The sequence below is a fragment of the Rhinatrema bivittatum genome, chromosome 2 (assembly GCF_901001135.1).
Source record: "Rhinatrema bivittatum chromosome 2, aRhiBiv1.1, whole genome shotgun sequence".
NCBI classification, from domain to species: Eukaryota; Metazoa; Chordata; class Amphibia; order Gymnophiona; family Rhinatrematidae; genus Rhinatrema; species Rhinatrema bivittatum.
In genome coordinates, this window is record NC_042616.1 from 808186042 (window position 1) to 808308372 (window position 122331).

General features: G+C 48.6%; 1 protein-coding gene across 3 annotated transcripts; it reads right to left on the reverse strand.

Moving 5' to 3' along the window:
• Positions 1-16377: 16377 nt before the first annotated feature.
• LOC115085780 (ubiquitin carboxyl-terminal hydrolase CYLD-like) lies at positions 16378-105754 on the reverse strand. Of its 3 annotated transcripts, XM_029592184.1 has the most exons (16): positions 105463-105754; positions 105151-105256; positions 99841-100313; positions 96094-96375; positions 95754-95826; positions 89347-89549; positions 74198-74336; positions 67112-67247; positions 62154-62264; positions 56741-56832; positions 56369-56435; positions 50548-50680; positions 40197-40305; positions 33152-33270; positions 25824-26046; positions 16378-17158 (listed from the first exon to the last, which is right to left on the reverse strand). In XM_029592184.1, the coding sequence occupies exons 3-16, from the start codon at positions 100294-100296 to the stop codon at positions 16974-16976; spliced, it is 2328 nt and encodes a 775-aa protein (XP_029448044.1). In that variant the 5' UTR covers positions 100297-100313; positions 105151-105256; positions 105463-105754; the 3' UTR covers positions 16378-16973. The 3 variants fall into 3 exon arrangements, with proteins under 3 accessions (XP_029448044.1, XP_029448045.1, XP_029448043.1); XM_029592185.1 differs by lacking the exon at positions 105463-105754 and having other exon boundaries at positions 105068-105415; XM_029592183.1 differs by lacking the exon at positions 105463-105754 and having other exon boundaries at positions 105151-105414.
• Between the last annotated feature and the right edge of the window lie 16577 nt (positions 105755-122331).

Here is a 122331-nt window from a genome sequence, read left to right on the forward strand (position 1 = left end):
TAGAGCTGCGCAGCTGTCTAGCAGAGCAGCTAAGAGGTTGTGCGTGCTTATGAGTTGGAAAGCACATTGTCCCTATGCTGTCTGTCTGTATGCACAAAGAATTGTTGCAAAAGCAGTATTGGAAGGCATAAGGGCATAACTCATGGGTGCAACGTCCAGGACGTTTATGAGAAACTATGCTGGAGTGCAATAGATGCATAATGGGTTGACAGCTTTCAGGAGAAACTTTATAACCCTAAGGAATTGCGAGCATGAGTCGAAGGAGACTAGGTCCTAGTTCGAACTGGGATAAGAATCAGGGACGAAAGCAATGAAACCACTTAGGTCCATTGAGTATAGAATGTCACTGAATATAACCCATAGCAGTTTTGAATTATGAGAAAAATGCATAGTGGGAAGAAACCCCATAGCCCAACCATGAAAAGTTGAAAGGCTGAGGTTATGGAAAATATGCGCAGGGACATATAACAATGTATCAGAATGTCTGTGCGCATGCTGGACAAGAGGGTCTTAAGACTGTGGTGTCCAGAAGTGTTACAGAAGGGATTTATGGCAGTGACAGTAATCCCAGTTAGTAAATGTATAGTGAGTCCTGAAAAAAGTGAGAGCTCCTTGCATGTACTGAAAGTGGTTAGCAGTAGTCTATGCAAGGAAAGTGAATGATGTTACACTCCGCAGAGAAAACAGCATTCACCAACAGTGATGCAAGAGACAGTTCACTTACCGAAGCTGGTGCTAGCGGCAGAGCTTGGGGTTGTAATGTTGACTCACCATAAAGCACATAGAAACATTAAAATAATGTACTTACTGCAGTATGGAGTGATGGTAACCAAAGATACCATTGTACCTGTGACGTCTAAAGAAAGTTGGATTTTCTTAGGTCCAGGATGTGCGGAGAGTAACTATTTTCTGTTAAAAGAAAGAATAGTGCAATTAAAACTCCCCAACCCCCCTCCCTTCTCCCCTCTGCACTTCGTAGCGCCTGGGGGAGTGTACCGGGACTTTGGTACAAGGTGGGGTGGCCGCTCTGATATCTGACCAGATGGGAGACCAGGAGGTGTCCCAATGGAGGATATCATGTAGGCTCCTGCAGGTGTGTGAGCGGTAAGTGGTACCCGCATTTCTGTATGCTGTACAAGGAGACACTGAGACCTGTGGCCAGGCCTCAAGGTGGACTTGTACATGGGGCAATGGTTGCTGAATCTCATGTTTAGCAGATCAGCCAATGCAGCTGGACCTTGGTTGGGAGGGAACCAAGAGTCAGAGCATTGGTCGGCACAGGGACTTGTTACTGACAAGAGAAGAAGCCCTGCTGCAATCCCAAGAAGATAGAGGGGTTCTCCTGATATTGTGGCTAACATAGCTAACATAGTGATATGTGACACTAATACAGTTCTAAAAGGCACATGACCCAGAACTTTTCGAACCACGGTCCGAATGGGAGAACACAACTCTATGGGAATGCCGCCGAAGCGGGTACTTACCATCCGACGTGGATCGCCGCAAGACGAGCCGGTGAAGATTGTTGACCCCGACGGTCTCCGGAGTCCTCGAGGGTAAGGCCGGGGACGTAAACGTCCATCTCGCTCTGAAACCCGGTATGGTGGCACAGGTACAGAGGAGACAGGCCAGGCGTGAGTGGCGTTAGACTGCTAAGTGTAACAGATGGCCATAGTCCCACACCACTTGACGGTGGGGCACGCCAGGAACAGAGGAGCCCTAACGGAACTCATGTTCCCTTCCCTCGTCACAGCGGCTCGATGTGTCGTGACGCCAATGCAGAAGCTGTCGGACCTGGATCCGGAAGTTCTGGATCACCAAGGACTGCCAAAACTGTAGGAACAGTGCTGATGGCAGTGGTGATGTCGCTCTGCCCGAGCGTTGTCCAGCCTGGAGAAGGATGGCACCGATGTGCTGGATGGCGTCAGCGGCGGACGATCACGATGTCGGCGATGATGGGTGCCACGGTGCTCGGCCCGGTCTTTCCCCAGCGCCGAGATGGAAGCCCTCGTCGTCCTGGAAGGCGATCGATGACGAACTGTCAGCACGCCTGCTCTGCTCCTGACACAATGGAGTGTCTTAAGCTAATACGGGGCTTAAAAAAGAACCCAAAGCGTGGAGCAATGTGAGGAGGCGAGGGTATTATGTGGCGGTGCTATGTCGGTATTGACGATATTGAAAGCAACCTAAGGGGCTTCGAGGATATCATCAAAATGGGTATGAAAAATCGTCGATGACTGGCCAGGAGAATGATGACAGTGACGGGCACTGACAGCAGTGGCATAGGTATCTTTGAAACGATGTGGAATCGAATAATCGAAAAACATTGCCGTTATTGAAAAAGATACCGGCATCGACTGAGTCGAAGTCGAATCAATAGGGCGTCAAGGACACCGAAGGAAAACGAAGGTGTCGAGGGCATCGATGCATGGAGGCGGGCATTTATGCCGTTTGTGGCATGGCCACGGGCATCAACTATAGGGCCACAGACGTTGACGGTATCGATTTGGACAGACTCAGATTTCCAAGTGTACATGGCATCGGTGCCCCAGACACGTGTGTCGGTGGCATCGATATGGACACGTATGGAATCGATGGCATGGATCTCCCAGTCGATGAATTCCATCCCGGCATCAACGCCAGTCCTGGAATCGGCATGGGCATCGATGCCAGCCATAAGGCTGGCATTGGCATCAACGCCCATCCACGGAATCGAGCCGGCATGGATACCCACCGATGGGACCCACCTGGGCATCGAATTTCACCGATGGGAGCAGCCTGGCATCGACTGCCCTCGATGGATGCATTCTAACATAGATGCCCATGGATGAAACACCTGGGCATCGGTGTCCATCGATGCAAAAGGACCCGGCACCGATGCCATCGACGGACGGCCATCCGGCACCAATGCCATCGATGGACAAGCCATCCGGCACCGATGTCCATCGATGGGGACCATCCGGCACCGATGTCCACCGATGGGGACCATCCGGCATCAATGCCCACCGACGAATCGATGTGGCACCGATGCCCACCGATGGAAAAGGGCTGGACATCGGTGGGGAGGATGGGGCATCGATGGCATCCCCAAAAGGGGGGGTGGCATCGATGAAGTGACCCTGGGATCGTTAAAAAGTGTCTCGGGCAGCGGTGGCGGCGACCCGAGTATGCATGGCAGTGACTAACAGCGTGTGCGTCAATGGCATGCATCCGGGTAGGGACGGCACCGAGGAAGCCCAAGGAAAAAAACAGTGCGTAGGAGGAAAAAGCCTGGTAGCACTGAAAAGCAAAAAACATGGATAAAGGCATCAGGGCACCGTGGGGGGAGGGGCGCTGATGACATATAAAAGCCCAGGGCGGTTTAGGAGGGTCCCGGTGTAGCGATAGGGTATCGACTGCGTGAGGGTACCAGGGAACGAAGGACTTGAAGCTACAGAAGTCCTAAAGTTAAGGAAAAAATCCCTACCCCACTAGCATAAGCAAGCAGAGTGTCACAGAGATACTCGCAAGCTGTTTAAAGCTAACTGAAAAATGGGGGAAGGGAAGGCTTCAGTCAGTTAACAGCCTTAAGATAGTGACAGGAACCGACCGAAAAAATAAGAATTAGTACTCACCGAGCGTCGTAAAAACGTACGCGGAGGGAGACCTGTGCAGGGAAAAGTGTTTTTTGAAGTGAAAAGTTAAGTGTTTCCATGAGGTAATTAGTTAAAAAAAAATCCTCACAGAGCTCCAACCGCTATGCTGACTGCAGAGCGGAAAAAAGAAGACTGAGGGAGACACCTGTGGCTCACAGGGATAATTGCAGGCTGAGCATGCTCAGTGCACCCAGTGTGCCAGTGTCAGTCAAAGCTTGTTGAAACTTTGACAGAAAAGTTTTCCGTACAGGGCTCCATCCTCGATGTCACCCATTTGTGAGGACTACCATCCTGCTTGTCCTGTGAGAAACCCTTCATACTGACCAATCAGAGCATATTCAGGGTGTTGTTTTTAGATAAGTGTGGTACATTTGATTTGAGTATGTATTAGACCAATCAGCTAAAGGGTCTGGGGTGTCAGCTCATTGCATTCCAGCACATATTCAGGGTGCCCTTTCTTTGTCTAGAAACTAGTATTCAAGAATACAGCAGAGATGAGGTGCCTCAGAAAGTCATACATCCTCCTCTTTCTTGAAGGGTTATGCCTAGAAACCCTTCACATATGGGCGGGGCCGAGGCTGTCTGTCTTAGGTTGTCCCTTACATCCTAAGCTAGCCTTAGGTGAATAAATCTTACCCATCCTCGGCTAAGCCCACTGTTTTTCCCTACCCATCTGATTCATGGGGAAACTCATGGATTTCCATCATTAAGCGCTGACGGATAGTAGTTACTTGATCTTGCACTGCAGATGAAGAGTTGACCATAATTTCCAGTCCGGGCGGCATGGGTGCAGCGATGGAAGATCCAAATCGTCGAAGGCAGAGGCATATGCATGGTAGGCAAAGGCATAGCAAAAGTCCAATGCATAGGAACATCACAAGAAAGCAGATGAAAACTTTCAAACCAGCTCCTAGTTTTGAAAACCAGGGACCAAATCCAAGACAAATCCCATAATCCACCTTGATAGTCAGCAACATTAAGCTTAGCAAGATTAACAATCTTATCCATGGCATTCTTAACTATGTGAGATCGATTCACTATACGTGTACAACATTCAGAGCTGTTTAAAACAGTGCACAGACCTCCTTGGGCTGTGAGAATGTAATCTAAGCCCTGGCTGTTTATATTGAGCCATTAAGGTTACCTCATTCAATTGTTCTTGTAAGGCATTAATAGCACTATTAAGTTCTATTACAATCACATGTAATAGCGATTGTAATAGGCGTATGGCCATGCCAAGTTCTGCTGTGGGAGCCACTTGACTGAAGGGTAACCAGGAAGTAGATGATAAGGCATCTAAACAAGTTTTGGTCAAAAGGTAAGTACTATTAATGTAATCAAGTGCTCACTGAAGTGCTTCTTCTTCGGGCGCAACTGGAGAAGCTGGGCTAATACTTCTCTTAGAGCGGTGGGGTGCCTGTGTGTTATTAAGGGGAAGAAGAGGTATGACTCTTGGAAGGGGGGAAACCATAACGAGAGCACAGAAGGTAAATCGTTTTGGAAGATGGGTGTAAGCATACCATTGCACCACCACTACTGGCCTACAGAGGCTTAGGCTCCTGGAATATAAGAAGCCTTTGATCCATACAAGGAAAGCTCAGATATGAAGGGTAAAAGAAAACTAGACACATTGGAAGGTGTGCAGAGAAAGCAACAATTACTAGCATTTGAACCTGTAGTACCACAGGGTAGTACAGACCTTCAAAAACTACAAAGGGGGTTGGTATTACACCCATCATAAGATGATATCCTACCAGTGGTATGATCAGCTGTAAACTCGACGTCCGCTCTAGGGCCGCCGGTGGGAATACCTCTTTCCTGGGAGGGTTACAGTTCCGAAGAAAACTTGTGGGAACCAGCTCAAAACATCCTGCTGTCTCTGGGCTGAACTCGATCTCCTCATCGACTACATACAGAGGCCCACCTAAGTCCAGCCGGTCCGGCACCCAAAGGCTCATCCTGTGTGGAACGAGGGCTGGTATTGGGGAAGCTCCAGCTGGCCTCTGTTCATCAGCCCACTCCACCTGCCGACGGTGGGGACCCATAGGTCCCTACCTATGGGTTGCAAAAACCCCATCTCAGCCCAAGGGTCCACCTCTGGTGCAACAAGAGTTTTATGGAGAAAGACAGATTAAAATTAGTTAATGATACAGACAGTGAACAATCAGGCTTAAGATTTCAAAGCAGCCTCAAAAAAGTGAATCTTTAGATGGGATTTAAACAAGATAAGAGAGGGCGCATGACGCACCAGCTCATATCTATTCCAAGCACACGGTGCCACCAGGTGGAAAGCATTGGACATTGGTGGTAGAGGAGAAGGGCACAAGTAGCAGTGACTTTCCCGATGAGCGGATTACACAAGGAGGGGTAGAGAGATATAAGAGAGAAGAGGTAGTGAGGAGCTGCAGCATGAAAGCATTTGGAAGTGAGTAAGAGGAGCTTGAACTGTATGTGGGAACAGATGGGGAGCCAACGTAGTTACCGCAGAAGAGGGGTTATATGGGTGTAGCGACTTTGGAGAAAGATAAGTCACACAGCTGAATTTAGGACATATTACAGTGGAGAGAGATGGCTTGCTGGGAGACCTGTGAGGAGCAGGTTGCAATAGTCTAAGCGGGAGAAGTTGAGAGAGTGGATATGGGTTAAGAAAAGAAGGGATGGATTTTGACCATGTTATGGAGGAAGGACGGCATGTTTTAGCAGAATTTTGGATATGTATAGAGGAGTTGAAGATAACTCCTAGGTTAGAAGCTGATGGGACTGGAAGGATGACAGTGTTATCCACAGAAATAGAGAAAAGAGAAAGTGCAGTTGCTTACCTGTAACAGGATTTCTCCTAGGACAGCAATGTTAGCCCTCACACATGGGTGACATCATCAGATAGAACCCGGCACGGAAAATGACTGTCAAAGTTTCTGGAAACTTTGGCTGGCACACTGAGCATGCCACTATCTCTGTGTCCACACGGGGTATCTCTTCAAGAGAACCCAACTCCGCGGGGCGGCGCGTAAGTTTCATGAGGACTAATATCCTACTGTCCTAGGAGAACACCTGTTACAGGTAAGCAACTGCGCTTTCTCCTATGACAAGCAGAATGGTCCTCACACATGGTGAATCCCTAGCTATAGGCTAGACCCGACCAAATGGAACCAACAGACACAGAACCAGGTGCCAATGGGCACAACAACAGAGGTGCTGGTGGTAACCACGGGGACAGCCTGAACAAAAAAACAGAGGCCTCCGGTGGAAGAGTTGGGTTCACAGCTGAAAAAAATTTGCACAGGACAGACTGGCCGAATCTGCTAACTTGTCAGCCATCCCTGTCCAGACAATAGTGTGAAGGGAACTCCATGTCGCAGCCCTGCAGATCTCTCCCAACGGAACAGCACAGAGGAAGATCATAAAGGTTGACAAGGCCCTTACAAAGTGCACCATAGCAGGGCACTCCAGGTGCAGGCCTACCTGGTCATAGCAGAAAGAGATACAGTCTGCTATCCAGATGGAAATAGTCTGCTTGGTAACGGCCCTGTCCAGCCAATTGGAGTCAAACGAGATAAACAGCTGGGTGGACAGCCTGTGGCCCACTGTACGGTCCAGGCAGAAGGCCAGGGCCTTCTTACAATCCAGTGTGTGTGGCGTCCTCTCTCCCGGACCAGTATGAGGCCGGGGAAAGAAAGTAAACAGCATAACAGTCTAGTTAAGATGGAAATCTGTAACCACCTTAGGCAGAAATGAAGGGTGCGTGCGCAGAACCACCCTGTCATGATAGAATCTAGTGTAGGGTGGATAAGTCACTAAGGCGTGGTACAGGGGTTACACACATGCAACTATATCAAAGGTCTTAGCAAAATTCAAATAAAATGTATCGACTTTATTCCAAGTATCTGTGGATCTGTTCACACTGTGAAAGAAACTGACATGGCTGGTTTGACAAAACCTACTGCTGCTAAATCAGTGTTGATTTCTCCTAATTCCTTCCCAACATAATAGTGCTTAACCATCCTTTCCACATTCTTTCCAATAATTTCCTATACTAGAATTCAAACATTCATATAGTTATGAGTTCTATGGCTGAACCCTCTTTATAAAATGCTACTAGATTTTTGGGCCACTACCCACACAGAAGGAGTTCTTGAAGATGAAATATAAGGGTCTTACAAAGACTCTGCATGCTCACTATGAACCCTCTGAGGAATACCATCAAGACCTGGTGCTTTGACTTGGATGCAGTATAATATTTCTCATTTTTCCCCTTTAATTAGGTTGACTAAAAGTTTTCTTAATCATTTTCTCTAGAAAACATATAGCCCTATAAAGTTAAATAGAATTTCTGTTTTCTCCACATTCCTAATGATTATTTTATCTGTGCCATTTACAAATCATTCTTTTTGATATTTATTTGAGAAGCCCTTTGGGATTACTTTCACACTTTAGCCAATTATGTTCCCCAGGTTAAAAATTATTTCCTGACCCCAAGCAGGCAATCTCATCTTCCATACTGAGTGCTACACTGGATTATGCAGCCTCACAAAGTAACAGGCCGCTGCAGAATGGTGTGCTCGGAGAGGGAGGAAGTGACGTCATCCATGCAGATGGAAGCCTAGAATTGTACCTCCGCTACCTCGAGACAGCATCTATTTGCATCCAGCACTCTAGCAGGCTTTAATCGGTGCCCAAAAGCTCACGGAATAACGTTAGACCTCCCCAATGTCGTGTAGGCGCAAACCGCTTGATTTTAAGAAATACTCTTATCATAAACTCGCGGCGGCTGGCGACTCGCTGGGCACCAACATGGCGGCTGGCAACGAGGAACCTGCCGACTCGTTGGAGGAGATGGCGGACGAGCTGCTAGATAACTCAGACTTACCCACCAAAGCGGATATGAAACGCTGGTTCGAGGAACTGAAACTCGAACTGGCTGCTAATACTGCCGACCTCCGCTCCTCTATTGAAGAACTTAAAGGGGACATTGCTGAGAACGGTCGGCGCTTATTCGAAGTTGAGACCAGGGCGGAAGCCAACAGCGAGGAGGTAAAAGTAAATCGTACCTCTTTAACACAAATGCGCTCTGAAGTGGATCAGTTGCAAGAAAAGATCGAGGACCTCGAAAACCGGTCAAGGCGGAACAACCTTCGGTTTCGAGGAGTGCCAGAACTCGCGGAATACTCAGACTGCACAGCTGTGGTGACTCAACTCAGTGCCATGCTGCTTACAGCAGGGGAGACGGCCTGGACGCAGGCTGGAGAGGAGGAGGTCACAATAGTTAGGGCACACCGCGTTCTGGGTCCGCGGGTTAACAACCTCCCCAGAGACATCATTGCCTGCTTTCAGGACTTTGTTCTTAAGGATAAGCTGGCTGGTATCGCCCGCAAGCAAAATAAATGGCAATGGCAAGGGCATGAGATAATGATCTTTATAGATCTCTCGCCGGTGACCATCAAAAAAAGGAGGGACTTTAAGCCTGTTACGGAGCTCCTGCGGCGGGAAGCCATCCGCTATCGATGGCTATTCCCTTTTGGGTTATCTTTCTCAGTAAAGGGCAACTCCCATCGTGTGAAACCCCCTCTGAGGCCTCTCAAGTTTTAATGGCGGCGGGATACGGCGTGATAGAGGGACTCCCGGCGCCCTCCAAGCCTTCTGCGCCTAGAGATGATCCCCCCAGATGGCAAAGAGTGAATCGAGGGGATAAGAGGCTGCGGCGGAACCCGGACAAAGATCCACAGAGCTGAGGATACCTAAGCAGTCCACCGCTCTATAGTCCTCGGCCCTGAAGGAGCAGGGAGTGCCATTTCCGGCGCTCTGCTTGCTTAGCACTGTGTCCAATTGCCGTTACAATTTTCTTACCCACGAGCCTGCCCAAGTTGGGGCGGCTCTCTTCAATTTTTATACTGTTTTTTGCTGTTTAGTAGTTTGTAGGGCTGTCCCAGGGGTGTCAGGCTAGTGTTTGTTGATATTTCCTACGTAGGAGTGCTTGTATGCTCACTTTAGCAATATAATTAAGTTGTTATCTGTCGGAGGGGGCAGACTTCTGCAGGAATGATTCTGTCCTCCCATATATATATGGTATGGTCCTTGGTAAAGGAACATGCTGTACGGGGGGTGGGGAAGCGGGGTGGGTACATGGAGGTTGGCTCACAATTTCAAGTGTTTCATAAATGGGGAACGGGGAGATGTTTCTTTGGAAGGCAGGCTCGAAATACATTCCTGTTATGTACCTTGTCAGTTATTCTCATGTGTAATACTATATTGCTATGACGACCATCACTGTCCAGTCCCTTAATGTTAAGGGACTTAACACTCCCCTAAAGCGGCAGTCCCTATTTTCAGACTTGGCCCAGAGCAATACCACGATTGCACTGTTGCAGGAAACGCACCTTAAAAAGCGTTACGAGCGCCTGCTTCGAAATAGTAATTTCCCTGGGCAGTACTGGGCTGCAAGGCCGCTAGCGCACAAATACCTAGGGGTGGGTATCCTCATACATAAAGACCTTCACTATGAATATATCGCTGACTATACCGACCCCGAGGGCAGATATGTTATGGTGATCGTGGTCATAGCTGGTGTAAAATACTCCATACTCAGTGTCTATGCTCCTAATGCTGCTCAGGATATATTCCTGGACCGCTTATCTCAGTTTATTGACCAAAGTGCTGAGGGTCACCTCATCATCGGAGGGGACTTCAATTTAACTACTAACCCTCGGTTGGATAATTCTAATGGGTGTACACAAAACAAGAGGAGGGAGCGCCAGAGTTTTCATAGTTTCCTTAGACGTTACAACTTGATTGATATCTGGAGGGTCTGGCACCCGAAACAGAGAAATTATACCTTTTATTCTAGAGCGCATAAAACATATTCTAGAATCGACTATCTGCTAGTCGACAAAGGCTGCTCCAACCAGGTTACACAACCGGCTATAGGGGCTATTACCTGGTCGGATCACGGCCCAGTGTCTCTACGGATGGCTGTTCTGGCCTATGACAGGGGCCTCCGATACTGGCAGATTAATGATAGCCTGTTAGAGGACGAAGACTTCTGTGCTCTTTTATACTCTGATATTCAGGAATATCTACTAATTAATGATACCCCAGGTGTTTCCCTGACTATGCTTTGGGACTGCCTTAAGGCTGTTCTCAGGGGCAAACTCATAGCTCAAGGGGCATATCTTAAAAACCTAAAACAGAGGGACAAAATGGAGACCATCCAGCAACTACAAAGATTGGCGCATGTTCACTCCAGCACGGGAGACCCTCGCACTTTGCAGCATATGGATCAATTACGTAGGCATCTGGTGGATATAGAGGCGCGGCGCAGGTCGCCTTTCAGCTAGAACAAGTAAAGCAGCTTTTTTATGAAGGTGGGAATAAGGCGGGGCGACCATTGGCACGCAAGCTGAAGGCTAGACGAGCCCACCTTAATATAGTTAAGGTGAAAGAATAGCGGGGGGAAATTCTCACTTCCAATACGGCTATAAGACAACGATTTATGAGATTTTATTCTGAATTATATGCCTCTAATTCTCAGATACGCCCTGAAGAGATTGATGAATACTTACAATCCATTCCATTACCCCAGGTATCCATGGCAGACCAAAAATTTTTAACCTGTGATATTACTGCTGCAGAGGTCCTGTGGGCGATTAAATCACTAAAAGTGGGTAAATCCCCAGGCTTGGACGGGTTTAATGCTGTTTTTTATAAAAAATTCGCTGACATTATAGTACCACCCCTGGTACAATTGTTCAACTCGTTACCTGACCAATGTTCCTTGTCCAGGGAGGCCAATATGGCTGGGGTGACCCTGATTGCCAAGCCTGGGCGCGACCCCACGGTCTGCGGCTCCTACCGTCCCATTTCCTTAAACAACCTGGACTTGAAACTCCTGGCGAAAATCTTAGCTCACAGGCTTAATACCCTCCTCCCTGAGTTGGTTAACCCGGACCAGTCGGGATTTATACCAGGCCGGATGGCCTCCGACAATGTCCGTAAGGCTGTTGATGCTATATGGTGGGCGCGATCCCAACATGTCCCTATGACACTTTTAGCCATTGACGCCGAAAAGGCCTTCGACCTGGTACATTGGCCTTTCTTGTTCCACACCCTGAGAAAGTTTAACTTAGGGGATAAATACATTGGGTGGATTTCAAAACTATACGAGGCGCCCACAGCTTGCTTAAAGATCAATGGGGGATACTCCCACTCTTTTGCCGTCCAACGGGGGACGCGGCAGGGGTGCCCCCTATCACCCCTCCTATTTGCCCTCTTCTTGGAACCCTTCACGTATAGGGTCAGAAACAACACAAACATATTGGGGGTCCGGGTCGGAGAGTTCTTCTCCAAACTGTCGCTTTTTGCGGATGACTTGCTGTTTACAATCACTGAACCGCTGACTTCCCTTAGGGCGATCTCCTCGGAACTTCATGCTTTCAGTGCAGTTTCAGGATTTACTATTAACTGGGGCAAATCTGAACTCTTAAATATATCCCTGACCCCCGAAACGGTAGCCCAGATCACTCAGCACTTCCCTTTTCGCTGGGCCAAACAACAGCTTAAATACCTGGGAGTGTATTTGGGGGTGGGTACTGATCTTTTTCAGCTAAACTATCCGCCTTTGCTGGCTAAAATTTATAAAGACCTCGAAGAATGGGATCGTTATCACATCTCCTGGATGGGGAGACTAGCGGTCCTAAAAATGAATATTTTGCCCAGGTTACTATATCTGTTTCAAACATTGCCCGTCGCCATCCCCCCCAAACTACTGGACAAATGGCAAACGCGGCTGAACAAATATTTATGGCAGGGTAAGAAGTCTAGGATTGCCAAAGAGACCCTTTATTTACCACGCTTACAGGGGGGACTGGGCATGCCTCACCTTGCTCGGTACCTGGGGGCAGCTCAGCTCAAAGCGGCAGTTGATTGGCATCGTACCAAGCACTGTCAGCCATGGGTTCAACTGGAGCAGGCATTCCTGGGGCAGTTACCTATAAGAGCTTTACTATGGCAAAGGCGGGCTACCTGGCTGCCAGAGGTCACACTCCCTGAGTCAGTCGAGGTTACTCTTTCCACGTGGCGCCAATGGAAAACTACCCTGGTGGGCACGCAAAACACATTTCACAGCACATACCTTTTTCACAACAAAGGCTTTAGGCCAGCTGGTCACCCACAGGCCTTCTCCAATTGGATCCAGTAGGGTATTACACACTTTGCACATATTTGGGCACCGGGAGGGATGACTCCCTTTCCCATTCTCAGGGATAGATATCAGCTCTCTACGGCGGATCTATTTAAATATTTACAGGTCAGACATTTCGTACATAGGTCCCACGTGGAAAGCGATCTGGCAAAGGGTATCCCTACCTTTGAAAATATGTGTCGCCACGCTGATAAAGTTGACAAACATATTTCTAACCTCTATAGTTTGCTGAGCGGCAGATTTAATATGTTGGCGTCCCATATACAAGCTTGGCAATCCGATTTACAATGTGATTGGACTGGGGAGGATTGGCTGCGAGTTTTTCAGGGGCTACGGAAAGGGTTGATTTCCGCTCAGCACATCGAGAACGGCTATAAACTGTTTTTTAGGTGGTACATCACTCCTACTCAGATACAGCATATGCGGCCGAGCTCCAGTGGCTTATGTTGGAAGCAATGTCAGGGAAGGGGTACTTTTTTTCACCTTTGGTGGACCTGTCCCCGGATTACTCAGCTGTGGACAATGGTTTCTACTTGGATTACAACAATTCTGAACACTCCAATTCAGCTGACTCCCTCGCAAGCACTGCTAAATGAAGACAGGAAAGACGGTTACCGATTTCACGACTATTTTATTAAATATGTGGTTACCGCAACGAGATGTCTTATAGCACTCCATTGGAAAGACACCAGGGTCCCCACCTTACAGATGGTGCAAGTCTCGGTGAGGGACGTGTACAGCTTGGGGCGCATCACAGCATACAAGAACAAATCTATTCCTAACTTTTATAAGACATGGGGACTCTATGAACGTTGGCTGCAGGCTAACTTAGGATGACTGCCGGCCTTGCGGGCTTGGACACAATTTCATATACGGGTGCTGGAGTGGGCACAGCCTACTTGGGGCTCTCAGTACCTGCTGGAGACCTGCCTTTCGAATCTGATATATTCCTGTTTTACATAAGAACATAAGAACATAAGAAAATGCCATACTGGGTCAGACCAAGGGTCCATCAAGCCCAGCATCCTGTTTCCAACAGTGGCCAATCCAGGCCATAAGAACCTGGCAAGTACCCAAAAACTAAGTCTATTCCATGTAACCATTGTTAATGGCAGTGGCTATTCTCTAAGTGAACTTAATAGCAGGTAATGGACTTCTCCTCCAAGAACTTATCCAATCCTTTTTTAAACACAGCTATACTAACTGCACAAACCAAATTCTCTGGCAACAAATTCCAGAGTTTAATTGTGCGTTGAGTAAAAAAGAACTTTCTCCGATTAGTTTTAAATGTGCCCCATGCTAACTTCATGGAGTGTCCCCTAGTCCTTCTACTATCCGAAAGAGTAAATAACCGATTCACATCTACCCGTTCTAGACCTCTCATGATTTTAAACACCTCTATCATATCCCCCCTCAGTCGTCTCTTCTCCAAGCTGAAAAGTCCTAACCTCTTTAGTCTTTCCTCATAGGGGAGTTGTTCCATTCCCCTTATCATTTTGGTAGCCCTTCTCTGTACCTTCTCCATCGCAATTATATCTTTTTTGAGATGCGGCGACCAGAATTGTACACAGTATTCAAGGTGCGGTCTCACCATGGAGCGATACAGAGGCATTATGACATTTTCCGTTTTATTCATCATTCCTTTTCTAATAATTCCCAACATTCTGTTTGCTTTTTTGACTGCTGCAGCACACTGAACCGACGATTTCAATGTGTTATCCACTATGACACCTAGATCTCTTTCTTGGGTTGTAGCACCTAATATGGAACCCAACATCGTGTAATTATAGCATGGGTTATTTTTCCCTATATGCATCACCTTGCACTTATCCACATTAAATTTCATCTGCCATTTGGATGCCCAATTTTCCAGTCTCACAAGGTCTTCCTGCAATTTATCACAATCTGCTTGTGATTTAACTACTCTGCACAATTTTGTGTCATCTGCAAATTTGATTATCTCACTCGTCGTATTTCTTTCCAGATCATTTATAAATATATTGAACAGTAAGGGTCCCAATACAGATCCCTGAGGCACTCCACTGTCCACTCCCTTCCACTGAGAAAATTGCCCATTTAATCCTACTCTCTGTTTCCTGTCTTTTAGCCAGTTTGCAATCCACGAAAGGACATCACCACCTATCCCATGACTTTTTACTTTTCCTAGAAGCCTCTCATGAGGAACTTTGTCAAACGCCTTCTGAAAATCCAAGTATACTATATCTACCGGTTCACCTTTATCCACATGTTTATTAACTCCTTCAAAAAAGTGAAGCAGATTTGTGAGGCAAGACTTGCCCTGGGTAAAGCCATGCTGACTTTGTTCCATTAAACCATGTCTTTCTATATGTTCTGTGATTTTGATGTTTAGAACACTTTCCACTATTTTTCCTGGCACTGAAGTCAGGCTAACCGGTCTGTAGTTTCCCGGATCGCCCCTGGAGCCCTTTTTAAATATTGGGGTTACATTTGCTATCCTCCAGTCTTCAGGTACAATGGAAGATTTTAATGATAAGTTACAAATTTTTACTAATAGGTCTGAAATTTCATTTTTTAGTTCCTTCAGAACTCTGGGGTATATACCATCCGGTCCCTCAAAGCTTCCATTTCACGTTGCTTACTGGAGTTGTGTGTACACCTCTATGGGGGGAGGGTGGGTAACTAGGGATTCTACTCTTATAATGGCATCTATTAATGTTACAGAATGCTCACAATGTTGATTAAGATTTCCATTTGTCTTGTTCTGTACCTAGTGGATTATGTATAGGTTTTTCAATGTTTGCCAATAAAATTTAAATTAAAAAAAAAAAAAAGAATGGTGTGCTCGGCCAAACACACCGTTTAGCCCCTGTTTGGCCACACGTTTTAGACGCGCTATTATTACCCCTTATACTGTAAGGGGTAATAAATAACGCATGGAAAATGCACAGACAACCCCTCTCGAAATGCATGCTGATGAGCCTATTAGTTATTCCCCCAGAATACTGAAAGTAAAATGTGCGGCCAAGCCAAGGGTAGGCGTTAACTTGAAAGCACCAGGAAAAGTGTACAGAAAAGCAGAAAAAACTGCTTTTCTGTAACCCTCCAACTTAATATCATAGCGATATTAATTCGGAGGCACAAAAAAAAAAAAATCTGCCCGTTGGTTGGCGGATTCGAAAACGGACACTCAATTATGCCAGCTTCCATTTTCCGAACCTGTGGCTGTCAACGGTTGTCGGAACCGCTGACAGCCACCACTTCTGCTAATAAGTAGGCGCTAGAGACATGCTAGTGTCTCTCGTGCCTCCTTATTAGCACACGGCCTCATTTGAATAAAAAAAAAAATCACACATCCAGGAGAGGTGCCTGGGCGCGCGTTGGGAGAGTGGACGGTCGACTCGGAGTGCCTGCTCTCCTGCACCTCTTATTGCATCGGCCTGTTAGTCATCATGCCATGCAGCATGTGGACAGCCACCAACAATTCACAAGGGGTTATTAACAGAGGCAGCTTCCTGTTCCAAATTAATCCTATTAAATGCGTGATGAAACATGACAAAGTACACCATGAACAGAAAATAATCATTTATTAGCACAACCCAATCTGAAGGCAAGTTTAACCATGTTTGATTACATCACAAAATAGCTGTACTTTACTCAAACTGGAAAGTTATTCTGCTTGCAGTACAGACTGAAAACAGGTTGAGTGATAGTGGAGCAACTCCAGAGAGCAATGTGGGAGCCTGCTCCAGTTCTCATAACCACTCAACCATAGAAAGTGCAAAGGGATGGCAGAGGCGCCCAGTCATAGACTGCTTACTGATGGAATAAACATTATGCCCTCTGCTCCCCTATCAAGAGGACAAAAGTTGAGCATAGATAAAACAATTTTTGTGAAAAAGTCATTATCCAAGCGTTCATATTTAATAAGCTAACATTTTCAAAAGGACCAAATCCCTGTCAAAGCTTGCTCGGGTGCCTCTCAGATTCCACACAGACTCCACAGTGCAATGCTTGGAAAGCCCTCTCTGGGCTGTGCTACAACTGTCATCACAGGGTGCCGGGGATGAGCATTTCCTGGCTCTCAGTAGTGCTTGCACTGACGAGCAGCTGCATTCCCAGGCCACGTTATTTAAGTGCTCCTGCCGGACTCTGGAATCTTGCACTTATTTGTAGAGCGCCAGTTTCCTGCTCTGATACATGTACATGTAGGCATCACAGAATAGCCGCTTGGCCACACCCTCCATCTCTCGTGGCCGCTGCACCGCCAGCTCAGCTACTGGCGACTCCAGGTACTTAGCAACTTCGGGGCAGAGTGTTACCATGGGAATGTTGTAGCCGTTCTCATCACCTGGTTTAAGACAGAAGAGAAGCCATGTAAAAAGGAAAACGAATCCCGTTGCCAGCAGTGCTGATGTGCAAAGAAAGCAGAGCTGCAATAGCAGCAGTGCTGAGATACGGCAAGGAAGCAGAGCACCTGAATTCTATGAAACCCATGCATGCAGTTCGGCAGTGCCCCTGCAGCACCCCCTGCTCTTCCAGCACTGAGCCCCTTCCGCACACACAGCTCTGCCAACATCACTATCTCTTATGCTGCGGATCCCCCCGTCATTGCAATACTAAGACCTGAGCTGTGAGGTTGTGTGAGGCTGGGCTCACATGAGGTCAGGGGACGCCAAACGATGGCCCACAGGCTGCATCTGAACTCAACAGCAATTCTGCCCAGCTTGCTAAACACTTCCCTGCCCACAGCTGTGCCAGCCTGGGCAGGGAATCTCCAATGCCTACTAGCAAGGGAGAAGTCATGTGAGTTGGGAGGGGGGAAAAGGAGGGAAAAAAAGAGTGTGAGTGAGAAGCGGGAAGGGCCAGACTCCAAGAGACAACTCTCATCTCCCTCCCGGCCCTCTCTGCGATTTGAAGTGTCACATGCTGCCCTTCGTTCTCAACCTTTTTTTGGCTGGGAAACACCTGACAGATGGTTCTCACATGCGTGACACACTGAACATGTGACTGTCATGGGGCAAAATGTAAATATACATTCTGCATCCTCAGGAACCTCCTCGACCACCCCAACATTGGGTGCGGAGCAGAACTAGGGCATTACCCGTACACCTCACCATACAAAAAAAATGATATTCTGGTTCTGATGACATCTCAGTAAAAGCAAAACAAACTCTCTTTACTGGCAGGTACAATACCCCTCCTTATGAAAAGACAGTAATTTACCACTAATGCATGTCCTAGTAAGAAAACACAATAAATAAGATTCATACAAATGCCTACATGCTAGTAAAATACCTCACCTCAGTCACACACCCAGAACTGACCTTCACCAAGTTCAGAAAGACCACACATTATAAATATGGAAACAAACTGGAATAGAAAACCAAAACAGCCACTCTGTATGTAATGTAAACCTGAAGAAATAGAAAGAGAAATATAGCACCAAACAATGCATACAAACTAACCCGCACAAAGTTAAACCTGTATTATGGAACACTCTCAAACAGGAGCAACCCTATCTATGAAAAGGCAACACTACAAATATTTAATCAGGCCCTAAACACTAATACACCTCTAATTAGGAAAACAGAGCAAGCCAAGCTGCTATAGATACCCACTCAGAAATAATAATTTAACATCTACTTGCTCCCCCTCTGCCATTTACTTGCTGGTCTCGGCTTGACTCACTTTCTCTACGCCGATGACACAGATACTAATTCCGATCCAAAATACCCTAGACTCAACTTACAAGAAAACCTCCATGTATCTGTCCATAATCAAAAAACTACTAACTCATATGAGACTTATACTTAACATCGACAAAACAGAAATCATACTGTTAGAGAGAAAAACTAGCTCAATTATCCCGGCCCCATTAAAACTTGAAGTCCAAGTATCCGACATTTCCACTGTGACACACGCATGTGACCTTGGTATCATCACTGACAGTGAATTAAACTTCAAAACACACATCACAGCAAAAATAAAAGCCGGATTTCACAAACTGTTAATATTTTGACGACTTAAGCCCTTCTTAAACTCGGCTGATTTCAATTGCTCATATTCGCCAACAATGACTATTGTAACTTTCTCCTACTCGGCCTACCTCTTTCTACCATCTGTCCACTGCAAATTCTCCAAAACTCGGCAGCAAGGCTTCTAAATGGCACCAAAAAATACGAACACATCACACCAATTCTGATATCACTACATTGGCTACCAATAAAATCCCGAACAGAATATAAGATACTTACCACAGTACATAAAATCATATATGAAGAACCGACTGGTTGAACGTGGCAATTAAACTTCACATTCCACAACAAAATCTCTGTTCAGCTAACAAAGGTCTACTAACAATCCCCTCAGTTCGATCGGCACAATTTTCGCAAGTGCGTGAATGTGCAATATCACTCACAAGCCCTAAACTATGGAACGGACTCCCCTCTGAACAAATCTCAAAACTTTCAAAAAGGACCTGGCTCTTAAGAACATAAGAAATTGCCATGCTGGGTCAGTCCAAGGGTCCATCAAGCCCAGCATCCTGTTTCCAACAGAGGCCAAAACCAGGCCACAAGAACCTGGCAATTACCCAATTACTCAATAGCATATCAAGATGCCCAACAAACCACTCACCCTCCTCTACATAAATTTCTAGATGTTTCCACACTTTTAAACCTTTTTAATCTTGCCTTTTAATTTCTATTCTTTTAACATTTAAATTTAATCTGCACTTATTATGAACAATTGTGCCTTTTCATGCATATAATTTGCATGAATATTATTTTTTATTTTTTTTAGATTTATATTCCACTTTAAAGCAGATTACATTCAGGTACTGTAGGTATTTCCCTATCCCCAGAGGGATAGCAATCTTAAATTTGTGCCTGAAGCAATGGAGGTAAAGTGACTTGCCCAAGGACAACGGGACTCGAACCCTGGTCTCCTGGTTTGTAACCCACTGCTCTAACCACTAGGCTACTCTATGTGGTCTATGTGTTGCTTTGTTAACCATAGTGATGGCTATGCCGAACGACGGTATCTAAAAATCAACCAATAAATAAATAAATAATTATAAAACTATATTAATAAATGTTACAAAACAGCTGATGAACAGAAAACATCCAACAATTAAAAACTAAAAAATTATTAAAAATTGTCCAAATATCAATAAAATATTTCAAAACAGCAGACATCACATACTACCCAATAATTAAAATGGCTGTCAATCAAGAAAAATAAACTTAAAAAGCCACCTTTACTTACCCTCCCCAGCAACTCTCCTACTCCTTTCCCTTGCAGGCCAATAGCCCTCACCAGAAGCAGCAGTGGCTGCTGAAGCTCTGTCCTCACAGTCCTCTTCCTTAGGGCTCACAACCAGTCACTCACACACAGTCTCTCTTCCTCACACTCACACACAGACACCTCGCTGACCAGTCTCTCTCTCTCACACACACACACACACACACACACACAGACACCATTCACCTCGCTGACCAGTCGCTCTCTCACACACCCAGACACCAGTCACCTCGCTGACCAGTCTGTCTCTCTCTCAAAGAAACATCATCTCTGACCAGTCTCTCTCTCAATCACACACATGCTCTCTCACTTACATACAAGCTCTTAATCACACACAAATGCTCTTGCTCCCATTCTACCACAACCACAACAAAGCTGCCACTCATGCACTCAGGCACCCATTCTACCACAGGCACACAAAGCTGCCACTCACACACACAGGCTCATATGGAGCCTCTTCTCATTGTTTGGCCCAATAAGCCTGGCCTCCGCTCTTCAGCCGCTGGTGGCCTGGCCTCTGGCGGCGGCACGCATGGTCTCTCCGCTCTTCAGCCCTCGCTGGCCTGGCTTCTGGCGGCGGTGCACAGTGTCTCTCCGCTCTACATCCGCCACCGGCCTGACCGCTGGCGGCGATGCATAGCGTCTCTCCGCTCTTCATCCACCGCCGGCCTGACCGCTGGCGGCGATGCATAGCGTCTCTCTGCTCTTCATCCGCCGCCGGCCTGACCGCTGGCGGCGACACATAGCGTCTCTCTGCTCTTCATCCGCCACCCGCCTGACCGCTGGCAGCGACGCATAGCGTCTCTCCGCTCTTCATCCGCCACCGGCCTGACCGCAACGCACAGCGTCTCTCTGCTCTTTATCCGCCACCGGCCTGGCCTCCAGTGGCAGCAATCCCCTACCAACTGCATCGGTCAGTGTGTCCCTAGGGAGAAGAGAAGCACAAGTGGGGCAGTGCGACACCGGGAGCCACGACACACCTGCCGGTGTTTGGTGACACACTGGTGTGTCGCGACACACCGGTTGAGAATCGCTGATGTAGGAAACTCCTTATGTAGAAACAATCCAAGTTAACAGATTCTCGCCAAAGTCCCTCAACATGGACCCCATGTTTCGCCCGTAGGCTGCGTCGGGAGGGACGGCACCATTAGTATTAAACACACTTGAACCGCATCGAAGGAAATGGAGTGCAGTCAGGGGACTTTGGCGAGAATCTGTTAACTTGGATTGTTTCTACATAACGAGTTGCCTACATAATAAACTGAACTGAGTGATATTTAAAGTGTATAAGAACCCTCATTTTCTCCACACTCCACCTGCTTTTGTGATATTAGATTGAGCGTGGTTGTCTACTCCAATTATTATTTTTGGAACTTTTGAACAGGACCATTTTATTATTTCCTTTATTGGCATATCACTGTGATGTATACATTGGGTGGACCAGATGGTATACATCCCAGAGTGCTGAAAGAACTGAGAAATGAAATTGCAGAACTGATACTGGAAATTTGTTAACTATCAATGACATCATCTATGGTACCTGAAGACTGGAGGGTTGCCAATGTAACACCAATTTTTAAAAAGAGATGAAGGGGTGATCCAGGAAACTACACACCATCGAGTCTGACATCTGTGCCAGGCAAAATGGTAGAAACTATCATAAAGAACAAAATTGCTGAACATACAGATAAGTGTAGTTTAATGGGACAAAACTAACATGGATTTAGCCAAGGGAAGTCTTGCCTCACAAATTTGCTTCATTTTTTTTGAGGATGTAAATAAACACATGGATAAAGATGAGCCAGTTGATACAGTGTATCTGAATTTCCAGAAAACATTTGACAAAATCCCTCATGAGAGTCTTCTTAGGAATTTAAAAAGTCATGGAACAGGGGATAGTGTCCTATTGTGGATTGCCAACTGGTTAAAAGATAGAAAACAGAGTAGGGCTAAATGATAAATTTTCCCAATGGAAAAAGGTGAATAGTGGAGCGCCCCAGGGATCTGTTCTGGGACCAGTGCTTTTTAATATATTTATAAATGACATGGAAATGGGAACAACAAGTGAGGTGATCAAATTTTCCGATAACACAAAATTATTCTAAGTTTTTAAATCACAAGAGGATTGTGGGAAATTGCAAGAGGACATTGTAAAACTGGGAGACTGGGTATATAAATGATCCTTGGTACTACAGGAACGAAAATTAGCAGGTAAGAACCAATTTTCTTTTCCTTGTACGTACCAGGATCAGTCCAGACCGCTGGGATGTACCCAAGCTGCCCTAAATGGGGTGGGACCCGGAGAGTCCCGCTCAATGCACACCGCTGCCAAAAGAATCAACATCCGGAGCCCGGACACCTAAACGGTAATGCTTAGCAAACATGTGCAAAGATTTCCAAGTAGCTGCCCTGCAAATCTCTTGTGGCGAAACACATCGGCTTTCTGTCCAAGATGCCGCTTGAGATCTGATCGAATGAGCCTTAAGACCATCTGACACTTGCCGCCTGTGACATATGTATGCCGAAGCAATAGTGTCCTTCAACATCGGGCAATAGTAGTCTTTGAAGTCTTACACCCTTTCTTAGGACCGCTCCATAAGAGAAAAAGATGATCTGACAATCGAAAAGCATTAGTCACTTCCAAGTACCGCAGAAGTATCCTGCGAACGTCCAGGCTCCTCAAATCCTGAGCCTGAGGAGAATTCCTATCCAAATCTGGAAAAGCTGGTAACTCAACTGACTGATTTATGTGAAACGCCGATACAACCTTCGGCAGAAAAGAAGGCATCATCTGAAGCGAAACCCCAGAGTCCGAGATTTGCAAGAACGGTTCTCTGCAGGACAACGCTTGAATCTTCGATATTCATCTGGCCGAACAGATAGCCACGAGGAACACCGCCTTGAGTATTAAATCTTTCAACGTAGCCTGCTTGATAGGCTCAAAGGGAGGACCGCAGAGCCCAAGGAGAACCAAATTTAAACTCCACGAAGGACACACTGCACGCACCGGCAGGTGTAAATGTTTGGCTCCCTTCAAAAAACGCGCCACAGCCAGATGTCCTGCAATGGATGTACCATCAACCTTACCTCTTAAACAGCCTAACGCTGCTATCTGAACCTGGAGCGAGCTATACGCCAGTCCTTTCTTTAAGCCTTCCTGCAAGAACACAAGAATGTGCACAATAGTGGCCTGACGCAGGGACACCTTCAACCCACTGCACCAGGAATTGAAAACCTTCCACACCCGAACGTAGGTGAGAGAAGTAGAGGTCTTTCGTGCGTGTAGTAGAGTGGTAATCACCGCATCCGGAAAGCCCTTCTTTCTCTCATAAGCCAAGCCGCTAAACAAAAGCGAGCCGCCTGATTGAAAAATACTGGACCCTGTTGGAGTAAATTTGGTACTTGACCAAGATGCAAGGGACTGTCTACCACCAACTTGATCAGGTCTGCGAACCATGGTCTCCGCGGCCACTCCGGAGCTACGAGAATAACCGGCCCCCGGTGGGACTCTATTCGCCTTAAGACCTTCCCCACCAACAGCCAAGGAAGAAACACATAGAGGAGCGTATTGTGAGGCCACAGAAGGAACAGGGCATCCACCCCTTCCGACCCGTGCTCCCTTCTGCGACTGAAGAAATGAGCCGCTTTCACATTCAGCCGAGTCGCCATCAAATCCAGCCGGGGGACTCTCCACTGGCGAGTCAAGAGCCGCATCACTTCCTCGGACAGTTCCCATTCGCCAGGATCTAGCCTTTGTTGACTGAGAAAATCTGCCTGGACGTTGTCCACTCCGGCTATGTGTGACACCGCCAACCGGAACAGATTGCGTTCCACCCAGACCATCAACTTGTCCGCCTCTGTGGCCACCGGCTGACTCTTTGTTCCCCCTCGATGATTTATGTAAGCCACAGTTGTCGCATTGTCGGATAGGATCCTTACCGAATGATGCTGGATTAGCGGAGAAAACGGCGCAACGCTAGACAAACCGCCCTTGTCTCCAACCGATTTATGGACCACTTGGACTCCTGCACTGTCCATTGACCTTGTGCTGATCGTGACTGACAGACTCCCCCCCAACCGGAAAGGCTGGCATCCGTTGTCACAATCATCCACTGTGGATTCTCTAGATCCATTCCCTGCTGTAAGTGATCGGGGATCAACCACCATTCTAGACTGGCCCTGGCTGGATCCAGAAGAGGCAAGGGGCAAGTGGAACTCCTCGGACATGGGGTCCCAACGGGAAAGCAATGCCCTCTGCAAAGGCCTCATATGAGCAAACACCCAGGGAACCAACTCCAGAGTAGATGCCATAGAACCAAGAACTTGCAAATAGTCCAATACCTTGGGCAACAGAAGGGCCAAAAGATGTCGAACCTGACACATTAGTTTGCCCATCGTCTCCCGAGGTAGGAAAACCTTGCCCACAGACGTATCGAACTGTGCTCCCAGAAATTCCATCACCTGGGACGGTACCAATTGGCTCTTGGAGAAATTGACAACCCATAGAAAGATGACTCCACTTATCCGTAATCATAGAAGAATGACCCCTGAGGATCAATTGTCATAGAACAATAACTCCTGAGGATCATTCAAGACCATCACCCCTGAAGATCTTTCATCATAGAATAATGACCCCTGAGGATCAAATGTCATGGAAAGATGACTCTGAGGATCCTTTATCACAGAACAATGACTCAGATGATCTTTCATCATAGAACAATAACCCCTGAGGATTACTCATCATAGAACAACCACCCTGAGGATCCTTTGTCATAGGAACAATGACCCCTGAGGATCACCTGTCATTAAAAGAGGACTCCAAGGTTTTTTCATCATAGAACAATGACATATTACTCTAAGGATCCTTCTTCATAGAACAAAAACCCTGAGGATCAACTGTAATAAAATGATGACTCCTGAGAATATTCATCATAGAACAATGACCTCTTAGGATCGCTCATCATACAGCAACCACCTTGCCCTTTGTCATAGAATGGTACCTGAGGATCAACTGTCATAGAATGATGACACCCTGAGGAGCCTTCATCATAGAACAATGATCCAGAGGATGCTTTGTCATAAATCAATGACCCCCTGAGATCACACATGATAAAATCATCACACTGTGGATCCTTTGTCATAGAACAATGACCCTTAAGAATCAATTGTGATAGAACTATGACCCCTGATGATCCTTCATCATAGAACAATGACCCTGAGGATCTTTCTTCATAGAAAGATGACCCCCAATGATTCTTCATTGTAAAACGATGACACCTGAGGATCTTTCGCCATAGAATGACAACCCCTGCAAACATATCATCATAGATCGATGATCCCTGAGCAGCAGAGGTAGCTTGTGTGTAAGTGTGGTAGTGCAACTGCATCACCAGAAATAAATTTAAAAAACAGAGATGTAGAAAGGTAATGAAGTGGGTTATAGCAGGAAATAATAGCAGAGAAGTGGAGGGATCCTGTTTTGGGTCTGGGTCCAGGGTGGAAATAGTGGAGATAAGGTATCAGATGGAAGAGAAGACACATAGTGGGTGAAAGTGGTGAAGGGCAATCACAAAAGTACATGTGAATCAGCTACTTTTGGACACAGCAGATACCACTACCCCTAAGAATCCCTTATCACAGAGTGATGACTCCTGGTCAGAGCTGTAGCACCTGAAACATTAAAAGTAACCCTCATCCTATCTTCCTCTTACCGTATCTATCAGCCATGCTGTCAAAGAACATCCAGTGCTCTTTCTCTGGGCCATATTTCACGAAGGAGACATAGTGACTAGTCTCTATGCACAGCACAGCAAAGAGCTCCAATGTTTCTCTGGGGACTCGAGAGCTGCCTCTGTGTCTGGTGCTCATCTGGAACTCCTCTGGGCATTTCAGGTGCTGCAGTTTGTGCATCTTGCGTCTATAATGCATATGAGTCTGGAAGCAAGAGCAGGAAAGTGTGAATGCAAAAATATACTTGCAGGAATGTGGAAGGGAGGGGTGCTAGACAGTGGGACTCTGCAGAACTACGAGGGGGGGGGGGTGTTATCTGTAGGAGAATGTGGGGAGCCGCACAGTGGGAGCATAGAGGGGAACACATAATAGGAACCCTCAGGGATGTGGGGGACCACATGGCAGGAACCTGCAGGACCATGAAGGGACCAAATGGTAGGTGTCTGCAGAGTGTGGGGGAAGCAAGGTGGGCACTTCCAGGAACATGGGGTGGGGGGTAGCACAGCAGGTACCTGCAGGAACATGGGAAGGCCGCACAGCAGGTACCTGCAGGAGTGTGGGGAGCCGCACAGATGGAACCTGCAGAAAAGTGGAGTGCGCACAGCAAGAACCTGCAGGAACATAAGAAAACTGAATGGCAAGTAACTGCAGGAACACTGGGGGGGAGGGGGGCTGTACGGAAGGGGGGGCTGCACGGCAGGTTCCTGCAGAAGACAGAACATAAAGACATGGAAGTTGGGAAGGCGAGAGAGCAAGAAACAGTCACTTTGGGAGGGTAAGAGAAGATGGGACGTGGGGACTGGCCTGCCTTAGAGGAAAGAATATTATCAGGTAAGTAGTAAGTTCTCCTTCGAAGAGGAGTGTCAGCTTCTCTGATTAACCCATAGAAAGGGAGCGTGGCTGAACAGCCAGCCATAACGCCAGACGTGACGATAGTGTCCAAGGAGGTTTTTACACTCATCCCCCTCCAAGAACCGGCCCCTTACCTCCTTCCAATACTCTTTGCCTGCTATCTACCAAAGTGGGGGGGGCAGGTAGTAGGCTCCCATTGCGTGGATTAATCAGACAAGCTGACCCTCCTCATTGAAGGAAAAATTACTACTTACCTGATTTCCTTTCATCTAAGGCAGGCTATTCCACACCAGTGGGTTATGTGCTCCTACCAGCAGATAGAGATGGAGTAAGCTGACTCGCTGACATCAGACATATAGCCCTGCCCCGACATCAGCTCACCAGTATCTCTAGAAAAGCCAAACTGTGGACAAAATGATTATACTTGAACATGACTATTAGCAGTCAAGCACTCATGTTTACAACCAACTGGGAAACCCTGAGCTCAGAGAAAAAAGTTAACATCTACTAATCTTAGGGGCTGGATATTTCTCGTACCTGTTCTTCAAACGAATTAACAGAAAAAGCACTCTTCGCTGCCTGCATATAAAACAAGTAGACAGCCCAGGTAGGGTTGTGAACTGGGCTGCATTCCTTAGAGGAAAGGTAATTATTAAGTAAGTAGTAATTTCTCCTTCCTCTGCACTCAGGCAAGCCAATCCACACCAGTGGGATGTACAAAAGCTACTCCCAAAAAGGGGAGCACGAAAGCCATGTTCTTTTGAGCACTAACGTCCAAGTGGTAATGCTTGGAAAAGTGTGGAAGGAGGACCATGTCACTGCGCCACAAATCTCGACAGGAGCCAACAACTGAAGCACTGCTCACAAAACCGACTGAGTTCTAGTGAAATGTGCCCTGATCTGTCTAGGTAAAGGAATATCTGCATCCACACAGTCGGCCGTGCTGATTTCCTGCATCCAACGAGCTAAAGTTGCCTGTGATGCCAGTGCACCTCGTTTACCTTAACCATGGAGCACAAACAGTTGATCAGACTTCCTGAAAGAGCGAGTAATCTTCAAGTACCGCACGAAATGTCGCTTGACATCCAAGGCATGCAACAGACGATAATCCCGCTCATCTCTATGCCTATCCACTTTCGGCAAAAAAACAGAAGGTACTGTCCTAAACTGTACCACCCACGGAGTTATTTTCAGAAACGACTCATGGCAAAAAAGAGCTTGCAGTTCAGACACCCTTTGTGCTGAACAGATTGCTACGAGAGAAACTGTTTTCAAGATGAGCAGCCGCAAAAAGAGACCATGCAGTGGCCAAAATGTAGGACCTGCCAAAAAATGCAAGATCAGATTAAGGTCCCAAAGAGGCACTGGTAGCCGCAAGGGATGACAGATGCTTAACTCCCTTCAAAAACCTTTGAAGGGAGTTTGGATGGGAAGGCAAAGTTCCATCAATTGACTCACCCCCTACAGCAAGCAAGAGCTATTACCTACACCTTCAGAGTGTTAAAGGCCAAACCTTTAATCAAGCCTTCCTTCAAAAATTCCAATACCAGTGGAATTTCAACTTTGAGAGACTTCACTCCTCACAGTTCTCGAACACTCTCCAAACTCTAACATAAACTAGAGATGTAGAAATAATTTCCTGGCCTGGAGCAAAGTAGAAATCACTAAAGAAGAATAACCATGCTTCAGCAACCGTGCCCTCTCAAGGGCCAAACCATTAGACATAACCAACCTGAATCGTCGTACAGTGTGGATCCCTTATGCAATAGATCCTTCCTGAGTGGTAGCCTGAGAGGAATGTCCACCAGTAGACTCTGAAGATCAGCATACCATGGCTTCCAGGGCTAATCTGCAGCCACTACCAGAACAGTTTCTGTCTGACTTGTAATCTTACAAATGACTCTACCTATTATCGGGCATTGCTGGAAAACTCCCTGCTCCGCGGCCAAACCTGAACAAGAGCATCGATGCCCAGTGCTCTCAGATCCTCTGTGACTGAAGAAGCGTGGTACCTTCGCATTGCCGAAGGTCACCAGTAACTCATGTATGGGTGACCCCAGCTTGCTGCTATGAGTTGAAAGGTCTTGTCTGCCAACTTCCACAATCCTGGATCCAAGATCTGCCTGAGGAATTTGGCCCTTACACTGCCCTTCCCGGCAATATGAGAGGTGGATATGTCCTGGAGATGTTCTCCACCAATAACTGCTGCGGTTTCTGCCTTGATGATTGATGTAGGCCACCATAGTGGCACTGACCAACATTATTCCTACTGCTTGAGCTTCCAACCGCTCAGCAAATTACAAACATGTCAGTTGAACTGCATGCACGTCCAACCGATTGATGGGCCACTGCCGCTCCTCAGCATTCCAGCGACCTTATGCCGCCAGCTCTTGACAGCAAGCCCCCCAACCCTGGAAGCTCACATCTGTCATGAGCACTAACCAGTCCGGTGTCTCCAAGGAAAGTCCCTTCCTGAGATGATCCACTTGGAACCACCACTGCAACTGGACGTTCACATTCAATGGTAAGTAGAGTCTCATCATGTACTCTTGTGACTGCGGATTCCACCGGGAGAGTAACATGCACTGAAGGGGCCGCATGTGCGCCCTTGCCTAGGGGACTACGTTAAATGTGGTTGCCATTGATCCCAAGACCTGCAGGTAAAACCACTGTTGGGCAAATAGTCCTTCTCAGGGCTTGAAATTGAGTAATTAACTTCTGAATGAACTTCTCTGGCAGAAACACCATGCCTTGCTCCGTATTGAATCGCATGCCGAGATACTCTAGCATCTTAGATGGCTGTAAACTGCTCTTGGCCAAGTTCATCAAGCCTCATTCCTGAAGCACGGAGATCACTTCCATACTTTTGGCCCGAATCAACCAGTCAGCCAGATACAAATGGACCAGAATGCCCTCCTTGTGCAGAGACGTCTCTACCACCACATTGACCTTGTAGAAGGTCCTAGATGCTGTAGTTAGCTCGAAAGGCAGGGCCTGAAATTGATAATGTTGTCCCAGAATGGCAAAGCTTAGGACATGTTAATGTTCCTGGCGAATGGGAATATGCAGAGGATGATTTGCATTCAGACAACAACCAACAAGGACTGAACTATACAGTCTAGGTAAACAAATAAGCGTGGGGGTAGCTTGCTTATTACGGTGGTTACTACCCTAAACCAATTAAGGCTGATACTTCACTCTGAATGAATATTCAGCATTGCTCTCTGCTTCAACAGCAGGGAGAAATGTCGAAAAGAGGATTTACATTCAGACAACATCCAACAAGGCACTGATCTGTGCAGTCTGGGTAAACAAGCATCGGGGTAACTTGCTTGATGCGGCGGTTACTACCCTTAACTATTAAGCCTTATGCTCACTTTTGATGCAACTCCAAAATTACTCTCTGCATCAATGGCAGGGGATGTCAGGAAATTTGAATCAAACAGTTACCAAAAGGGCCCTGAACTTGGTGGTCGGTGAAATAGCTAAGTATGGAAAAATAAGTGTAGGAGCTTGCTGGGCAGACTGGATGGGCCGATTGGTCTTTTTCTGCCGTCATTTCTATGTTTCTATAAGTCTCTGACATAAGCAAATCCCCTATTTGTACTGCCACTATTATGGAATATAGAGTTTCCATTCTGAAACAAATTTCAAGCAAATGTCGCTTGACTCATTTCATATCCAGGATGGGCCAAAAGGACCCCTCTTCCTTCTAGGAAAATACAAAATAAATGGAATAGCGCCCATATTTTCTTTTGATCTGGGAACAGAAATTATGGCCTTTATATCCAACAGCCTCGTTATCGCAGTCTCCACTGTCACTCTCTTCTGTAGAGAGTTGCTTGGAGCGAACATAAATGCATCCGGAAGAATTTGGAGAAATTCTAGAGCACAGCCATCCCTTACTACATCCAAGATCCACTGGTCCGGCACAACCTGGGCCCACCTTTGATTAAAGTAAGATAGATGCCTGCCTATTTCCTGATCTAGTAGGTGAGCCCTCATACTTTCATTGTGAAGATCGAGGTACTCCAGCTCCGGAACCCGCATCCTTATGAGGCTTCTTAGGCTGAAAGGACTGAGATCTTCTGAAGGGTTGAGACCTTTGAGTAGATGTTCCTTGGTAAGGACGAAACCTTCGGCAATCAAGGAACCTTAGTTTCCCCAGCTATTTGCCATTCTCTCCAACTCACAGCCAAATAAAACAGAGAAAGGGTAACCTTGTGAAATTGGACTTTGAAATAAATTTCACAGCCAGTATCACGGAAGCCAACCCTCTTGTGGCTGCCAGCACCAAGTTACAGCCCGCATCCGCTAAGAATGTGGTCCCCGGTTCCATCACTGGTCCACCATTAGTACATACAGTACCTGAATGTGATCCGCTTTGAAGTGCTGAAAAAAGTGTGAAAAGCAGAATATAAATCTAAATAAATAAATAAACAAATTAGACTATGCTCTTTGTGTCTCTTGAGAGAGACACAAACCAGTCCGAGTCACCAGGCAGCAGCAAGACGCAATTGGCAAATTCATTGCCATAGCCTCACAGGCCTGCTTAAGAATAGCTCAATCCTCCTATCCTGAGCATCTGTTAGAGCTGCCTCTCCTTCCGTTGGAATGGGGTTTGCTTGTAACAGCGTATACCAAGTCATCCACTTTCAGGAATTGCAAATGATCCCCTACCTAAATATCCAAGAGGGAAAAAACCCAACTTTCTTTTGTACGTCCATAGTGTCATTCCCATCCACACCGAGCATCATCAGGGTCTGATCAACAAACTTGGTACAGTAGAGTCTGATGTGACTCCAAATCAGATTGTATCATGATCCAAATCCCCCTGAATATCTCGAAGGATAGCCTTCCTACGGTGTTTGCTCGCAGTGGCTGACAAGCAGGAGCTCCGAGCATGCAAACCCCTCTTAGCAGGTTGCTTTGCCTCCGCTGGGTGCCCATGCAGAAAAGTCTGCATGCTCTGTAAAAAAGAAAATTCCACCCAGGAGAGGGAGGATGGATCCATACCAGGGCCCATAGTCCAAAACCTGGCATTCTCCGACCCCTGTCTCTGCCAATGGGAACAAGAGGGGAGAGGAACTGTCCGCTGTGTCACCTGCCGCCCTACTCCCCTCTGAAGCCACGATAGGCTGAGGGGATATCACAACATCGGCAAAAATCCATAATAGCCTAATCGTCTTGAGCACTGACACAGGCATAAAAAGAGCGATGGCTGGATTGCCCTTATATGGCAAGCCTCACAGATAGCAAGGTGCTTAAGACTTTTTTGTCCCCGGTGCCATAGTTTTCCTGCTCTTGGCTTTAGGCGGTCTCCTGTGCGCACACCATCAGTGCCCAAGTGTAGCCGTGCAAATACTCACTCAAAACTAGGCCAATGTAGACGCACGAGTATCCCCGCACGAAAATACACGCTCAAAGGTAGGCTGCGGCCTTATGTGCACAAGTGCCCTGCACGCCAAAACACGCAGCCTTACACACGCACACACACAGGTACCCACGCACGTGGGCGCCTACATCCGCCTATGTGCATGGGAAAAAAAAAACGCTGCTGCGGCCTACCATGCAGCTGACTAAAACGAGCCAAAGAAGCCAAAAGCTGCTCAACCTGCCGAGCCTGAGTCGCTTCCACTGTACACTAACTCCCCAGAGAAGTGAGAGGGAAAGGGGGTAAGAGTCGCAGAGGAACAAACACTGAGGGAAGGAGGACCCAGAAAGGAAAAAAAAAAAAAAAAAAGAGGGGGACTACAACTTCTCTACTCTCTGTCTTTTTCTTGTTACCTGAGCTCAGCCCTGCCTGGCTAGGGGGGAAGAGGGCAAAAGCCTTCACTGCCCAGCACTCCTTCATGCTCTTTTCAGACAACAGGAGGAGAGGACACAAGCCTTCAACTCTGAGCCTTCCCTCCTCCTCTTTTCTGCCTTTTTTTTTTTTAAGTCTACTCCTGTCAGGCTTCCAGACTTAAAGCGCTAAACTGAGGGAGGGACCAAACGCGTGTCACCTCAGGAGCTTAAGTGGTGCGTCGGAATCTTCTATCTTCTCCTACCTTATTGTTTCTTTTTTGTTTTTTTACCACAATCACCAGTAGGGAGATGCGGAGGCGGAGAATACTGGCGGGCTGATGTCGGGGCAGGGCTACCTGTCAGTGACCTCAGCGAATCAGCTTTACTCAGTCTCCATCTGCTGGTGGGAGTGCATAACCCGCTGCTGTGGACTGGCCTGCTTGAGTGCCAAGGAATGGAAAGTTTTGCCTCTTTGGAAAACATTTTCCCCAGTAAATGAGTTGTATGCCGATTAGTACATTGTTATGCGGATTCTGTGCATTACAATGAATGTGCTTGCTCTCCTATACAGCAGTGATTGCTGGGCGGTGCTTGAATGCTCAGCTAAATAAGTTAGCCACCCCCCCCGCCCCCCAACCTGCTCCAGAGAGAGAGAGAGAGAGGCGGATACCTGTGCACAGCACTGGTCACAGTACTGCTTTAATCCCATCTCTGCGAATGTCCTGTCTCCGAAGCACTCAGGACACTCCTGTGTGGCCACATCCCCGCACACAATACATTCCCTGGGACCTGCAAGGGAAACCAAAAGCAGGCTGAGGAACTTCTGCAGGCTGTCTCCAGGTGCGGGGCAGAAGCACAGAGGGGGCAAACCCCAAGCTGTCATGCACCTTATGCCAGAAAGTGGGGGCGGGGAGAATAAATTAATCTTCAATCTTAGCGGTCCAGCTAAGTCCAAACCAGGCAAATGTTTACCAAGCAGTCACTTCCCAGCAGACATATGACCCAGTTAAAGTCTGTGGCGAAACAGGGGTTTTCCATGTTCTTAGGTTTATTGTTCTGCCCTGTGACACTTTTCCCCAGAAAACTAATTTCTTACAGGTGGTGTTTGACCTCTGCACTGTGGTTTGAGCAGAGGTTTTACATGCTGCCTTGACTGAAGGTGGCTTGATCAGCATACGCATCCCAGCAGCCCCGAGTGCATGTGACACTGAAACACCCTGCAGTGCCATTGGCCAGAAAGCTAACCTGTTAATATCGTGTGCCCTGATTGGCGCTGGAGACAGCGCAGTTGCTTACCTGTAACAGGTGTTCTCCTAGAACAGTAGGATGTTAGTCCTCACATGTGGGTGACATCATTGGATGGAGCCCAGCACGGGAAACTTTGACTGGCAGACTGAGCATGCCCAGCCTGCTGCTATCCACGCGACCACGCAAGGTCCCCTTCAATCTTGTAACATAGCAATATGAGCGAGAAAAACAACATAACAACAAACCAAAGGTGAACCCAACATAGCGGGGAGGCGGGCAGGATTCCTGAGGACTAACATCCTGCTGTCCTAGGAGAACACATGTGGATGATTACAGAGCTCCAGCCTGCCCCATGTGATCAGAGGGACCCACAGTAACTGAACAAGCTGCCAATGGGCACAACACAACTGCGGCGCTGTGGGAAAAACAGGGGCAGTCTGGCCCCACAGAAAGCGCGATAAGAACAGTTGGCTTCAGGACTGGAATAGGTTGCGGAGGACAGACTGGCGACTATCCCTGTCGAGACAGTAGTGAGCAGCGAATGTGTGGAGAGAACTCCAGGTCGCGGCCCTGCAGATTTCGGCGACAGTGACCGCATGCAGATGGGCTACTGACGCCACCATAGCCTGCACAGAGTGAGCCTTCACCCTGCCAGCCAGCTGGAGGCCTGCCTGCTCGTAGCAGAAGGCAATGCAATCCGCCAGCCAGTTGGATAGGATCTGCTTCCCCACTGCTGCTCCCAGCCTATTGGTGACAAAAGACACAAAGAGCTGGATAGACTGTATATGACTCGCTGTACGGTCGAAGTAGAAAGCGAGCGCCCGCTTGCAGTCCAGGGTGTGAAGAGCGAGTTCCCCCAGGTGAGAACAAGGCCGTGGAAAGAACGTGGGAAGGATGATGGACAGGTTGATGAGGAAAGCAGTCACCACCTTCAGCAGAAATTTTGGATGCGTGCGCAACACCACACAATTAAGGAAGAATTTTGTGTAGAGAGCGTATGTGACCAGGGCCTGGGTCTCACTGACCCTGCGAGCGGAAGTGATCGCCACCAGGAACATAACTTTCCAGGTGAGGAACTTCAGGTCACAGAATCTGAGAGGCTCGAACGGTTGCCGCATGAGCCTCGCCAGGACGACGTTGAGATCCTTCGGGGTAGCTGGCGGGCGAAGCGGGAGCTTCAGATGAACCAGGCCCCGCATGAAACGCCCGACCAGTGGATGAACTGAAATGGGTGCCCCAGCAACACCCTGGTGGAAGGCGATGAGGGTGCTGACGTGTCCTCGGACTGAGCTGGTTCGAAGGCCAGACTTAGACAGGGACCAAAGAGAATCCAGCAGGCGGGGAAGTGGACAGGAGAAAGGGTCCAGTCCGTGGCCACTGCACCAGGTGGAAAAATGCTTGCATTAAATGCAAATCATGCCGGTTTACAGTGAAACAGAAAAAGCAGGAAAAAATTCCTTAGTCGAATACAATGAAACAGCTTAGTTAACAAAGGAAACATAAAAATAAATTTTTACATATACACAAAGGTTTGCACGAAGGGGTGCACAAAGGGGAGAGCCCCTTTGTCGCGCCCCGCCTGGTGTTGAGGCTGTCTTAACTGTCCGATGTTAGTGACGTCATGGGGGGGCGGGTCTAATGATTGCATCACTTACATCGCTGCTTCTTTCCAGTTCCAGGTGAAGATCAAGCTGTTTCCTTCACTTCCCCTCCCATGACTGTGGGGTGAGAAGCGCTGCAGGGTGCCCCTTGATGTTATCTGGCTTCCCACACGCAACGCCTGGTGTTGAGGCTGTCTTAACTGTCCAATGTTAGTGATGTCATGGGGGGGCGGGTCTAATGATCGCAGCACTTACATCACTGCTTCTTTCCAGTTCCAGGTGAAGATCAAGCTGTTTCCTTCACTTCCTCTCCCATGACTGTGGGGTGAGAAGCACTGCATGGTGCCCCTTGATGTTATCTGGCTTCCCACACGCGACGCCTGGTGTTGAGGCTGTCTTAACTGTCCGATGTTAGTGGAAGGTTTCTGAGATTCAATCAAGACCCTGGAGACACCATCCAAGAGCTGAAAAGGCTGGAGGATCATGCACTCAACATTCACGCCGTGAGGGCCAGGGCCCGGAGATTCGGGTGGCGCAAGGTGTCCTGGTTCTGCAATAGAGCCATCCCCAGTGGAACTGGTGCACTCATGGACAGGTCCTGGAGCAGAGGAAACCACACCTGCCTTGGCCAGGAGGGTGCCACCAGGATCATGGTCCCCCCACCCTCTTGCAGTTTCATCAGAGTCCTCGAGAGCAGTGGGGTAGGGGGGTATGCATACATGAGATCTTGTCCCCAGTGAAGGGAGAACGCGTTGCGGGCTGGATGGTCTTTCCCCGGTATCAGGGAGCAGAACATGCTCACCTTGTGATTGTGGGGAGAGGCGAACAGGTACATGTCCGGTGTGCCCCAGTGATGGTATAAGTCAGCTGCCACCACTGGGTTCAGTGACCACACGTGTGGCTGAAAGGACCGGCTGAGGCAGTCTGCCAGTGTGTTCAGGTGACCCGTAGATACATCCCTTTGGAAAGGGCCCAATCCCAGACCTGTATTGCTTCCTGGCAGAGGGAGAAGGAGCCCGTACCTCCCTGCTTGTTGATGTACCACATCGCCACCTGGTTGTCCATTCTGATGAGGATGACCTTGGAGGACAGCTTGTCCTGGAAGGCTCACAAGGGCGTACCGGATTGCCCACAGCTCCAGGAAGTTTATCTGGCAGCAGGCCTCGGCCACAGTCCAAAGGCCCTGAGTATGTAGGCCATCTGTGTGGGCCCCCCACCCCTGAGGTGAGGCTTCCGTGGTGAGGGTCATCTGAGACGGTGCGGGAGCCCAGTTTCCAGATTGGACAGGGCCTCCCACCAAATCAGGGAGAGGCGAAGAGGGTCTGTGATTGTCACCAGCACCTCCAGATTCTGGGATGCCTGCCGCCACTGGTACTGCAAGGCCCACTGAGGGTCCCTCTTGCGGAGGCAGGCCAAGGGGGTCAACGTGGACCGAGGCTGCCATATGGCCCAGCAGGCAGAGCAGCAGACAGGCCAGCACCTTCTTTCTGTTGCGAACGAGGGTGGCCAGCGAGGAGAGGCCAACCGCTCGATCCTTGGGCAGAAAAGCCTTTGCTTGTGCCGTATCCAACCTGGCACCGATAAAGTCCCGGCATGGAGACAGATTGAGATGTGACTTGGGGAAGTTCATAACGAATCCCAATGTCTGTAAGGTCTGAACCGTCATGGCCAGTGCATTCAGGGCCCTGGAGTGGGAGTCGCTCCGGATCAGCCAATTGTCCAGGTATGGAAAAACATGGACCGAGCAACGCCTGATTTAGGCAGCCACCACTGCCAAGCATTTCGTGAAGACGCGTGGGGCTGAAGCCAGCCCAAAGGGCAGCACTTTGTACTGAAAATGTGCCGTCCCCACCAGAAAGAGGAGGTTCTTCCTGTGGTTGGGGACAATTGCAATATGGGCATAAGCCTCCTTCAAAGTAAGGGAGCAGAGCCAGTCTCCTCTGAGGAGGAGCTGGATCAACGTGCCCAGAGAGGCCATTTTGAATTTTTTCTCTTACGAGAAATCGGTTTAACGCCCTGAGGTCGAGGATGGGGTGCAAGCCGCCATTCCTCTTTGGAATGAGAAGTACCTCGAGTAGAAGCCATGGCCCCCCTGCTCGAGGGGACTGGTTCTACCGCTAGAAGGGCGGAAGGTTCTGATTGAAGGATGACCTGATGGGCGGGTGTACCCCACGATGGACATGGGGGAGCGGTTTCTGGGAGCCTGCTGCCATTCAGGCAGTAGCCCTGATGGACAATGGAGAGGACCCAACGGTCCGAAGTGATCGCTTCCCAACAGCGGGCGAAGCAAAGAAGACTGCCACCGACTGGAGGATCGACTGCCAGGGGAACCGGCGTTTGGCTCGTGCCCCTTCGCCGCCAGTGAAAAAACAACAGACAGGGCCTATTAGAGGCTGGCTGAGCCCTCGAAACTTGCTGCTGCTGGCGATGACTTCTAGGGCTAGACTGAGGCGGGTGGGCACGGGTAGCTGGAGGAAAGTACTTCCTTGGCCGGTAGAAGGGCTTGTGAGCGCCCAGCCTGGAGGACTTCCTGGCAGCGGAAGGGCCTTCAGAGGGGCTGGTGGAGAGTTGCTGAAGAGTATCATGCTAATCTTTCAGCTGCACCATGACCTCTCATCTTATTTCCAAATAGGTTCTCACCTGTACAGGGGAGGCCTCATCCTTCTCGGAGGACCTGGGAATCGGGATTGCTCCGGTGGAGGGTGTCATTGGCCAAGGAGGTATCTGAGGCCTCTTGGGCACTGGTTGCGTTGGTAGAGCGCCAAGAAGGACGTCCAGACACTCCAGCAGGGGTCCGAGCATTGAAGGCAGAGGCTCAGGCACTGGTATGGGGGCCAGTGGTGCCAGCAGCTCGATGCACTGTAGTGCCTTCAGCACCGCCGATTGCACCCTGCGGTGCAACTCCTCCTGAAAGTCTTGGGTAGTAAGGACTGATGGAGGGGGGACGAGGCATCGCCGGCACATACTCAGAAGGTTCACGAGGAGGCACGGCGCCCAGCCCCGTTGCTGGTGGGGAACGCCTCGGGCTACTGGAGGCACTGGAGGATGGGGCCTCTGGTGGCCGGTGCTGCTTTGATAGCAGCTCGGCAGCCGCCGATGCCACTCCAGAACTGGACTCATGGCAGGATGACCGGTGTCAATGCTTCTGGATTTCTGGTGTTCGGCCTGGTCTTTCCCTGGCGCCGAGGAAGACAATGACCCTGAGGTTAGGGGGAAGGCAGAGACCACAGAGGATCAAGCTCCCTCTCCTCGGTCCTTAGGGATACTGGAGAGTGGGACCACCAGGGGAAGAAATGAGAATGGTTCCCCACGGTCCTTGGGCATGGAGGATACCGAAGCCGAAGTGGATGGTTTTGGAGAGCCAAAGAGCTTCTCCATTTTATCCAGGTGTGCTCGACGCCCTCTGGGGGTCATTTGGTCTCACAAACGACAGAGGATACACACCTCATGTGGATCCATGTTGGACATGGACCGCCGGCACTGGGGGCACCGTTGAAAAAATGACGCCATCGGAAAAAAAAGGCCGGCATGTGGTTGATAATCGACGGGCACCACGGTGCGGGAGTCAGGAATCAATCATGAATAACAAAAGCAAAAGTCAAGGGTACCTACTGAACAGAGGAACCGAATGCGAAGGGGGACCCAACATAGAAAAACTCCTGAAAAGACAGAAAAATACTTTTGAGGATTTGGAGCTCCACAACTGCGAGGCTACTGCACCGCGGAAAAGAAGAGACTGAAGGGGGACCTCGCATGGACACGCAGATAGCAGCAGGCTGGGCATGCTCAGTCTGCCAGTCAAAGTTTCTAGAAACTTTGACAAAAGTTTTCCGTGCCGGGCTCTATCGGATGATGTCACCACATGTGAGGACTACCATTCTGCTTGTCCTAGGAGAAAGAGACCTTGCCATGAGGGTTCTGAAACTGCCCAGTCTCGGCTGGGAGTACAGAGGGAACAGATCTCTCCTCAGGCACTAATTAAGTAGTGAAAAGTGTTTAGTTTTTGCTGTTTAATCCATGTTTTACCGGTTTGTTTGTAGTTTAAATCTTTTATCCGTTCACTGTTCCCACTTTTTCTTAATAAACATATTAGTTTGTTAGCTCTGTCTGATCATGATATTGTGAGTATTTGGTCTGTGGGTGGTTTTCTAGAAACTGTGTGACCCTCGGGTGGTGTGAGGTCCCAGTGTCCCTAGAACCATCAGGCGAAAGCTTGTGGGCGGGTGGGAGGTTGGCAGTGTAGGAGCACATGTGCAGGTGAACCTATGCAGTGCTTGGCAGGACCCTCCAAGTGGCCACAGGGTTACCCTGCCTGGGTATTAGGGGATGACACTGCAGGGTTATGTGACAATGTTTTCTACATAAATGTCTCTGACAGGGAAGGCTGAGAGGAAGGGGGAATTATGCTAAGGATGGGAGCCCACCACTTTAACCTAGAAGGGAAGGAGCATGGAGAGTCCCTGGTAGACACTGTATACAGTGAAATCTAGAGGCAGGTCATGGAATAACAGCACAGCAGCTCTGAATGATAAAACTGAAGACCTTCCAGGGAAGGATGCACTGAAAAGAGCCCAAACTGTAAAGATCAGAGCACTTCTCCTCCTCCAACAGAGACTCAGGTTCAAGTCTAGCTCGTATGACAACTGAAGTGAGCTGTGTATGACCCCAATCAGATTCTCAAACATCTGGGCACTGCTGGCAGTCTGGGAACAAGAGGCACACACCATAAGCAAATTATGCTTTCCAGTGCTTTGGTTTCTCTTGGATCCAGCACATCGCCTGCAGCAGACAGGTTTCAGGATGGCCCTTACCATCAGCACGCTGAACAGCAATTACCCCAGCAGTGGAGTATCACGGGTAACTTACTATCAAACAGCAGATCGGTGATGTCCAGTTCCAAGGAAGGAATGATTTTGCTGAACATTTTATACTCCTTTCCGAAACGTGGCATTTGGATGATGAAACAGGATGGAATCTACAAAGGCAGACAGAAGAGGAAACATAGAAACATAGAAATGACGGCAGAAGAAGACAAATGGCCATCCAGTCTGCCCAGCAAGTTTTGCACTTTTTATTTTCTCATCAGTGGCCACACTGGAGGAATACCTGGTACCATCAGCCCCAACAGACGGTTTTCCAAATGTGACAATTCCCCCGATTCTTTATTAATGGCTTCTCAGAGAGTTTTAACTCCCAATTTCCTGAAGGCACCACAAGCTTCAGAGCATATAGAAAGAATTACTGACCTTGGTTTTAAATCTCTTCAGATATTTAGACAATTTTCTGATGCTTTGTTTGACAAAAAGTTTACATTGAGAGAGTAATGAAAGGGTAACAAGAAGGGTGGCCATGTCAGTTTAAGAACATGAGAACTATAGATGTTCCATACTGGGTCAGACCAAAGGTCCATCAAGCCCAGTATCCTGTTTCCAACGGTGGCCAATCCAGGTCACAAATACCTGGCAGGATCCCAAGGGGTAGATATATTCCAAGCTGCTTATCCCAAGGATAAACAGTGGATTTCTGCAACTCTAGCTTAATAAAGGTTAATGGACTTTCTGTCCAGGAATTTATCCAAACCTTTTTTAAATGCATCTATGCTAACAGCTTTCACCACATCCTCTGGCAATGAACTCCAGAGCTTATGTGTTGTGTAAAAAAAATATATTTTCTTGTTAGTTTTAAATGTGTCACCTAGTAACTTCATTGAATATCCCCTAGTCTTTGTACTTTCGAAAGGGTAAACAACTGATTAACATTTACTCGTTCCATTCCACTCATTAATTTATAGACCTCTATCATATCTCCCCTCAGCCGTCTCTTCTCAAAGCTGAAGACTCCTAACCTCTTTAGCCTTTCCTCATAGGGGAATTGTTCCATCCCCTTTATCATTTTGGTTGTCCTTCTCTGTACCTTTTCTAATTCTGCTATGTCTTTCTTGAGATGTGGTGATCAGAACTGCACACAATACTCAAGATAAGGTCACACCATGGAGTGATAAAGAGACATTATGATATTCTCTGTTTTATTCTCCATTCCTTTCCTAATAATCTTTAATATTCTATTTGCTTTCTTGGCTGCTGCTCCAAACTGAGCAGAAGATTTAAATGTATTTTCAACAAGGACACCTAGATCCTTTTCCTGAGTGGTGAATCCTAATGTGGAACCTTGCATTTTGTAGCTATAATTTGGATTACTCTACCCTAAATGCATCACTTTGCACTTGTCCACATTAAATTTCATTTTCCATTTGCATGCCCAGTATCCCAGTTTTGTAATGTCCTCTTGCAATTTCCCACAATACTCTTGCAATTTAACAACTTTGATTTTGTATCATCAGCAAATTTGATCACCTCACTTATAGTTTTTAGACAACATTCATACCTGAGCTAAACTCAACCTTTGCAGTTGGCTTCTTGCAGGTTTTTTTCCTAACCATTTTCCTCATTTTGTATTGTCTTGTCCTCTCTTAGACATCTGACTTTATATGTTTATTTTGTACCCCCGCTCTGAATGTAGGAAGGTTGGGTAAAGGAAATTGGTTCTTACCTGCTAATTTTCGTTCCTGTAGTACCACGGATCAGTCCAGACAGTGGGTTGAGCCTCCTGTCCAGCAGAGGGAGACAGAGAAAAACTGAAAAGGTATCCTATATCAGGACAGTGCTCACCCTGCGTCCCTTCAGTATAATCGATATCAAAGCAGCCAAAATAGCATAGAGAACCAGGATAAGATCAAGCAAGTAAACTGTAACTATCAAAATGAAACAAGAAATTCAAAATGTATGAAAAATGCTCTTACACAGCTATCAATATATATGTAGCAGATACCTCCGGTGCCTTACAATTCGGATGAACTTCCAGTGTCTTAAAGCTCAAATAGGAAGTAGAGAATCCCAAAAAGAACCTGTGAAAGTAAAACTCCGAGCAGACGTAGCAATGTAGATGTATTCAGGGCGGGAGTCTGGACTGATCCGTGGTACTACAGGAACGAAAATTAGCAGGTAAGAACCAATTTTCCTTTCCCTGTATGTACCCGGATCAGTCCAGACAGTGGGATGTATCAAAGCTTCCCTAAACAGGGTGGGATCGAGACAGTCCCGCTCGAAGTACCTGTTTGCCAAAAGAGCCAAAGACTGGCGCCAGAACATCGAGGCGATAATGACGCGCAAAGATATGTAGGGATTTCCAAGTAGCTGCTCTGCAGATTTCTTGCGGCGAGATTGACTGACTCTCTGCCCAAGAGATAGCCTGAGAATGTAAAGAGTGAGCCTTTAAGTCCTCTGGAACCAACCGGCCCCGACAAATATACGCCGACGCAATCGCCTCTTTTAGCCAGTGAGCGATAGTAGCTTTAGAAGCCTTATTCCCCTTACTCGGCCTGCTCCATAAGACAAAAAGATGATCAGAGACTCGAAAATCATTCGTCACCTGCAAATATTGCAGTAGGACTCTCTTCACATCAAGGCACCATAGATACGCGCCAGGCATGTTCGCAATGTCCTCTGGAGAAAAAGCAGGGAGCTCCACTGACTGATTTACATGAAAGGAGGACACAACCTTTGGCAGGGAGAATGGGACTGTGTGGAGGGAAACACCTGAATCAGAAAAGCGAAGGAAAGGCTCCCTACAAGACAGGGCTTGGAGTTCTCCTGGCTGAGGAAATAGAGACCAGAAAGACAGTCTTAAGGGTCAGATCCTTAAGTATAGCTCGCCAAAGGGGTTTGAAGGGCGCCTCGCAAAGAACGCGGAGAACCAAGTTAAGGCTCCACAACGGACAACTAGCCGGACAGGCGGGTTCAAGTGCTTAGCCCCCCTGAGGAACCGAATGACATCCGGATAGGTCGCCAACGCGTACCCGTTGACCCGCCCAAGGAGGGAACAAAGTGCCAAAACCTGTACCCACAAGGAATTGAAAGACAAACCTTTGGAGAGACCATTCTGCAGGAAGGAGAGAACCTGGGACACTGAAGCCTTACACGCCGGAACTCCAGACTCAGCGCACACAGTCTCAAACACTCTCCATACCCAAATATAAGCCAGAGAGGTAGAAGTCTTACAGGCCCGCAACAGAGTGGAGAAAATCTCCTCCTTATAACCCTTCTTCCTTAGTCGTCGTTGCTCAAAAGCGATCTGCCTGATTGAAAAATACTGGATCCTGTCAGAGCAGGTTTGGCAGATGGCCGAGGCGGAGAGGACCGTCCGTAGCGAAGTTCACCAGATCTGCGAACCACGGTCTCAGAGGCCACTCCGGCGCCACGAGGACGACCGGCCCCCTGTGGAGTTATATTCTTCTGAGTACCTTTCCCACCAGAGGTCCAAGGTGGGATCACGTAAAGGAGGACATCGTGAGACCAGGGTCGTACCAGTGCATCCACTCCTTCTGAACAGTGTTCCCTTCTGCGGCTGAAGAATCTGGGGGCCGTTGCATTGCTCAGAGTAGTCATCAGGTCTAAGTGAGGGACCCCCCACTTGTGCACGATCAAATCCATTGCCTCTCCGGACCACTCCCACTCTCCGGGGTCTAGATGCTGACGACTCAGGAAGTCGGCTTGAGTGTTCTCCTTCCCCACAATGTGGGAGGCCGGTAGCCATTCCAGATAGCGCTCTGCCAGGCTAGCAGCTTGCTGACTTCCAGGGCAACCGGACGACTCCTGGTGCCTCCCTGGTGATTGATGTAAGCTACCATTTATTTATTTATTTTTAATTTTTATATACCGAAATTCTTGTAGGGACTACAAATCACTCCGGTTTACATAAAACGAAAACGAAAAACTGTCCAACAGAGAGGGGGCTTTACATAGAACAGTGGAATAATTCCATGGTGGAATTATCGGAGAGGACTCACACAGCTTTGTGATGGATCAAGGGCAGAAAAGTCTTGAGAGCCAGACGGACCGCTCAGGTCTCCAGATGATTGATGTGCCACTGAGACTGGATTGGGGTCCATTGTCCCTGGGTAGACTGATTCTGACACACCGCTCCCCAGCCGGAGAGGCTGGCATCCGTTGTCACAACAATCTACTGAGGTGTCTGTAAGGGCATCCCCTTCAACAGGTGGGCAAGAAAGCGCCACCACTGCATGCTGTCGATGGTAACATCGGAAAGTGGTAAGGGTGTCTGAAACTCCTCCGAGACCAGCTTCCAGCGGGATAGCAAAGCTTTCTGCAAAGGACGCATATGCGCAAAGGCCCAGGGAATCAAATCTATAGTTGAAGCCATAGTGCCCAGAACCTGGAGATAATCCTAGGCCGTGGGGGACCATGAGAGAGAATAGATGTTGGAGCTTGCGTGCACGGGCCTCGGGTAACAGAACTTTGCTCACTCGAGTGTCGAAGAGGGCTCCTAAGAATTTGAGGACCTGAGAGGGCTTGAGGTTGCTCTTTGAGAAATTGACTATCCACCCATGGGAGGTGAGAACAGACAAGACCCGGTTGACCACTATCACGCACAGGTCCTCCGACTTTGTCCGAATGAGCCAGTCGTCCAGGTATGGGTGGACTAGGACTCCCTCCCACCGGAGGAAGGCTGCCACTACCACTATGATCTTGGTAAATGTGCGTGGCGCGGTGGCGAGACCGAATGGGAATGCTCAAAACTGAAAATGTCATCCCAGGATGTTGAGACGAAGAAATCTGTGGTGTTCCTGGCGGACCGGGATGTAAAGGTAGGCCTCCGTCAGGTTGAGAGAAGCAAGGAACTCCCCTGTACAAACCGTCGCTATGACCGCCCTCAGGGTCTCCATCCGAAAATGGGTAACCTTGAGGGTCTTGTTGACTCTCGAGGTCCAGGATCGGTCGAAAGGAGCAGTCCTTTTTGGGGACGACGAAGTAGATGGAATACTGGCCGGATCCCTGTTCCTGGAGGGGGACCGGGACTATGGCACCGAGCGCTTGAAACCTGTCAAGAGTCTGGCACACCGCTGAGCGCTTTAGAGTTCCACAGAGAGAGATCAAGTAGAGGTCCGGGAGATCCCGAGCAAACTAACACGTAGCCTCTTTCGATGACTTCGAGGACCCACAGATCCGAAGTAATTTTGGCTCATTCCTCAAGAAATAGGGGCAGCCGACCACCTAAGTCTGGAATGGAGGAATGGGCCTGCCATATCTCATTGCGAGGACTTTGCGGTGGTGCCTTGATGGGTACTGTCTCGGAAAGGCCTCTGCCCCGAAAGGAGTGAGACCATGCTAGAGGCCTAGTGGAGGTGTTTCGTTGAAAACCCTCCCGGAAACGAAAGTGCATTGGAAAAAAAGGATCTGGACTACTTGGGGCGGTCTTCCGGTCGCTTATGAACCTTGTTGTCACCCAAGGATTTGGTAAGCTGGTCCAGGTCTTCGTCAAAAAGTAACTTACCCTTGAAGGGTAGAGTGCCCAACTGCGATGTAGAAGAGGAGTCTGCAGCCCAATCGCCTGGCTGACACCACTGAGACCATAGCTCTGGCTTGCACCCTGAGATCACAGAGAGTATCAGCCCCATACGCAATCACGCCTTCCAGCCTTTCTGCCTCTGCAGACGGGAGGTCCTGGGTGCTGAGTAATTGTTGAACCCACCTGAGGCTTGCCCACTGCAAGAGACTGCTACAGACTGTGGAGACCGAACCTCAAGCTCCGCCAGGAATGCAGGGATGAGGGGTTCCAACTCCTCCCTCTGGAACAGACGTACCACCTGAGGGTCATCACCCTCCTAAGAAGTCTGTTTCTCTTGCTCCTCATCCATGCCCCCTCCCACCCCCGCAGGAGGGGGAGGAGAGGCTCCTGCACCTGCAGCCGCACTGCCTGGCATGGCAGACCCTCCAGAAACCACCGCGCCTTTCAACTTTGCGACCCTTAGAGACGCAGGAACATCGGCACGCTTGGCTACCTTGGGGGGCAGTCCCTGCGTAGGTCTGACTGGCAAGGCACCACCTTGCAGAGACCTGGAAGCCAAAAAGGCTTTATGCATAAGAAGGACAAAATCTAAAGAAAAGGAAACAGAATCAACATCCTGATCTGGAAAAGCAGGGTCCTCTTGTAAAAAAAAACAAAATACCTGATCCTGAGCTGCATTCTCATCAGGAGTTGCAGGGGCTGGATACAATGTTGGAGGAAGCTCCCCCTCCCCCACAGCCCTTGCCTGAGCTGCAGCACATGTGCTGAAGATGGCTGCCGTCCCTGCACTGAGGGAGAAAGGACCAGGTCTGAGCTCCTGCGGAGCCTGACGTTTTAGAGCCCCACGAGGCTTGGCTGTTGCTGCAGACCCTGAAAAAGAGCTGCCCAATCCCCCGGAAGGCACCTCGAGCAAATCCCAGTCCTAGAAAACCACGCAGCCGATTCCTCACATGCTACACACCAGGATGGCTGCGGCATGGTGGGGGGAAAAAATGGCTCACAAAACACAAAATCGGACAAAAACGCGGCAATTCAGGTGGGCAGGGGTCCTGCATTGCAGCTGATCAAAAAAGAAACATTGTTTTTGTTTTTTTTTGTTTTACACAGTGCTTAGATACACACGGGTGAAGAGAGGGACTGGACCACCAGTAATCACTTACCCGGCTGCTTACCTTGCTGGAGCCTGCAATGGAAAGCGTGGGTAAGCTGTGCCTCCGATGGTCTTTTTTTTTTCCCAAAGAAATGAGCAGAGGAATGGGAGCCTCTCTGCTAAAAGACCTGAGGAAGGCACGAAAAGGGGGAGTGACTGGACCACCAACATCACCCCTTTAAGCCAGGCAAGTGGTCACCGGGAAGAGGGGTCCCAGGCTGAGTACTCAAGGAGAACATCCCCCCGGGACCCTGTAAGAGCTGTGAGGCAGAGCTGTCTCATATAGACAAGAAGTTTGATTTCCTTCAAATTCTTTTTTTTTTTTTTTTTACATACAGAAATTAATCAATACTTGCTTGATCCTGGAAACAATCAGAAGGAGAAAGAAAGAAATCACCACAGTGTGGAAAACAGAGAAAGCTAGGGAACCGCAGGTTCAACTGCCTGCCTCTGCTGGGAGACAGAGAAATACTGAAGGGACGCAGGGTGAGCACTGTCCTGATATAGGATACATTTTCAGTTTTTCTCTGTCTCCCTGGACTGATCCGGGTACATACAGGGAATAAATGTTTTAAAATAAATTAAATAAATAAATATTGTTCCCATTTCCAGGTTGTTTATAAATATATTAAAAAGCAGTGGTCCCAGAACAGATCCCTGGGGCCCTCCACTATTCACCTTTCTTCATTGGGAAAATTTACCATTCATCCTACTCTTTATCATCTATCCTTTAACCAGCTGGCAATCCAAAATAGGTCATTGCCCTCTATCCCATGAGTTTTTAATTTTCTAAGTCATCTCTCGTGAGGGACTTTATCAAATGCTTTCTGGAAATCCAGATACACTGTATCAACTGGCTCACCATTATCCACATGTTAATTTATGCCCTCAAAAAAATGTAGCAAATTTGTGAGGCAAGATTTCCCTTGGCTAAACCCATGTTGACTTTGCTCCATTAAACCGCGCTTATCTATATATTCAGCAATTTTGTTCTTTATGATAGTTTCTACCATTTTGCCTGGCACAGACATCAGCCTCACTGGTCTGTAGTTTCCTGGAATCCCTTTTTAAAAATTGGTGCTACACTGGCAACCCTCCAGTCTTCAGGTACCATAGATGGCGTTATTGATGGTTTACACATTTCCAGTAGCAGGTCCGCAATCCCATTTCTCAGTTTTTTCAGCACTCTGGGATGATTACAATCTGGTACAGGTGATTTGCTACTCTTTAGTTTATCAATTTGCCCTAGTACATCTTCCAGGTTCACTGAGATTTGTTTCAGCTCTTCTGCATTATCACCTTTGGATATTGTTTCTGGCATGGGTATATATCTTACATCTTCCTCAGTCAATACCGAAGCAAGACTTTATTTAATCTCTCTGCTTTGGGTTTGTCATCCCTAAGTGCCCCTTTTACCCCTTGATCATTTAATGGTCCAACTGACTGACTCCCTCACAGGCTTTTTACCTCAAATGCATCTGAAAATTTGTTTTTTTTATTATGAGTTTTTGCTTCCATAGCAAGCTTTTCAAAATCTCTTTTTGCCTTCTTTATCAATGCTTTGCGTCTGACTTGCCAGTGTTTATGCTGTTTCCTGTTTTCTTCATTTGGATCCCTTTTCCATTTCTTGAAAGATGTTCTATTAGATAGTATAGCCTCTCTCACCTCACTTTTTAACCATGCCAATAGTCGTTTAACCTTCTTTCCACCTTTTCTAATGAGTGGAATACATCTATTCTGGGCTTCCAAGATAGTATTTTTAAACAACACCCATGACTGAGCTAAACTATTAATCTTTGCAGTTGCTTCTTTCAGTTTTTCCTAACCATTTTCCTCATTTTAGCAAAGTGACCTTTTTGAAAGTTAAATGCTGTCATTGTAGATTTCTTTTTTGTATTTGTCCTCCCTCCAGTTATTAAGTCAAATTTGATAATGCTGTGATCAGTATAGCTAAGTGGCTCCAACACTGTTACCTCTTGCACCAAATCCTGTGTTCCATTAAGGACTAGGTCTAAAATATTTTCCCCTCTTGTTGGTTCTTGTACCATTGCTCCATGAAGCAGTCATTTATTTCTTCTCTAACATATCCTGATGTGACATTCACCCAGTCAATACTGGGATAACTGAAATCTCCCATTATTACTGTGCTGCTGATTTTGTTAGTTTCCCTAATTTCTTTTAGCATTTCCTTATCTGTTGGTTCATTCTGGCCAGGTGGACTATTTTATTCCCTTTTCACTTGGAATTTCTATCCATATAGATTCAACATTGCATTTTGTTTCCTGCAGAACCTTTCTCCTGTTTGACTCCATGCTCTCTAACATATAGTGCCATCCCTCCATCAACTGATCCATCCTATCATTTCGATATAATTTGTACCCTGGAATCATAGAGTTCCATTGGTTATCCTTCTTCCACCAGGTCTCTGAGATGCCAATTATATCTACCTCTTCATCCAGTGCTATAACTCTAACTCTCCCATCTTATTTTTTTAGACTTCTAGCATTTGTATACAGACATTCCAAAGTATATTTTTAGTTTGTATTAACAACCTGCTATCAGTTGACAGGGGTAATATGGAATCTTTCTGCACTTTACTTAAAGACACCTGGTCCACTTTGGCATTTATTGCAACCTCTCTACCAGGATGCCCTATTTTCCCTGTTCTCTTAGTATCCTTCACAGATACATCATTCCAAACTATGTGCTTCTGAGTGACTTTCGGCTTTCCACCATCATCTAGTTTAAAAGCTGTGCTACCAGCAGTCTGGTTTCACTCTGGTTAAGGTGGAGCCCATCCTTTCAGAAAAGGCTCCTCTCTTCCCCAAAATGAAGCCCAGTTCCTAAAAAACCTAAAACCCTCTTCCCTATACCAACGTCTCATCCACGCATTGAAACTCTGGAGCCTTGCCTGCCTCTGGGGTCCTGCATGTGAAACGGCGAGCATTGCTGAGAATGCTACCCTAGAGGTTCTGTATTTCAGCTTTCTACCTAAAACCCTAAATTTGGCATCCAGAACCTCCCTCCTGCACTTTCCCAGAGTGCACAGCAGATGATGATGTCACAGTGCTTAGAATGGATGGAGAACGAGATGAATGTTAGGTACAGGGAGGAAGAGCTCCAGTGACACTGTTTTGGAATAGTAGCAGATAAGGAAATACTGAAATCATGAAAATGAATGAGAGGAATTACCAGTGGAGAAAGGAAGTATCCTGCAAAGCTGAGAAATGCTGTCATGATAACACCATTCCTATCTCTGGTGATGACTAAACTCCATGTCATGGCAGGAGATGATGGGCCAGGCCTGGGTTAGCAGTGCTGGCTGCTGCTTTGTGTTCCGCATAATACAATACACCACCATATGCACTCCAGCAGAGACAAAAATAAAAATAAAAAGGTATAGTCCCTGGGTTTTTCAGGGCTTGCCGACTGGTTGTGACTCCCTGCTCAGTCTGTGAGTGCTGAGATCAGCAAGCTTTCCCTCCATTTACATCAAGCCGCTGCTGTCAGACGGGAACATGCCAGTTGCAAGTCACGTTCTCAACATCTGTATACTAGCATCCTTCAGGTCCTCGGCACGCAGGACTCTGAGGAGCTGCTGTAACCATAAAGTAAGTATTATATACATTTAAGCTATGATACCATCCAATGCATTTTATCCCTGAACATCCCTGGACTCAGCAAGGAGGCGGCAGCCCTCACCTCCAGCAGCTTAAGGTCAGCAGAGAGGAAGGAATGTTCCAGCAGCTGCTGTACATCTGGCAGGACCAGCTGCTCCTGCTTGTCCATGAAGATCTGGTAAAAGTAACACTCCTGCTCCTTCTGTCCCCTGGACCTGGAAAACACAGTCAGAATGACGTTCTAACACTTCATAAGAGAGAGACAGGATAATGTCTTAACACCCCATTACTGAGACTTCATAAGAGAAACAGGAGAGCATCCTAACACCCCCATGAGTGAGACTTCATCAGAGAGAGTCAGAAGAACGTCCTAGCACCTCATGACTGAGATTTCATCAGAGAGAGTCAGAAGAACGTCCTAGCACCTCATGACTGAGATTTCATCAGAGAGAGTCAGAAGAACGTCCGAGCACCTCATGACTGAGATTTCATCAGAGAGAGTCAGAAGAATGTCCTAGCACCTCATGACTGAGATTTCATCAGAGAGAGTCAGGAGAACGTCCTAGCACCTCATGACTGAGATTTCATCAGAGAGAGTCAGAAGAACGTCCTAGCACCTCATGACTGAGATTTCATCAGAGAGAGTCAGAAGAACGTCCGAGCACCTCATGACTGAGATTTCATCAGAGAGAGTTAGGAGAACGTAGCACCTCATGACTGAGATTTCATCAGAGAGAGTTAGGAGAACGTTCTAGCACCTCATGACTGAGATTTCATCAGAGAGAGTCAGGAGAACGTTCTAGCACCTCATGACTGAGATTTCATCAGAGAGAGTCAGAAGAACGTCCTAGCACCTCATGACTGAGATTTCATCAGAGAGAGTCAGAAGAACGTCCTAGCACCTCATGACTGAGATTTCATCAGAGAGAGTCAGGAGAACGTCCTAGCACCTCATGACTGAGATTTCATCAGAGAGAGTCAGAAGAACGTCCGAGCACCTCAATACTGAGATTTCATCAGAGAGAGTTAGGAGAACGTAGCACCTCATGACTGAGATTTCATCAGAGAGAGTTAGGAGAACGTTCTAGCACCTCATGACTGAGATTTCATCAGAGAGAGTTAGGAGAACGTTCTAGCACCTCATGACTGAGATTTCATCAGAGAGAGTCAGAAGAACGTCCGAGCACCTCATGACTGAGATTTCATCAGAGAGAGTTAGGAGAACGTTCTAGCATCTCATGACTGAGATTTCATTAGAGAGAGTTAGGGGAACATCTTAGTACCTCATGACTGAGATTTCAAAAAAGAGAGACAGGAGAACATCCTAGCACCCCATGAGTAAGATAACATAAGAATGTTAGTTTGTATAAAGTAACTTACAGGCCAATACAGTACCGTGCGCATTTTCGACGCGCTAGCTTTACCCCTTATTCAGTAAGGGGTAATAGCGCGTCCAAAATGCGGGTCCAACCCCCCCCGAGACTAATAGCGCCCGCAACATGCAAATGCATGTTGATGGCCCTATTAGTCATTCCCGCGCGATACAGTAAGTAAAATGTGCAGCCAAGCCGTACATTTTACTTTAAGAAATTAGCGCCTACCCAAAGGTAGGCGTTAATTTCTGCCAGCGCCGGGGAAGTGCACACCCTCTGACTTAATATCATGGCGATATTAAGTCGGAGGCCCCCAAAGTTAAAAAAAAGTTTAAAAAAAAAAAATTTTAATGGGCCCGCAGTTTGAAAACCGGACGCTCAATTTTGCCGGCGTCCGGTTTCCGAACCCATGGCTGTCAGCAGGTTTGAGAACTGATACCGGCAAAATTGAGCGTCGGCTGACAGCCACCGACAGCCGCCGCTTCCGTCAAGAGAGGCGCTAGGGATGCGCTAGTGTCCCTAACGCCTTTTACCGCGGGCCCTAATTTAAATAAATTAACTTTCTGAATCGCCAGCTCTCCTGCGTGGTTTACTGTATCGGCCCGTGTGTTTGTTAATTTTAAAATACATTTTGGGCTAGTATCCTCACTGCTACCTGTCCTTTTGGCCAGATAAGTTGAATTTTTATTTAAAGTTAGCCATAATATATATTACTTGCTTGCTGACATTTATTGTTCTGCATTTCTATGGTGCATGGTTTGAAATCTGTCTCTATTTTTCCAAGCTACAGATATTGCTAGTCTGTATTAGGTAACTGTTTCTTAATTTTAAAAAAGGCTGATATCTACAAGAGCATTCAAGAACTATAAAGGATCCCAAAAATAGGAACACGTGGAAGAATACCTGGTGAAACTGAGGGAGATGAAGAAAGAAATCAGGAAAGCAAAAGGTTAAGCAGAAGAAAGGATTGCCAAAGAGGTAAAGCAAGATGAAAAAACATTTTTCAAATTTATCAGAGAAAGAAGGGAGGCCAGACGGGGAACAGTGAAATTGAAAGGTGACAAGGAGCAATGTGTGGAGAGAGAAGAATTGGTGGAAATATTAAACAAATATTTCAGTTCAGTGTTCACTAAAGGAGACCCTGGAGGAGGAATGTTGCTGGTTGACAAGACCATGGATAGGAGTGGAGTAGATGCAGCGCCGTTTACAGAAGAGAATATATGGAAAGAGCTAGGAAACCTGAAAGTGGACAAGGTCATGGGGTCAGATGAGGTACATATCAGGATACTGAAGGAGCTTAGATGTGGTAGTGGGTCCGCTGGATCCATGGAAACGGGAGTGGTGCTGCGTGATCGGAGAAGAGCAGTTGTGGTCCTGCTTCACAATGGTGGTAGCAGACATGAGGCTGGAAACTACAGGCCAGTTAGCTTCACCTTGGTGGTAGGAAAATTAATGGAGACTCTGCTGAAGGAGAGGATAGTGAACTATCTACAATCCTCGACCCGAGACAGCATGGATTCATCAGGGGAAGGTCCTGTCAGACAAATCTGATTGATTTTTTTGATTGGGTGACTAGAGAATTTGATTTAGGAAGAGTACTCAATATGATGTACTTGGATTTCAGCAAAGTTTTTGATATTGTACTGCATAGGAGGCTTGTGAATAAAATGAGAAGCTTGGAGGTCAGTGCCAAGGTGGTAGAGTGGATTACAAACTGATTGACTGATAGGAGACAGCATGGAAAAGATAATGGAACCAATATCCTAGCACCCCATGAGTGAGACTTTATCGGAAAGAGTCAAGAGAATGTCCTAACACCCAATGAGTGAGACTTCATAAGAGGGTCAGGAGAACGTCCTAACACTTCATGGCTGAGATTTCATAACAGAGAGACAGGAGAATGTCCTATTACACCATGAGTGAGACAGAACAACATCCTAACAACCCATGAGTGAGACTTCATAAGAGAGTCAGGAGAATGTCCTAGCACCCAATGAGTGAGACTTCATCAGAGAGGGTCAGGAGAATGTCCTAGCACCCAATGAGTGAGACTTCATCAGAGAGGGTCAGGAGAATGTCCTAGCTCCCCATGAGTGAGACTTCATAAGAGAGAGTCAGGAGAATGTCCTAATACCCCATGAGTGAGATTTCATAAGAGAGAGTCAGGAGAATGTCCTAGCACCCAATGAGTGAGACTTCATCAGAGAGGGTCAGGAGAATGTCCTAGCACCCAATGAGTGAGACTTCATCAGAGAGGGTCAGGAGAATGTCCTAGCACCCAATGAGTGAGACTTCATCAGAGAGGGTCAGGAGAATGTCCTAGCTCCCCATGAGTGAGACTTCATAAGAGAGAGTCAGGAGAATGTCCTAATACCCCATGAGTGAGATTTCATAAGAGAGAGTCAGGAGAATGTCCTAGCTCCCCATGAGTGAGACTTCATAAGAGAGAGTCAGGAGAATGTCCTAATACCCCATGCGTGAGATTTCTTAAGAGAGAGTCAGGAGAATGTCCTAATACCCCATGCGTGAGATTTCTTAAGAGAGAGTCAGGAGAATGTCCTAATACCCCATGAGTGAGATTTCATAAGAGAGAGTCAGGAGAATGTCCTAATACCCCATGAGTGAGATTTCATAAGAGAGAGTCAGGAGAATGTCCTAATACCCCATGAGTGAGATTTCATAAGAGAGAGTCAGGAGAATGTCCTAAAACCCCATGAGTGAGATTTCATAAGAGAGAGTCAGGAGAATGTCCTAATACCCCATGAGTGAGATTTCATAAGAGAGAGTCAGGAGAATGTCCTAATACCCCATGAGTGAGATTTCATAAGAGAGAGTCAGGAGAATGTCCTAATACCCCATGCGTGAGATTTCTTAAGAGAGAGTCAGGAGAATGTCCTAATACCCCATGCGTGAGATTTCTTAAGAGAGAGTCAGGAGAATGTCCTAATACCCCATGAGTGAGATTTCATAAGAGAGAGTCAGGAGAATGTCCTAATACCCCATGAGTGAGATTTCATAAGAGAGAGTCAGGAGAATGTCCTAATACCCCATGAGTGAGTTTTCATAAGAGAGAGTCAGGAGAATGTCCTAAAACCCCATGAGTGAGATTTCATAAGAGAGAGTCAGGAGAATGTCCTAATACCCCATGAGTGAGATTTCATAAGAGAGAGTCAGGAGAATGTCCTAATACCCCATGAGTGAGATTTCATAAGAGAGAGTCAGGAGAATGTCCTAATACCCCATGAGTGAGATTTCATAAGAGAGAGTGAGGAGAATGTCCTAATACCCCATGAGTGAGATTTCATAAGAGAGAGTGAGGAGAATGTCCTAATACCCCATGAGTGAGATTTCATAAGAGAGAGTCAGGAGAATGTCCTAATACCCCATGAGTGAGATTTCATAAGAGAGAGTCAGGAGAATGTCCTAATACCCCATGCGTGAGATTTCTTAAGAGAGAGTCAGGAGAATGTCCTAATACCTCATGAGTAAGACTTCATAACAGAGAGTCAGGAGAATGTCCTAATACCCCATGCGTGAGATTTCTTAAGAGAGAGTCAGGAGAATGTCCTAATACCTCATGAGTAAGACTTCATAACAGAGAGTCAGGAGAATGTCCTAATACCTCATGAGTAAGACTTCATAACAGAGAGTCAGGAGAACATCGTAGACAACAGAGAGGCTAAACATTCATGAAAAAGTGAATAAATAAAACACCCCAACACTCCAAGGGATCCTAACATCCCAGCACTAGTTTTGGCTAACCTTATAGTCCCCGAGTTCTTTTTTCACTTTGGCTCAGTAGTTCCTCTTATCGCCTTCTTGCAGCTCAATCAGAACCAGTGCTGGGATTCTGGTTTTATTCCCAATCCCCTCAGGATGTTTCCCCTCTTTCAGCAGACTTTCCCCCACAGTTCCTAGTCTGGTCATTGCAGCGATGGTCCTGAGTCCGGGCACTATGCACCAGGACTCCTTCTGGATCCCTGCATCACAGGCTCTAAAAATCCAGCCACCACGTGTCACCCTTAACAATAACCATGATTCCTTCCCCACCAGGAGCTCTGAACTCTGTCTCTGCAGTATCCCGTCCCGGTCGACTTCGGGTGTGGAAGACCCAATTCGTGATCAACCTGGGTGCCCTTCCTCATGGCAGCGTGCAACACGGCCACGGAAGAGCCACACTCTCTGAAACCTTCTCCTAGTTCTGGCACTCAAACTCTCTGTGTAACCAGAGGTAAGACACAAGGCTCATGCTGTTCTTGATGCAATGCATCAAGGAAGCTAAAACAAAACTTTATTAGAAACAGATGTTTTGGCCCCTCCATCTCCTGCTCCCTTTCCCTTCCTCTCTGATCTTTCAGCTTAAAGATAGCACATGGGTGCTGCTCCAATGCAATTGTGTGTCAGCAGTGATGGGCACAACAGCAAGGTGTCCACATGGCGGCGTCCAGTCTGGAGGTGGTGATGGATAGGTTGAGGCAGTGTCCACGAGGCAGCGGTGATCGGTAGAGTCATGCAGAGATGGTTACTTACTGCAGCTTCAGCAGCGGCTCAATTCCCAGGATGTGATGCATGATCAGATTGAGAAACTCCTCTGGGTCTGGCAAGAGAATCAGAAACAGGGACTAGGAAGGGCTCAGTTCACTCCATAAGCACCCTAAAACCTCTTGTTCTCAGGGAAGCATCAGACAGCCAAACCTTCGGAAATTCATATTCACTGGGGTGAAGGTAAGCTCTCTGAATCCTGGGGAGTACCTCACCTACCCTATGAGCAGAGAGAACTACAGAGCCCGGTTATTTTCCTCAGAGGAGGGAGACCCTGACGAGGAGCTCTTCATCAGAGGGGGGGGGGGGGGGGGGGGGGAGATCCTGGCTGAAAAGCTCTGATGCTGGCATGCCCCTTACCTTTCTCAGCGGTGCTGAAGCTGGAACATTGGCTCTCCTGTGTCAGCTGGTGCCGGAGTTTCATCACACTCTTAGCAGAGACAAACCCCCTCCTAGGGTAGAGAGAAAGTTGAAGTGATCCCCCTGAGAGCTGCATCACCACGCTCGGTCTCTAGACCTGCTGTCCTGCCAGCGTGAGGAGCTTCAGTCCCTGTAAGAGGAGCTGATCCACCTGAAGTTTCCCCACTGTGGATGCACAAGGCTGGAGCACCGTCGTAATTATTAACACCCAAGCAAGCACACCTCCCACAGCAATTAATACCTGGTGCTCTCATCGTCACTATCTTTAATGCTCGAGTACACTCACTGCCACAGCAATTAATACCCAAGCATGCTCAATCACAGTCATTAATACCCAGTGCCCTCAACTGCCACAGTCATTCTTTTACCCAAACATGCTCACTGCCAGTCACTATTACCAGGCATGCTCACTGCCATAGTAATTCATAACTGAGTACACTTACCATCTCAATCACCAATACCCCAGAAAACTCACCACAATTAATACCCGGATATACTTGCCATTACAATTACAAATACCCAAGCCACTCACTGTCACAATCATTAATACTGCTCATGCTCACCATCACAGCAATATCTGAGTACCTCACCATCACAGCATTTATACCTGAGCACACTCACTATCACAAACACTAATACCCCAGCATGCTCACTACCACAGAAATTCATACCTGCTCATGCTCAGTCAGGGTTATTAATACTCCAGCACACACATCACTACATTAATACCCGAGCACACTCATCACCACAGCAAATACTTGAGCACATACAGTCATAATCATTAATACCCAAATACATTCACCACCACAGCAATTAATACTTGAGTACATTCACCATTGTAATCATTAATTACAGAGCACACGCATCAGCACAATCATTAATCCCCAGGCTCACTCACCAACACAGCAACTAATACTTCAGTATTCTCACAATCATTAATCCTTTGTCACGCTCAGCACCACAGCAATTAATGCCTGTGTACACTCACCATCAAATTGATCCCACATTATCTTCACCACCACTGCAATGAATACATGAGTACACTTATCACAATTAATTACCTAAGCATGCTCACCACCACCACTGCAATGAATACCTGGTATACTCAATCACAATCAATAGTACCCCTGTGCACTCACCACCATAGCAACTAATACCTGAGCATATTCATCTACCACAATCTTAAATACATTCGCCACAAATTAATACCCGAGTTCACTCACCATCACAGTCATTAATATTTGAGCACACTCACTGCCAGGCAATAAGTGTGGTGGGGAACATCCAAAGATGTTCCCCACCACAGTAAATAATAACCCAAGTACATTCACTTTTGTGATCATTAATACCCAAGTACACTTACCACCTGGCCAATGCATTAGTTCTCTCCTAACTGGACTATTGCAACACACCATATGTGAGCCTCCCACATAATCTCCTACACCATCTACAACTAGTGCAGAATGCTGCTGCCCAAATACTATCTGGGTGGAACTACACCACCTCAATTCTCCGGGACTTCCACTAGCTTCCAGTTCCCTATTGGCCACAATTCAAAGCCCTATGCATTGACTTTAAATCCCAGAAAGGCTTAGGCCCTAGCTATTTGAAAGAAAGATAAAACTCCAGCACAGCTTGCTAGCCACCCCGTACTGGGACCGAAGAGGACTCTTTTCCATGCCTAGTCTAAAGGACCTACACTTTGGGATGGGAGGAAAAGTAAAAGCTAGCCAGGGTCCCTGCCCCAAAGAACTTACAAATAACTTTATGTCCCCCTCCATACTTAGCTTGCACTTTAAGGAGGGGGGTTACATAAAATGGCGCCCAATGTGGGGGGCTGAAGCACAGGGTGTGAAGACAGACAAAATCGCCGTTGAGAATCACCACAAAACAACTAGTTCAGCTACTCAGATATTTAAGGAACTTTACCAATATGACTGCTGTTCCCGACGAAATTGCCGGTCTCAAAGTATACAGTAGCAAGGAAAAGTGCACCAAAAGAGGGGACACATCAGCCAGAATGATGCCAGTACATAGGCATGACATCATGCAAGCATCTCTTCACAAGGTACAGCCTGGGCAGAGCACATTCCCCGTGACGCAATGGGTCTGGACATAGTAAGCTACAATACCAGCTATGTACTGTTCCAGGTTCGAACGGTCATGGCCAATTCTGGGTCAACAGCAGCCACTATTCCATTCATGGCTTGGACGAAGGGTCCAACAAGCAGCAGAGAGCTCCCAGCAGTGCTAGATAACCGGAGTGAGACAACCCAAATAGGGGAATCTTAGCATATGATGCCTCAGCGTCTGCAGACAAGGCATCTTTCTTCGTCCCTTTTGGGAGGATTAAGATAACCCTTCGAGGAGCCCAGTCGATGGGAGCATGCGAGTGCCGGCCTAACTGGTGCAATTCCAATGAAGGCATTGTCTTGGCTTAACTGGTGCAATTCCAGTGAAGGCATTGTCTTGGCCTAATGTATGGGGCGGCCAAGTTATGCAGCAGCGCACCCACCCCTAGAGTGACCTTGTAACTTGCTTCTGCCCTGGAGGAAGTGACCATGTCCAGACAGTCTGGATCACTGTCCCTGGGATCCAAAGACAGCAGGGAACGTGCCATCAAGAAATCGATAGGAGCCACAATGACCATTTCAGCCGCGTCTGAAACAGGTGGCAGAGTATCACTATCCAAAGAGGCAGCTGAGATCTATAAAACCAGCGGCTCTGGTGAATTCATAGATCCGGAACCCAAATGACTGCTGTCAAGGCTGGAAAACCCGACTGGGGGGACCTAGTGGAGGCAGTGTTCCCAATAACCGATTCTGAGGCTGATAAAGGAGGAAAGAGAGATAGGCCTCCTCTACGCAGACCACTAATACAAGCAAGGCCCTGAGGGGTGGGGTGAAGTATGCCAGCAGTGCAGCCTAGCGAAGTAATGAGAAGCAGAGGCCACTTGGCAGATGCAGGGTCCACCAGCTCCCGCTCATCAGGAGGAAGACCTCTGGGAAAAGCTAGAGGGCCATAGAAGTCAACCAAGTGGAACGTGGCCACCAGTGCCAGAGTGGTTCGGAAGAGATTTACCATTGTGACCCTGGAGATTGTATGTTAAGGAGCCAAAAAAACCTATCGTGAATTCTTCGTGCAAGCCATGAAAGGGTGACAAGTCATCTCCAGCTTGGTGGTTTCGTCAGCAGAGGCCTCCCTGGTTGAAAGCAGCACCCCAGAGTCTGGAAGGCCTGAATTACCATATGTCAGGTCCCCTGCACCAGTAAGGCATCAGTGGCATCTTCAAATCACAGTATACAGATACTAACTGAAATGTTTGACCAAGGTCTACAGATGGATGTCCAAGACCAGTCCTGAGTGGTCCCAAGTACTTGCCTGGATGCAAGTGGAGAGGCTGGTATGTCGCCAGGTTCAGCTGGACTTTAGCTTGTATTATCCATATGCGCCCATGCACATTATGAACTAGGACCTGTGTCCAGCAGGTTCTGGAGATGGAATATAGGCTGCTAGGTAGGAGACCGAAATCTGGTCCCTTCAGGGTTGTACTCTCAGAAATGCTCCCAGTTCCCCGCACAGGATCCTTGAGGCAGGCAGAGCTCCGGAGTCTCAATGCTTGCATGACAGCGCAGGGAGGAGGGCTTTAAACTTATTAGGAACTGGGCAACTCTGGGGAAGGGGGAGCTTATTCCGATGGGATGGACTCCACCTTAACTGGAATAGAACCTGGCTGATAGCATTAACAATTAAAAAGGAGAGAGAGCGGCATTTAAACTAGAGACCCTCGGAGAAAGCTGACAATTACCCAGGAGGACAGGGTTTGGACCAACTGCATCTGTAAAAGCAGGGAAACGAGAGTATCCCGATAGAGAGGATGTGGCTGCCGAAGGAGCACAGGTAGCTATAAATGCAGAGCAGACACATATAAATGATTCCAAATTACCTGAATCAACTATTATTAATAAGAAAACTGCAAATGGGAATAAAAAGAATACCATTGAATACATTTAGGTGACTCTATGCAAATGCCAGAGGCCTAATATATAAGACTGGAGAATTAGAATATATAAGAGAATAACCTGTAATACCAGGGTACAAATTATATCAACATGACAGGGTAGATCAGATTGGTGGAGGGGAGGCACTATATGTTAAGAATGAAATAGAGTCAAGCAGGATAAAATTCCTGCAGGAAATAAAATGCATTCTGGATTCTCTAGGGATAGAAATTCCACATGTGACGGGGAAGAGTATAGCAATGGGGATAGAATACCATCTGCCTGGTCAGGATGATGAAACAAACTAACATGCTAACAGGGATTAGAAAGGCAAATAAAACCAACACCACAGTAATACAGGGAGAATTCAATTACCCCAATATTTAAAAAGTTCCTCCTAGATACTATAAATGACTGCTTCATGGACCATCTAGGCCTGGGAGCAAGAAGAGGAAGAGTTAATTTAGATCTAAATTCTCACGACGATCCGGATGCCCTACCCACCACCTTGCATCATTCCCTACCACTGCTGATCTCTTCTACCCACTCCCTACCCCTGCCGATGAAGACTTGGTGGAAGGAGGGCAGTGGTGGTGCGATGTCTCAGGCTGTTTCCTGGGGTCAGAGCATCCCATTATGAGCTGCAGGGGACATGCTAGTGCCACACGGTACAAAGAGTTCGGATCAATGCGGAGTGGGAGGGGGGGGTGAGGAGAAGAGTTGCACAGGCTATTGCCACTACTTCCGGCGCATCCCGGCCCCAGTCTCCTGCAGCAATTCTGTGGGGATGGGAGACAACGCTGAGTAAAGTCGGCACTCTCCCAGCTCAGTGACTGTATAGAAACAGTGCGTATGTGCTTACCCCAGATAGGTTAAACATTTGTTAACTATTTCTGAAAATTCATCTTTTTTCATCACACGTGAAAAGAATTAATAAAAGGATTTGAACACAAATTTTAAAAAAACTCCTCAAGATATTTTCCACCACGGACATTAATACCCGAGCACTCTCAGTTGCACAGACAGTAATATTTGCAGACACTCGGTACGGCAGTCTATGCTCAAGTAAACACACAACTACAGTTATTAATACTCAAGCATGAGTACTGCTGCAATCAATGACTGAGTATTCAATTCCACAGGCAATAATACTCCTATATACTCTCAGCCAGTCATTAATGCCCATGTGCACCTGCCACAGAAACTACCGTAGTAGCCAACACACTTGGTGCAATTATTGTCCAAGTACATTCACTGCAAGAGTCATTAATATTTGAGTACACTCATACACTGTAGTCATTAATGCCCACATCCATCCATCACTACACTTCCTAATACCCAGGAACACTCACCGACGCAGGGGATTGACGATCTCATTCCGCAGGATCTCTTGAATATGCTCATCAGCAGGCTGGGAGGGTTTGAACAGCATGGAGTCCAGCACGGAGGTGCAGGAAAACAGGCTGCAAGAAAAGATTCCACCCCACATATCCTTTTACTTGAAAGCTGTATGCAGGGTGCTTTAAGAAGTGAACCATGCACAGGATCGCTGAGAATATCACGGTGTGGGAGAACGAGCAGAGCATAGGATCGCTGAGAACATCACGATGTGGGAGCAAGCAGAGCACGGGATCGCTGAGAACATCATGGTGTGGGAACAAGCAGAGCACGGGATCGCTGAGAGCATCATGGTGTGGGAGCAAGCAGAGCATAGGACCGCTGAGAACATCACGGTGTGGGAGCAAGCAGAGCAAAGGATCACTGAGAACATCACGGTGTGGGAGCAAGCAGAGCACGGGATCGCTGAGAACATCACGGTGTGGGAGCAAGCAGAGCACGGGATCGCTGAGAACATCACGGTGTGGGAGCAAGCAGAGCATAGGACCGCTGAGAACATCACGGTGTGGGAGCAAGCAGAGCAAAGGATCACTGAGAACATCACGGTGTGGGAGCAAGCAGAGCACGGGATCGCTGAGAACATCACGGTGTGGGAGCAAGCAGAGCACGGGATCGCTGAGAACATCACGGTGTGGGAGCAAGCAGAGCATAGGACCGCTGAGAACATCACAGTGTGGGAGCAAGCAGAGCAAAGGATCACTGAGAACATCACGGTGTGGGAGCAAGCAGAGCACGGGATCGCTAAGAACATCACGGTGTGGGAGCAAGCAGAGCAAAGGATCGCTGAGAACATCACGGTGTGGGAGCAAGCAGAGCAAAGGATCGCTGAGAACATCACGGTGTGGGAGCAAGCAGAGCAAAGGATCGCTGAGAACATCACGGTGTGAGAGCAAGCAGAGCACAGGATCGCTGAGAACATCACGGTGTGGGAGCAAGCAGAGCAAAGGATCGCTGAGAACATCACGGTGTGGGAGCAAGCAGAGCAAAGGATCGCTGAGAACATCACGGTGTGGGAGCAAGCAGAGCAAAGGATTGCTGAGAACATCACGGTGTGGGAGCAAGCAGAGCAAAGGATCGCTGAGAACATCACGGTGTGAGAGCACGGGATCGCTGAGAACATCACGGTGTGGGAGCAAGCAGAGCACGGGATCGCTGAGAACATCACGGTGAGGGAGCAAGCAGAGCATAGGACCGCTGAGAACATCATGGTGTGGGAGCAAGCAGAGCACGGGATCGCTGAGAACATCACGTGTGGGAGTGAGAGAGCACAGAATCACTGAGAACATCACGTGTGGGAGTGAGAGAGCACAGGATCACTGAGAACACCACGGTGTGGGAGCAAGCTGAGCATAAGATCACTGAAAACATCACAGTGTGGGAGTGAGCAGAGCATAGGACCGCTGAGAACATTACAGTGTGGGAGTGGGACTTGCACATGATCACTGTGTACATTACAGTGTGAGAGTGAGCTTTGCACAGGATCGCTGTGACATTACAGTGTGGGAGTGGGCCTAGCGCAGGATCACCGTGTGCATTACTGTGTGGGAGTGGGCCTTGCGCAGGATAGCTGTGTACATTACAGTGTGAGAGTGAGCTTTGCACAGGATCACTGTGTGCATTACAATGTGGGAGTGGGCATTGCACAGGATCACCATGTACATTACAGTGTGGGAGTGGGCCCAGCGCAGGATCGCCGTGTTCATTACAGTGTGGGAGTGGGCCTCGCGCAGGATAGCTGTGTACATTACAGTGTGGGAGTGGGCATTGCACAGGATCACGGTGTGCATTACAATGTGGGAGTGGGCCTTGCGCAGGATAGCTGTGTACATTACAGTGTGGGAGTGGGCCCAGCGCAGGATCACTGTGTGCATTACAGTGTGGGAGTGGGCATTGCACAGGATCACCGTGTGCATTACAGTGTGGGAGTGGGCCCAGCGCAGGATCGCCGTGTTCATTACAGTGTGGGAGTGGGCCTCGCGCAGGATAGCTGTGTACATTACAGTGTGGGAGTGGGCATTGCACAGGATCACGGTGTGCATTACAATGTGGGAGTGGGCCTTGCGCAGGATAGCTGTGTACATTACAGTGTGGGAGTGGGCCCAGCGCAGGATCACCGTGTGCATTACAGTGTGGGAGTGGGCATTGCACAGGATCACCGTGTGCATTACAGTGTGGGAGTGGGCCTAGCGCAGGATCACCATGTACATTACTGTGTGGGAGTGGGCATTGCACAGGATAGCTGTGTACATTACAATGACGGAGACTAAAAGCTATCTTACTGGTAAATGTCTTAATTCCAACAAACTATGCTTTTACAGAGATATATGGAAATATTGAAACTGGCAACAATGAAAAAGTCTTCCTGTGCAACATTTATTAAGTCACTCTCAGCCACAAATAAGCAGAACACTTTTAATGACTTTTTTGAATCCTTATTGGCGAGTTGGTTACTGGAAGCTACAGAGGCAATAACCTTGGAGCATTTGCAATACAGTATAACCCAAATTCCGTGGATTACGGAAAACAAGCTGCTGTGAAAAACACATTTTAAATTTACACGCCGTATGTATCTTTCTCAAGTCTGGCCTTACAAGGCGAAGCTAATCCCAACAATAATTAAGCGGAGCCACAAGCTTGCTGCTGGACAACCAGCTGACCTAACTGGGACAGAGGCCAGTAGGGTCTCCAGGAACCAGAGCTGGGCCCAGCTTGACCTGGAACTGTGCTGCAAGAGGGTTGCCTTGCTGAAGGATCAGCTGATTTGTCTATTCTCGATTGCTTTATCAATGTTCAAGGCTCCCTAAAAGAACATAAGAAATTGCCATACTGGGTGAGACCAAGAATCCATCAAGCCCAGCATCCTGTTTCCAGCAGTGGCCAATCCAGGCTACAAGTACTTCGCAAGTAACTAAACACTAAGTAGATCCCATGCTACTGATGCCAGCAATAGCAGTGGCTATTCCCTAAGTCAATTTGATTAATAGCAGTTAATGGCTTTGCCTCCAAGAACTTATCCAAACCTTTTATAAACCCAGCTACACTAACAGCACTAACCACATCCTCTGGCAACAAATTCCAGAGTTTAATTGTGCGTTGAGTGAAAAAGAACTTTCTCCGATTAGTTTTAAATGTGCTACTTGCTAACTTCATGGAGTGCTCCCTAGACCTTCTATTATCCAAAAGAGTAAATAACCGATTCACATCTACTCGTTCAAGTCTTCTCATGATTTTAAAGACCTCTAGCATATCCCCCCTCAGCCGTCTCTTCTCCAAACTGAACAATCCTAACCTCTTCAGTCTTTCCTCATAGGGAAGCTATTCTATCCCCTTTATCATTTTGGTCGCCCTTCTCTGTACCTTCTCCATCGCAACTATATTTTTTTGCGATGCGGCAACCAGAATTGTACACAGTATTCAAGGTGCGGTCTCACCATAGAGTAATACAGAGGCATTATGACATTTTCTGTTTTATTAACCATTCCCTTCCTAATAGTTCATAACATTCTGTTTGCTTTTTTGACTACCAAAGCACATTGAGCCACTGATTTCAATTTATTATCCACTATGATGCCTAGATCCTTTTCCTGGGTAGTAACTCCTAATATTGAACCTAACATTGTGTAACTACAGCAAGGGTTATTTTTCCCTATATGCAACACCTTGCACTTATCCACATTAAATTTCATCTGTCATTTGGATGCCCAATCTTCCAGCCTCACAAGGTCATCCTGCAATTTATCACAATCTGCTTGTATTTAAATACTCTGAATAATTTTATATCATCTGCAGATTTGATAACCTCACTCATCCTTTTCCTTTCCAGATCATTTATAAATATATTGAAAAGCACCGGTCCAAGTACAGATCCCTGAGGCACTCCACTGTTTACATTTTCCACTGAGAAAATGGACCATTTAATCCTACTCTCTGTTTCCTGTCTTTTAACCAGTTTGTAATCCACAAATGGACATCACCTCCTATCCCATGACTTTTTAGTTTTCTTAGAAGCCTCTCATGAGTGACTTTGCCAAACGCCTTCTGAAAATCCAAATACACAACACATCTACCGGTTCACCTTTATCCACGTTTATTAACTCCTTCAAAAAAAAATGAAGATTTGTGAGGCAAGACTTCCCTTGGGAAGTTAACTGTGTTCTATTAAACCATATCTTTCTATATGCTCTGTGATTTTGATCTTTAGAATAGTTTCCACTATTTTTCCCAGCACTGAAGTCAGGCTAACTGGTCTATAGTTTCCCGAATCTCACCTGGAGCCCTTTTTAAATATTGGGTTTACATTGGCCACCCTCCAGTCTTCAGGTACAATGGATGATTTTAATGATAGGTTACAAATTTTAATTAATAGATCTGAAATTTCATTTTTTAGCTCCTTCAGTACCCTAGGATGCATACCATCCGGTCCAGGTGATTTGCTACTCTAGTTTGTCAATCTGGCCTACCACATCTTCCAGGTTCACATTGATTTGGTTCAGTTATTTTACTCATCACCCTTGAAAACCATCTCCGAAACTGATATCTCCCCAACATCCTCATTACTAAACATGGAAACAAAGAATTAATTTAGTCTTTCTGCAATGGCCTTATGTGTGGTTTAACTCCAGGGATGACTGGAGGATGGGCTCATCTTTCTCATATTTCTAATCCTGCTAAGGTTATCCAGCCTGAATGTAATGGATTGGAAGAGTCTCTTTTTTAAAGTATTTTGTGATAATAGTGTTCCACACGGTTTGTGCACTTTCTGTCCTGTGCTCTGCATTATGTTGCCGGCACCCAGTCAAGCTGATACGGAATCTGCTCGTGGCATTTCAGACAGTCCTGACTTTGCTAAGGGATGATTCTGGCAGGGTACCTGATCTGCGAGGGAATGGAAAAGCTGCGTGGGGGGTTGTACCTGAAGAGAGCCGCATCCATGTAGCAGGAATTGCAGTGTCCCTGGATGCCCTTCATCCGGCCTTGCAGAAGCTTCACTGCCAGCCCGTTCCTTAGTGGCGGTGAATTCTCCAGGACTGCCAAATTCTCCAAGCCACCTAAAACATCCCAAGGAGAAATTAGATAGTATCTAGGAGAGAAAGCAAATGTTGCTTACCTGATGTAACAGGTGTTCTCACAGGACAGCAGGATGTTAGTCCTCACAAATGGGTGACATCGAGGATGGAGCCCACCACGGAAAACTTCTGTCAAAGTTTAAACAGAACTTTGACTGGCCCCTACTGGGCATGCCCAGCAAGGCACTGACCCTGCAGCCAGCAGGGGTCTCCCTTCAGTCTGATTTTCAAAGCTACAGGCAGTGCCTAAAAAAGTAAAAAGTAAAACGAACCCAACACCGCGGGGTGGCGGGCGGGTTTCGTGAGGACTAACATCCTGCTGTCCTGTGAGAACACCTGTTACATCAGGTAAGCAACATTTGCTTTCTCACAGGACAAGCAGGATGGTTGTCCTCACAAATGGGTGAGTACCGAGCTGAGGATGTCCTGACGTGCACCAAATGCACCCAACGGCGTGCAACAGGCACAACAACTGGGGTGGAATTTGGGAAAGGGCATCCGCACCCTACCGGGCAGGTGGAAGGGTGTTGGTACATCATGTTGGAAAAAGGTTACGCAAGACAGATTGGCCGAAGATGGAGTCCTGTCTTCCAGCTTTGTCCAAACAATAGTGGGCTGCAAAAGTATGGAGAGAACTTCAGGTTGCAGCTTTGCAGATGTCAGGAAGCGGCACCGATCGAAGGTGTGCTACTGAAGTCGCCATGGCCCTCACAGAGTGTGCTTTAACACGGTCTTGAAAAGGAATGCCAGCTTGCTGATAGCAAAAAGAAATGCAGTCCGCCAACCAGGAGGAAAGAGCCTGCTTACCCACAGGATGTCCTAACTTGTTAGGATGGAAAGAGACAAATAATTGAGTGCTCTTCCTGTGAGCAACTGTACGGTCTAGGTAAAAAGCTAGAGCTCGTTTGCAGTCTAGGGTATGCAGAGTCTGTTCCCCGGAGTTGGAATGGGGCCTGGGAAAAAAGATAGGTAGTATGATGGATTGATTAATATGAAACTCAGAAACTACCTTAGGTAAAAATTTAGGGTGAGTGCGGAGCACCGCCCGGTCCTGCAGGAGTTTAGTGTAAGGCGGATAGGTGACTAAGGCCTGCAATTCACTAACCCTGCGAGCTGAAGTGATAGCCAAAAGGAATAACACTTTCCATGCGAGATACTTTAATTCACAGGAGTGCAAAGGTTCGAAAGGAGGTTTCATTAGACGACCAAGAGCCAGGTTAAGGTCCCAAGATGGGGCCGGAGGACGTAAGGGTGGCTTCAGATGGAGCAAGCCTTTAAGAAAACGTGTTACCAGGGGTTGTACTGAAATAGGGACACCCTGTACACCTTTATGGAAGGCGGCTACCGCACTGACATGCATCCTAATGGAAGAGGTCTTTAGACCGGATTCTGATAGGTGCCATAAATAGTCCAAGAACTTAGAGATTGGACAGGAAAGGGGATCAAGGGACTGAGAAGTGCACCATGATGTGTACCTTTTCCATTTATATGAATAGGATCTTCTGGTAGAGGGCTTTCGTGAAGCTATCAGGACACGAGAAACCGAATCCGAAAGGTTAAAAGGCTGAAGGACTAACCTTTCAACATCCATGCCGTCAGGGACAAGGCTTGGAGGTTGGGATGGAAGAGGCATCCGTCGTTTTGAGTGAGCAGATGCGGATCCGTTCCCAGAGGAATGTGCCTGCGGATGGAGAGATCCTGGAGTATGGGAAACCACACTTGGTGTGGCCAGTGGGGTGCTATCAGGATCATGGTTCCTCCGTCCTGGCGTAGCTTCACGAGAGTCCTTGACAGAAGAGGAAGTGGAGGGAATGCATAAAGCAGACCTGTCGTCCACTTGAGGGAGAAGGCATCCCTCGGCTGAAAGTGTTGGCTCCGAATGAGAGAGCAGTAATCGTCCACTTTGTGGTTCTGAGGGGACGCAAAGAGGTCTATGCGGGGAAAACCCCACTTGTGAAACAGAGAGGTCACTACCAGAGGATCGAGTGACCACTCATGTGGCTTGAAGACACGGCTCAGCTGGTCTGCCAATATATTGTCTACTCCCGGCAGGTAAGTGGCCCTGAGGTACATAGAGTGGGAGAGGGCTTCCGCCCAGATCTGCGCAGCTTCCTGACATAGAAGGAAGGAGCCTGTGCCTCCCTGCTTGTTTATGTACCACATGGCCACTTGGTTGTCCATCTGGATTAAGATTATCTGATGGAATAGATGATCTTTGAAAGTTCGGAGTGCATAGCGGATTGCGCGAAGTTCCAGAAAATTTATCTGGTGTTCGGCTTCCTCTTTGGACCATAACCCTTGGGTTTGTAATTCGTCCACATGGGCTCCCCAACCGATGTGAGAAGCGTCGGTGGTTAGGATTACTTGCGGATCCGGTGGAAGAAAAGGTAAGCCCTGAAGGAGGTTGACCTGAGTTGTCCACCAGGTTAAGGATAGGCGCAGGGCTTGTGTGACTGTGACTATGGAGGACAGAGGCTGAAAAGCTTGAATCCATTGGTGTCGTAGAGTCCATTGTGTTACCCTCATGGCTAGTCGGGTCATGGGAGTGACTTGAACCGAGGATGCCATGTGTCCTAGGAGAATGAGGAACTGGCAAGCCGTGGCAGTGTTTTGAGACTGGAGCTGGCGAGCCAGGGATATTAGGGTGTGGACCCTCTGAAGAGGAAGGTAAGCCTTTGCCTGCAAGGTGTCCAAGTCTGCTCCAATGAAGGATAAGGTTTGAGACGGGACTAAGCAAGATTTCTCGTAATTGACAAGAAACCCTAAGGAAAGGAGTGTTTGAATTGTCAATTTTAGGGAGGATTGAGCTATGTGTTGGGAGGAGGCCCTGATTAGCCAATCGTCCAGGTAGGGGTAGACGTGGACACCTTCCTTCCTTAGGAATGCTGCTACCACTACGAGACATTTGGTAAAGACTCGTGGGGCAGAAGCGAGACCGAAAGGTAGGACACGGTATTGATAATGGTTGTGGCCTACAAGAAACCGCAGATATTTGCGATGGGATTGTGTGATCGCAATGTGGGTATAAGCGTCCTTGAGGTCGAGAGAGCACAGCCAATCCCCCTTTTGCAACAGAGGGAGCAAGGCGCCCAGGGTTACCATCCTGAATTTTTCTTTTTGCAGATACTTGTTGAGGGCCCGAAGGTCCAGAATTGGATGTAGCCCCCCTGATTTCTTTGGTATTAGGAAGTATCTGGAATAGAATCCTTTCCCTTGTTGACAAGGAGGGACGGGTTCTATAGCATTTGATTGTAGAAGAAGGGATACTTCTTGATGTAATTGAGTAAAATGGTTGGTTAGACTCCATGCCTGAAGGGGCGGGGAGTCTGGCGGAAGTGTTATGAAATTGAGGTGGTAACCCTGTGCGATAATTGCTAGCACCCACTGATCTGAGGTGATCTGTTTCCAACGGTGGAAGAAGTGGAACAGTCGACCCCCCACAGGGATGTGTGGAAGAGGGAGATGGCATGTGCTCAATACAGGGAAGTCAAAGGCCCGCCGTAGGCCCAGGAGGTGGGGCTACAGTAGGTCTTTGCTTTCTCGGCTGACGAGGCTGAGGCCTGTTAGAGGACCGTGCAGGACGAGCCCTAGTTGACGGAGGGTAGTAGCGACGTGGTCGAAAGAATGACTTCTTAGAGTCCTTCTTTTGCGGTTGCTTGGAGGTCACCTCAGGTGGGACAGATGAGAGTTGTTTCAACGTCTCATGGTGGTCTTTTAACTCCGCCATAATCTGTTGAATTTGCTCTCCAAACAAATTGTCGCGTAAGCAGGGCAAATCAGCAAGACGATCTTGGACTTCTGGGCGAAGGTTGGATGACTTTAACCAAGCCCAACGTCTGGCTGAGATGGCTGTGGCTGAAACCTTTGTGGAAGCATCGAATATGTCATAGGCAGTCCTAATCTCGTGCTTCCCTGCCTCAAATCCCTTGTGAAGAAGGGCTTGAAGCTGTGGTTGGTATTGGTCCAGCAACGTGTCAGCATAGTCTTGCATCTGCTTAAAAATGGCTCTGTTGTATTGAGTCATGTAAAGTTGATATGAAGCTATGCGTGAAATCAACATAGCTCCATGATACACCTTCCGTCCTACACTATCCAGGAACTTGTTGTCCCTGGTAGGTGGGGTAGAAGAATGCGGCTTAAGACGCTTGGCCTTCTTCTGCGCGGACTCAACCACAACAGAGCGATGATCCAGTTGAGGTTTTTGGAAACCTGGTGCTGACTGGACAAGGTATGTGGAGTCAGCTTTCTTGTTAACTGGTGACACCGATGAAGGAGATTCCCAGTTTTTCTTGAGCAGATCCAAAAACACCTGGTGTATAGGGATGGAAGCGATGATTTTTGGAGCATCCAGAAATTGAAGTAGTTCCATCATCTGGTGTCTGTCATCAGCTTCAGATTGTAGTTGAAAAGGTACAACTTCTGACATCTCTTTCACAAAATTAATGAAAGATAGATCCTCAGGAGGAGATCTTTTTCTACTCTCTGTAGGAGATGGTGGCGAAGGCAGATCTGTGTCAGAAGAGGTATCATCATCACCCCAGGTATCGTAGGGATCATGTGTGGCTTGTAGCCCTGATGGACCTGGTTGAGGCTCTGAAGGCATCGATGGAAACCGAGGTGGAATCGGTGCGGTAGGTGGAACCAGAAATGGCATCGATGGCTTCGGTGCTGCCGATGGAATCGGTGCCTGGCGCGGAATCGATGGAGCCGAAGGATAAATCGGTGGAGATATACCAGAAGGTACCGATGGAACTACCCCGGAAGGGGGAATTCGAAACGGTGTTTCTCCTGCCGATGAGAAACCAGTCGGAGACGGTGGTGTTGTCGATGGCACTGGAATCACCGATGGAAGGGCCGTCATGAGTGCCTCCATGCGGCTCAGTAGCGGTGCTAGCGCTTGTATCAACGGCTCGGTGGTTGGTTCCCTCCTCGGTGGCGAAGCCGGTGCCGGCGTCGGTGCCGGGAGCGGCACTGGAACCGGTGCCGGAGACGGTGCCAATGGAGGTTGTAATTTCTTCATCGTTTTCTCGATGGCCTCCTGGACCAGCCGGTCCAGTTCTGCCGGGAGACCAGGGGTAACCATACCCGGCTCGACGGGAGAGGGAGGCTGAGGCAGGGCCGGAGGGACCACCGTAACCGGTGGGATCACGGCCCCCACACCCCGAGAGGGTGAGGGTTTCCTCGATGCCGGCGAACGAGACATGGAGGGCGTCCGGTCTGTTCGCGGCTTCTTTGTCGGTGGCTCGGCTTGAGCAGAGGTCGATGGCTGTGGATCCTCGACAGGCCGAGACTTATGCCGTCGATGGTGGTGCTTTTCTTTCCGATCCCCTCGCCCATCCGGGGAAGGGACGGGAGTCGACGGCCGAGAAGCGATCGATGGCGGACGGTCACCGGAGGGTTGACGATGATGGTACAACTTCGACGGTGCCGGTTCCGATGACGTCGATGCTATCGATGGCGTTGGGGTTGGTGCATGGAAGAGGAGCCCCATCTTCTCCATCCTGGCTTTGCGACCCTTGGGTGTCATTAAGGCACATTTGGTGCAAGTCAGGACATCATGCCCACTACCCAAACACATTACACAAACCCTGTGGGGGTCTGTGATGGACATAGTCCGGGTACAATCCGGACAACGACGGAACCCCGTTGCCATGGCTGGAAGCCAAAATTTAGGCTGGGGATCGGTAAGTGCCCACAGGCCTCGAGGGCCAAATTCGACGGCAGTCGATGGAAGAAGGCAAAAAACTTACCGGGTTCCGTAAGATGACTAAAAAATTTGTCGAAGGGAGACCCCTGAGGGGCAAATTTTCTTAGGAAATTAATTTCCAAATTCCTGTCAGGAACGTGGTAGAGAGCTCCTTTCACCGCGTGGCAACTGCTGCGCGGAAAAAAGAAGACTGAAGGGAGACCCCTGCTGGCTGCAGGGTCAGTGCCTTGCTGGGCATGCCCCGTAGGGGCCAGTCAAAGTTCTGTTTAAACTTTGACAGAAGTTTTCCGTGGTGGGCTCCATCCTCGATGTCACCCATTTGTGAGGACAACCATCCTGCTTGTCCTGTGAGAAACAACTTGCACATGGCATGGCTGGAAATGCCCTGCAGTAACCAGAATTTCTAATGGTAGCTATTGGATACCAAAATCTCGGGTCCTGCACAAAACCTGTTGCCTCCCAGGCTGCAATTCTTTGCTCAAGAGCAGTATTCATAATCAGACCAAAATCGTTTCCAGTTATAAGGTGAGAAAAGCGATGCTGAGCCCAGGTCGACATGTAAGACCATTGGCTCCTGCCTCACCCACAGCTGGAAGTCCTACTCCAATCAAATCTGCCAACTGAATGAGTCTATCATGCAATAATAATTGCCCCAATCACACTACATGCTCCGGTAACTACACAGTCACATAGCAAATGACAGCAAAAAAAGACCAAAATGATTTATCAGTCTGCCCCATAGTGACCTATCTAACCCGGCATTCCCTCATGGAACCTGATATCCACTCCCCCATCCCCCATGTCCCTCACCCAACCACTGCCTTTTTGGGTTGTAACTGCTGCTCCGTGCAGGTTACCCCTGTGATTCACTGCGTTTATCCTAACCTTTTTTGAATTCTGTTGCCGTTTTGTTTGGTCTACATTACCTCCTCCAGGAAGACAATCCAGATATCCCACCACCCTTTCCTGACGCTGCTCCTAAGCCTACCCCCCTGGAGCTTCGTAACCACGATCCTTCGCTGTACTGCTTCCTTCCCTCAAGGCTCACACCTCATACGGCAGCTGATGCAGACCCCACACCATTCTGGCTGCTTTCCTCCAGACCACCTCTAGCCTCTCTCTATCCTTTCTGAGATGTGGTCTCCAGAACGGAACCCAGGATTCTAGGTAAGGCCTCAGTATCCCCCTGGCTGCACAAGAAACATTAGCACCATTGGGAACTTACTGCTGCTGAGCGGGACTGCAGGCTGGAAGCGCATGTCGGGCTGGCAGGACTGCAGCTTCACGAAGATGCCCTTTTGCGGGGCACAGAAGAAGTACTGTTTCCCAAGGAGACTGCCGTCGGAGACCCCCTTATCTTCATCCTTTCAGACAGAGAAGCCGTGTTACCCCCAAGAGAGCAAGCTGGCTCCTGGCTCCCCCTCGCCGGGCCCTTCTGTAAGAACCACAGCCCATCATCTGAGAACTCTTTCCTGGACTCTGCAGTCTGCCATCCAAGAGCCCGTTCCCCAACTCTGCAGCCCAAAACTAGGGACCATCGTTTTCAGTTTTGTTTTGTTTTTTATTCTTCCTGGGAATTTCAATGTTATAACAAAAAAAAATGAGCGAAAAAGTGACTTTTCTGCTGATTTTTCTCTCGTTTGCAAATATGCAGAGAGGCAAATTATCTGAAGTTTAGAAAAAAGTAAAGGCCTGGCTACTCTGCCAGGTTTTGGTTTTTTTTTTTACTTAACTTACTGGTAGTATTTCCTATTCCTGGTTTAGTTTACTGGTTTATACATTCTTCTGCTCCAGAAGATTATATATATCTTTTAATAATCTGCTCTTAGACTGCTGTGCAATATGTAAATCAAGGTCTATTAGATTGCTAGGGTCCTGTATTTTCAGTTTAAACCTATTTTAATTCTAATTTTAGGTTGTGGATGCAGCATTTCAAGGCCTCCCACCACTGCCTGAAGCCAGCGCGGGCCAAAGTGTGCGGCATTCCTAGTCTCACCTCCCACCAGCGAAAGCGCCTGCCGCCCTCTAGTGCTATCAGTGCGGAATTTTAAGTCCCACTACCTCCCCCCAAACCAAACAGCCAAACTGCCTGCTTCAGGTGCGGCCGATGCGCTATTTGAAGTGGGACCCCCACCCACCCCCACCGGAAACACAGCCCGGCAGGCTCCCTGGCCCTGCACAAAAGCAGAAGTGCAGTGCCGTGGAGCGTAGGAGCTGCTGGAGGAGGAGAGAGGAGGGCCTTGGAGCCACCACCCAGAAAAATTAAGACCGTAATGATGATTGGGGGTGGGGAAAGAGAGTAGGAGATGAGGATGGGTATAGAGAGGGGGATGCTGCTGAGCGGGTGGATGGGACAAAGGAAAATCGGTTCTTGCCTGCTAATTTTCATTCCTGGAATACCACAGATCAGTCCGTACTCCTGGGATTATGCCTCCCTTCCAGCAGATGGAGACAAAGTTGCACTGGCATATAACCCGGAGTGCCACCTGCAGTCGCTCAGTATTGACCTGTACCCAAGCTAAGATTATTCCCACAACAATCCTAACAAACATGTAAATTATTTAGAACCAAACGAGCAAGGGGAAAGAGAATAAACCCCGCCTTGAAAGAACACTCTTTACTTCGTAATTCCCAACCAGGAGAACAAACTTGAAGTCTGTAGTAGCTCTGCAGCCTGTATACAATAGACCCTTAATAGATGAACAAGCGGACTCTCCCCCCCCACGCAGGGTGGGAATCTGGACTGAACCATGGTATTCCAGGAATGAAAATTAGAAGGTAGGAACTAATTTTCCTTTCCTGTTCATATCCAGATCAGTCCAGACTCCTGGGATGTAAGCAAGCTTCCCTAAATTGGGTGGGACTGCGAGAGTCCCACTCGAAGAACACTCTCACCAAAGTCCATGGCCTCTGGGGCCTGGACATCCAACAGATGTCTGCCGCAAGTGTGCAGTGACTTCCAAGTAGCCGTCCGACATTTCCTGCAGTGATACCAGCTGGCACTCGGCCCAAGAAGTCACCTGAGATCGAACTGAATGAGCCCTTAATCCCACCGGAAGAAGGCATCCTTTACAGATATAAGACGAGCTTATTGCTTCCTTCAACCATCGTGTTACCATAGACTTTGAAGCTTTCTGCCCCTACTTCAGGGCACTCCACAGCACAAAAAGATGGTCAGAAATCCCCAAGTCATTAGTAACTTTGAGGTAACGCAACAAAGCCCATTTCACATCCAAGCATCGCAGATCTTTAGCGTGTGGAGCCAATGCATCCAAATTCGGGAAAGCCAGCGACGCCACGGTCTGGTTCACATGAAATGAGATACAACCTTTGGGAGAAAGGAAGGCACGGTTCTCAAAGAAATCCCAGAATCTGAAATCCTCAGGAAAGGCTCCCTACACAACAGTGCCTGCAGCTCCAAACTCCTGAGGGATGAACAAATGGCCACCAGAAACACCACTTTTAAAATTAGATCTTTCACTGTTGCTTTTCTCAAAGGTTCAAAAGAAGTCCCACACATCCCTCTGAGGACTAAATTTAGGTTCCATGAAGGACATATTTTCTGCAATGGAAGACACAGATGGGTTGCCCCACGGAGGAGGAACGAACCACATCCAGGTGAGCAGCCGACACTCCATGCATCTTGCTCGAAGACAGCCTAAGGCCACAACTTGCATCTTAAGAGAGCTAAAGGCCAAACCTTTCTTCAAACCCTCCTGCAAGAAAGCCAAGACATTGAGGCTTGAGTGGAAACCACTCCCTGGCCAGTGCACCAAGACTCTAAAACCTTCCAGAATCTGACATAAGATAAAAAAGTGGAAATGACATCCTCTGGTTATCCTCCCTCTCTCAATCACTGCCTCTCAAAAGCCAAGCCACAAGACAAAAGCGATCCGCCCGATCTGAAAATATTGGGCCCTGCCTTAGAAGGTTCGGCAAATGATGGAGCTGCAGTGGGCCGTCAACCAACAAATTGACCAGATCCGCAAACCAAGGGCACCTTAGCCACTCTAGTGCCACCAGAATTACTTCTCCAGATAAATTTTCTATTCGCCTTATCAGCTTCCCCACTAGGGGCCACAGAGGAAAAACATACAGCAGAATTCCCTGGGGCCACGTTAGAACCAGAGCATCTACGCACTCTGCTCCATGCTCTTTTCTGTGACTGAAAAACCGGGATGCCTTGGTATTCATCCACGACGCCAGATACAAGCTGGGAGTACCCCACCAGTGACATATCAGAGCCATCGCCTCTTCCGACACCTCCCACTCCCCAGGGTCCAGTTTCTGCTGGCTGAGGAAATCTGCCTGTACATTGTCCACTCCGGCAACATGAGACGCTGCGAGTAACGCATACTGCACTGCCCCCATCTCTAGACAATTGATAGACTAGAATTTCTCTTTTGTAGACCACTAGCCCCGGGCCGACTGATCCTGGCACACTGCACCCCAGCCAGAGAGACTAGCATCAGTGGTAACTACCACCCAGTCTGGAATCTCCAAGTCCACTCCGCGGCTGAGATGTTCCTGACCAAGCTACCTCGAGCAACAAAGGAAAGTGAAACTGCTCAGACATTGAATCCCAATACAAGAGGAGGGACTGCTGCAGAGGCCTCATTATGAGGAAAGGCCCAAGGGTCCAGCTCCAATGTCGAGACCATACAGGCCAACACCTGAAGATAATTCTAGACTTTGCGAATCGCTGCATTCAACAGCTTGCACACTTGCTGCTGTAGTTTGAGAATACAAGCATCTGTAAGGAACTTCTTCCACACTCCAAATGTCGAAACGTGCTCCTAAGAACTCCAGAACTTGAGACGGAGTGAGATAACTCTTCATCAAATTCACTGCCTAGCCCAGAGACCACAGCTGCTCCAAGACCTGAGTCACTGCTTGAGCTTCCCAGGGTTTCAGACTTATTTATTTTATTTATTTATTTAACAATTTTTATATACCGGCATTCGTAGGACACATCATGTCGGTTCACTCAAATGAGCCAGTCATCCAGATACGGATGAACTAAGATGCCCTTCTTCCTGAGCACTGCTGCCACCACAACCATCACCCTTGGTAAAAATGCGCGGCGCCATGGCCAGTCCAAAAGAAGGGCATAAAACTGAAAATGTTTCCCGAGGACCATGAAGCGCAGAAACTGCTGGTGATCTGAGCATACTGGAATGTGTAGCGACGCTTCAGTCAAGTCTAGAGAAGCCAGGAAATCTCCCTTGCACACTGCTGCAATCACCGACCACAGACTCTCCATGCGGAAACAAGGAACCCGGAGAGCCACATTCAACTTTTTCAAATCTAAAACTGGACAACAAGACTCTTCCTTCTTCAGGACCATGAAGTAAATGGAATACCTTTCTGTCCTTCTTGTAACCGATCCACGGTTCCTTGAGCCACCTTTCTCTTGCAGCCCGGAGTGCAGGGGGAAACCATAAACAAGTCTTGGAGTGAGCGAGAGAATTCTAATGTGTAGCCGTGTCTTATCACTGGTCTGTTGTGATTTTGATCCTTTCCTTGTAAAACCAAGTCATCCAACCTCCCACATGAGGGGGAGAGGAGTGGATCGGCGTTGCTTCATTGGGAGGACTTTGCTCCGCCAGAACTCTGGCTGAGATCTTTTCTGCCTGACTTCCTGCCCCCTCAAAAGGACTGATTCCAAGACTGCTGCCTCCCAGCACCTTGCTGCTGAGCTCTTGCTGAGGGCCTACTAGGACAAAATAGTCTGCTCAACCGATAACGGGAGTGCCCAGAAAAGGAACTCCTGTTCCCTCTTGGCTTATCCTCTGGCAGCCTATGAACCTTGGACTCTCCAAGCTGCTTCACGAGCTCCTCTAGGTCTTTTCCAAACAGAAGCTTCCCCTTGAATGGTAGGGCTCCCAAACAAGACTTAGACCAAACATCCGCCAACCAGTTCCTCAACCAGAGGAGTCTTCTGGCCGACATCACAGTCATCCTGGAGGACATTCTGAAAAGATCATACAATATGTCTGCAACATAGGCCGCTGCTGTCTCCAGGCAGTCCACTTACTTAGCCTCAGATGGAGATAGTGGTCTAGTAATCTGTAACTGCTGTACCCAGTGTAAACTAGCCCTCTGTATGATAATACTGCACACTGCAGCAAGAATGCCAAGGACAGAGACCTCAAAATTCTTGAGATGAATCTCCAACTTTCTGTCTTACATAACTTTCAGCGCTGCTGAGCCTGTTACAGGAATGGTGATCTTCTTAGTGACCGCAGACACCAATGCATCCACCTTAGGAAGTGCCAACAACTCGAGGTGTCCTCCGGCAATGGGTACAGCTTAGCCATTGACGCCCAACCTTAAGGCCCATCTCAGGAGTGTCCCACTCCCGGACCATCAGCTTTTTGACCAACTTGTGAAAAGGGAAGGCCTTCGCTGGACCACCCCGAGGGGTGGCACATTTAAAACTAATCGAGAAAATTCTTTTTCACTCAACGCACAATTAAACTCTGGAATTTGTTGCCAGAGGATGTGGTTAGTGGAGTTAGTGTAGCTGTGTTTAAAAAAGGATTGGATAAGTTCTTGGAGGAGAAGTCCATTACCTGCTATTAATTAAGCTGACTTAGAAAATAGCCACTGCTATTACTAGCAACAGTAACATGGAATAGACTTAGTTTTTGGGTACTTGCCAGGTTCTTATGGCCTGGATTGGCCACTGTTGGAAACAGGATGCTGGGCTTGATGGACTCTCTGTCTGACCCAGTATGGCATATTCTTATGTTTTACAGGGAACAGAGTCTCGCCCCACCAGAGACAATGGGGGAGGAAGGTCTTCACTCCCCCAAAACAGCCCAGGCAAGCCATCAGCACCCGAAAATATGGCTGCCTTTCTCGCGCTCAGCGAGGGAGGGGCGGCTGAGTTCAAAGGCGCTCCCGCACCAGAGTACTGTTTCAGTTGTCACTTCAACACGGAGCTTGATGGCCCCGACCAGCCCTCTCCACCAGAGAGGCAGCTGGAACACAGTCCAGTGCGGTACAACTGTGCGCGTGCATCTCCGCACAAGCAGCATGCACTGCCACGCGCCGTTACCAGCCAAATGCTGCTCTGCTTGCAACAAGGCCCGACCGTGAGTCCCAAAGCAGAACTGCTGCCATGCGCAGGGAACTAAAGTATCGCCTGCCGCCTGAGAACTCCCCTCTGAGCAGCACCAAACGCAGCCTTCCTGACCGCTAGTACCCATACTGTACAGCACCTCTTCTCCTGCCTGCAATTATGCCGTCTTTTTTTTTTTTGTTTTGTAATCTTTAATCGGACAGAGGAAGGACAGAAAAAGGGTACTTCCCAGCTCTAAAGCTTCTGGATTGCACCTGTTCTCTTGGGGGGAGGGAGCTGGCTCTACCAGCTAATCATCCCCCCTCCCCCCACCGGCAGAGAAATGCCGAGTCAGAGAAGGGTCCCTGACCCTCTGCTCATTTCCCTCACCTCCAGGAGGGATAGCCCCACCAGGGTCCATCAACCTCCAGGGAAGGGATCTAACAAAAAATCTTTGTTCTCTTCTCCTTTTTTTTTTTCCAGACTGCGGGGATTGCACCTCTACCATCTGCTGGAGACAGACATATACTGAGCGACTGCAGGTGGCACTCCGGGTTATATGCCAGTACAACTTTCTCTGTCTCTATCTGCTGGAAGGGAAGCATAATCCCAGGAGTCTGGACTGATCCCGGTATGAACAGGAACTTTTAACTCTCTTGGCTTCTGATATTTACCCAGAAAAAGTATTTTTTCCCCACTGATCTTCTCCTGTTTTTTTTTTTGTTTTTGTTATAATAAACCCAGATAATTCACAGGAAAAATAAAAAGTGAAAATGAAGGTCCCTGCAGATTTGTATATTAATGAAGCTCTGATAACTCTTTACTGTCACTGTTAGGATTTATAATGTATGCTTTTATTATTGACTTGCATTTTTAATTTATTCCTTGTTATGGTTTTTTTTCTTTAATCTCTATTAGATTTTAACAGTACAACAATAATTGAAAAAATACAGTGAAAACCATACATACTGTAAACCCATTAAAAAAATATCCATACGTTTTCTATCCTTTTCAATTATTACCCTCCCCTCTCGCCACCTCCCCCTCCCCAGTGTTAAAGGAAAATTAGTTTCTTACCTGATAATTTTCGTTCCTGTAGTACCAAGGATCAGTCCAGGACACCTGGGTTGTGACTCCGCACCAGTAGATGGAGACAGATTAAAACTTGTGGGCGGAGCCATATATAAGCCCCTGTGCCAGTCACAGCCCCTCAGTCATACGTAATGTCAAAGTAGAAAAATCCAAAAGCCAACATAGCTAACCATAGAAACTTACTAAGTAAAATAACTCCAACACCCCTACAGGAAAAACAGACTCCCCAACCGGGAGAGCGAACAAAACAAGGGGTCAGCGTATTAAAAAACAACAATGAGCGGACTCTCCATTACTATAGCGCCACACTGCGGGCGGGATCCTGGACTGATCCTTGGTACTACAGGAACGAAAATTATCAGGTAAGAAACTAATTTTCCTTTCCCTGTACGTACCAGGATCAGTCCAGGACACCTGGGATGTACCAGAGCTAAGTTATCGAGGGTGGGAAGCAGAGAGTCCCGCTCGGAGTACCCTCTCTCCAAATCCCCCAGCATCAGTAGCTTGAACATCCAATCGGTAATGTTTAATGAAGGTATGCAACGATTTCCAGGTAGCCGCCCTGCAAATCTCTTGAGGCGACACCTGAGAAGATTCTGCCCAAGACGCAGCATGAGATCTCGTCGAATGAGCTCGAAGACCCACTGGCGGTGTTTTACCGCGCAGAATGTACGCGGAACCAATGGCCTCCTTGAGCCAACGGGCGATCGTTGTGCGGGACGCTGCAGAACCTTTCTTCGGACCCGACGTCAACACAAACAGATGATCCGTTAATCGAAAAGAATTTGTGACCTCTAGATAGCGAAGAATAGACCTCCGCACATCTAGTTTTCTCAAATCCTTCAACTTCGGGTCGGAAGATTCCCCAACCGCGAAAGCGGGAAGTTCAACCGATTGATTCAAATGAAAAGGTGATACGACCTTAGGCAAGAAAGAGGGAACGGTCCGCAAGGAAACCCCTGAATCGGAAAAGCGCAAGAAGGGCTCTCTGCAGGACAAAGCTTGCAACTCAGAAACCCGGCGAGCCGAAGCAATGGCTACCAGGAATACAGTCTTTAACGTGAGATCTTTGATCGTAGAACGCTTCAGAGGCTCAAAAGGAGCTGAGCATAAGGACGAGAGCACCCAGTTGAGGTTCCAAGAAGGACAAGGGAGCCGCAAAGGAGGACGGAGGTGTTTCGCCCCCCGAAGGAAACGGGAGATATCCGGGTGGAGAGCCAGGGAGACTCCCTGAATCTTACCACGCAAACAACCAAGCGCCGCGACTTGGACCCGTAGGGAACTGCACGCTAAGCCTTTGGCCAGCCCGGCCTGGAGAAAAGCCAAAATATCGGGAATAGCAGCGGAAGTGGGATTAAGACCCCGCTCCACGCACCATTCCTCAAAGACTACCCAGACTCGAACATAAGCCAGAGACGTAGACTGTTTCCTGGATCTCAGCAACGTGGCAACTACCGCGTCCGAGTAACCTTTTTGCTTCAACCGATACCTCTCAAAAGCCATGCCGCGAGACAGAAGTGATCCGCATCCTCCAAACAGATGGGACCCTGACGAAGGAGCCCCGGAAACCCCTGTAGACGAAGGGGTGCCGCCACCGACAACTGGACCAGGTCCGCAAACCACGGACGGCGCGGCCACTCCGGCGCCACCAAGATCACGTCGGACGGGTGCAATTCTATGCGCCGCAGTATCTTGCCGATCATGGGCCACGGTGGGAACACATACAGTAGCACCTCCGCCGGCCAGGGAAGTGCTAACGCGTCGACCCCTTCTGCTCCTCTTTCTCGGCGTCGACTGAAAAATCTCGGAGCCTTTGAGTTGTTCCACGTGGCCATCAGGTCCATGTGGGGCGTTCCCCAAGTCCTGCAAATGAGAAGAAACGCTTCTTCCGCTAGCTCCCACTCTCCGGGATCCAGGTGGTGTCGGCTGAGGAAATCCGCCTGGACATTGTCGGCTCCTGCTATGTGAGACGCAGCGAGATCGCTGAGATGCCGCTCTGCCCAGGTCATCAAGGAACGCGCTTCCTCCGCTACTTGAGGGCTTTTCGTCCCGCCCTGGCGATTGATGTAAGCCACGGTGGTAGCGTTGTCCGACAATACTCGGATCGCCTTTCCTCGTAGAAGGGGTAGAAAAGCTTGCAATGCCAGACGGACCGCCCTGAACTCTAGGCGGTTGATAGACCACCGAGTCTGATCTTCTGACCACAGACCCTGAACCGATTTCCCTTGGCAAACTGCACCCCAACCGGAAAGACTGGCATCCGTGGTCACCACTGTCCAGTTGGGAAGAAGAAGAGATACTCCGCAGGAGAGATGTTTGGAATCCAGCCACCAGCCCAGGCTGGAGCGCACCTGACTCTCGAGAGGCAGTGGAAGATAATATTCCTCTGAAATCGGTTTCCAGCGGGACAACAATGAAGACTGCAGTGGCCGCAGGTGAGCGAACGCCCAAGGGACTAACGCCAGCGTGGAGACCATAGATCCGAGAACTGTCAGGTAATCGCAGACTCGCGGACGGTGCTGAGACAAAAGACGTCACACCTGAGACTGTAGTTTGCATATCCGATCCTGAGAGAGAATCACTCTGCCCCGTTTTGTGTCGAAAACGGCTCCAAGGTACTCCCCAAGGACTGAGTGGGTTCCAGGTGACTCTTGTTGTAGTTGACCACCCAGCCCAGGGACTGCAAGAATTGTAGCACCCTGGCTACCGCTTGCCGACACAGGTTCTCTGACTTCGCCCGAATCAGCCAATCGTCGAGGTAAGGATGAACCAGGAGGCCTTCCCGACGTAAGTGCGCCGCCACTACCACCATCACTTTCGTGAATGTCCGAGGTGCTGTCGCCAGGCCGAACGGAAGAGCCCGGAACTGGAAGTGTCTTCCCAGAATGCAAAACCGCAGGAACCGCTGGAACGCTGGTTGGATGCCCACATGAAGGTATGCTTCTGTGAGATCTAGTGACGCAAGGAATTCGCCTGGCCGCACTGACGCGATCACCGAACGAATGGTTTCCATCTTGAAGTGAGGGACCCGAAGGCATCTGTTGACTCCTTTCAGATCCAGTATGGGTCGGAAAGTGCCGTCCTTCTTGGGAACTATGAAGTAAATGGAGTACCGGCCTTTGCCGTACTGATCGGCCGGAACTGGAGAGATGGCCCCCAAGCTTTCTAGTCTTCGGATGGTGTCTAGCACCGCCGCCTTCTTCCTGGGATCCTTGCAAGGCGAGACCAGGAACTTGTCCGCTGGGATGTGAGCAAAATCTAACTCGTAGCCGTGTCTTATCACATCGAGGACCCACTGATCCGATGTCATGCTGGCCCATTCCTCGAGAAATAAGGATAGACGCGCCCCCACGTTTGGAACAGCGTGCTGAGGGCGCAACGAGGGATGGGCCGGCCGAACTTCATTGCGAAGGCTTGGAACCCGCACCCGACGGGGCTCCTCCTTGCCTGCCAAAGCGTTTGCCCCGAAAGGACTGCTGCCAGTGAGTGTTTCGAGAAGAGGCCGGCCTATACGAGGGTCCGGTGGATCTTTGCGGCCTGGACTTCCAGGGACGCCGGAAACGGGCTCTGCCGGAAAACGAAGAGCGCGACCGGGTCCTATCCTCTGGCAGCCTAAACGCTCGGTTCTCACCCAGGGAAACCATCAAGTCATCTAACTCCTTACCAAACAGCAATTTCCCTTTGAAGGGCAATGCCCCGAGGTGAGCCTTGGACAAACCATCCGCTGCCCAGTTGCGCAGCCAAAGGAGACGGCGTGCCGACACCGCTGCCACCATGGACCTAGCTGAAGTGCGTAAAAGATCATGGAGCACATCGGCCCCATATGCGATAGCAGCTTCCAACTTGTCTGCTTGGGAAGCCTCCTCCGGAGAGAGACCCGCATTCGCCTGCAGTACCTGGGCCCAGCGCAGACTCGCTCGCATAGCGAAGTTCGTGCAAATGGCAGCCCGCACTCCCAGGGCGGAAACCTCAAAAATCTTTTTGAGCTGTACCTCCAACTTTCGGTCTTGAATATCCCGGAGGGCCGTCGCTCCTGTGACAGGGATGGTAGACCTCTTCGTGACAGCGGACACCGCCGAATCCACCTTTGGGAGTCGGAGGAGCTCCAGCGCCTCCTCCGGTAAAGGATAGAGTTTATCCATGGCCTTGCTGACTTTCAAACCTAACTCCGGAGTATCCCATTCCTTGAAAAGGATATCCGTGGACGAGAAATGAAAAGGGAAGGCGACCGCCGGTCCTGTGAGGCCGAGCAGAACAGGATCCATATTCGCCTCCTGGCGGACCACCACCGGAGGAGCTTCAATTCCCAATTCTTGGAGAATGGCCGGGATGAGAGGTGCCAGTTCCTCTCTGAGGAATAGCCGCACCACCTTGGGGTCGCCCCCTTCTGCAGCCTGTGCAGCTTTCTCTGCAATGGGCTGTGCAGTACCATCCACTGCTGCCTTCCCGGCCCCCGTCAGGGGCTCCTCGGAGGACTCCGTATCATCCCCAGGGGAATCCTCGGGATCCGATTCTTGCGGCACCCCCCTGGGAGGCCGCTTCCCCCGGGACGCACCGTGGGCGATCTCCGCGCCCTTCCTGGCTTTCTTTTTCCGTAGAGGGGACCCGTGGTCGGCCGCACGCGAGCCATTCCCCCGGATGCATCTGCTGCGCTTGTATCTGAGGACTTTGCGCAGTAACAGCGCAAAATCCTCCGAAAATTCACCAGAATCCGAAGAATCACTCTCGGAAGCCCCCCGGGACCGAAGCCCCTCCGAGGGAACCTCCCCCGCCGTGACACGCTGCGGGGAAAGCGCGGGAGGAAAGGAAGAGGCCCCCACCGTTTCCCGCGAAATTTCCCGGCCGGTGGCCAAGATGGCCGCCACTCCCGCACTAACCGGGGAAAAGTTCCTTAGGCCTGTCAGCGGAGCTACCACCGCGCGACGGCGAACGCGTGACCCGGGAATGAGCCCCCCGCGGCGCTACCGAGGGTCCCTCATCACCCGGGACGCAGGCTGAACAAAGGCTGTCCCTAGAGAGACGCGCGCGCGCGCCGAGCCGCAGGCCCTGCACTGTGCAGCACGCGGCATGCCGGCGAAAACATGGGAAGAAAAACGGGGCCGCGCCGAAAAATTACCACAAAAATTAAAAAATTCAAAAAAAGCAAAACGGCGCAATTCGGCGACCTCCCCCCTGCCAACGACGCCCCCCCACCGACTAAAACGGAGCGGCGACGCCAGGCAACAGAGAGCCGCAAAAACAAAAGTAAAACCCTTTTTTTTTTTTTTTTTTTACAAAGAAAAAAACGCTGTCCCTGGTTCTGAAAAGCCCTTATTACTGCAGGGGTGAGTGAACCAGGCTCCCTGGTGTCACCCCTGACGCTGCCACTAGCTCAGCCGGGTCCTCAACCCTGGCAGCGGCCTCAACCGGGGGAGGGTAGTCCCCTCAGGACCTCTCAACTCCCCTGGGAGGCAGGGCAACCGGGAAAGAATTAAAAAGAAAACCCAAATTAGCTCAAAAAATCAGACCTAACCAAAAACTAACTCAAAAAATCAAACCTGACAAACAACCAGAATCAGGTCAGGCAGGGCTGTGACTGGACCTGCACCATCTACTGGAGACAGAGTAAGACTGAGGGGCTGTGACTGGCACAGGGGCATATAAGGCTCCGCCCACAAGTTTTAGTCTGTCTCCATCTACTGGTGCGGAGTCACAACCCAGGTGTCCTGGACTGATCCTGGTACGTACAGGGAATAGGAGTTTGCTGATAAGGGTAAGAGGAAGACAATTAGCCAACGGGAATGGGAATTCCCATCTATATGAAGATTGTAAAGAAAGATACAGGAATCTTTGTAAACTCTTCAAGAACACAAAGAGGCTGTGGTCTCCTTGACCTCCTGACGCTGTCGAGTGATAGAGGGGAGCCAAATTTTGAAAATTGGTTAGATGGGGACAGGGATTTGGCTGCCATGTATTCAAAGGTTAACATTTTGATCATTCTATTGTCCCATGGTTTCATACAGGGAGGCTCCTTTCCGAGCCATCCTGACAGGATTGTTTTCTTAGCCATCAAACGTGCTTTGTCTAAAAAGGATTTTTGACATTTACGAGTAACATTTGACCCGTTATTATACAATCTAAATAACCATGTTCTAGGGTTATCAGAGAGAGTAACCTCGAATAGGGAAGAACAATGGTTTCCGATTACTTTCCAGAACGGCATGATGCTCGGACAGGACCGGAAACCGTGTATAAAGTCACCGACGGGGGCTTCACACTTAAGACATTTTGGCGAGGAGCATAATTTAGCCTGAAAAGCTCTCTCCTGTGAGTAGTACAATTGCCAGAAGAACTTATATTGCAATTCCCTGAGAGCATCATTTTCAGTAATAAGTGCTATATTTTCAAAGCAATAATGTGTATCTTCAGAAGACACTGTAATCGCACGAGAATTTCAGAGAAGTCAGCTTTCTTTTCAAAAGTTCTAAGTGTCTTTGAGAACCTGGCACAAGAAGGTTTATCAGCTCGCTTCCCCAGAAAAAGTTCCTCTAGCTGCAACATTTGGCTTAGTGGAAAGTGGATAAGACCTGATGAGTTTAAATAACGTCTCACCTTGGTCAGAACGTGCTAATGCATATATCGTTTGCAATTCTTGAAAGCTGTGTAGTAGGGATGGAATTACAAGGAAACATATGAGACACATGGGTTAAACCTTTCTTAGCCCAGGCTGCAAGAATTCCCTTCTCTACACCAGGTAAGAATTGAGGATTCCCACATAAGGTCAGAAAAGGAGAACGTTTCCTAGAGAAGCCCAAGGTTTTACATAAATGGTGCCAGGCCTTTCTGCAAGAAGAGATGAGTAAATAATGCCTGGATTCAAAGGGAATTTGATGAGCATCTAAGCTGTAGCAACGAGGATAAGCACTGATTCCCAAACCATCTCTGCAGATATGATATGGGGGGAAAATGAGAACTCCCCAATAACCAATCTCTGATGTGCCTTAACATACAAACAAGGTTGTGTTTTTGGTGGTTAGAACAGTTTAAACCTCCGCCTGCTATAGTTTTATGCCTATGGACCAAGGATAATCCAGCCTTTTTCCCATTCCATATAAACTGCCTGAAGTTTCTATTGATCTCCAGTAGGTCTGACCTTTTCAAGCGGATAGGAAGCATCTGCAAAAGGTAGGACGTTCCACCACCTTTATTTAAGGGGATCCTTCCAGTCAGAGAAAGAGGGAGTTGGGACCATGGGTTTAAACAGATCTTCACTTTCTGAAGGATCGAACCTACATTAATTTTGTAAATCTGCTCAGCTGCCTCATGAATTTGGATTCATGTTCGAGTTGACCCAGCGGACTGGAAATTCGGGCCCCCGGCTGGCTTTGATGTTACCATATACCTCCATAGCTTCTGACTTGTCCCTATTAATCTTGAGGCCTGAAAAATTTCCAAAGGAATCCTGAAGGGCTAGGACTTCAGTCAGCAAGTTATAGGGGGTTGAGAGAAAAACTAATACTTCGTCCACAAAGGCAGCAATTTTAAAGGAAGTATCTTTAACATCCTACGTAGCAATGGGTCTACAGACAGTAAATAAAGTAAGAGGGATAACGGGCATCCTTGACTAACACCCCTGTGAAGGGTGAAGGCAGTAGATTTACCTCCGTTGTTGTCCGTTGGGACGTCGGGTTGTCGTATAGAAGAGAAATGTGCTTAATTATTTCGCCTTGAAAGCCAAAGTGCTTGAGGACAGAAAAGAGAGAGAAAGGTGCCAAGATACCCGATCGAAGGCTTTCTCCAAATCACAGCTCACTGCTATTGAGGGAACCGAATGATATATACAGTAGGCAATTGCAGTAACTAATTTAAGGATGTGTGCACCAGCAGTACAACCCTTAACAAATCCACATCACGTGACCCCTATCTTTGTTATGGTTTTTTGTTTGTTTCTTTTTACATGTAATCCGCTCTGTGCTGTTTTTGACAAAGCAGAGTATTTTATTTATTTAAAATATTTCACCACATGCAACTTTTAGTCCTTCAGGTTGGACTGAATTAAAACATACAAATATTTTACATATTAATAACAATAGATCAAACAAAAAGTACAACAAAAATCTAATAAGATTTGATGATATTTGATGTACTTATCTTATACCAGGCCGCAGTCGGCAGAGCTTTTGATGTGTCCCGTGATTCCTAGGAAACACCCCTGTTCTGGGCCAGTGCCTACTTACCAGCTCCACTCCCGCCATAAGGGATGTGCTGGTGGGCAGGTACCCGATCCAGCGAATGATGCCGGAGACTGAGCTTTCTTTCGTCAGCATGAGCTGCACCATAGAGTTCACGCTCAGGCCTCGCAGTCTGGCACTGCCCACATCCTGATCCCTGGCACCGGTGTCCTTCTTCTCAAGCTCCAGACCGCCATCTGATTCCAGCACTGCAGAACCAACAGAGGAAAATGAGGGGCAGGGACGAGCAGCACCGGAGGGACCCAATCAGGTTATTAACTAATGCTTGAGTTCTAGGTGGCAGGGTGATCTCTGCAGGGCATAAGACGCAGCGCCATGCTGAATGGGACCAAGATCCATCGAGCCCGGCATCCTGTCTCCAACAGTGGTCAGTCTAGGTCACAAGAAACTGGAAGATCCCAAAAAGGTAGGATCTATTTCTTGTTGCTCTCTTCCAGGGTTAAGCAATGGCTTTCCAAGTCTACCTGGCTAATGATGGTTCGGGTACTTTTCCTCCAGGAACTTGTCCAAACCACTTTTAAATCCAGCCATGCCGGACCCCTTTACCATTTCCACAGACTGACTGTGCTTTGAGTAAAACAATACTTTTTACGATTTGTATTAAATCCGCTCTCACTTACCCCTACTACTGTTTGAAAGGATCAGTAACTGTCCCATCCCACTCCTGACTTTATAAACCTCTATAAAACCCCTCCTCAGTCATCTCTTCCCGCAAGCTGACGAACCCTAACCCGTTTAACCTTTCTTCATAAGGGAGCACTTCCGTCCCCTTTTTTTGCCCTCCTCTGCACCTTCTCTAGTTCTGCTCCGTCTTTTTTGAGATGGGGGCGAGCAGAAATGCACAGTCCTCAGGTGCAGTCACACCATGGATCCGATACAGAAGCAATATGATATTTTCCATTTTATTCTCCATTTTTTTCCCCAAATCATTCCTAACATTTTTTTTGGCTTTTTTTGACTGCCGCCACACTGAGTTGAAGATGTCACCGGGTTGTCCACAATGACGCCAACACCCTTTTTGGTGTTGGGTACGGGGAGAGAGGGGGGGCGTGACGCCTATTATGGAACTCCGCATTGTACACCTATAAATCGGAATTATTTTTCCCTGTGTGCATCGCTTTGCCCGCATTACATTTCTTCTGCCATTCAGATACCCTGTCCCCAAGCCTCGCGAGCTCCTTCTGTGATTCCTCACAATTCACTTGCGTTTTAGCAGCTTTGAATAATTTTGTTGTCATCTGCAGATCTGATCTCTTCACTCGTTGTTCCCTTTCCCAGATCATTTACAAATGTGTTAAAAAGCACCGGTCTCAGTACAGATCCCGGGGGCACTCCACTGTTTACCTTTCTCCACTGAGAAAACTGACCCTTTAGGCCTACTTTCCTTTCCTTTTCACCAGTTACCAATCCACAACAGAACACTGCCTTCTACCCTGTTACTTTTTCAGTTTACTGAGAAGTCTCTCACAAATACCTTTTGAAAATCCAGATACACTGCAACGACCAACTCCATTCTTATCCACATTTATTTACACCTTCAAACGAATCTATTAGATTGGTAAGGTGAGACTTCCCTTTTGCTAAATTCATGTTGGCCTTTCCTCATTAAGCCAATCCGCATGGCCAATAATATTGTTTTTAAGAATAGCTTCTACCATTTTGCCCAGTACTAACATCAGGGTCACTGGTCTATAGTTTCCTGGATCAGTTCTGGAACCTTTTTAAAAAATTGGGATTACATTGGCCACTCTCCAGTCTTTAGGAGCCAAAGCTGTTTTTAATAATGGATTGCCAGCTTCTTATGGCCTGGCAATCCAGGTTCTTGCCAGGTTCTTATGGCCTGGATTGGCCACTGTTGGAAACAGGATGCTGGGCTTGATGGATCCTTGGTCTGACCCAGTATGGCATGTTCTTATGTTCTTATGATTAAAAAACACTAGAAACAGATTTGAAATCTTTCAGAACTCTGGGTTAAATACCATCCGGCCCTGATGATCTGCTACACTTTAGTTTGTCAATTTGCTCTACTTCATCTTCTGGTTTCACAGTGATTTGCTTCAATTCTTCTGAATCATCACCATCAAAGAACATTTTTGGTGTGGGTATCTCCCCAACATCTTGCTCACTACAGACCAAAGCAAGGAATTAATTTACTTTCTCTATTTCCTTGTCCTCCCCTGAGCATCTGTTTTATTCCTTGATAATCTAATCATCCAACTGATTCTCTCACAGGCTTCTTGCTTCGAATGTACTTGAAAATGTTTATATTAGTAGTTTTTGCCTCTCTGGCAAGTTTATTTTCAAATTCTCCCTTGGCCTGCCTTATTACTGTTTACACCTAACTTCCATTGCTTATGGTCTTTCTTGTTTTCCTCATTTGAATCTGCTTTCCATTTTTTGAAAGATGTCCTTTGGCTTTAATTGCCTTTTTCACCTCACCATTTTACCATTGTCTTCTTTTCATCTTTTTTAGTACATGGAATACATTTTATCTGGGCTTCCAATATGGTGTTTTGAAACCACCTCCATGCTCAATGCACACAATTTCTGTAGCTACTCCTTTTAGTTTTTTTCTGATTTCCTCATTTTATCATTTTAAAGATACAGTGCCTTGTAAAAGTCTTCAACCTTGTACATTTTTCTAAAAAATACAAATCAACATGCATTATGATAGGAGTTTGTTTCACTGATCTAAACAACATACTCTGCATTTTCATAATTAAACAATTAAAGAAATATTCAAAAAGTAATTAAGAAAAAAAATTGGATTAGGATTGATGGAAGCCCCTTTCGAAACAGTAACAGCCGAGAGTCATTTTGGATAAATGTCTACCAACTTTGCATAGTGGGATTGTGCCATTTTTGACCTTTCTTCGAGGTAGAAGAGCTCAAACTCTTTCAGGTTTGCTAGACTGAACTCTTCAAGACTTGCCACAGATTTTCTAAAGGATTTGGGTCAGGGCTATGATTGGTCCGCTCAAGGACCTTCAATTTCTTTTTGCTGAGCCGTTCCTGTTGTTGCTTTTCCTCTGTGCTTAGGATGACTGCCATGCTGAAAGCTGAATCTTCTTCCAGTCTCCTGTCTATGGCAGATTGGTACAGATTTTCCTCTAGGATCTGTCTTACTTTGCACCATCTGTCTTTCCCTCGATCTTCTCAAGCCTCCCATATCCCTGCTGCTGCAAGTCATCCCCACAACATAATGCTGCCACCATCATGCTTTACTATAGGGATGGTGTTAGCATGGTGATGTGCTATGTTTGTTTTGTGCCACACATACATGTGTGAAGATTTTTACAAGGCAATGTAAAATTACTAGGGGTTGTTTTTTGTTTTTTTTTAATATTCCACCTTTCATGAGTGGTCAACCACTTCAAAGCTGACTGGTCAGAAAAGGCAGAAAAATAGCTTCTGCTGTAAATTTACTTAATGATCACTATTGCTAAATGGCCCCACCACAATTATCACATGCACCAGGGTCTTGCATGCCACTAAAGGCAAGATTTAACATAGCTTCCCCTCTCGTCGGCTCCAGGGCCAGCTGCTCCATAAAGCAGGCATTCATCACATCTAGAAACTTTACCTTCCTAGCATATCCTGATCAGACATTTATCCAATCAGTACTGGAGAAACTGAAATCTCCCATTATAATTGTGTTGCTAGTTTTATTTGCCTTTTTAATTTCTGTTAGTATTTCACTGTCTAATTCTTCATCTTGGCCAAGCGGAGGGTAGTACACCCCCACCCACTACACCCTTCTTCATCACTAATGGAATTTCTCCATCTCTAAAGATTTCAGGGTGCAGTTTGTTTCCTGCAGGACTTTTCTCATGCTTGACTCTATTCCATCCTTTAATACCCTGGTATCAGTGTCCCATTGATTATCCTCCTTCCACCCGGTCTCTGAGATGCCTATTATGTCAACATCTTAATTCACCATACATTCAAACTCTCCAATCTTATTTCTCAAACTTCTATCATTTGCATCCAGGCAATTTAAAGTGTGGGGGTTTTTTTTATTTGTATTTTTACCTGTGTTCATAACCTGCTTATTAGCAGATGTGGAGTCATGCATATCTGTGTGCCCTTCATTTAAATCCACCGGCCTTTACTTACCACAACTTCTCTAGCGGGATATTATAACTTCCCTGTTTTGCCAATATCCAGGGCAGATACTTCCATCTGAAGCATGCGCTTCTGAGCGACAGTCGGCTGTACACCACAATCTACTATAAAAGCTGCTCTATCGTCAGTTTAACAAATATACTTTAGTATAGATGTTATGGAGGTCAATATTCAAAGGGATCTATAAATTCTGGGAAGGCTGGGGTTATGTTGAGGAGAGAAAGTTAGGTGGCTAGCTCTGATTTTCAGCACTAACCACCTATCCTGCCCCTACAACAGCAGACTTAATTTTGTCCAGACACACTCCCTTCCCAACTGTGTCAATGTTAGGAAAAACAAAACAAAACACCTCTGTCCCCATAACAGCTCCTTCTCCCTTCTGATCTCCAAAATAAAGAGTTCACCACACCACTACAAAGTAGCGACCCTACCCTCCTGCCCTCCCAACGCTGTTACATTAATTCCCTCAAACAGCGGGATTCTCCTTCCCAACTCTGTCACTGAACAAAAGGTCCCTCCAGCTGCTCTCTCCCTCCCCGCTGGCCAAAAATGACAGTATCCCAAACCATGCCCCCTCCCCACTCAGTACCAGCTGAAAGCATAATCCTTCCAAGACTCAAACCTCTCCTATATTAAGACTCAAACCTATATTAAGACTCAAACCTCCTATATTAAGACTCAAACCTCTCCTATATTTCCATGACTTTAGGACTGTCCTTCAATCCTTGATATTTGCCAAAATAGATTACTGCAGCGCTCTCTACACAGGCCTACCTAGCTCAACAACCAAGCCCTTGCAGATGATTCAGAACGCCGCAGCTAGAATTTTGACAAGCACCAAACGGAGTGACCATATTACGCCCATCCTCCGAAACCTACACTGGTTACCAGTCAATCATAGGATTCTACACAAATCTCTAACTTTAATTCACAAATCTATTCATAATATCCTCCATCTCGACCTCGAATTCCCATTCAAACTCCATACCTCGAACAGACCAATGAGAGAAACCTACAAAGGAGCACTACAAGCCCCGCCAACTAAAACCACACGACTCATTTCGACCAGGGACCGAGCTTTTTCTACAGCAGGACCAGCCATCTGGAACAACCTCCCCTCAGAACTCAGACTGGAACCTTGCTTGCTAACATTTAAGAAAAAACTGAAAACTTGGCTGTTCATACAAGCCTTCCCTGATCCATCAGACTCTCACTAGATAACTTATCCTTTCATGAATAGGAAACTTCACCCCACCATCATTCTCCTCATTTGCTAATTATCTAATTTAATAAGTTAATTGGCTCGAGACCAGACTCGGACATGATTCACTGTTTTAACTTAATTTAATACTCTCTTAAGACCTTTCTTCTTCCAGCTGAATCAGCTTCCAAGTTCATTATCCTTGTTTTAATGTAACTTTTTTACTTTTTACTTCCTTACGTTTTTGCTTCCTCGGATTATCAAAAGTTGTTCCTCATGTTATATGTATCTATCCCCTGTTCGATGTAAACCGACCTGATATGGTACTCTTCCTTGAAGGTCGGTATAGAAAAATGTTAAATAAATAAATAAATTCCACTGCTCAGTATCCTCCTCCCCCAGCCCGGTATCAGACGTGCCCTACGCCCACCCTGGTTCAGGATCACTAGTACCTACTATCCCTAACCCAATCCCTTGTCCGTATCATCGGTGCCCCTACGCGTTATGCTCTCCCTGCCCAGAATCAGCATGGTCTCTAACCCTAATCCCACCCCTGTCTGCTTCTATGTTGGTCTGTCTATAACAATCTGATTCACAATATGTGGTCTTTGATAACACCATTTTGTCCTGTCGTCTCCTGGTATATCAGGTGCTCCTCCCCCCAAATTTCCTGTCATGTGCAAGATTCCCAGATACTGCCGTTTCCTACATCTTGGGAAGAACAGAGCAGGACATCTGGGCATCTTTAAGTGGGTCCTCTGTGTCAGCATTCAGGCAGGCTATTCTCCAAGTCCTGGTAGCCACGGGCAGGAGAGAACCAGCAAGAATCGGCTCCGATGATAGGAGAGGAGGGTACAGGGCGACGAGCTGAGCCACTTTATAGGATAACTAGCTAAGGAGACTCTGTTAATAAGGATGCTCTTACAAAAAGGAGGGGTATCACTTGCTACCCTAACGACCCTGCATAGAGCTGTGCTGGCAGCACAAGGGGCTCAGAAGTGTGCTTCCTGCCCTGCAGGTCATGCCTCGTTTTCAACCGCCAGGAGTTTTGTAAGGTTAAACATACCCGAAGGCAAGAACTCTTCCTTAATGATGGCATCCATCGGGATCTTCACAAGATCGTCTTTAGAGCCTTCATCCTGAGAGCAATAACAACAATCAAGAGACAGGCGAGACCTACCTGTCTGTCCCACTCTTACCCAGAATCATGTTAACAGAAACAAAAGTCAATTATAAGGGGGGAAAAAAATCATATTTTTCCTGGCTCCTAAATATTTGGCTGACTGCTCAGCTTTTTTCCACCACTGGGTAAACCCAGGCTGCCTTGGATCCACCAAAGCTCATCAGCTGACCCCACCCCTGAACTTTCTAGCAGGCATCATCAGCATAGGCAGATGTAGACTTACCGGGGACACCTCCACCATCCACTGGGGGCCCTCTGTGTCTATTATCATTGCGGTACCCTGCTGGAGCACGTCACACACATAGTAGCTGACCTTCTCCCCGGGTCTCACGGGCAGAGCGTGCTCGGTCTGTGAAGGCGCCGCCTCCTTCTTCTGTCGCCTCTCTGTGCCATGCACAAACTGCAGCTTGTCAAAGGGCAGGAAAATACCACAATTCTTCTCACACTTGAAGTGCCGGACACCACCGTAGGAACCATCACTCCGACCCCGGCCTTCTCCAGGGCCCTGCGAGGTAAGTAGAAGAGCATCGTCACAAGGCGTCGTCACAGGGCTTTCACGTTCCGTGATACTAAGCCAGCACCATCATAGGGCCTTCACGGTCTGTGATAAGCAGAAAGTGTCATCATAGGACTGTTACAGTCTGTGATAAGCAAAGAGAGTCCCCAATATGGGCATGATGGGCAGAGAACATCGTGATAAGGTCATCACAGTCTGCAATAAGCAGAGGGCATCGTGATAAGGCCATCACAGTCTGCGATAAGCAGAGGGCATCTTCACAAGCTCTGTATACACCAGGGAGGGAAACGCTGGTCTTCTAAATGTTACAGTAACGCCTGCTGGGAAAGCTTCAATCCCAGGTTCAAATCTGAGGAACCAAGGTTCATAATATCAATCAGAACATTCAAGGACTGATTCTCTGGAAATATGCAAACGTGTTTCTCGCCAGGGGAGAAACTTCCCATTCCAGCCAAAGATGGCTTCAATAGAAACAACATTCTTTCTTTCTCTTATCTAATTGCAGATATAAATGTAAAAAAGCCAGGATCCCACAGACTCAGTGATAGAACACAGGCAAGATACAGTGACTCACCCAGGGTCACACAGTCAATAACAGAGCTGGGATTAGAACTGAGGCACAGGGGGATAAAGTGACTCACCCAGGGTCACACAGAGAGTCAGTGATAGAGCTGAGATTGGAACTGAGGCACAGGGAGATACAGTGACTCACCCAGGGTCACACAGAGAGTCAGTGACAGAGCTGGGATTAGAACTGAGGCACAAGGAGATAAAGTGCCTCACCCAGGGTCACACAGAGAGTCAGTGACAGAGAGGAAAATTGGTTCTTACCTGCTAATTTTTGTTCCTGTAGTACCACGGATCAGTCCAGACTCCTGAGTTTTGCCTCCCCACCAGGAGATGGAGACAGAGAAGTTATGACTGACTCTACCCTATACCCAGAGGTGTAGTACAGTTAAAAAATCATAATAGTGCAACTCCATGAGGTGTCCCATAATTTGGGTTTATCATCGCATCTAGGCAGCATTAAGTGTCTGGGAAGGCTTGGCGGAAAAGCCAGGTTTTTAGCTTTTTTTTTTTAACTCCTGATGACATGGTTCTAGTCTTAGATCTGGGGGGAGCGCGTTCCATTGGTGGGGGCCTGCTGAAGATAGCGCTTGTTTGCTCAATGATGATTTTACCGGCGGGGCATGCAGTGTGCCTTTGTAAGCGCTTCTGATGGGTCTGGAAGATGTATGAGGTTGAAGTTGAGTGCTTAACATGATAGGAGCAAGTTTGTGTGTTGCTTTGTGAACGATTGTGAGCACTTTATAGAGGATCCTGTGTTTAATAGGAAGCCAGTGTAGGTTGCGAAGGATTGGAGTGATATGTTCTCTTTTGTTAGAGTTTGTGAGGATTCTGGCGGCGGTGTTCTGTACCATTTGTAAGGGTTTGATAGTATTTGTGGGGAGTCCGAGTAGAAGGGAGTTGCAATAATCGAGCTTAGATAGTATGATGGATTGGAGTACTAGCCGGAAGTCAGAGAAGTGAAGGAGGGGTTTTAGCTTTCTGAGGACTTGCAGTTTGTAAAAGCAGTCCTTTGTGGCAGTGTTTATAAACTTTTTTAGGTTTAGATTGTTGTCTAGCCAGGCTCCAAGATCTCTGACGTCAGGTGAGAACATGGTATCTGAGTTTACTGATCGAGAGGAGCTTGATGAGATGGTGAGGGGGTCATGGGAGATAATGAGCATTTCAGTTTTATTGGCATTCAATATAGATAGGAACTATATTCAAAATATTAAGGCAATAACATTTCAATGATTATATAGACGTTTCCTTAAGATGCATAATTATTAGAGGGTAGCAGGGCTGGAAGCAATGAAGGGGTTTAGGTTTGATTGGCATCAGGGTAGGCCTGTAAGAAAAGTCAGGTTTTGATGCCTTTTTTGAAGTGGGGTAAGGAGGGTTCAAGGTGGAGAGACATGTGGAGTGAATTCCATAGTGTAGGGCCAGCTATGGTAAATGCTCTTTCTCTGGTAAGGGAGAGGTGTGCAGTTTTGAGGGGGTGGAATGTGTAGGGTTCCTGCGAGGGTGGCTCTGGATGGACGATTGGAGGTACGGAAACGCGGCATTTCCTTGAGCCACGCAGGATTGTTTTTGTAGAGCGCATTATGAAGAACGGTGAGGGGTTTTGTATTTTATCCGGAAAGGGATGGGGAGCCAGTGCAGATCTTTTAATACTGGGGAGATGTGTTCTCTTTTGCGTGTGTCAGTGATGATTCTAGCCATGGAGTTCTGCAGGATTTGTAGAGGTTTAATTGTAGAGTAAGGGAGGCCTAGGAGAAGGGAGTTGCAGTAATCTAATTTAGATAGAATGGTAGACTGCAAAACTAGACGGAAGTCCTGAGCGTGAAGGAGGGGTTTAAGTTTTTTGAGGATATGGAGTTTATAGAAACCTCCTTTTAGTAGAGATTTGATATGGGGTTGAAAATTGAGGCGTTGATCTAAGACAACACCTAGGTCTCTTACAGAAGGCAGGGGGGGGTGGGTGGGGGTGAGCGTGTTGGATGTGATCTGCGAAGTGATTTCAGGATTGTTGGATATGAGGAGGATTTCCGTTTTGGTTGTGTTAAGTGCAAGTTGGAGGTTGGCTAAAAGGACGTTGATGGAAGCTAGGCAGGATTCCCAGAAATGCAGGGTGTCTTTGAGGGTTTTTTGAATGGGGATGAGGATCTAGACATCATCCGCATACAGGAAGAAATTAAGAACTAGGTCAGAAAGAAGATAGCAGAGAGGGAGGAGATAGATGATAAAGAGGGTTGAGGATAGGGAGGATCCTTGGGGGACGCCTTGCCCGAGGGGGATGCGAGGGGATTCTGAGGTGTCAATTTTGACCAGGTATTCTCTGTTGGAGAGATAGGAGGTGAACCACGAAAGTACTGTGCCGGAGATGCCTATCTCTGATAGCCGGGATAGAAGGATTTGGTGGTTGACTATCGAAAGCAGCAGGGATGGCCCCCACGGGACCTGCCAAACCCCTGGGAGGCTCCAACAACTCCTCTTCACTTTTTTTTTTTAAGACAAAGGAAAAAAACTAACTACCCTATCGGTCACTAAAACTAATGTCCCTTTTTCTACTTTTTTTTTTCCCCCACTAACTCTGGACTGTAGGGATTTGCACCTCCACCATCTGCTGGAGACAGAGAAATACTGATGGACTGTAGGTGGCACCTCAGGGTGTAGGGCAGAGTCAGTCAAAACTTCTCTGTCTCCATCTGCTGGTGGGGAGGCAAAACCCAGGAGTCTGGACTGATCCGGGTACACACAGGGAACTGGGATTAGAACTGAGGCACAGGGGGATAAAGTGACTGCACTGAATCCGTCACTGTTCACTATCATTTTGGCCTTGCTCGCTCCTTTACTGCCAGTTTCTTAAGCTGAGACCCACCCGGAATCCGTGACTCCGCACCTTACCTGTAACTCCACTCCGAAGTACACGGCAGGCAGCACGTGGCAAGCATCAATCTTCCCAATATAGTGAATAATACCCGGGACCACCTTCTGCTCGAGCGACACCAGGACCTGCTGGCCCACACTGGCCTGCATGGCATCCTCCAGGGCCGTCCTCTGCAGGAAGCAGTTCAGTCTCTCGGCGACGTTGGGGACAGCCAGCAAGAGCGCGGCCTGCTGCTTTCTCAGGGGCTGCAGGCTGTTCACGTCCACCTCTTTCCGTGACCCATCCTCCAGCAGCGTAACCTTCAGGGGTAACGGGCACGGCGACTCAACGCTGAACCTCTGCAGGTAATCCGCTTCACTGATGCGGCACAGCGTCCCGGCCTTCAGGGGGCGCAGCGCCCCGGTGGCAGATATCTCCGTCAGTATGAAATACAAGTCACCCTGCGAGCAACTGCCTGCCTGCGCAGCGCACATGGCGCAGGGCTGGGGGCCTGCAAATGAGAGGAGGGAGTGAGACATGGGCTGGGAGGCACGGGGGGGGGGGGGGGGGGGAGTTCCCGTCTGCAAAAGAAGAGAGGCCCATGCTGTGCAGCAGCTCAACACTCAGTATCCTACTCATCCCGCCCCCCTCTCTCCACTGCTTCCTCTTTTGCTGCAAGTCTGACATTATTTCCAAGATTTCACACATTTTATGCAGCCAAGAGCATTTCAAATTTTATGAGCACACCTATTTCTTTAAAATCTCTCCCCCTGATCGTGCTCTTCAGCTGTCTGTGCTGTTTTCATGCTTGATGTTCATCAGGGCGTTGCACGAGCCCTCTGATACAGAGCCAACCCTCAGCTGTCCATGCTGTATTTATGCTTTGTGTGTGTATCAGTGTGACGCCTGCACGGGGCTCTGATGAAGATCTGCTCTTCAGCTGTCTGTGCTGTTTTCATGCATTGTGTATACCAGGCTCCACCTGCAATTCACCCTCCCCCCCAATGGGTTTTGCAAGCCACACCCATCGTCCTGAGCCGAGTAAATCAGAATATTGCTGTGCTGAACGTCATCAGAAGCCAAAGCTCTGATACAGACGGCACATAGGGCAGAACAGCCAAAATGTGAAAATTAAAAGTCCCCAGGGATGCAGGCACAAGAAAAGGTCCTGGCCTTCATCTCGCACAAGTGGAAATCTACTAAATATGTATTAGGCCAAAAATGAGATGAGATCTGAAAATACTGAAGTGACAGTGGCAAGCAGATAGATGGTCTGAGTTTGTAAAGGATTCGCGCTACCTTCACGTTACTCTGAGAAACATGCCCTCAGATTGGTATGGAAGCTGGCATCATGTCATAACGAGCCAGCGATTATCACCACTAGAGCTGTCCTATAGCAAACGGGGGGCTCTGAAACCACTTAGATGGGTACTGGAGGCATTTCTGAGGCTTTGCTCTTCTTATTCAGGGTCCTGGGTGTGTGCCAGAGAGCGAGGTGAGCCGGGCAACGCTGACCAAATGCCATCCACTAATCCAGACTATCCCCTTATAATAACACGCTTACTCCTTCCACAGCTCTGGCAACCAGCAGTGCCGGAACGGTATCGATCCACCTCCTGTGGACTTTATCCCATCCCACTCTAGCAGTGCTGGGGACGGTACCGGTCCACACCCTGAGGGTTCAGCTCAATCTCAGACTAGCAGTGCCGGGACGGTACCAGTTCTCACCCTGTGGATTCTATCCCAACCCACACTAGCAGTGCTGGGGACGGTACCAGCTCAATCCCAGTGCTGGTGACGGTACCGGTCCACACCCTGAGGGTTCAGCTCAATCTCAGACTAGCAGTGCCGGGACGGTACCAGTTCTCACCCTGTGGATTCTATCCCAACCCACACTAGCAGTGCTGGGGACGGTACCAGCTCAATCCCAGTGCTGGTGACGGTACTGGTGCACATCCGAGGGTTCAGCTCAATCTCAGACTAGCAGTGCCGAGACAGTACCAGTCCTCATCCTGTGGATTCTATCCCTTCCCACACTAGCTGTGCTGGGGACGGTACCGGTCCACACCCTGAGGGCAATCCCAGACTAGCAGGGTCGGGACGGTACCAGTTCTCACCCTGTGGATTCTATCCCATCCCACAGTAGCTGTGCTGGGGACGGTACCGGTCCACACCTTGAGGGTTCAGCTCAATCCCAGACTAGCAGTGCCGGGACAGTACCAGTCCTCACCCTGTGGATTCTATCCCAACCCACACTAGCAGTGCTGGGGACGGTACCGGTCCACACCCTGAGGGTTCAGCTCAATCCCAGACTAGCAGGGTCGGGACGGTACCAGTCCTCACCCTGTGGATTCTATCCCATCCCACACTAGCAGTGCTGGGGACGGTACCGGTCCACACCTTGAGGGTTCAGCTCAATCCCAGACTAGCAGTGCCGGGATGGTACCAGTCCTCACCCTGTGGATTCTATCCCAACCCACACTAGCAGTGCTGGGGACGGTACCGGTCCACACCCTGAGGGCAATCCCAGACTAGCAGGGTCGGGACGGTACCAGTCCTCACCCTGTGGATTCTATCCCAACCCACACTAGCAGTGCTGGGGACGGTACCGGTCCACACCCTGAGGGCAATCCCAGACTAGCAGGGTAGGGACGGTACCAGTCCTCACCCTGTGGATTCTATCCCATCCCACACTAGCAGTGCTGGGGACGGTACTGGTCCACACCCTGAGGGTTCAGCTCAATCCCAGACTAGCAGTGCCGGGACGGTACCAGTCCTCACCCTGTGGATTCTATCCCAACCCACACTAGCAGTGCCAGGGACGGTACCGGTCCACACCCTGAGGGTTCAGCTCAATCTCGGACTAGCAGTGCCGGGACGGTACCAGTCCTCACCCTGTGGATTCTATCCCAACCCACACTAGCAGTGCTGGGGACGGTACCAGTCCTCACTCTGTGGATTCTATCCCATCCCACACTAGCAGTGCTGGGGACGGTACTGGTCCACACCCTGAGGGTTCAGCTCAATCTCAGACTAGCAGTGTCGGGACGGTACCAGTCCTCTCCCTGTGGATTCTATCCCAACCCACACTAGCAGTGCTGGGGACGGTACCGGTCCACATCCTGAGGGTTCAGCTCAATCTCAGACTAGCAGTGTCGGGACGGTACCAGTCCTCACCCTGTGGATTCTATCCCATCCCACACTAGCAGTGCTGGGGACGGTACCGGTCCACAACCTGAGGGTTCAGCTCAATCTCGGACTAGCAGTGTCGGGACGGTACCAGTCCTCACCCTGTGGATTCTATCCCATCCCACACTAGCAGTGCTGGGGACGGTACCGGTCCACAACCTGAGGGTTCAGCTCAATCTCAGACTAGCAGTGTCGGGACGGTACCAGTCCTCACCCTGTGGATTCTATCCCATCCCACACTAGCAGTGCTGGGGACGGTACCGGTCCACAACCTGAGGGTTCAGCTCAATCTCGGACTAGCAGTTCCGGGACGGTACCAGTCCTCACCCTGTGGATTCTATCCCATCCCACACTAGCAGTGCTGGGGACGGTACCGGTCCACACCCTGAGGGTTCAGCTCAATCTCGGACTAGCAGTGCCGGGACGGTACCAGTCCTCACCCTGTGGATTCTATCCCAACCCACACTAGCAGTGCTGGGGACGGTACCGGTCCACACCCTGAGGGTTCAGCTCAATCTCGGACTAGCAGTGCCGGGACGGTACCAGTCCTCACCCTGTGGATTCTATCCCATCCCACACTAGCAGTGCTGGGGACGGTACCGGTCCACAACCTGAGGGTTCAGCTCAATCTCGGACTAGCAGTTCCGGGACGGTACCAGTCCTCACCCTGTGGATTCTATCCCATCCCACACTAGCAGTGCTGGGGACGGTACCGGTCCACACCCTGAGGGTTCAGCTCAATCTCGGACTAGCAGTGTCGGGATGGTACCACTCCTCACCCTGTGGATTCTATCCCAACCCACACTAGAAGTGCTGGGGACGGTACCGGTCCACAACCTGAGGGTTCAGCTCAATCCCAGACTAGCAGTGTCGGGACGGTACCAGTCCTCACCCTGTGGATTCTATCCCAACCCACACTAGAAGTGCTGGGGACGGTACCGGTCCACACCCTGAGGGTTCAGCTCAATCTCAGACTAGCAGTGCCGGGACGGTACCAGTTCTCACCCTGTGGATTCTATCCCAACCCACACTAGCAGTGCTGGGGACGGTACCGGTCCACAACCTGAGGGTTCAGCTCAATCTCGGACTAGCAGTGCCGGGACGGTACCAGTTCTCACCCTGTGGATTCTATCCCAACCCACACTAGAAGTGCTGGGGACGGTACCGGTCCACACCCTGAGGGTTCAGCTCAATCTCAGACTAGCAGTGCCGGGACGGTACCAGTCCTCACCCTGTGGATTCTATCCCAACCCACACTAGCAGTGCTGGGGACGGTACCGGTCCACACCCTGAGGGTTCAGCTCAATCTCGGACTAGCAGTGCCGGGACGGTACCAGTCCTCACCCTGTGGATTCTATCCCATCCCACACTAGCAGTGCTGGGGACGGTACCGGTCCACACCCTGAGGGTTCAGCTCAATCTCGGACTAGCAGTGCCGGGACGGTACCAGTCCTCACCCTGTGGATTCTATCCCAACCCACACTAGCAGTGCTGGGGACGGTACCGGTCCACACCCTGAGGGTTCAGCTCAATCTCAGACTAGCAGTGCCGGGACGGTACCAGTCCTCACCCTGTGGATTCTATCCCATCCCACACTAGCAGTGCTGGGGACGGTACCGGTCCACACCCTGAGGGTTCAGCTCAATCTCGGACTAGCAGTGCCGGGACGGTACCAGTCCTCACCCTGTGGATTCTATCCCAACCCACACTAGAAGTGCTGGGGACGGTACCGGTGCACACCCTGAGGGTTCAGCCCAATCTCAGACTAGCAGTGCCGGGACGGTACCAGTTCTCACCCTGTGGATTCTATCCCATCCCACAGTAGCAGTGCTGGGGACGGTACCGGTCCACACCCTGAGGGTTCAGCCCAATCTCAGACTAGCAGCCCCAGGTACTGTGCCCCTGACTCTCCTCTCAGTCTCCGGTGCTCATGATTCCTTCCGCAAAGGGAAAGAGAAGATCCAAGTGAAAGAGAAACAGAAACCTCATCATTTCCTTAAGCAAAACAAAGCAACAGAGACAGCTTGTGACAGAAACTCTCCCTGCCTGTCCCCTCACCCGCCTCCCCACGCAGACCTGCAGGAAGCGGAGGCTGAAAGAGACGGAAAGGCTCCCGCCCCTGAGCCCCGCGTAGACGAGCCTGCCCCGGACTCCCTCACCTCCTCCTCCCGGCTGCAGGCGCACGAAACTCCGCGGCTCCCCCGGCCCACGTTAGCGGCGACCGCGGTAAACTTCCGTATCCGAGCTGCCGGGCCCGAGCGCCACCTGCCGGCCGCCGGGGGAACTGCGACCCGGACCCGTTACACCTGCCGGCCGCGGGGGGGAACTGGGACCCGGACCCGTGACACCTGCCGGCCGCGGGGGGAACTGAGACCCGGACCCGTGACACCTGCCGGCCGTTGGGGGAACTGCGACCCGGACCCGTTATATCTGCCGGCCGCCGGGGGAATTGCGACCCACAACAGCGACACCTGCCGGCCGCCGGGGGAACTGCGACCCGGACCCGTGACACCTGCCGGCCGCGGGGGGAACTGAGACCCGGACCCGTGACACCTGCCGGCCGTTGGGGGAACTGCGACCCGGACCCGTTATATCTGCCGGCCGCCGGGGGAATTGCGACCCACAACAGCGACACCTGCCGGCCGCCGGGGGAACTGCAATCCGGACCCGTTACACCTGCCGGCCGCCGGGGGAACTGGGACCCGGACCCGTGACACCTGCCGGCCGTTGGGGGAACTGCGACCCGGACCCGTGACACCTGCCGGCCGCCGGGGGAATTGCGACCCACAACTGCGACACCTGCCGGCCGCCGGGGGAACTGCAATCCGGACCCGTTACACCTGCCGGCCGCCGGGGGAATTGCGACCCACAACAGCGACACCTGCCGGCCGTTGGGGGAACTGCGACCCGGACCCGTGACACCTGCCGGCCGCCGGGGGAATTGCGACCCACAACAGCGACACCTGCCGGCCGCTGGGGGAACTGCGACCCGGACCCGTGACACCTGCCGGCCGCCGGGGGAATTGCGACCCACAACAGCGACACCTGCCGGCCGCTGGGGGAACTGCAACCCGGACCCGTTACACCTGCCGGCCGCCGGGGGAACTGCGACCCGGACCCGTGACACCTGCCGGCCGCCGGGGAAATTGCGACCCACAACAGCGACACCTGCCGGCCGACGTGGGACCTGCGACCCACAACCGTGACAACTGTTGGCCGCCGGGGGAACTGCGACCCGGACCCGTGACACCTGCCGGCCGCCGGGGGAACTGTACCCTAGTACCATAGCACTCAAGTCAGGGGTGGCCAAACTCTCACCTACCAAAAACAGAATTCATAGCAGCAGGGAGCCGCCTCACCTCTGAAGAGTGGGATGGGCGAAGGTGGAATGGGGGAAGGTGCCTCACCCCCATCAAATAAAAGGTCACGTCTCTCAATTCCTCCCCCAAACACCCTACCCTCCCTCTCTCAATTCCCCAACTTGGCCCCCAAGAGTGTCTCCCTTTCTCACTCCCCCATTCTGGCCCCATCAGTTTTTCCCTCTCTCACCCCTTCTCCCTTCATTCCCTCTTGCGACCCTGGCCCCACCAGTCGCTCTCTTTCTCAATCCACCACTTGTCCCCGCAAGTCTTGCTCTCTCATTTCCCCCACCACAAGCCTCGTCCCCCGCCAGTCATCCCTTCTCTCTCTCTCCACCTCCAGCTCAGCTGTCCTCCTTCTCCCTGCCAGTCGCTCTTAGCCTATAAGACGGTATGTCTTGAAATGAGATAAGCATGCCATGGGGGGGGTAACTTGCTGGTACGGCCGCTCCTACCCTCAGCAGATGGCATGGAGATCACTACCCTTAGCCAATATGCTTTGATGTTTTTAATGCAACTGCGACATTGCTCCCTGCTTCAATGGCGGGGGGGGGGAGAGGAATTGGATTCAGATGACAACCGAGGGCCCCGACTTCCATGGTCTGGGATACTGATATGCAGACATAATGGAAAAAAGCACTGGACTGCTTCTCTGGTCAAGTCCATGAGCAAAGGCCATCAAGCAGCACTGTCTGGATTTTCAAGAAAGCTCATCACCTAGCAAAACATGTCCATAGCTGAAATTTTTTATGGGTTATCGGCCAGTGGCCAAGATGCTGCCTCTTTTAGGGACCTGAAGTCCTCAGGAGCCTGTGTACCTGCAGGCCCAGCACCCCTCCCATCATTATTTGTAGGAGGAGGCTGTCCAGTGCACAGGGGAGATGGCGAGTGGCAGCCGCCTGGGATCGTGATGGCCACAGTCCCAGAAGTAGCAGCATCACGCCAGTGAAGAGGCAGGCCTCATGCCACGCTACCAGCTTCCCGTTGGCAGCATTGGCCGCTGACACGCTTCCTTCTCTTCCTCTTGGCTCGGGCGGCCAATCACACTGCCGCTTCCTGCTTTGTGTGGCATCCGTGCTCAGAGTCCTCTTCTTGTTGGGCCCTGCAGCCGTTGAGCCGTTGGCCATGCAGGCCGTTGATGTCGCCGCCCCTATAGCTGTTGCTGCTGGTGGCATTGAAAGAGCCGCACTGTCGGGGTCAGGGAGCCGCTAGTGGCGTGCGAGATGGCGGTTGGCCGTTCAACAAAATATTTAAAAACAAAAGAAAAAAAAAGATCGGACATCCTCTGTCATGAGTGTTAAAGATCATTCTCAGTAACTGGAAACAAGGCAATCTTATTACTGAACGAGCAGGGTGGGATTTGGGTTGTGTAACAGGCAAGTGTGAGAAGATGGCAGCAGGTAAACACCACAGTGTAATGCACTTTCTCAGTGTATAGAGTTAGAACGCAAGAACATAAGACTTGCCATGCTGGGTCAGACCAAAGGTCCATCAAACCCAGTATCCTGTTTCCAACAGTGGCCAAGCCAGGTCACAGGTACCTGGCAGGATGCCAAGGGGTAGACAGATTGCAAGCTGCTTCTCCCAAGAATAAGCAGCGGATTTCTGCAACTCTCCAGTAAAAAGTTTAATGGAGTTTTCCTCCAGGAACTTGTCCAAACCTTTTTAAAATGCAGCCATGCTAACAGCTTTCACCACATCCTCTGGCAATGAATTACACAGCTTAATAATGCATTGAGTAAAAAAATATTTTCTCTTATTAATTTTAAATGTACTACCTCGTAACTTTACTCTGTGTCCCCTGGAATAGAATGAGTAATTAACTCATTCTTTTCACTCATTATTTTATTAACCTCTCTCATGTCTCCTCTCAGCCATCTCTTCTCCAAGCTGAAGGGTCCCAATTCTTTAGCCTTTCTTTATAGGGAAAATGTTCCATCTCCTTTAGCATCTTGGTTGCCCTTCTTTGTACTTTTTCTAATTCTGCTATATCTTTTTTGAGATGCGGGGACTGGAACTGCACTCCATGCTGCGACTCAAGATGAGGTCGCAGCATGGAGTGATACAGAGGCATTATGATATTCTCTGTTTTATTCTCCATTCCTTTCCTAATAATCCCCAGCATTCTGTTTGTGTATGATATATGAACACAAGATGAGGATGCACCATGGAGTCATACAGAGGCATTATGATATTCTCTGTTTTATTCTCCATTCCTTTCCTAATAATCCCCGGCATTCTGTGTGTGTATGATATATGAACACAAGATGAGGATGCACCATGGAGTGATACAGAGGCATTATGATATTCTCTGTTTTATTCTCCATTCCTTTCCTAATAACCCCCAGCATTCTGTTTGTGTATGATATATGAACACAAGATGAGGTCACACCATGGAGTGATACAGAGGCATTATGATATTCTCTGTTTTATTCTCCATTCCTTTCCTAATAATCCCCAGCATTCTGTTTGTGTATGATATATGAACACAAGATGAGGTCACACCATGGAGTGATACAGAGGCATTATGATATTCTCTGTGTTATTCTCCATTCCTTTCCTAATAATCCCCGGCATTCTGTTTGTGTATGATATATGAACACAAGATGAGGATGCACCATGGAGTGATACAGAGGCATTATGATATTCTCTGTTTTATTCTCCATTCCTTTCCTAATAATCCCCAGCATTCTGTTTGTGTATGATATATGAACACAAGATGAGGATGCACCATGGAGTGATACAGAGGCATTATGATATTCTCTGTTTTATTCTCCATTCCTTTCCTAATAATCCCCAGCATTCTGTTTGTGTATGATATATGAACACAAGATGAGGATGCACCATGGAGGGATACAGAGGCATTATGATATTCTCTCTGTTATTCTCCATTCCTTTCCTAATAATCCCCAGCATTCTGTTTGTGTATGATATATGAACACAAGATGAGGTCACACCATGGAGTGATACAGAGGCATTATGATATTCTCTGTTTTATTCTCCATTCCTTTCCTAATAATCCCCAGCATTCTGTGTGTGTATGATATATGAACACAAGATGAGGCTGCACCATGGAGTGATACAGAGGCATTATGATATTCTCTGTTTTATTCTCCATTCCTTTCCTAATAATCCCCAGCATTCTGTGTGTGTATGATATATGAACACAAGATGAGGCTGCACCATGGAGTGATACAGAGGCATTATGATATTCTCTGTTTTATTCTCCATTCCTTTCCTAATAATCCCCAGCATTCTGTTTGTGTATGATATATGAACACAAGATGAGGCTGCACCATGGAGTGATACAGAGGCATTATGATATTCTCTGTTTTATTCTCCATTCCTTTCCTAATAATCCCCGGCATTCTGTTTGTGTATGATATATGAACACAAGATGAGGATGCACCATGGAGTGATACAGAGGCATTATGATATTCTCTGTTTTATTCTCCATTCCTTTCCTAATAATCCCCAGCATTCTGTGTGTGTATGATATATGAACACAAGATGAGGATGCACCATGGAGTGATACAGAGGCATTATGATATTCTCTGTTTTATTCTCCATTCCTTTCCTAATAATCCCCAGCATTCTGTGTGTGTATGATATATGAACACAAGATGAGGCTGCACCATGGAGTGATACAGAGGCATTATGATATTCTCTGTTTTATTCTCCATTCCTTTCCTAATAATCCCCGGCATTCTGTTTGTGTATGATATATGAACACAAGATGAGGATGCACCATGGAGTGATACAGAGGCATTATGATATTCTCTGTTTTATTCCGCATTCCTTTCCTGATAATCCCCAGCATTCTGTTTGTGTATGATATATGAACGCAAGAGGAGGATGCACCATGGAGTGATACAGAGGCATTATGATATTCCCTGTGTTATTCTCCATTCCTTTCCTAATAATCCCCAGCATTCTGTTTGTGTATGATATATGAACACAAGATGAGGTCGCAGCATGGAGTGATACAGAGGCATTATGATATTCTCTGTTTTATTCTCCTTTCCTTTCCTATAAATCCCTAACATTCTATTTGCTTTCTTGGCTGCTGCTGCACACTGAGCAGAGGATTTCAAAGTATTTTCAACAATGACACCTGGATCCTTTTCCTGAGTGGTGACTCCTAATGTGGAACCTTGCATTTTGTACCTATAATTTAGGTTACTCTTCCCTAGGTGCATCACTTTGCATTTGTCCACATTAAATTTCATTTTCCATTTGCATGCCCAGTCTCACAAAGTCCTCTTGCAATTTTTGTCACAATCCTCTTGCGATTTAACAACTTTGAATAATTTTGTGTCATTGGCAAATTTGATCACCTCACTTGTTCCATTCCTAGGTTGTTTATAAATATATTAAAAAGTATCAGTTCCAGAACAGATCCCTGGGGCCCTACAGTCTGTTTTCTATCCTTTAACCAGTTGGCAATCCACAATAGGGCACTGTCACCTATCCCATGACTTTTTAATTTCCTAAGAAGTCTCTCATGATGGACTTTGTCAGATGTTTCCTGGAAACCCAGATACACTGTATCAACTGGCTCACCTTTATCCACATGTTTATTTACATCCTCAAAAAAATGTAGCAAATTTGTGGAGCAAGACTTCCCTTGGCTAAATCCATGTTGGCTTTGTCCCATTAAACTACAGTAAGAACATAAGAACATAAGAAAATGCCATACTGGGTCAGACCAAGGGTCCATCAAGCCCAGCATCCTGTTTCCAACAGTGGCCAATCCAGGCCACAAGAACCTGGCAAGTACCCAAAAACTAAGTCTATTCCATGTAACCATTGCTAATGGCAGTGGCTATTCTCTAAGTGAACTTAATAGCAGGTAATGGACTTCTCCTCCAAGAACTTATCCAATCCTTTTTTTAAACACAGCTATACTAACTGCACTAACCACATCCTCTGGCAACAAATTCCAGAGTTTAATTGTGCGTTGAGTAAAAAAGAACTTTCTCCGATTAGTTTTAAATGTGCCCCATGCTAACTTCATGGAGGGGAGGTACTGTTGCGGTTCTGGCCACGAGCGCCACGGCCAGACCCTTACCTCCGTGCTCCTGGACCTGTTCCTGCTCCTGGAGGCCTGGTTTGTGGCCTGTTCGGTGGCGTCCCCGCGGGGGCCATGCCGCCAGGAGGCCTCCCGTGGACGCCCTGTTGCTAGGCACGCATGTGCCACTTGGGCGCTTTTTCTAGGCCGTTTCCCGCCAGTGGTGACTCCGTCCAATTCCTGACATCAGACGCCGTAGCCTTGATAAGCCGGCCGCGGACACTCAGTCTTTGCCTTGCAATGGGTTTCCCTCCTGGTTCCCTGTTGCTGCGTGCCCCGGAGTGAGTTGCCTTGGTACTCGCTCCGTTCCTGCTTGCCTGCTGCAGTTCCTGCCTGGTTCTAGTACCCGAGTCCTGCTGCAGTTCCTGCCTGGTTCCAGTACCCGAGTCCTGCTACAGTTCTTGCCTGGTTCTAGTACCCGAGTCCTGCTACAGTTCTTGCCTGGTTCTAGTACCCGAGTCCTGTTACAGTTCCTGCCTGGTTCTAGTACCCGAGTCCTGCTACAGTTCTTGCCTGGTTCTAGTACCCGAGTCCTGCTACAGTTCTTGCCTGGTTCTAGTACCTGAGTCCTGTTACAGTTCCTGTCTGGTTCTAGTACCTGAGTCCTGCTACAGTTCTTGCCTGGTTCTAGTACCCGAGTCCTGTTACAGTTCCTGTCTGGTTCCAGTACCCGAGTCCTGCTACAGTTCTTGCCTGGTTCTAGTACCCGAGTCCTGCTACAGTTCTTGCCTGGTTCTAGTACCTGAGTCCTGTTACAGTTCCTGTCTGGTTCTAGTACCTGAGTCCTGCTACAGTTCTTGCCTGGTTCTAGTACCCGAGTCCTGTTACAGTTCCTGTCTGGTTCCAGTACCCGAGTCCTGCTACAGTTCTTGCCTGGTTCTAGTACCAGAGTCCTGCTACAGTTCCTGCCTGGTTCTAGTACCTGAGTCCTGCTACAGTTCTTGCCTGGTTCTAGTACCCGAGTCCTGTTACAGTTCCTGTCTGGTTCCAGTACCCGAGTCCTGCTACAGTTCTTGCCTGGTTCTAGTACCAGAGTCCTGCTACAGTTCCTGCCTGGTTCTAGTACCTGAGTCCTGTTACAGTTCCTGCCTGGTTCTAGTACCCGAGTCCTGTTACAGTTCCTGTCTGGTTCCAGTACCTGCTACAGTTCTTGCCTGGTTCTAGTACCTGAGTCCTGCTACAGTTCTTGCCTGGTTCTAGTACCCGAGTCCTGTTACAGTTCCTGCCTGGTTCTAGTACCCGAGTCCTGCTACAGTTCCTGCCTGGTTCTAGTACCTGAGTCCTGTTACAGTTCCTGTCTGGTTCCAGTACCTGAGTCCTGCTACAGTTCCTGTCTACTGTTTTAGTCTGGTTCCAGTTCTCAGTCCTGATCGTCAAAACCCGCCTAAGTCCCAGCGGCCGGGCCCCTACTGGGGGGGCTTCGGCTTCCAAGGGTGAAGTCGCCTAAGTCCCAGCAGTTGGGCTCCTACGGGCTCCTCCCGGGGGAGCACCAGCTTCCAGGGTGAAAAGCATCTACGTCCTTGCCTGAACATCTGCCTCCCGGCCTGCCACGTACTAGAGACATTGAACACCTTTCCCAGTCTCCTGCAGGTCGGCCCAAGGGTCCACTAAATTGAGACTCCATAACAGTGGGTGATGGATTGGAGGCAGTTTTCCCAGAAAATGAGTGTTAAGCAATTTTGTTCTTTATGATAGCTTCTAGCATATTGCCTGGCACAGCCGTCAGACTCACTGGTCTGTAGTTTCCTGGATCACATTTTGAACCCTTTTTTAAAATTTGCATTACATTGGCAACCCTCGATTCTTAGGGTACCATAGATGATGTTACTGATAAGTTTACAAATTTCTAATAGCAACAGCATTTTCATCTCAGTTCTCTAAGCACTCTGGAACGTATACCATCTGGTCCAGGTGGTTTATAGTTTGTCGATTTGCCTTGTACATCTTCCAGGTTCACTGAGATTTGTTTCAGCTCTTCTGAATAATCACCTTTGAATATCATTTCTGGCATGGGTATATCTCTAAATAATAAGATACTCCTTTAACGATTTTGAGGATTGTACTATTAGATATTCAAAATGACATCAATACAAATTCACCTTTAAGTTAACCGTATAAACTATATCAAAATCCCAACTTTCATAAATTTATTTTTTTCATAAACGACCTTCATAACACCCTGCAGTGTTTTTTGGGCATTATGCTCCATCGTTTAAACTGCGAGAGGGCCATTTTTAATCATTAGTCATATACTGACACAAAAAATATTTTTCTTTTTTTTTTAATATTATATTAAAAACTCAGTGCTAAAGAGTTTCTTTAAAAGAAATTCTTTAAAGCATTTGTTATTCGCCAATATCAGGTACTTCCCTTAAATGGCGGCGCTCAGTTTAGCTCTATTGTGTTCCTCTTGAGTATTCTTCTTGGGGAGATAGCAGTGTTAACTTAAAGGTGAATTTGTATTGACGTCGTTCTGAATATCTAATGGGTATATCTCTTACATCTTCCTCAATGAATACCAAAGCAAATAATTCATTTAGTCTCTTTGCTATGGCTTTGTCATCCCTAAGTGCCCCTTTTATGTCTTGATCCTGTTAGGGGAGAGCGCCCTCAGGCCCTGTTATGAGCGCGGAGGAGCGGTCCCATCTCAAGGGGGATTGTGAGCCCTTGAGCCGCGGCACAGCTCAGGGAGGAGCCCCAAGACACACAGCGAGAGGTGAGCTGGTACAAGCATGGGAGGAGCAGGACTGGAACTAAAGCAAGGAACTTCAAAGCAGGAACAAGGCAAAATAGGAACTCAGGAACTGGGAAGACTCAGACGAAGATGCGGATACTCAGCAGACTCAGACGAGGATTCAGGTAGTTCGGAAGTTTCAGGCAAGGATTCAGGAGTCAGGCGAAAGTACTGGGTGAGAACTGCATCGCAGTGCGCCCTACACAGCCCCCCATGGCTGGTCGGGGACCACGCTGAATGCAAAGCAGACTCCAGCTGAGGAAGTGGAACTTGAGTGTTGTGCCCGGTCGCAGATGCTGCAACATGTGTTGCTCACCTCTCTTTTCCCTACACCAGCGATTATTAGAAGAATGGCAGCCTCCGCTTGCAAATGCCGCCTTCCCCGGGATCACCCACCCGACACGGCGTGGGTGATCCCATCTTCCATCTTGAATCAGGGATTACCTAGGGCAGGCCAGGCCCTCTCTTATACACGTCATGGCGGGAACCTCGAGGCCGTCCTCTCCGCATGACATCACCCACCAGTGTATTTAAGCTATCCGGCCTATGCTTCCTACGAGTTAGCAAGGACTTCCTTCTTGCTGAATTCCACTCCACTTGGACACACTTCGCTATTCGCTACACTGAACTGTTCCTGAACTCCGGGACTTGGACACTTTAGGTACCTGCTCCTCGGGGGCCTTGTCGCGTTCTGCTATCTGCTCCTCGGAGGGCCTGTCTGGAGAATCCAAACTACTCTTGCTTGGGACCCAGTCTCGTTCAGCCTTGTGAATATGTTTCACGCTTTGCTACCATCTTGCTGACGGAACCTCCAGTGTAGCCCGTGTCTCGGGCCACTGCTGTGCTCGCCTCGGCAAACCATCTTCTACACTTCAGAGTGAGTACTTTCATCTACCCAGCTCTGCTGCCCTCCTGCACTTCTCTTATCAACAACTGTGCTGATTCTTGGCATATCCCACCTTGTGGGCCACTACCGGATCTACCCTGAAAAGTGTATCATCTGGAGGAGGCATTCCTTGGCTTACACGGCTCCGTGGGCCACTACCAGGGATATCATCACTGAGCCACCTTACTACTCTGGACTGTGCCTTGCTTCCCACTTGGTGGGTATTTCACCAACGTTCCAGTCTAATAAAGTCTCGTTACTATCTGTGTCCGTCTCAGCTAAGGCCACGCCTATCGTGGTGAGTCCCCACCGGGCTCCTCCCTGTGGGTGGAGACAGCTCTCACTACGATCCAGGGTCCACAACCATACCAGAACATTACATCGAGACTGGCACATGACAAAGATTCAGTAGAGGCCTGCACCAGGGCATGCCCTACACAGCCGTTTGTGGCTGGTCATGGACTACACTGAAGCGGAGCAGGTTCTGACAGAGTCTTAGGTATGGACGGAAGCAGGCCCAAGGGGACGTCATAGACTGGGACAAGATTCAAGACTCAGGCTACTCAAAAGCAAGGCATTAAAAACAGAAGTCTCCCGGAGGCTTGCGCTGCAGACGAGAAGAAGGCCTTGTACCACGGGGCGCCCTACACCGCCTCCCCAGGGCTTGTCATGGACCACAACATGGCATGCCAAGAGAAATGGACAGACAAGGGACCTGGGAACTGGACGAACTCAAAACAGTAACATCGGACATCAGGAACACGGAACATGGCATCTCAGGACACAGGACATCTGGACACAGAACATCTGGAACAGTAGACAGGCAATGAGGGAGCTCCAACGAGGGATGAGACCAGGAACATCAAGGAGACAAAGTTCAGGAACATGGAGGACACAGATCAAAGGTCCATCAAAGCACAGGAAGACCACAGACACTGTGAAGACTGGATCTGAAGGCACTGAGGAACAGCAGCAAGGCCCTTTCATAGGGCTGATCCAGGGACAGGTTGATGACATCATCCATCGGGGCCGCAGCCTTTTCCCACCAGTGGCCCTTTAAATATCGAGGTGAGGCGGGTGCCCGCACCTATGGTGAAGCCAGGAAGTGGAGATTGCGTCGGCGGCATCCCTCCCGCATGGAAGGCCCAGAGGAGGGCAGCGGCGGTAGCAGCCCTGACATGAAGAATGGAGACATTACGTACCTGATAATTTTGTTTTCCTTAGTGTAGACAGATGGACTCAGGACCACAGGGTATATTGTACTCCTGTCAGCAGTTGGAGACGGATCAGATTTCAATCTGACGTCAGCCTCTAGTACATATATCCCTGCAGGAAGTGCAGCTCTTCAGTATTCTCCTTGAAAAGCATTGTGGATATATGTGTGACCGACTGATTTATTAATAACTTGATTAACTTGGATAACTTCATAACTTAGGTCAACGTTATAACTTGATTAATTTGATTAGATTGGACTGGTTGATTGACTATAGCTGGAGACCGCCAGTCTACTCAACCAGAAAGCGTCGACACCTGGTAGGGTGGGTGCCCTAGGTAAATGAGACGTGGCTTACCCTTAAAACATCTGAATTTCCATGTATAACGGCAGCCAAGGGTGGGATGCTGAGTCCATCTGTCTACACTAAGGAAAACGAAATTATCAGGTAAGTAATTTCTCCATTTCCTAGCATGTAGCAGATGGACTCAGGACCAATGGGATGTATAAAAGCTACTCCCGAAACGGGTGGGAGGCTGCCCGTGACCACTTAGTACTGCCCTTGTAAATGCTGTGCCGTCCTGAGCTTGAACGTCCAGCCGGTAGAATCTGGAGAAGGTGTGGATGGAGGACCATGTAGCCGCCCTGCAGATCTCGGTGGGTGACATCATTCTGGTTTCTGGCCAGGATGTTGCCTGGGCTCTAGTCAAATGGGCCTTGACCTGTAGAGGTGGAGATTTTCCCACTTCTATGTAGGCTGCTTTGATAATTTCCTTGATCCAGCGGGCTATGGTTGCCTGCGAGGCCGCTTCCCCTTGTCTCTTTCCGCTGTGAAGGACGAAAAGGTGGTCCGTTTTTCGTATGGGTTCCGAGGGAACTGTGCGTAGCTGGATGGATCCCAGGGTGAGTCTAAGGAACGGTTCACAGCAGGATAGTGCTTGCAGTTCCGAGATGCGGCGGGCTGAACAGACTGCCAGTAGGAACGCAGTCTTCAAGGTAGCAGGCAGAGGGACAGACCTCGGAGTGGTCTGAAGGTGGTTCCCGTTAGGAAGTCCAGAATGAGATTGAGGTTCCACAGAGGCACTGGCCACTTTTGTCCACCCCTGTGTTTGACTCCTTTCAGGAAGCGTGACACGTCCGGGTGAGAGGCTATGCTGTCTCCCTCGCTCCTGGCGCCGTAGGATGACAAAGCTGCTACCTGTACCTTGATAGAGTTGAGGGACAGTCCCTTCTGAAGTCCATCCTGTAGGAATTCCAGAATGACGGGGACTTTAAACGAGCGTGTTTTGATGGCATGGTCTTTACCCCATGCTTCAAATACCCTCCAAATCCTTATTTATTTAACAGTTTTTTTATACCAACATTAAAATACACATCATATCGGTTTACATTTTAACAAAAAAGGAGGAAATTACAATAAACAGGGGAGGGAAAAACAGGATAACCGATAGAATAGTAAGTATAAATAGGGAGGAAGTAAACTTAACAGAACAGAACCAGTAAATAGTGAAAAATTACAAATGGGACAGTGAGTTTACAAAAATGCAACATTGCTACAAATAGGTGATGCGGCAGGTACGTTAACGATGTGGAGAACTTGCGTGCTTGGAGGAGGGTGTCGATTACAGCCCCCGCGTATCTGCTCTTTCGCAGGCGAGCCCCTCTCAATGGCCAGAGCGTAAGAGAGAATTGAGCTGGGTCCTCATGGAGGATCAGGCCCTGTTGAAGCAGGTACCTGTGTGGAGGTAGAGGTAGGGGTTTCCCTGCCAGCAGTCTTCTCATGTCTGCATACCACGGTCTTCTTGGCCAGTCCGGAGCTACCAGAAGGACTAACCCCCTGGATAGCTGTATCTTGTGAATGACTGCGCCCAAGAGGGGCCACGGCGGAAAGGCATATAGTACGGTCCCTAGTGGCCAGGTCTGTACCAGGGCATCGATTCCTTGGGACTGCGGTTCCAGTATCTGGGTACTTGGGCGTTGAATCTGTTTGCCAGAAGGTCTATGTCCGGTGTCCCCCACTGGTTTACTATCAATTGGAAGGCTGCAGGCGACAGCTTCCATTCTCCTGGGTCTAGGCTTTCCCTGCTGAGGTAGGCCGCCGTGATGTTGTCTTTCCCGGCGATGTGGACGGCGGAGATGTCCTGGAGATTTGCTTCCGCCCATGCCATCAGTGGGTCTATTTCTAGGGACACCTGTTGGCTTCGGGTTCCCCCTTGTCGATTGATGTAGGCCATTGTTGTTGCATTATCCGACAACACTCTGACCGCTTTGTCGAAGTCTGTGAACGAACCGCAGGCAGGCTAGCCTGACCACCTGTGCTTCTAGGCGATTGATGTTCCATCCTGCCTCTTCTGCGTTCCACTGCCCTTCGGCTGTTAACTCCTTGCAGTGTGCTCCCCCTCCCTGTAGACTGGCATCTGTGGTTAGCAGGGTCCAAGTTGGGGAGGATAGCCTCGATCCTCGACTCATGTGGTTGGTCTGCCGCCGCCACCACTGTAGCTGGGTCCGGACTCTGCCCGGGAGTGATAGACGTACGGAGTAGTTCTGGGACTGTGGGCTCCATCGTGAGAGAAGTGAATGCTGTAGGGGCCTCATGTGGGCTCACGCCCATGGGACCACCTCCAGTGTGGATGCCATCAGGCTGAGGACTTGCAGGTAGTCCCATGCTGTGGGGCGAGGATCGCTCAGCAAGGATTGCAACCGGTTCCACAGTTTTGATCTCCTCGTGGGAGTTAGGCTGATCTTGTCTTCTTTGGTGTCGAACCGGACTCCTAGGTATTCCAACGACTGTGAGGGCTGTAGGGAACTCTTGTTCGTGTTGACCACCCATCCTAGGCTCTCCAGTAGAGTCTTGACCCTGCTGGTTGCTTGGTGGCTTTCCTCTGGTGACTTCGCCCTGATCAGTCAATCGTCCAGCTACGGATGTACGAGGACTCCTTCCTTCCTCAGTGTTGATGCCACCACCATTATTACCTTGGTGAATGTCTGGGGTGCTGTGGCTAACCCGAAGGGTAGCGCCCGGAACTGGTAGTGATGGTCCAGGACTTTGAAGCGTAGGTAGCGCTGGTGTTCCTGATGAATTGGGATGTGTAGGTAGGCCTCCGACAGGTCCAGGGAAGTGAGGAACTCTCCCGGTTGTATCGCCCTTATTACAGATCGTAGGGTTTCCATGCAGAATTGTGGAATCTTCAGGTGTCGGTTGACCGACTTGAGGTCCAGGCTGAGCCTGAACGTTCCTTCTTTCTTGGGAACGATGAAATAAATGGAATAGTGACCAGTATTTATTTCCTGTGGAGGCAACGGGGTTATGGCCTCGAGGGCCAGTAGTCTGGACAGTGTAACTTCCACTGCTGCCCTTTTGGAGGGGTCGTGGCAGGGAGACTCCACGAACTTGTCCGGAGGGGTGCGCAGGAAATCCAGGTAGTACCCCTCCCGAATGATGGCTGGGACCCACTTGTCCGAAGTTATCTCGACCCATCTGCGGTAAAAGAGGGCAAGTCTGCCCCCTATGGCTTCTTCCCTTGGATGGGTCGGCTGAATCTCATTGTGGGGTACGGCTGGGACCTGTGCCCGAGCTGATTCCCCTCTTGTTTTGCTTGTTCCGAAAGGACTAGTTCCTGCCGGTAGGGCAGGACGCTTGATAGCTGCTTCTGTATGGATTGAAGCGCTGTGAACTTCTGCCCCTGGAGGATCTGGGGAAGGATTGCTGGTTTCTCTTCGTCTTATCCTCCAGTAATCGCGGCAATGGGGACTCGCCCCATTTGCCGGCCAGTTTCTCTAGTTCGTTGCCGAACAGGAGGGATCCTTTGAAGGGCATCCTTGTAAGGCGCGTTTTGGAAGATGTGTTGGCCGACCAGCTTCGGAGCCAGAGTTGTCTCCTGGCCGCCACCGCCGATAACATCCCTCTGGCCGCTGTGCGCACTAGGTCGGAAGCAGCGTCCGCTAGGAATGATACTGCCGGTTCCATGTCTTCTCCCGGGGCATTGTTCCTGGTTTGGGATAAGCAGGCACGTGTCACCACGGTGCAGCAGGCCGCAATTTGTAGAGACGTAGCGGCTACGTCAAATGATTGTTTAAGGATGGATTCCAGACGATCATATGCACCTTTGAGCGCTGCTCCTCCCTCTACTGGAATAGTGGTGCGTTTGGCGACTGCGCAGACCATGGCGTCGACTCTTGGGCAGGCAAACAGATCTTTGGTTGCTGGATCCAGAGGGTACATGGCTGCCAAAGCTCGACCCCCTTTGAACATGGACTCTGGAGCGTTCCATTCCAGGTCAATTAGCTGTTGTGCAGCTTGCAACAGTGGGAAACGGTGGGAGGGCTGGCGAAGGCCCTCCGGCAAGGGGTTCGTTCTAGGTTCCCCCGGGGTACCTGGGCCCGGGATGGCGAGCTCAGCCAGGCATTGGGTGACTAGGTCCAAAGCTCTTCCTTTGTGAAGAAGCGTCTCATGGTTCGGTGAGGCTTTGTCCCTGGGGGGAGTTCCCCCTCTTCTAGGGGCTCAGCCTCCTCTTCAGAGATGTCAGAGTCCCCAAAGGTGGGGCTTCTGGGTAGTGGAAGCCTGTGCCTAGGTCTTGAAGGGCCTAGGGCATAAGGGTCCTCCGGTGGAGCTTATGGTTGCTCAGTCATAGGTTCAGTTTGCATTTGAACAAAGGCGTGGACCCCTTTGAAAAAGTCCACCCATGAGATAGACGCTGGATCCAAACTGAAGGGTGCTGGGTCCCTGTCTGTGGGGGGGGCCCGCTGGGATTTACTAGGTCCGGGGTACCCCCTGAAGAGCTAGTACTCTGCCCTGGGCAGGACTGGCCCTGAACTGGATCTCCCAGGGCCTCCTCACACTGGATGCACAGGGCGTCTGCCTCCTTTGTGCGGCTCTGATGTTGCATGCTGGGCAGAGGCCTTGAGCCTTTATGCCTATTTCTTGCGGTGCCATGGCAGTTGGCACGTAAACGTATGCGTTCTGGTGCGCCTATGTCGCGCGTGCATTTGTGCGTCCAAAGGGTAGTTATGCGCGCAACTAGAGGGGCGCGCGTATCCTGTACGCACCGCTTATGCGAGCAGGTCTACGCGCACATGTACTTTGTGCGCCTAAATAGATTTGTGCGCCCGGCCAAGCGGCGAATGGAGCGGCGAAGAAGGCCAAGATGGCGACCACCTAGGAGGTCTCCATGTGGGCAGACCCTTGGGAAAGCCGGGGCCTGGCCCTGGTAGGGCGGATCAACCGGTGGCGCTGGTCTCGATCGGTGACCTGCGCTCCTCCTCGAACCTTGTAGACCGGAATAGAGTGAAGATTTCTACCTTACCTTGTCTTCGGCGCTTCCCGGCTTCGTTCCGGGCGGTCTCCAGCTGCAGGGGGAGGGGGCAAATACCTTCACCGCCGCGCTCGAGGGTTCACCCACTGCCTCTCAGCCGCACCCGAGAATCGGGGCTAGGTCCTCACCGCGATTCGGCTGCCGGACCGAGGCTCACCTCCGAGGGATCACGGAAATCACCTCGGGAATCTCAACTGGGGGAGGGACCCAATGGTATCACCGCAGGAGAGTGGGGCTCGTCTTCAGGTAAGTTTCTTCTTTAAATTTCGGTTTTCTCCTTTGAATTTGGTTCTAACGCTGTGAGAGCGTGCAGATAGTCCCTGTTTTGGAGACGGAAAATACTGAAGAGCTGCCCTTCCTGCAGGGGTATATGTACTAGGGGCTGATGTCAGATTGAAATCTGATCCGTCTCCAACTGCTAACAGGAGTACACTATACCCATTGGTCCTGAGTCCATATGCTACATGCTAGGAAAAGGAAGCAGGCAGCAGGAATGGCTTCGTGCTGCGAAGAGAAGTCTGTCGGCATCAGCACTAGGACTGCGGGGGAGCCAGGAGAGTTATGGCTCGGCCTGCCGAGGAACGGCGTCTGCAGTGGCCTGGCGCATTCGAGCTGGAAAGAGAAGGTAGGGGGACTGCCCGCGCCTGTTGCGGGCAGGATCACAACAATTGGTACAGAGATCGAGAGTTATAATGGCAAGAGTGCAGATAGGAACCGGTACTCACTCCACGAGGGCCCATGTTCCTACAATCCTTTACAGACTCC

What these genes read in the sequence shown, in the direction of transcription:
- LOC115085780 (XM_029592184.1), bottom strand. Translation starts at nt 100,296, where the DNA reads ATGTGCGCTGCGCAGGCAGGCAGTTGCTCGCAGGGTGACTTGTATTTC. An exon ending in GGATGGTGGAGGTGTCCCCG is followed by an intron (nt 95,827 to 96,093) that starts GTAAGTCTACAT and finishes TATTGCTCTCAG; the next exon opens with GATGAAGGCTCTAAAGACGA. An exon ending in ATGGATGCGGCTCTCTTCAG is followed by an intron (nt 62,265 to 67,111) that starts GTACAACCCCCC and finishes CTTTTCTTGCAG; the next exon opens with CCTGTTTTCCTGCACCTCCG.